The 144,179-nt window shown below is 42.3% G+C and overlaps 3 protein-coding genes across 3 annotated transcripts; 2 read left to right on the forward strand and 1 right to left on the reverse strand.

Annotated features, from left to right (window-relative positions):
- The first annotated feature begins 11,162 nt into the window (after positions 1 to 11,162).
- ccdc117 (coiled-coil domain containing 117) lies at positions 11,163 to 45,032 on the forward strand. The gene is made up of 6 exons (XM_060907467.1): positions 11,163 to 11,252; positions 18,129 to 18,286; positions 20,487 to 20,537; positions 34,359 to 34,622; positions 40,192 to 40,335; positions 43,060 to 45,032. The coding sequence occupies exons 2-6, from the start codon at positions 18,138 to 18,140 to the stop codon at positions 43,286 to 43,288; spliced, it is 837 nt and encodes a 278-aa protein (XP_060763450.1). The 5' UTR covers positions 11,163 to 11,252; positions 18,129 to 18,137; the 3' UTR covers positions 43,289 to 45,032.
- A 1,764-nt stretch (positions 45,033 to 46,796) lies between these two features.
- On the reverse strand, positions 46,797 to 105,186 carry si:ch211-102c2.8 (trichohyalin). The gene is made up of 22 exons (XM_060907142.1): positions 105,042 to 105,186; positions 102,664 to 102,804; positions 94,324 to 94,431; positions 92,193 to 92,277; positions 91,941 to 92,067; positions 90,925 to 91,008; positions 90,560 to 90,672; positions 89,510 to 89,636; positions 80,257 to 80,382; positions 80,045 to 80,170; positions 79,778 to 79,966; positions 79,568 to 79,630; positions 79,352 to 79,447; positions 78,177 to 78,278; positions 77,215 to 77,397; positions 76,210 to 76,317; positions 75,855 to 76,087; positions 70,107 to 70,233; positions 69,940 to 70,023; positions 66,896 to 67,104; positions 53,511 to 53,586; positions 46,797 to 47,537 (listed from the first exon to the last, which is right to left on the reverse strand). Exons 1-22 carry the CDS (start codon positions 105,184 to 105,186, stop codon positions 47,268 to 47,270), a joined length of 2,922 nt encoding a protein of 973 aa, XP_060763125.1. The 3' UTR covers positions 46,797 to 47,267.
- A 22,789-nt stretch (positions 105,187 to 127,975) lies between these two features.
- Positions 127,976 to 143,455, forward strand: LOC132872162 (fructose-1,6-bisphosphatase 1-like). Its single transcript, XM_060906782.1, has 7 exons — positions 127,976 to 128,147; positions 134,252 to 134,414; positions 134,998 to 135,090; positions 138,359 to 138,499; positions 140,158 to 140,295; positions 142,139 to 142,258; positions 143,155 to 143,455. The coding sequence occupies exons 1-7, from the start codon at positions 127,978 to 127,980 to the stop codon at positions 143,341 to 143,343; spliced, it is 1,014 nt and encodes a 337-aa protein (XP_060762765.1). The 5' UTR covers positions 127,976 to 127,977; the 3' UTR covers positions 143,344 to 143,455.
- The last annotated feature ends 724 nt before the right edge of the window (positions 143,456 to 144,179 follow it).

A 144,179-nucleotide genomic window follows, 5' to 3' on the forward strand; every position in this document is an offset into this window, starting at 1 on the left:
CAATGTCAACATACTGTCCTGTTACTTAAATTATTTCTTAGATTTGTTTATTTTAAAAATACAGATTTTTGGTAAATCACTAGAATGTGCTAAGTGTGGTCATGCTATTAGCGATGACGCCATGTGGCTTAATTCCATGTATTAGCTAATCCTAGGCTAAAAAATCAGTCCTGTTACTTTCAGAGTTTTGGTAACAGGACTGAAAAAAAATGCAGCCATCTTTGACTTCCAAACCTTGTAATGTAGCCTGAGGTTGACCAATACACATTTTGAATAGTTAAATGTGTGCGTTATTATAATCAGTGTTGAAAAGATATAACAAATTAAGTTTAATTTGGGAGTGGTACAACAAGCAAATGGCACCCATTCGGTGGAATGTCCCTTATAGTCATGTTGTCTGTTGTTGCCCAAATGAGGAAGGGTTCCCTTTTGAGTCTGGCTCCTCTCGAGGTTTCTTCCTCATGTCGTCTAAGGGAGTTTTTCCTTGCCACTGTCGCCACAGGCTTGCTCATTGGGGATAGATTAGGGATAAAATTAGCTCATGTTTTAAGTCGGTCAAATTCTGTAAAGCTGCTTTGCGACAATGTTTACTGTTAAAAGTGCTGTACAAATAAACTTGACTTGACCTTGGCCTAATAGTTAGAGAAGCAGCTTTGGAACCGAAAGGTTGCTGGTTCAATTTCCTGGACCAACAGGAATGGCTGAAGTGGCCTTAAGCAAGTCACCTAACCCCCAACCGCTCCGGGTACGTTGTACGTCACTCTGGATAAGGGCGTCTACTAAATGCCTGGAATGGAATGGAAAACAGTGCTGGATTTTCACAGCTTCATCCCAAACAACTGAAGTCCATGGTGACCAATTTTCAAGCATAAAGATGTGCAACATGCAGTTCATTTGGTTTTCAGATTGTTGATGCAGATGCCAGTCTCAGGAGAGTTTCAGAATGTTTGTCTTTGCACACTTCCATCCATGCTACTAACGATTTGAGTTATAATGTAGTGATGTTCTTTGTTCTCAATCTTGAGGATGACCTTGATGATTCTGGCAGGGAGTGCATCATAAAAGGATTCTGCATCTACCTCAGTGAGGATCCTGATGATCCGGTGCAGGAGTATGAGGTGTGTGTGTGTGTGTGTGTGTGCGCAAAAGTAGGTGGGCCCGTTACCATATTTAAAAAAATAAAGTTTGTTAAAACATGTTTAGAAAAATAGCCCAAGTTATAAGAGCTTAATTTGTTTAAATTTTACAGCCCTGAGGTAATGATTGAAATTTAAAAAAAAATGCTGTTTGAGTTTTTTTAAAAAGCCGTAAAATAATTCATCTTTTACCAGGAAATGACTGAGGCCAACATACTGAGTGCCATAGAGAAAGCAACAGTGGGAATGTATGTCAGCAGTGAGTATTCTGATGTGGGGGGGGAGTCATTCAGTGCGTTTACATGCATGTCCAAATCAAGCTACTGTCGGTAATCGAGCTAAGGGTCCCAGCAGGGGTGCCAGAGAAATCCAATCCTACATGCACACAAGGAAATCGAGCTATTGTGTGAGGTACATTGTGCACCCGAGCCACAGGTGGCGCTACACGCTCCATCATGTTGGTACACTTCCGGTTGCCGTCATGAAGAAGAGCTATTCAAGAGTATAAACAAAGTTATCAGTTCCGTGTTCACAAGAAGAACGACGACGAGGACAGCAACATCAAGAGAGAGAAGATGGACGCTGCTCGCTACTACTACTGTTGTCATGCCGACCGAGGCTGTTGTGTTTCCCGCTTGTGGTCAATTAGCAATACGTGCTAATTCTTTGTTTTACTTAGAAACAAGTGGTCAACTTCCCCACACACACCTAGCTAGCATTCCTTTGTCTTAGCAACCAAAGCTAACTCCCTTGTTTACTTAGAAACACGTGGTCAACTCCCCCCCACACACACACCTAACTAGCATTCCTTTGTCTTAGCAACCAAAGCTAACTCCCTTGTTTACTTAGAAATACGTGGTCACCCTCCTTCACACACACACACGTTTAATGTTTAATTTGTTTTTAACACACACTCAAGTATATCATATTTGTATATATTTCAACTGCCATTATTCATTTTTATCTTTGCTATAATAAATTCAATTATTATTGAAACTGTGTTCATTTGTTGTCCCGATATTTTTGAAGTTGCCCAATCTCAAAAGAATTCCAAGGTGCATATGAGTTATGTAATACGGTAAGTGATAATAATTTGGAATATACCATAATTTAGCTGTTTGGTAACTTATTATTAAGCACCAAAATTAATGGTATTAATTAATGAGACCGATTTAATGAGATCATCAATGAGACTGATTTAATGAGATTGATCACTTAAAACCAACTGCACCTACAGAGCCTAGCGGCATTTCAGCAAATTTAAGTGGGGGTTCAGGGGCGGCAGCCCCCGTATTATGAATAATGAATAAAGAAAAGCTTACCTTATATGCCGAAGTTATCAAAACTGGTGTTTGTCTGTGCTTTGGGGTTAGTTGTTTGAGGGTTAGTGTGACTTTTCGTGTATTTTAGCACCCGTTAAAGAGCAGTAGTCCCAAGCTCCGTGACACTTTGTCATTCAAAAGGTAATTATGGAGTGAGAGTTAGCTAAACTATCAAGAAATGCCCAAAGCTTGAAGACTAAAATGCACCAGTAAGAAAGCTTGAAGGCTAAAATGCACCAGTAAGAAAGGCCCAAAGCTTGAAGGCTAAAATGCTCCAGTAAGAAATGCCCAAAGCTTGAAGGCTAAAACGCTCCAGTAAGAAATGCCCAAAGCTTGAAGGCTAAAACTCTCCAGTAAGAAATGCCCAAAGCTTGAAGGCTAAAACGCTCCAGTAAGAAATGCCCAAAGCTTGAAGGCTAAAACGCTCCAGTAAGAAATGCCCAAAGCTTGAAGGCTAAAACGCTCCAGTAAGAAATGCCCAAAGCTTGAAGGCTAAAACGCTCCAGTAAGAAATGCCCAAAGCTTGAAGGCTAAAACGCTCCAGTAAGAAATGCCCAAAGCTTGAAGGCTAAAACGCTCCAGTAAGAAATGCCCAAAGCTTGAAGGCTAAAACGATCCAGTAAGAAATGCCCAAAGCTTGAAGGCTAAAACGCACCAGTAAGAAAGGCCCAAAGCTTGAAGGCTAAAACGCTCCAGTAAGAAATGCCCAAAGCTTGAAGGCTAAAACGCTCCAGTAAGAAATGCCCAAAGCTTGAAGGCTAAAACTCTCCAGTAAGAAATGCCCAAAGCTTGAAGGCTAAAACGCTCCAGTAAGAAATGCCCAAAGCTTGAAGGCTAAAACGCTCCAGTAAGAAATGCCCAAAGCTTGAAGGCTAAAACGCTCCAGTAAGAAATGCCCAAAGCTTGAAGGCTAAAACGCTCCAGTAAGAAATGCCCAAAGCTTGAAGGCTAAAACGATCCAGTAAGAAATGCCCAAAGCTTGAAGGCTAAAACGATCCAGTAAGAAATGCCCAAAGCTTGAAGGCTAAAACGCACCAGTAAGAAAGGCCCAAAGCTTGAAGGCTAAAACGCTCCAGTAAGAAATGCCCAAAGCTTGAAGGCTAAAACGCTCCAGTAAGAAATGCCCAAAGCTTGAAGGCTAAAACTCTCCAGTAAGAAATGCCCAAAGCTTGAAGGCTAAAACGCTCCAGTAAGAAATGCCCAAAGCTTGAAGGCTAAAACGCTCCAGTAAGAAATGCCCAAAGCTTGAAGGCTAAAACGCTCCAGTAAGAAATGCCCAAAGCTTGAAGGCTAAAACGCTCCAGTAAGAAATGCCCAAAGCTTGAAGGCTAAAACGCTCCAGTAAGAAATGCCCAAAGCTTGAAGGCTAAAACGCTCCAGTAAGAAATGCCCAAAGCTTGAAGGCTAAAACGATCCAGTAAGAAATGCCCAAAGCTTGAAGGCTAAAACGATCCAGTAAGAAATGCCCAAAGCTTGAAGGCTAAAACGCACCAGTAAGAAATGCCCAAAGCTTGAAGGCTAAAACGCTCCAGTAAGAAATGCCCAAAGCTTGAAGGCTAAAACGCTCCAGTAAGAAAGGCCCAAAGCTTGAAGACTAAAATACTCCAGTAAGAAAGGCCCAAAGCTTGAAGACTAAAATGCACCAGTAAGAAAAGCCCAAAGCTTGAAGACTAAAATGCTCCAGTAAGAAATGCCCAAAGCTTGAAGACTAAAATGCTCCAGTAAGAAATGCCCAAAGCTTGAAGACTAAAATGCTCCAGTAAGAAATGCCCAAAGCTTGAAGACTAAAATGCACCAGTAAGAAAGGCCCAAAGCTTGAAGGCTAAAATGCACCAGTAAGAAAGGCCCAAAGCTTGAAGACTAAAATGCACCAGTAAGAAAGGCCCAAAGCTTGAAGGCTAAAATGCACCAGTAAGAAAGGCCCAAAGCTTGAAGACTAAAATGCACCAGTAAGAAAGGCCCAAAGCTTGAAGACTAAAATGCTCCAGTAAGAAAGGCCCAAAGCTTGAAGACTAAAATGCTCCAGTAAGAAAGGCCCAAAGCTTGAAGGCTAAAATGCTCCAGTAAGAAAGGCCCAAAGCTTGAAGACTAAAATGCTCCAGTAAGAAAGGCCCAAAGCTTGAAGACTAAAATGCACCAGTAAGAAAGGCCCAAAGCTTGAAGGCTAAAATGCTCCAGTAAGAAATGCCCAAAGCTTGAAGACTAAAATGCTCCAGTAAGAAAGGCCCAAAGCTTGAAGACTAAAATGCACCAGTAAGAAAGGCCCAAAGCTTGAAGGCTAAAATGCTCCAGTAAGAAAGGCCCAAAGCTTGAAGACTAAAATGCACCAGTAAGAAATGCCCAAAGCTTGAAGACTAAAATGCACCAGTAAGAAAGGCCCAAAGCTTGAAGGCTAAAATGCTTCAGTAAGAAAGGCCCAAAGCTTGAAGGCTAAAATGCACCAGTAAGAAAGGCCCAAAGCTTGAAGGCTAAAATGCTTCAGTAAGAAAGGCCCAAAGCTTGAAGGCTAAAATGCACCAGTAAGAAATGCCCAAAGCTTGAAGACTAAAATGCTTCAGTAAGAAATGCCCAAAGCTTGAAGACTAAAATGCACCAGTAAGAAAGGCCCAAAGCTTGAAGGCTAAAATGCTTCAGTAAGAAAGGCCCAAAGCTTGAAGGCTAAAATGCACCAGTAAGAAATGCCCAAAGCTTGAAGGCTAAAATGCACCAGTAAGAAATGCCCAAAGCTTGAAGGCTAAAATGCTCCAGTAAGAAAGGCCCAAAGCTTGAAGGCTAAAATGCTCCAGTAAGAAAGGCCCAAAGCTTGAAGGCTAAAATGCTCCAGTAAGAAAGGCCCAAAGCTTGAAGACTGCAGCACTAAGGAGAGCCCACTGTTCTTGTTCATAGGTCACTGTTACTGGAAAAGTGCAAGTGTAAGAAATTATTTTCTGGGCTGAGTGGTGTGGCTGGTTCACTTACCACCAGTATTATTTTATAGTTGTAATTACTGGTAAGTTTATTTGTGTTGTTGATTCTATTTGCTGTTTTTATTAGAGATCGACTAATTGGTTTCTTTCATGGCCGATACTGATTAAGTTTTTGACTTCCACTGAAGTTAACCATTCTTGTTGTTCTTCCCTTGGGGCCGAGGAAAGCTCCTGTGTGATTTGATCTTGACGTACGCACAGTGTTAATATTTACCCATGTGCCTTTGTGAGGCAGGCCAACCTGATGTTTATGAGGGATGTACAATATTGGATTTATTATTATTATTATTTTTTTTTTTTAATGTTTGAGGGGTTTTATGAGTTGGGAGTATGACACCTGCTGTTTATGCCACATTCTGAAATAAATTTCTTGAAACATAATTGTTCTATCGTTTTCAATCGTGGGGAAAAGGCGGGTAATGTTAGGAATGATCAAGAAAGTTAATTGAAAGGTATTGGATAACAAAAATAACTGATTGGTGAAATTGTAATGATTATTTATTGTATTTACATTTCAAATCAGTTCTGTACTTACATTGAATTATCAGTAAAATTAAATTTAATGAATTTATATAATCGTTACAATTACATATGTAACTGATATCTGAATATTGCAATAAATATTGTTAATTAAAGGTAGACTTTCAGATTTTTCAAGTGTAGGTCATAAAAAGAATTTTCTCTGACAATCAATTATTTTTGTTTAGTGGACCAAAAGCTACTGAACTTGAATCACAGACTTCCAATTAATTAATTAATTAATTAATTAATTAATTGATTAATTGATTAATTGATTAATTTTTAAATAGAACAATTAATGAATTTAGGGCCATGTGGCCCTAAATTCTCTATTTTTTCCTGCTTCACCATGACCCAATTCAAGATAAAGATCCAGACATTTGTGTAGCATTTTAAAATGGTTTATTGACTTGTTTTCATATGGTGGTTTGGTGTGACCGAGGGAAGACCAGGACCCTCCATGTGCACTTCGGCTGACTCTACCAAGGCTTGGTAGGGCGGCTCCTCTGTTCTGGTCGAGTGAGGTGTGGCTTCTGTTCCTCCCTGCTCTTGGACAGAGTGACAGACATTGGCTTCCTGCCCACCATTTTGCTGTCTGTTTCTGTCAGGGCCGTGAAAGGTTCTGAGGTCGACGAATAGGTCACATCGCCAAAGCCTCTCGAGCGGCCGTTCTCCATCACCTGTAGGGGACAGCGAGGAGACACAGAAAGCAAAGAATGAGCATTACACTCGCAGCCAATCAAAAAGCTGAAAATATGAGACAGCATAACACAGCTGTGCAAGACTTGGTCTAAAAGCATGAACATAAATTGAAGCTTAGATGACTTTACTGCTGTACCTTGGTGTGCTTGCTGTGGTGCCTCTCGAACTTTTGTTCCTTTATCTCCTGAACCTTCTCTTTCTGTTCTTCACCCTCCTCAGTCTGTTCATCCTTCTCCTTCTTCTTTGTGCCCTCTGGGTCCGTAACATCAGCACAGGAGAGAGCTGTAGTCTGGGGCGAGTACGGCTCGGGCTCCTCTGCCTCCGTAATGTCACCCACTGTCACTGCCGGTTGAAGCTCAGGCTCCGTCGCAGGTGGTGACGTGATTAGAGGCATCATATATTCATCTGAACAAAATGCAGGGCAAGAAGGAGACAAAATGTCATTTTAATATGGAGAAAAGTGAGAACCCAGAGACAGCCCATGGACTCTGGGAGAACATGTGAAACTTCACACGGACAGTAACCCAAGCTCAGGATCGAACCAAGGAGCCGTGAGGCAGCAATGCTACCCACTACACCACTGTTCTGCCTCCGTGCAAAAAATATGGGAAAAAAAGAAGCCGTTAAAAGGTCCTCACCGTACACTTAGCCACCATCAGGTCAAGCCAGCTATCCAGCAGGTGTGGTCACTGGATACTGCTGATGAACAGCAGGAGAGTCATGGTATGATATATGGTAAAAACCAAAAATACTGTTCAGGAATAAACATGGAAAAAATGCAAAAGACAACATTTTCCATTATAGTCTTCAGTATTAATCACTGCAGAAATAAAGATGTGTTTATATCACACAACCAAATGATTCATAACCCTTTGAATGGAGTAGAAACAATGTTATACCTGGGCATATGGGATCCAGGAGTTGCATTGTACCTCCATCACGAAGGGTTGGTGGTAGGAGGACGGGGTAGGACGAGGGGTAGATATTTGCCTGAGGCTGGAACTGAAGAAAGAAACAGAGCTGGGTTTTAGAGAAACAAATTATTTCAGCAAGAAAAAGAAATGAACATGTACATCCTGAGACCTACTGATGAAATAATTACATTTCTCTGAATAAACAGGTTGGGATATATTACTGATTGTACCGTAACTAATGCTTCCGTGTTTAAATAATTGTGTCCAAGGCTTTACTTACTTACTTAGACTTGGGGGCTCCCGTGTTGTCCGACACATGAGGCAGTTAGGTTGGCCCAGCAGGCTCGGTCAGCAGCCATCCTCCTTACATCCTTCCAACTCATGTTGACTGCTTGGAGGTCCCTCTCAATCGTCTGTCTGTAGTTCATCCTAGGGCAACCTCTGTGTATCTTCCCCTGTGGGTTCTACTGCAGGACTTGGTTTGCCAGTCTGTCTGGCATGAGCCTTGTAGCATGGCCTAGCCAGCTCAGACGCTGTTTACATATTGTTGCAGACACTTGTTGCTGGTTGGTTCTGGCTCTTATCTCCCTGTTGGTAATGAAATCATCCCATCTGATGCCCAGGATCTTCTGCATACATTTACTATCAAAGCCATCCAGTCTCTTTTCTTGACTTATTTTCATGTGCCAGGTTTCACAACCATACAAGAGAGTGGAGAGAACATTGCTGTTGTAAAACCGCAGCTTTGTCTTGAGGGAAAGTTTCTTACTAGCCCAGATCTTGCCAAGCTGGTTGAAAGCAGCTGAGGCCTTTCCTATTCTGCAGTCCAGTTCTTTATCCATGTCTCCTCTGTTGTTGATGGCGCTCCCTAGGTAGGTAAAGTTCTCCACCACTTCCACTTCGTTCTGGTCAATGATCACACTTGTTGGTGGAGGGTGTGTCCCTACCAGCATGTTCTTTGTCTTTTTGGCACTGATGCTGAGTCCAATGCTGCTTGCAGATGAGCCTATGTCGTTCACTAGGGGTTGGAGGTCTCGTATACAGTCAGCCAGCGCAGCGATGTTGTCAGCAAAGTCAAGGTCTGCTAGTTTTGTTTCCTGTACCCACTGGCTTTAGCACTTAAACTATAAAATAACTCGGTGGTTAAGATGTCACACAACTGATTGGAAGGGCATGAGTTTAAACGCCAAGCTGCCAGGACTGGGGCCTTGAGCAAGACCCTTAACCGCTCTGTTGTATTCATGAGATAAATATGTTTCTCTGGATAAGGGAAAATGGCATAATGTAAATGTACAAAAAATACGAGTGGTTCCATAAGATCAATCCTGACAATCAAACTTGTGGATCAACATAGTCATATTCAGATCATTAACACAGAAGGGAATGTGGATAAAACTTACCATTCTCTGAAGAAGATGATGTGAAATGTGAAGTATTTGACGTTACGTGTGAAATAATCTCTGTAGTACAAGTCATTCGCTGGATGTGAACTGGTGCTGGTCAGACGCGGTGTTTGCGTGGACGGTTTGTGTTGAGTGATTGCCAGTGTTACCCTTTTTATACATGTTCCCAGTCTGTGATGTTTTAAAATTCTGACATTCTGTGTTCCACTGTTGAAGGTTAAAACATTCCAATCACCATGGCACCTGACCCGTCCTACAGTAAAGCCTTTAGAAGCCTTTATTTGTCACATGTAAGCACAGCGAAAATTCTCCTCTGTAAAATTCTCTCAGTGGGCAACCATGCTACAACACCCGAGGAGGAGTTATGGGTCAGGTGTCTTGCTTCAGGGCACTTCAGCCATGATACAGAGGGAGGAGAAAATACTGTTCATTCACTCAACTCCCCTTACATCAAACCAGCAACTCTTTAGACCCAAGGATGCTTCTCTAACCTTCAGGCCATGGCTGCGCAGGGGTATTTCTAGGATTTTAAAGTGCATATCCTGGACCAATTTAGTGTTTTTTTAATATGAAAGTATGTCCCTTTACACACTCATCCAGAAGGGTAATTTTGCACAAGGCCATCTGTCTACAGCAGAAAAAAAAAAAAACACGTCTGGAAAAATCCCAAGGGAGTCTGGGGCCAGATTCGTGACGTCACCTGCAGAAGCGCCAGCAGGCTTCACGAGCTTTGCACGGTTTCAGTGCACAGCCTGTGTAGACCAAGCGCTCCCATTTCTCTCTCATTGTCCGGTCTTTTGGAAAATGATGAGTACTAATCCCATCAAGATTGGTGTTGCTACACCCTCCTACGATACATCTGTTAACCATTTTAATAATTACGCGATAACGTTGAAGAAATTTGCAGAAAACCACCAGGTCGTTTTCTCATAAACAAACCAGCGCTGACGTAGGATTCAGAGGGAGGCGTCCCGCACGCGACGTCACGAAAATCAAGGTGTGCCAGGAAATCCAAATGCCAAGTTTTTTCAGAGGCGGACCAATTCACCTCAAATGGCTTGATTTTGACTGATTTTTTTCTGGTATTGCGCAAGATAAAAAAATTGCAGAGAATGCAGAATGTTACAGATATCTGACCAAAGTTTAATCTAAAATAGGAGAATTACATTGATCTTGCTCCTGAATTTACCCGTGATATGCACTTTAAGATATGAGGGGCTCAGACCCAGGGCGGCATGGTGGTGTAGTGGTTAGCGCTGTCGCCTCACAGCAAGAAAGTTCTGGGTTCGAGCCCAGCAGCCGGCGAGGGCCTTTCTGTGCGGAGTTTGCATGGTGTCCGCGTGGGTTTCCTCCGGGTGCTCCGGTTTCCCCCACAGTCCAAAGACATGCAGGTTAGGTTAACTGGTGACTCTAAATTGAGCGTAGGTGTGAATGTGAGTGTGAATGGTTGTCTGTGTCTATGTGTCAGCCCTGTGATGACCTGGCGACTTGTCCAGGGTGTACCCCGCCTTTCGCCCGTAGTCAGCTGGGATAGGCTCCAGCTTGCCTGCGACCCTGTAGAACAGGATAAGCAGCTGGAGATGATGGATGGGCTCGGACCCAAAGCCTCACTCAACTTTCATTCTCAAGCTGTCTAAATGCCCTAAAACATTTTTACATTGGTGTCTTCATGGTTTAATCATGGCCTAAACATCAGAATGAAGGTCAAGATGAACTGATTTCAAAGAACAGTAACTGTGAATTCATGTTATTGGGTTTCTCTTCTCCCCATGCTGGTTTTTGTCAGTTTGATGTGATTGCAGTCAGTGAGCCGGATAGGAAAGGGCTGCTCAGACACCACTTTCCCTGCAGCCCTCCCACCTTCTCTCAGATTCACAAAAAATAAAAAAAAGTCAATTAACCCGGAAGTGGATTACCAACGTCATCGAACGGACTACAGTCAATTTTACACAGTCCCGTCCTTAAAATACTTTAAAAATAAACTAAATAACGAAATTTACGGCTAAAAAATACTCCCAATAATAACAATATTTAAACACCTCATCCTTCTGTGTTTTGAATGAGGTTTTCCCCTTATTTTCGATTATATCCGGAAGTGGATTATAAACGTCACCTAATGGACTACAAATCCCATCAGCCGCACAATTTCCAGACTCTTATCGCGTGGTTTCCAGTTCTCGCGCGATTTCGCGTATGTGTTTTGTCAGTGGTAGCGAAGTTGCTAGCTTGAGCTTCGTTTCTCCATGATTTGTACGTTTTTCCCCCCGTAATTTCTGCTCGCTAACTTAAGGTAAGTGTTTACTGTTCGAAGTAGCGACTTAAACACAACAGTTGTATGTGGTATTATAAGTATTTGTTGGCCGTCGAAAAGATGCATAACTTTGCAGCTTGCGTTCGGCCCCAAATAGTTTAATCTAGCTAGTAGGGGGTGTGTCCAAAATGGCGGCGTTTTGTAAATTGTAGTGCACTAGACAGGTCGGGAATAGAAAGTGCTTCGCTCCCTAGGTAGGAAGGTATAGTAGGGGACGTGTAGGTATTTGGGATTGGGTGCGTTAAGGGGAGTTGTACTGCAGAACGATGCAGCAGCAATAATATAGTGTTATTCAGCTTGTTTAAATAGATGAAGTTAGACACATTTATGCAGCTAAAAAAAGAAATTATAATGTTTTAGTGATATATGAGCTAAAATAGCTGCAATAATCTACGTTTTACAATAACTGATGGATGTTTTTGCTCTTTGTTTATCTTTCTCACAGCACTGTGCAGGGCGATATGACAAAAATATCATATCACGGTACCTAAAGATACACGATATAATATCGGTTTGGTAAAAAAAAAAAAATGTAGTTAGAAACTGATTTTTTTTAAATGATGTTATTAGCTGCATCAAATCAATTGATTCCAAGTCACGTTATTCATTCTCATCTCATTATCTCTAGCCGCTTTATCCTGTTCTACAGGGTCGCAGGCAAGCTGGAGCCTATCCCAGCTGACTACGGGCGAAAGGCGGGGTACACCCTGCACAAGTCGCCAGGTCATCACAGGGCTGACACATAGACACACAACCATTCACATTCACACCTACGGTCAATTTAGAGTCACCAGTTAACCTAACCTGCATGTCTTTGGACTGTGGGGGAAACCGGAGCACCCGGAGGAAACCCACGCGGACACGGGGAGAACATGCAAACTCCGCACAGAAAGGCCCTCGCCGGCCACGGGACTCGAACCCGGACCTTCTTGCTGTGAGGCGACAGCGCTAACCACTGTGCCGCCCACAAGTAATGAAATGTAGCTTGAAAATATTTCTATTTAATTTATTTCAATGACAGCATGATATTTTATGAAAAGGTGTATTTGGTAAGAAAGTCTGTTATTGTTAAACATATGGAATCGAACAAGATTTGAATTGTTAGTAGTAGTTGTATTTATTCATTGACCCCGCCCCCGTTTCCACCCAAGTGCACAAAGCTCCACCCCCAAAACTTAGTCTTTCAAGCGGTGTTCGAACGACCAAAAACTGTCATGAAATCACTTTAAGGCACGCTCGGACATAGCGCCGCTCGAAATCGGAGTTACAGCTGTATTAACACGTGACAACTTCTCGAAATAATTTGTGAGCAGGACGTGAAAGGGTGTTCGGGGGTGTGGCTATAAAATGATTGATGGGAGGCTAATCCAAATACACAAAATGGGTACCCTATGGGTCATTCCGTGCCAACTCACCTAAGGGTCCCCACATCACCATCTCAGATTTTGCTCAAAAAATTCTATAATCAAGAATCATATGTTTGTACCACACATGCAAAATATTAGCTCCCAATTCATTGTAGTTTTGGAACTACAGGCCTTTGAAATTTTGATGTCAAAATACCACATGACGAAATGGCTCTTTCCCCAACTTCAGAGACCCATAACTTTTTATTGCAGCTATCTAGACAGTTGTGTTTGCAGATTCTTACTGAATGATACCCACTCTTTTCAAATCTGTTGCCACAAAGCCTCTGAAGGACATACGTTTTGCATAATGGGAAGCCAAAAATGACGTTTTGGCCAAAATCACTTAAAATTCATTAAAACTCTAGGGGGCATAGTAGAAATATGAAGCTAGTTAGATTTTTTTCCTCACTACATAGTAATTGTAGGGTTGTTATCTGTTCACAGAAACATATTTTGCCATGAAATTTCAATTCCTGAATTAAAAAAAAAAATTAACATCTTACGTCCTTTCCGAGGGGGCTAAAATAGGGCATTTTTGCCATCTTATTTGGTCATGTGGCTAGGGGTTTAGGATCTTCTAATTTTTTGTGAAGATGCTCTCATATAAGATGTAACTACTCCCTGATTTTTTTTTAACAAACGCCCCTTGCTTCATATTTTAATAATTTGTTTTGTACATGGACAGTTTCATCATTTTTCACTTTTTTCCACATTCAGAACTCTGTAACTCTAAATTGGAAAATTCCTACTAGCAGCTATTTCAGATTTACATACACTGACACACAAATTTTCATATTTTAGTAGTAGTATGCCCAAGAAATTCATATTTTTCTTTCTATTGGGACCTAAAAACAGCTATTTGGCCAAAAATGACAAAAACGCTGGGCAGCTTTTAATAAACAAGGGAATAATGAAGGGGTGTTTTGCACACAAATTAAGGCTTATAAGAACCTAATCTAGGCATACACATTTCCTGAACAACTTTTACTGTATTGTATAGTATTTTTTGCAATTAGAAAATTTTAGGTATAATTGCAATTTTTGTTGAATATCCTTGGAAAATATAGAAAAATAACAACAAAATTCTGGAGTAGTATTTTTAATATACTTCAAGGTTGTGTAAGCACAAAACATTTAGCAATGAGGTTTTATTTACATATTAACACATTCAATGATCCATGATCATGATGTTGAAAAACATCACAAGATTTGTACATAATTTAAAGTCAAATATGGGCATCCGTGATAATGGGTAATTCATTCACAGGCAGTACAGTTTCATGTGATGTGCTAAGACACTCATAAACTGTCATCTAGTAGTACATAAGTTAAAACTTAAGTCTTTCACAAGTTTGAAGTCATCCTCTGTTAGTTGGTATTGGCATCCCCCACTTTTTATGTTTGGGGCCTCTACCACACAAAGGACATGAAGCAAAGGCACCCAACATTCATCTTTCCTGCTTTGTGGTGGCCATGAGAATGTGTTGCCTCGTCCTTGTCTCATGAAATTGACATACACATCATTTTCTTCTTCATTTCTGGTGACAATATTTCCAATGTACCATTTTCTGTCATAAACACAGGCAATATATTTGCCCGGCTGGTACATATTTGGTGCAGATTGGGACATTTGGCTTGGGGCCTGTAACTGGGACTGTAAAACTGGTGTGGTTTCAGGTCCTATGTCCACTACCGATGATGGTACCACATCAGAAGAAACCCTTCTCATCTCCAGCTGAGTGGGTGCAATTGGGCTAAGGATATCATTGCTAATATATATATATATATATATGGATAGAAAAAGTCACCACATCTTTAATTTATGAGGAAAATAGCCCATTCCCTCCAGAACTTGAAAAATATCAAGTCAACATTTGTCATTTTTGGCCAAATAGCTGTTTTTAGGTCCCAATAGAAAGAAAAATATGAATTTCTTGGGCATACTACTACTAAAATATGAAAATTTGTGTGTCAGTGTATGTAAATCTGAAATAGCTGCTAGTAGGAATTTTCCAATTTAGAGTTACAGAGTTCTGAATGTGGAAAAAAGTGAAAAATGATGAAACTGTCCATGTACAAACCAAATTATTAAAATATGAAGCAAGGGGCGTTTGTTAAAAAAAATCAGGGAGTAGTTACATCTTATATGAGAGCATCTTCACAAAAAATTAGAAGATCCTAAACCCCTAGCCACATGACCAAATAAGATGGCAAAAATGCCCTATTTTAGCCCCCTCGGAAAGGACGTAAGATGTTAAAAAAAATTTTAAAAATTCAGGAATATAATTTTCATCGCAAAATATGTTTCTGTGAACAGATAACAACCCTACAATTACTATGTAATGAGGAAAAAAATCTAACTAGTTTCATATTTCTACTAGGCCCCTTAGAGTTTTAATGAATTTTAAGCGATTTTGGCCAAAATGCCATTTTTGGCTTCCTATTATGCAAAAAGTATGTCCTTCAGAGGCTTTCTGGCAACAGATTTGAAAAGAGTGGGTATCATTCAGTAAGAATCTGCACACACAACTTTTCTAGATAGCTGCAATAAAAAGTTATGGGTCTCTGAAGTTGGGGAAAGAGCCAATTTCGACATGTGGTGTTTTGGCATCAATATTTCAAAGGCCTGTAGTTCCAAAACTACAACATAATTGGGGGCTAATATTTTGCATGTGTGGTACAAACATATGATTCTTGATTAGAGAATTTTTTGAGTAAAATCTGAGACGGTGATGTGGGGGAGTTCCTGAAATTTAGGTGAGTTGGCACGGAATGACCCCTATGGGAACATGTGGCTCCTGCTTATCAATAAAATTTTCTGATTATTATTATTATTATTATTATTATTATTATTTTTTTTTTTATAAGCAATATCTGTGTTATCTGTTTTACTCACCTCATCTCTTGCAAGCATCAGGGCTTGTAGGATTTTGGTTCCCAATTTTGTTTACTGTGTTTTGTTCAAAATACAGTGCTGTGATCTTTATCTATTTTCAAAATAGTAAGAAAGCACTTGTTCATGAATTGTCTTAGAAGCATTATTTAGTACTAATGAGCAAATTTTTTTTTCACAAATGTAGTGTAAAGACTCTAAAATAAAATAAAAAAATTAAAGCGAATAGCAGAAGTTTGACCAATTATACTTTTAACCTTTACTCTTAGTTTTCACAAAGATGCTGATTTCTTCCCACGCAGGCCTTTTGTAATTGCAAACCGAGCGGCTCACTCAAAAGATTCCAATGTTGTCTTTGCTGTCTTCTCAAGTTTTTGTTGAATGGCTGGAGTTCTTGGCGTAAATATCTGCCAAAAAGCTTAAAGGTCCCATGGCATGGTGGTTTGTTGATGCTTTAAACGGGTTCGTGGAGGTTTCCGAATGTTATATCCGCAGCCTTTCTCGAAATGAACCCTCGGCACGTAGATATAGCCTCCTGGGAGAAAGCCCCATTTCAGCGCTTTTCCCAGTGCGTCGTTTTGCTAATGAGAAGCAGGAGGCGGGGAAGGGTAGAGGGTGGGGGCAGGTCTTATCATTAATATTCATGACATGTAAACGTGTTACCTCTGATTGGCTAACAGCACTGTGACGCTACCTCCAGTGGGTCAGAACAAGCGGATGTGGGTGTCTTACTATGGCGAGAGAGGAGGAACAAACCGCGAAGGGAAAAATACCGCGCGCTGACGTCATTAAGGTGCGACGCGAGGAAATAAAATAAATTCAACAAATGTTTGAGTTTTTACTGAACAAACAAATAAAATGAACGAGTGACTTAAAAAAAAGAATGTGGGTGTTTTTGTAAAAACTGTTTTGATTGGCTATTATAACAGAGCATGCTGCATGCTTTTTGGTTTTGTAGCGCAGAGTACCTGGCTAACTGCAGGAAGCGGTTAGTTGCACAGCTAATGTAGCCATTGCAAGGCTAACGTGGCACCGATTTTAAAACACGGCAAAACATAAGCTCATAAGTTAGTCAATTTCCAGACTAAACTCAGTTTAACAGAGCATGCTGCATGCTTTTTGGTTTTGTAGCGCAGAGTACCTGGCTAACTGCAGGAAGCGGTTAGCTGCACAGCTAATGTAGCCATTGCAAGGCTAATGTGGCACCGATTTTAAAACACGGCAAAACGACCAGTTATACACTTACTTGTTCGGTGTTTGTTGCTGATGCGGCAGGGATGCTTGGTACGGACCCAGGCTTCAGTGACAGTTGATGTGCAAAACCTGCCCTGTACTGTCCCAAGTTGTGGAAACATTCATCAGGAAAATGCTTCCGACAAACATACACCGTCTTAGGTAGACTCGACGGCGTATTATTGGAGTAAATAAAATTAAGCCACTGCGTCTTCAGGGGCTCTCCCGTCGGCAGTAAAAACCGACTCCTTTCTGTGTTGTCACATCCATGTACAGCGCAATTTCCATGTTTGGTGGCAACTTTTGAGCTGAGCGGGCAATCCATACAGTGGGTGGGAATCCAGAGGGGGCGGGTGTGGGGATCATCTCCCTTGCTGACGTAGTAAAGGGAAGAGTTTATCAACGCGCCGTTTTGACGCGCCATTCTCAAATGTTGGGCATAGTTTGGTTTACGCATTATGAAATTTCTAGCCACTGGGGTGACTTAAGAAGGTCAGAGGAACTCATTTTAACGTTAAAAAACCTCAGAAAGTGAAAATTTCATGCCATGGGACCTTTAAAAAAATCCTTAAACCTTTCAGAAGGACCAAACAAAAGCTGTGACAATCAAAAGGTAAATTCTCTTAAAATAAACACCACTTACTTAATATCGAATCGGTAGCCTTGGCGAACCACGAGGTGAATTTCGTTTACCTTTTAATCTGCCGGTTATCTTCCGATACTACGAAGTTTCTCTTATTTAGTTTCTGGTTCTGACTAGTTCCGAAGTTTATCAAGAAGTCGAAGTTGATCAGGATAAGTGCTGATTGGTTACGAAGTTTCGCGATTGTTATACTCATTCTTACAACACGATGACATCGTGGCTTTGCCGCTCGTTCTTGTGTACCTTTTGATAACGCGAGAATTATTTTGCCGTTCTGGTGATTTGTAAAACTTGTGCACGTGCCCAGTGCGCTGTTCTTACACTCATTCTTGCGTCCTTACAACACAATGACACAATGGCTCCGCCTCTACGAGGCAGTAGCTACAAAAAGGTTCTTATTTTCAGCACTTGTACAAATAAAAAAAAATTTGCTATTGCACCTTTTAGTAAATTGTTTAAATGAGCATCATGAAATGCCATCTAAATATTTAATACGTCGTTAATATTTCATTTTTAATTATTTAATTATTAAAGACCGATACTCATCCATCTGTAGATGTGATGATACCTGCAGTATGTATTGTAGACAGATCTATTGTATCATCTCAATATCGATATAATATATTGTCCGGTTCTATGATTCATCATTTGTTTATTTATTGATTTGTTGTTTACAGACAGACAGGATGCAGAGTGCCAGTCCAGGGAGCAGGGATTTGGGCTACTTCCCCTCCATGTTCTCTTCCCTTCCACACTTCACTGTTCCTGATATGAGCATCTCCAAGGGGAAAACCAGCAGCTCGTTCCACCTTCCAGGAAGCTCCATGACCAACTCGTGAGTGTTAGAGATTGGAGGTTTATAAAAAGAAGTTTTTTTGCTCACCTCCTCAAAACACACACTAATCCTCATTATTATTCACACTGTTACAGTTCACCCAGCTTTCAAATGTTGTTTTTCCAAAAGTATGTGCACCCCTGACTAGGGATGTTAACCGATGACCGTTTGACCGGTGGTTGACCGAATCAACGTTAACCGGTTAATTTTTTTTGGTTGTCAGTGAAAAAAAAAAAAATCGTTTTGAAGCTGCCGATTTTGGAGAGGAGAACCTGGAATTCTGTGTTTGTAAACGCTTGGGGCACGCCATGCGGTGTAAGGACGACAGCTAACAAATCAGAAACACCCATTCAGTCATGTCCCGCCCTCCCGCCCCAGTTAAAGACAGCTGACAAATCAGAAGCACCCATTCAGTCATGTCCTGCCCCAGTTGAACACAGCTGCCACCAGTGTTGCCAGATTGGGCGGTTTCCCGCCCATTTGGGCAGTTTTAAGTGGATTTTGGCGGGTTTTGAACATATTTTGGGCTGGAAAACGTCAGCAATATCTGGCAACATTGGCTGCCACTCGGCGAGAGAAAAGTGTAGACACAGGCTTTTTAGCTTACAAATTACTATTCTGTTTTTTTTTTTTAATTATTATTAGAAGGCACATCGAGTTTAGTCCTGCCTTGGCCAGTGCATTCTGAAAGTATGTTTCAGTCTGTAGCCAACAATGCATGTTATTGCAGATCAGATCTCTCCACACAAACTAAAGGCGCAGATGCCGACTTTTTCATGGACTGTAACGGCATTTGCTTATGTAGTAATTTTAATACAGAATTTACTCTGTTGAAATTATTCAGACACTCCAACGCCCCCCCCCGAAAAAAATATCGGATCTGCACGAGCTGTGAAAAAGGCGTGCCGTTTGCATCCCTGTTTAAACTCATAGGTTAACCGACTTTAACTGGCTAATGAGGCTCGGTGGCCGGTCAAGATTTTTTTTTTTTTTTTAAGTTTTCGCCATCCCTACCCCGGCCATCAAAGCCATCTACGGTATGGTTCTTGCTACAAAAACCTAAGCAACAATTAGATAAAAATGTCTTTGTATCCTGTATCCGTTGTAATTTCCCTTCACTGGAACGAAGAGGCACAAACCTGTCCCAGCTCGACAGTGCCCCTGTGCACAAAGCGAGCTCCATGAAGACATGGAAGAACTCGAGTGTCCTGCACAGAACTCAAACCTTAGGGATGAACTGCACCCCAGACCTCCTCACTTACCGTATCGAACATCAGTGCCTGATCTCACTAATACTCTTGGACCTGAATAAACACCCCAGCCACGCTCCAAAATCTAATAGAAAGCCTTTATAGAAGAGTGGAGTTTATTATAACAGGGCCGTATTATAATAATCCATGTTAATGCCGACAGGTTTTGGAATAGCAGCTGTGATAGTCAGGTGTCCACATACTTTTGGCCATATTACACTCATCAGCCACTTTAATATGAGCTTCTTGTTAATTTCTAAGATCCCTGTTCTGGGCTGCAGGAGTGGAACCCAGTGTGGTGTTCTGTTTTCTGTTGCATGCTGAGATGCTTTTCTGCTCACCACGGTTGTAAAGAGTGGTTATATGAGATACTATATCCTGCCTGGCAAAAAAAAAAAAGCTCGAACCAATCTGTCCCTTTTCCTCTGACCCTCTCTGATCAACAAGGCATTTGTTTCTATCCACAGAACTGTCCCGCACTCAACTCGATGTTTTTTGTTTTTCCCACCATTCTGTGTAAACTGTAGAGAAGTGTGTGTGTGAGAGAGAGAAATGCCTGAAATGTGATTCATTCATAGGGATCCTGAACATGACTAAATATCTCGGAGCTCAAACTGAGCCCAAAATCAGAGGTACCAAGATGATCGTGCCTTGCCTTGTTTAGTGATGCTGCCTGGGTCGAGTCTGTGATCTCCCAAAGGCCATGTCAATTCTAATTATTATACGCAACAGCCAAAAGAGCTCTTGTACTGGACAGAGATAAAAAGGAAGATGCTGAAACATCTCCTGTGTCTGTGAAATCTGTAAACATGCCTACTTACGCACACTATTAACTCTGTACTACACGGCTTGTATCTAAGTCTGGACAATATCTTGATGGTACAATCTCCAAATCATGATATCTGCTGTTCTAACACCTGTTGATGTTCTGTTGTGTGTGTTTGTTTCAGGAGCTGGGAGAGGAGATGTCTGAGGAAGCACAGGAGGAGGACGGATGATGAGTATGTATTTGCTACACACCGATCAGCCATCACATTAACACCACTGACAAGTGAAGTGAAAAATATTGATGATCTCATTACAGTGGAACCTGTTAAGGGGTGGGATATACAGTATTGGGCAGCAAGAGAACAGTCAGTTCTTGAAGTTGATGTGTTGGAAGCAGGAAAAATGGGCAAGTGTGAGGAGCGACTTTGACAAGGGCCAAATCGTGATGGTGAGATGACTGGGTCTGAGCATCTCCAAAACGGTACATCTTGTGGGGTGTTCCTGGTATGCAGTGGTTAGTACCGAACAAAAGTGGCCGAAGGATCCAAAGGACAACCAGTGAACCGGCGACAGGATCATAGGTGTCAAAGGCTCATTGATTCACATGGGGCACGAAGCCTAGCCCGTATGGTCCAATCCCACCCACAGAAGAGCTACTGTAGCACAAACTGCTGAAAAAGTTAATGGCTAAGTTAACCTTAGCCAGAGTTCATGAGTATATTCATTACTCGAAGATAAACTTCATATCTTTGCACAGCCATGTAATATCTTCTATTTATTTTTTTGTGGTCCAAATCCTGCGCTTTGATTGGCTGGCGAGCGGGTCTGTATCCTACAGTACAGACCCCACTTAAGAACCTCTGGCGACTCGCTCGTTCACAACAACAAACATAGTAGCAATTTTTTCAACATTTATCTTTAAAAAATAAATAAATAAAATTTTTATAAGATTTATCTCATTTCATCTCATCTGTAGCCGCTTTATCCTGTTCTACAGGGTCGCAGGCAAGCTGGAGCCTATCCCAGCTGACTACGGGCGAAAGGCGGGGTACACCCTGGACAAGTCGCCAGGTCATCACAGGGCCGACACATAGACACAGACAACCATTCACACTCACATTCACACCTACGCTCAATTTAGAGTCACCAGTTAACCTAACCTGCATGTCTTTGGACTGTGGGGGAAACCGGAGCACCCGGAGGAAACCCACGCGGACACGGGGAGAACATGCAAACTCCGCACAGAAAGGCCCTCGCCGGCCACGGGGCTCGAACCCAGAACCTTCTTGCTGTGAGGCGACAGCGCTAACCACTACACCACCGTGCCGCCCCAGATTTATTTGAGATTATCAAAAATCTTAATTTTTGCCAGCATTTCTCAGGAAAATAGCATTAATTTTACGTCATGGATAGCGATAACGACAGTCTTCACAGCAAAAGCGAGTTTTACTACCCTGAGGAAGAAGAAATAAATGACAACGTTTCAGGAGAAAGCTAAAACCTGTAACTTGCTAACAGTTTGATCTCATTAGTTAATGAGGCCCATTTTGGACCATGTTATCCTAATGCATAATATTACGTTGGGTAAAAACTTTAAACCAGAACAATCTCTTCAAAGTTTCAACAAATGGCTTTATTTATGCAATATAAAGGTCATAATACTGTATAACTTTGGTCGAGCAAAAACACTGAGCAAAAACATGGCTGAATCCTGAATGACTCAATTTTGTATAAATAGGGGACTACATAGGCGGCAAAATGTAGTTTTTTTTTTTTTTTTTTTTGCGCCTGCCATGGAAGTGCACTTGTATACTGAGGAGGAAACAATTTGCATTACAGCCGTGAATGAGGATTCAAAATGGTGTCTCGGCTCGGTTTTCCCTTTCGGGCGCTCTCGTTTTCTGTTAGAATTTGGTAAAGAAAAACTAAACATTATTTACCAGCTTAAGGTTGGTCCATATGGTGAAATACCGTGACCTCAGCCTTGAATACTGACCTCGGCCCAGAGGGCCTCGCTCAGTACTTTCAAGACCTCGGTCACGGTATTTCACGATATGGACCTCCCAGCTGGGAAATATATGTGTGTGTATGTGTGTATATATATATATATATATATATATATATATATATATATATATATATATATATATATGGTGGAAATTTATTTAAATCTCGTAAGATAGCCTAACAAAAAGACAAACGTTCGATCAGAAATGGAGCTGTGCTGTGCTCTGATTGGTCACAGAGGCACTGGACATGGACTGCATTGATGCATCATGTTAAGGTGATGATACACAGGGCTAGGGCTGCACGATATCAGAAAAATATGCGATATTCGATAACATGACTGAATATCTCCATATCGATATGTATCACGATAATTAAATATATAATGTTCTTACTTCTACTCGCCGTTCTGCCCTGTATCTAGCATTTAAAAAAACACCCAATGCATCGCTTCCATTCCAACATTATTTTTTATTGGAAAAACATGGCTACACCTGCAATGGTGTCCATCAGTCATCTTTAAATCTCTTAATTTTTGTGAGCGCAGCAGAAAATGTCTTAAGTAAACAAAAAACTGAAAACTACATTACATTAACATAAATCATTCAAAATGGCAATTTCAGCGGCTCCCGGGAGATGAAGGTGAGCGACACAGATTCACCATAAACTCAAACACAATCTGTTAATAACACATGCGGGTGAGAGAGCAGTGGTGTGTGTGTGTATGTATGTGAGAGAGAGCGTGGTTTTATGTTTTTATGCTTCTGTACAGCAGTGTTTGTCCCAGTGAGCCGCCCCACCACTGTTTTACAGGTACATGTCTTGCAAAGTACCTGAGTTTGCAGTACATCACCCCTCCTGAATCCAAAGTACTTCCAAATAGCAGACGTGCATTTTTTTTTTTTTTTGGAAACCAGTTCCTCCTCACACAAGTTTGTCTCGCCACACTTGCTCCCGCGTTCCGCCATCACCACGAGGCTTTTACTTGTTTTGCAATAGGGGGCGGAGTTATCCCGCGGCGCTTGTTGACATTCAAATGTGATTGGACGGCACAGAAAAATGTGCCCTTTATCGAAACTTAAGTAATTTTTGCGGTATGTGTATCGCAAACTATGATATCGCGATATCGATACTTTTTCGATATATTGTGCAGCCATACACAGGGCAACTTTTTGGGCAGTGTTGCTGGCAACAGGCAACCAGGTAAGAGACAGGGCAAGTAATTAGGGCAACAGACCAATCAGATAAGAGCAAAGGCAAGTTTATTTCTATAGCGCATTTCATACACAGTGGCAGTTCAATGTGCTTTACAGAGGTAAAGGCAAAACAGTAAACAGTAGAAAATAAAATTACATAAAATAAATGGGGAAGAAGAGAGAGAAAAAAAGAATTAAACAATAGTAGAAATAAAATAATAAAATGAAGTAAAAGTTCAGTAAAAAACAGCAGAATAAAAGTTAAGTAAAGTTTAAAACATGCAGAGACTGTAAAAGTTAAGTAAAGTTTAAAACGTAAAGATGATATTTAGTTAGCAGAAAGCATCTGAGAACAGCTTGGTCTTTAGTCTAGATTTGAAGCTGCCAACAGCAGGAGCATTTTTGATGTCCTCTGGCAGTTGGTTCCATAGCTGTACTGCATAGTAGCTAAAAGCTGCTTCACCACACTGTTTTAACAACAGGTTTTACCAGTAAATTTTTCTGCTGCGATCGGGTAGATCTGATTGGGTTAGGCCGCTGCAACATATCAGAGAGGTAATTGGGCCCTGTACCATTTAGAGATTTGTACACCAGCAGCAATGCTTTAAAGTCAATTCTGTAGCTTACTGGAAGCCAGTGAAGGGACCTTTAGAATTGGAGCAAATCTATTGCCAGGGAGACGGACACCGCAAAGATGGAGACTGAAACATGTCCAGCTGTCGCGTCTTCAGTCTTTATTTCACTCAAGTGAGTGTCACTTCTTCTGGACCAAAGCTGAATAGATCCTCTGGTCAATAGATAATTTACCATTACTTTAACATTTTATAAATCAAAATAACCACATTCTATTACTAAAGACTTCTTAAAAAAATATCTTTAAAAATGCTACTAGGCTCAATCACACATGCTATAACTTATAACTGACACATACAGTGCTCAGCGTAAATGAGTGCACCTCCTTTGAAAAGCAACATTTTAAACAATATCTCAATGAACACAAACAATTTCCAAAATGTTGACAAGACCAAGTTTAATATAATATCTGTTTAACTTATAATGTGAAATTAAGATTAATAATATAACTTGGATTACACATTTTTCAGTTTTACTCAAATTAGGGTGGTGCAAAATGAGTACACCCCACTGAAAGTCTCTGGAGCAAAGCTAAATTGTAGGCTACAAATGTCTAATTTAACAAGAATACAATCACAGGTGAGTCTAATTAGTCATTACACAGGTGTCCAGCAGACAGTTGACTATAAAAGGGTGTTACTTAAAGAAAACCCTTTCCCATTTCATGCTGTCAGCAACGGCACCACATGGCAGAGAAATGACAAGACCTGAGAAAGAAAATTTCTGTACACCACAAAGGTGAAGACGACAAGAAGATCAGCAAAGCTTTACTTATCAGTCAGAATACTGTAGCAAAAGTGGAACAAGAATTTAAGAAAGATGGAACTGCAACCGTCTCACAGAGACGTCCAGGTTGTCCACGGAAGTTAACACCTCGACAGGAGCGTCTTCTGATGAGAAGGGTTGAAGAAAATCGGCATGCAAGTTCACTGCAGTTATCTAAAGAAGTAGAACCCCGATTCCAAAAAAGTTGGGACAAAGTACAAATTGTAAATAAAAATGGAATGCAATGATGTGGAAGTTTCAAAATTCCATATTTTATTCAGAATAGAACATAGATGACGTATCAAATGTTTAAACTGAGAAAATGTATCATTTAAAGAGAAAAATTAGGTGATTTTAAATTTCATGACAACGCATCTCAAAAAAGTTGGGACAAGGCCATGTTTCCCACTGTGAGACATCCCCTTTTCTCTTTACAACAGTCTGTAAACGTCTGGGGACTGAGGAGACAAGTTGCTCAAGTTTAGGGATAGGAATGTTAACCCATTCTTGTCTAATGTAGGATTCTAGTTGCTCAACTGTTTTAGGTCTTTTTTGTCGTATCTTCCGTTTTATGATGCGCCAAATGTTTTCTATGGGTGAAAGATCTGGACTGCAGGCTGGCCAGTTCAGTACCCGGACCCTTCTTCTACGCAGCCATGATGCTGTAATTGATGCAGTATGTGGTTTGGCATTGTCATGTTGGAAAATGCAAGGTCTTCCCTGAAAGAGACATCGTCTGGATGGGAGCATATGGTGCTCTAGAACCTGGATATACAGTTAGGTCCATATATATTTGGACACTGACATAAATTTTGTTTTTTTACCTGTTTACTGAAACATATTCAAGTTATAGTTATATAATGGACATGGACAAAGTCCAGACTTTCAGCTTTCATTTGAGGGTATCCACATTAAAATTGGATGAAGGGTTTAGGAGTTTCAGCTCCTTAACATGTGCCATGCTGTTTTTAAAGGGACCAAAAGTAATTGGACAATTGACTCAAAGGCTATTTCATGGGCAGGTGTGGGAAATTCCTTCATTATATCATTCTCAGTTAAGCAGATAAAAGGCCTGGAGTTGATTTGAGGTGTGGTGCTTGCATTTGGAAGATTTTGCTGTGAAGAAAATATGCGGTCAAAGGAGCTCTCCATGCAGGTGAAACAAGCCATCCTTAAGCTGCGAAAACAGAAAAAACCCATCCGAGAAATTGCTACAATATTAGGAGTGGCAAAATCTACAGTTTGGTACATCCTGAGAAAGAAAGAAAGCACTGGTGAACTCATCAATGCAAAAAGACCTGGACGCCCACGAAAGCACTGGTGAACTCATCAATGCAAAAAGACCTGGACGCCCACAGAAGACAACAGTGGTGGATGATCGCAGAATAATTCCATGGTGAAGAGAAACCCCTTCACAACAGCCAACCAAGTGAACAACACTCTCCAGGAGGTAGGCGTATCAATATCCAAATCTACCAAAAAGAGAAGACTGCATGAAAGTAAATACAGAGGGTTCACTGCACGGTGCAAGCCACTCATAAGCCTCAAGAATAAAAAGGCTAGATTGGACTTTGCTAAAAAACATCTAAAAAAGCCAGCACAGTTCTGGAAGAACATTCTTTGGACAGATGAAACCAAGATCAACCTCTACCAGAATGATGGAAAGAAAAAAGTATGGCGAAGGCATGGTACAGCTCATGATCCAAAGCATACCACATCATCTGTAAAACACGGCGGAGGCAGTGTGATGGCTTGGGCATGCATGGCTGCCAGTGGCACTGGGTCACTAGTGTTTATTGATGATGTGACACAGGACAGAAGCAGCCGGATGAATTCTGAAGTATTCCGAGACATACTGTGTGCTCAAATCCAGCCAAACTGATTGGTCGGCGTTTCATAATACAGATGGACAATGACCCAAAACAAAGCCAAAGCAACCCAGGAGTTTATTAAAGCAAAGAAGTGGAATATTCTTGAATGGCCAAGTCAGTCACCTGATCTCAACCCAATTGAGCATGCATTTCACTTATTAAAGACTAAACTTCAGACAGAAAGGCCCACAAACAAACAGCAACTGAAAACCGCTGCAGTAAAGGCCTGGCAGAGCATTAAAAAGGAGGAAACACAGCGTCTGGTGATGTCCATGAGTTCAAGACTTCAGGCAGTCATTGCCAACAAAGGGTTTTCAACCAAGCATTAGAAATGAACATTTTATTTACAATTATTTAATTTGTCCAATTACTTTTGAGCCCCTGAAATGAAGGGATTGTGTTTAAAAAAATGTTTTAGTTCCTCCCATTTTTATGCAATCATTTTGTTCAATCCCCTGAATTAAAGCTGAAAGTCTGAACTTCAACTGCATCTGAATTGTTTTGTTCACAATTCATTGTGGTAATGTACAGAACCAAAATTAGAAAAATCTTGCCGCTGTCCAAATATTTATAGTGGGGCAAAAAAGTATTTAGTCAGAAGAAGAAACCTTTATTCATCACATGCACACTTCAAGCACAGTGAAATTCATCCTCTGCATTTAACCCATCTGAAGCAGTGAACACACGCACTCACTCAGAGCAGTGGGCAGCCACACCAGAGCGCCCGGGGAGCAGTCAGGGGTTCGGTACCTTGCTCAAAGGCACCTCAGCCCAAGGCTGCCCCACGTCAACCTAACTGCATGTCTTTGGACTGTGGGGGAAACCGGAGCACCCGGAGGAAACCCACGCAGACACGGGGAGAACATGCAAACTCCACACAGAAAGGCCCTTGCCGGCCGCTGGGTTTGAACCCGGAACCTTCTTGCTGTGAGGCGACTGTGCTAACCACTACACCACCGTGCCGCCCCCAATTGTGCAAGTTCTCCCACTTAAAAAGATGAGAGAGGCCTGTAATTTTCATCATAGGTATACCTCAACTATGAGAAACAAAATGGGGGGAAAGAATCCAGGAAATCACATTGTAGGATTTTTAATGAATTAATTGGTAAATTCCTCGGTAAAATAAGTATTTGGTCACCTACAAGCAAGATTTCTGGCTCTCACAGACCTGTAACAACTTCTTTAAGAGGCTCTTCTGTCCTCCACTCGTTACCTGTATTAATGGCACCCGTTTGAACTCGTTATCAGTATAAAAAGACACCTGTCCACAACCTCAAACAGTCACACTCCAAACTCCACTATGGCCAAGACCAAAGAGCTGTCAAAGGACACCAGAAACAAAATTGTAGACCTGCACCAGGCTGGGAAGACTGAATCTGCAATAGGTAAGCAGCTTGGTGTGAAGAAATCAACTGTGGGAGCAATTATTAGAAAATGGAAGACATGCAAGACCACTGATAATCTCCCTCGATCTGGGGCTCCACGCAAGATCTCACCCCGTGGGGTCAAAATGATCACAAGAACGGTGAGCAAAAATCCCAGAACCACACGGGGGGACCTAGTGAATGACCTGCAGAGAGCTGGGACCAAAGTAACAAAGGCTACCATCAGTAACACACTACGCCGCCAGGGACTCAAATCCTGCAGTGCCAGACGTGTCCCCCTGCTTAAGCCAGTACATGTCCAGGCCCGTCTGAAGTTTGCTAGAGAGCATTTGGATGATCCAGAAGAGGATTGGGAGAATGTCATATGGTCAGATGAAACCAAAATAGAACTTTTTGGTAAAAACTCAACTTGTCGTGTTTGGAGGAGAAAGAATGCTGAGTTGCATCCCAAGAACACCATACCTACTGTGAAGCATGGGGGTGGATACATCATGCTTTGGGGCTGTTTTTCTGCAAAGGGACCAGGACGACTGATCCGTGTAAAGGAAAGAATGAATGGGGCCATGTATCATGAGATTGAGTGAAAACCTCCTTCCATCAGCAAGGGCACTGAAGATGAAACGTGGCTGGGTCTTTCAGCATGACGATGATCCCAAACACACCGCCCGGGCAACGAAGGAGTGGCTTCGTAAGAAGCATTTCAAGGTCCTGGAGTGGGCTAGCCAGTCTCCAGATCTCAACCCCATAGAAAATCTTTGGAGGGAGTTGAAAGTCCGTGTTGCCCAGCAACAGCCCCAAAACATCACTGCTCTAGAGGAGATCTGCATGGAGGAATGGGCCAAAATACCAGCAACAGTGTGTGAAAACCTTGTGAAGACTTACAGAAAACGTTTGACCTCTGTCATTGCCAACAAAGGGTATATAACAAAGTATTGAGATGAACTTTTGTTACTGACCAAATACTTATTTTCCACCATAATTTGCAAATAAATTCTTTAAAAATCAGACAATGTGATTTTCTGGATTTTTTTTTTTCTCATTTCGTCTTTCATAGTTGAGGTATACCTATGATGAAAATTACAGGCCTCTCTCATCTTTTTAAGTGGGAGAACTTGCACAATTGGTGACTGACTAAATACTTTTTTGCCCCACTGTATGGACCTAACTGTACCTTTCAGCATTGATGGTGTCTTTCCAGATGTGTAAGCTGCCCATGCCACACGCACTAATGCAACCCCATACCATCAGAGATGCAGGCTTCTGAACTGAGCGCTGATAACAACTTGGGTCGTCCTTCTCCTCTTTAGTCCGAATGACACGGCGTCCCTGATTTCCATAAAGAACTTCAAATTTTGATTCGTCTGACCACAGAACAGTTTTCCACTTTGCCACAATCCATTTTAAATGAGCCTTGGCCCAGAGAAGACGTCTGCGCTTCTGGATCATGTTTAGATACGGCTTCTTCTTTGAACTATAGAGTTTTAGCTGGCAACGGCGGATGGCACGGTGAATTGTGTTCACAGATAATGTTCTCTGGAAATATTCCTGAGCCCATTTTGTGATTTCCAATACAGAAGCATGCCTGTATGTGATGCAGTGCCGTCTCAGGGCCCGAAGATCACGGGCACCCAGTATGGTTTTCCGGCCTTGACCCTTACGCACAGAGATTCTTCCAGATTCTCTGAATCTTTTGATGATATTATGCACTGTAGATGATGATATGTTCAAACTCTTTGCAATTTTACACTGTCGAACTCCTTTCTGATATTGCTCCACTATTTGTCGGCGCAGAATTAGGGGGATTGGTGATCCTCTTCCCATCTTTACTTCTGAGAGCCGCTGCCACTCCAAGATGCTCTTTTTATACCCAGTCATGTTAATGACCTATTGCCAATTGACCTAATGAGTTGCAATTTGGTCCTCCAGCTGTTCCTTTTTTGTACCTTTAACTTTTCCAGCTTCTTATTGCCCCTGTCCCAACTTTTTTGAGATGTGTTGCTGTCATGAAACTTCAAATGAGCCAATATTTGGCATGAAATTTCAAAATGTCTCACTTTCGACATTTGATATGTTGTCTATGTTCTATTGTGAATACAGTATCCGTTTTTGAGATTTGTAAATTATTGCATTCCGTTTTTATTTACAATTTGTACTTTGTCCCAACATTTTTGGAATCGGGGTTGTAGAAAGCCAAACTGGGGTGAATATTTCCCATGACACAATACGGCGTATGCTGCAGAGGAATGGCATGCATGGATGCCGTCTGTGAAAGAAGCCTCTCCTAAAGCCCAGGCACAAAAAAGCCCGCCGAGAGTTTGCCAGGGCCCATGCTGACAAAGATGAAGGCTACTGGGACTCTATACTCTGGAGTGATGAGACCAAGATAAATGTTTTTGGAACTGATGGCTTCAAAACTGTATGGCATTGCAAAGGTGAGGAATGCAAAGAAAAATGCATGGTGCCTACAGTGAAACATGGTGGTGGCAGTGTCCTTATGTGGGGCTGCATGAGTGCTGCTGGTGTCGGGGAGCTGCATTTCATTGATGGCATCATGAATTCACAGATGTATTGCTCTATACTGAAAGAGAAGATGCTACCATCATTCCGTGCCCTTGGTCGTCGGGCACTTTTCCAACATGACAATGATCCTAAACACACATCTCAGGCCACTGTTGGATTTCTGAAGAAGAACAGGGTGAAAGTGATTCAGTGGCCAAATATGTCTCCTGATCTGAACCCAATCGAACACCTATGGGGAATTCTGAAGAAACAAGTTGAGCATCACTCTCCATCCAGCATCCAGTCACTAAAAGAGGTCGTTGTTGAAGAATGGAAAAAGATTGATGTTGCAAAATGTCGCCAACTTGTTCATTCCATGCCTAGAAGACTTGGTGCTGTCATTAAAAATCATGGAGGCCGTACAAAGTACTAGATGTAGTAGTTTTTGTTGTGGGGTGTACTCATTTTTGCACCACCCCAATTTGAGTAAAACTGAAAAATGTGTAATCTAAGTTATATTATTAACCTTACTTTCATGTTAAGTTACATTCAAGCCAGAAAGTCTGTACAGCCCTTTCACCTTCTCCACGTTTTATTACATTATAGACTTGTAATAGACTGAGTTCATTTTTTTGTCACAAAATAGCCCATAATGACAAAGTGAAAGCAGGTTTTCAGAAAATATGCAATTTTATTTTACTGACAAAAATAGGTTATTTAGGGGTTACATATCTGTACACACCCTTAGCCTTGGTTGATGCACCTTTGGCAGCAATTACAGCTTCAAGGTGTCTTGGGAAAGAAGCTATGAGCTTGGCACGCTTGTTTCTGGACGTTTTTGCCCATTCCTTTTGGCATATCCTTGCAAGCTCCGTCAGGTTGGATGGGGAGCATCGGTACACAGCCGTTTTCAGCTCCTTCCACATGTTCAATTGGATTCAGGTCTGGGCTTTGGCTGGGCCACTCAAGGACATTCACAGACTTTCTCTGAAGCCACTCCTTTGTTCTCTTGGCTGTGTGCTTCGGGTCGTTGTCATGTTGGAAGGTAAACCTTCGCCCCAGTCTGAGGTCCAGAGCGTTCCGGAGCAGGTTTTCTTCTGTGGATCTCTGTGTACTTGGCTGTATTCATCTTTCTCTCTATCAGCACCAGTCACCCCGTTCCCGCTGCTGAAAAAACATCCCCATATCATGATGCTACCACCGCCATGCTTCACTGTAGGGATGGCATTAGCCAGGTGATGAGCGGTGCCTGGTTTCCTCCAGGCGTGACGCTTGGTATTCAGGCCAAAAAGTTCAATTTTGGTTTCATCAGACCAGAGAATGTTGTTTCTCATGGTTTGAGAGTCCTCTAGGTGCCTTTTGGCAAACTCCAAGCAGGCTGTCATGTGCCTTTTACTAAGGAGTGGCTTCTGTCTGACCACTCTACCATAAAGGCCTGATTTGTGGCGTGCTGCCTGGATGGTTGATCTTCTGAAAGGTTCTCCCAACTCCACAAGGATACGCTGGAGCCCTGTCAGAGTGACCCTCGGGTTCCTGATATCTGAGCTCCATATCAATGCGCTGCCGAAGCGCGCAGAAGGTGTTAGTACGCCTGTCATTATAGTGCGGACTTTCCATAGCATAGAAAATCGCTACGTTTCAATTTGTGTAACTGAACTTGTTTCATGTCACTGGTCATATAAACCTATGTAAACAGGAAAAACGCAGAAGAGTTTGGTCGCATCTAACTACAGCCCCAAAAAATACCATTGGCCATACTGAGCCTAGCTACATTGCTAACAGGAGTGACAGCGCGTCTGACTGATTGGGAGGTCGCGCAAAGCTCGGAGAGGTACGGAGCAGCTCGTCTCAATTCAGATAAGAGCATATTTCATTATGGAAGTACGGTGGACTGTTCCTTTAAACTTTGTCTTGTCAACATTTTGGAAATTGTTTAAAATGTTACTTTTCAAAGGGGGTGTACTCATTTACGCTGAGCACTGTACATCACGAAAACAATCGTTTCATTCTCATCTCAGCAAAAAAGACAAAAGGACATGGACCAGGAAATGGCTGCTGAGGAGGAAAAGGGCGTGGCAGAGCTCCTGAAAGACTTTTTTACATCACGAAATTTGTACTGTTTCGCCCTTGGGTTCCACAAGTTAGTCATGCTCTGTATGTGAATTAGATCAGACGATAAGTTGGACAAGCTCCATTACAACTCTCTCAAAAAAAAAAAAAAAATCATGAGCTGCCAATCAGTTTCTAACTTGACGCAAGAGTGCTAACGTCATCCCTACATAGCTAGCGATAGCTTTCAACTAACCGTGTTAGCGAACTAGTGGTGGTTTTTGCTAAATCCCATTCGGTCTCTATGGAGCTGTGGTTAGCTAACAGCAGTTTACACTTAGCTGAAAAAAAGTCAATAATAATAATAAGTTAAATTTCTCTAGCGCCTTTCAAGAAACCCAAGGATGCTTTACAATTCTAGACAAAGAAAAAAATAAAAATAAAAAATAAATAAATGAATGAATAATTAATAAAAAATAAAAGTAAAAAGTCCACCAAGTAGGGGTCAAGATGTAATTCCAGTGGTGTAGCAGCCACAGTCCCACCAAAAGGCGCATAAAAACGAGTCCCACATCTCCAGCACCGCCGCCGCGACGCCATCAGCCACATCACTCGAACACCACGCCGTGGATCCACAAAAACGAGCAGAGACGCTCCGCCACGCAGAGCGCTGGTGTGTCCCAAACCGCCTGCACAGCCGCCGGAACATCATGCCAAGCGCTAAAGCACAGAGCGCTGGACAACCACGATGTAAAATGAGCAGCGAGCTCACTGCAGTCCACAGCTGGGAGCGCAGGCATCACCCACAGCGAACCAAGGCCTGGAGGGAACCAACGCCCAAACTGGGTCCGGAGCTACATCACAAGCGGCGCGCAAAACACTCAAACAAACATCAAACTACACAAACACACAGAAAAAAAAAATAAAATGAAAATTGAAAAAGAAAGAAAATAAAATTAAAACAAAAAGCTCTGGTGAGAAGCGGCAGCCAGAATGCGCACGACGTACTCTCAACCGGAAACGGAAAAAAAAAAAAATTATCTAGCTTACCCACGACCCTGCACAGGATAAACGGCTACCAATGTCTTAATTCTAACCTGAGCACATAATAGATGTCTGTCTGTTTTTTTAAGTGTTTGATGAGGTAAATTCACCACATTGGGTTTACAACAACTTACTGCCGTAAAAAGATACAAGTTGTCTTTTTTTTTTTTTCTTCGTGCCACTGCCGTTGAGACCCGCCATCTTCGTTGAAAATTTCAGAAGCTCTCAGGTGGTCATGTGATTTGCTGCGAGCACTCTGATTGGATGGTCTTAAAAAGTTTCCCCAAAACTGATCAAAATCGTTCAGGTAGAAATTGTTGCCTGATCTCAATGGGAAAGTATCGAAGCGCAGTTGCCCTGTGTATCATCATCATCATCATCATCCTCTTAACAGCTACAAGTATTTGTGAAGCTTTTCCTTTCTGTGAAACTGAGATTTTTGTTCTTGTCTCATTTGAGTATTCGAACTTCTTTTACATCGTTCTACATTTCTCTTCGCAGTACAGCTGGATTTGTCTTTGGTTTGGTTTCTGTTTCTCGAGTCTGTTGTTAAAATACTGACTGGTTTTATGGATGTTTTTTTATTTATTGTTTTCCTCGTATAGAGGCTGCAGCGCCAAAAGACAGAAGATGATGGATGAGGGAGAATCCGATCCCTTGGAAGACGCAAGATCCAGACCAGACCCAGAGTGGTTGGCCGAGTGTGCGACTGTAGGTTCTCCCACCGTTCAGCACTGCGGTACCTCCGCCCCGCCGTCCCCAAACACCCAGTACAATCGGAGCCCTTTACCGGCTGTCAGGGTGGAGACAGAGGGCTCCTGTATGGAGGTGGAGGCGGCACAGAGGAAGCTGCAGGAGATCGAGAACAGGTTAGAGACTTGTAGACCTGAGCGGAGTAGAAGGTTTGTCAGTGTCTGTTTACTCGTATCAGAGAAACACATGCGTTTTTGTACTTTTATCGGTGTAGGGACTCTCATTGATCTCACGTATTCCCGAGCCCCTTACCTGAACCTTAAAGCATGTATGCAGAATCATGGCCTCACTTTTGTTTATAAATGCCTTGAGACCTCAAGAATGGCACAGGAATGGTTTTAAGCGTTAACAATAAATCTAATATAGTAAGTTTTACGATTAAAGTGATTTATACAGGTAGCGGTCTGAGTGAATGACCTTGACGTCCGTAACGTCACAGCAGGAAGTCTGTCAGTCTCCTCGCCATTTCCGCTATACCAAAACACAGAGCTGACTGCAACTCCGAGCCTCCATTTTGAGCTAATTTATTGCCGTGCCACGTCGACGTGTTGCTGGCAAGTGCAGCAACACAACAGAAGCTGGATTTACATTGCATTCATGGCCCAAGAATGTTCAAACTGCAAAGGTTTGGACGCGTTTTGCGAGAAGTTCACGGGCACATTGGGCGCCTACGAAGTGGTTTCTCCTCTGCTCTGCACATTTTACTGAAGATTCATACGAGACCTCTGATCTGTTGAGGAACTTTGGCTATAAGCCTGTATTGAAAGAGGGTGCAGTACCAACAATTAAAGGAAACAAGAAAAAGAAAAGTATTTGTGTGTTGTTTTTTTTTTTTAAAAGCAAAGTTCAGTTGCATCAGTTCTCCCAGAGTGTGAGCCGAGGGTTGTTGCTAAAACCTGGGATGGAATGGAACGGGACGTGACGTATTGCTCAGGCAGTGACCTCCCCACGGTTGTTGCTAAAACCGGTGACGTTCCGTCCCGGGTTTTAGTATTTGCCTGAGCTGAGCAGTAATGGCGGAGTACTCTGTATGGACAAAATGGAGAATGAGTGGAGCAGCCGGCTGATTTCTCCACTGGATATTGCTGCCATCTCGCCCTTACATGGAAGAAGCGAATGAACAGAGAGCTGAACGAACAACTGAAAGTCAGATTGTTTCAAAACAGTTGGCCGCAAGATCGGCCTTCAAGAAGCGAGAACACAAACGGGTAAGCTCTGACTCTCATTTGGATAAAAACAACAAAAACACGTTGTGTATCTGCATTGTGTTTAAGTTACCAGTATAAGATTATTTATTTAATTTGCTCCAGAATGTGATTCTCAGTTCATCTGATTATTTAATTAGCCTTTTACGTTTTATCCTGTTTTAATGAGTCAACACACAGTCAGTGAAGTCAAATCAGTCTTAGTTGAGCAAGTCGGTAACGCTATTTCTTACTTTCACCATAAGTTTTTATTTATATGACTTTGGTCTATAGCTGGCAAAGGCCTCGGCCTTAAAACCAGTTACCGCAGTGATGTCACGCACTCAGGGGTGGCTGGCTCAGCGGGGCGGCTCCAATGCCAACTTTGCGGTTGATTTTAACTCTCAATGTATTTTTTTTATTTTTTTTTATTCCCATTTATGCAGCATACAAGAGTCAAAGATGGAGGTACTGTCCACTCAGAAATGTATTTAAAAATAAAGGTTCTACGTATCTGCTTTAACCATCACAAGTAAATGCTTCACCTGAACCCTAAAACTAAGTCTTCATCCTCAAACAGCCCTTTGAAAAAGTGAAGACCGGCCAAAATGTCCTCAATCCGTTAGTAAAAAAAACATCCTCAATATATAGCAAGCGCACACGTGATCTTGGGCGGTGGGAGAACATGGACGGACAAACCAGCAGCTCGGGATTTTTGCGCCCAAGCTACAGTCCTGTGCAAAAGTCTTAGACGTACACAAAGAAATGCTGTAGACCAAAAATAACGAAATGAAATGTTTAACATTAAAAAAAGTGTATATACACTACCGTTCAAAAGTTTAGGGTCACCCAGACAATTTTTTATGTTTTCCATGAAAAGTCACACTTTTATTTACCACCATAAGTTGTAAAATGAATAGAAAATATAGTCAAGACATTTTTCTGGCCATTTTGAGCATTTAATCGACCCCACAAATGTGATGCTCCAGAAACCAGGGCTTTGAACCAGAATTTTTTTCCTATTGGTTCGTTCCGAACAGAAACGGAATTTTAACGTTTCCGGTTTTGGGTTCCACCATTAAATAGACGTTCCCGAACCGGTTAGAACAAAAAAATATCGTTCCCGGAACGGTTAATTACGTTCCCTGTCAGCTGTTTAACAAATGGCTATAAAGTTATGTCTCTGTCTCATCCAGCTTAAGCCAAATGTAGGCTAATTCTATTACAACCTTCATTAAATAAGACAAGAAATAATTCTAAACAATTATTATTTCAAATGTTGGCGATTTGGATTCTCAGTATGTCTTCCCATCTACACAAACAGAAAAAGTGCCAAAAATGAAAGATAATTCGTTTAGTGTGTTACCAAAGGCTAGTCAGGCCCTATGCATTGATAGGCTAACAGAGGTTAATGTCATTTAATGTTCGCGAGCCTCTCATTAACGTGGACAAATATATTGATATCGTGTTTGAAATTGACGTTTTTGAATAACGATAGACTGCAATATTTACCTCTTATTTAAGATGTGGAGACGTGATAGTAGTCCACCCTCCCGCTCTCTCCATTCAGTCAGCGAACGTCACACAGGAAGTGAACCCCAGCGGGTCATAGAAACTTGCGCAGGAGAAGAATGACTTTTTTATTTGTAGGCTACGGAAACTTTGAGGAACGAAATAAAAACCGGTATTAACCGGTTACCATTATTTTTAATAAGCGTTTCTGTTCCGGAACATAAAAAATAATAAAGTTTCTGGTTTCGTTTCTGTTCCATGTGAAATAGAAAAAGTTCCCGGTTTTTGTTCCTTGAACTGGTTCAAAGCCCTGCCAGAAACTCAATCTGCTCAAAGGAAGGTCAGTTTTATAGCTTCTCTAAAGAGCTCAACTGTTTTCAGCTGTGCTAACATGATTGTACAAGGGTTTTCTAATCATCCATTAGCCTTCTGAGGCAATGAGCAAACACATTGTACCATTAGAACACTGGAGTGAGAGTTGCTGGAAATGGGCCTCTATACACCTATGGAGATATTGCACCAAAAACCAGACATTTGCAGCTAGAATAGTCATTTACCACATTAGCAATGTATAGAGTGGATTTCTGATTAGTTTAAAGTGATCTTCATTGAAAAGAACAGTGCTTTTCTTTCAAAAATAAGGACATTTCAAAGTGACCCCAAACTTTTGAACGGTAGTGTATATAAACAGCAGTAAGCCATAATAAATCACTATAACAGTCAATGTTTGGTGCGAGACGACCTTTTGCTTAAAAAAAAAAAAAAAAAAAGGCATCTCGGGTCCAGTGAGTGCAGTTTTATGCGGAAATGATCTGTAGGTTTTACTGAGCATCTTACAGAACCAGCCGCAGTTCTTCTGGATACTTTGACTACGTTCAGACTGCAACCTGAAACGACCCATATCCGATTTGTTGTGAAATCCGATTTTTTTGTTAGGCCGTTCACATTACCAGTTATATGAGACTTGTATGCGATCTCCAATATGAACGGAAAACGACCCAAAAGTGTCCTGCATGCGCAAATTGACACGTAATAAGCACATCTACGTAATACGTAAACAAAAAAAAAGCGCACTCTTCAAGTTTGCAAGTAAAGCATGGGGATGAGGCGAGACCTGGCGATGTGGTTTTTGTGGCAGCGGCGGAACTCGCACAATAATCTGATTAATGTGGGCAGCAGACTAATGAGGTCGAAGGTGTCAAATTACTGGAAATTTCCAGAACAATCTTATGTAATACAGGATGGTTTAACATCCAGGTCCCTACCAAATCCACCATTAGCTTGATCAATTCTATAAAAGTCTATTTAAATTCTGAAAACTGTACAAATGTTGTTTTCCACCAAAGAGGCGGGATTAGCCAACGCAGAATAGTGACGTTTGTCTCTTGTTGATGACGTGTAGGTCGCATGAATGTGACCTGTCTGGTCAGACTGCAGTCGCATGTGAAAATAACGGATATGCATCGGAATTAGGACCACATATCCAAGCGGCCTGGGTCGCATGTGAAAAAAATCGGATCTGTGTCGTTCAGATTGTCAATAACAAATCGGATACAGGTCGCATATGGGCAAAAAAATCGGATATGGGTCGTTTCAGGGTGCAGTCTGAACGTAGTCATGGTCACACTTGTTTCTTCATTTTGCACCAAAACCCGAGTAGCCTTCATTATGTTTTTTTTTTTTTTTTTTCCCCTTTTAATCTGAAAAGTGCTCTCTTATGGAATATACTGCTCAGAGACGAACGTTTGGAACTCTCAAATGTTTTTGTAATGCTTTGACTCGATAATGTAGAAATCTATAACAAAGTTTATGTGAAGAAAGGGGGGGCGGGGAAAGGGGTGCCAAAGACTTTTGCACAGTACTGGATGTGTAAATTATTATTCATATCTCAAGTTTCAACAACTGGAGGAAAATGAACGCGCCTCGATGCTGTCGCTGTACCTCGTGCGTCTGAATCCCGCCGCTATGCGAGACACGTCACCCGATCTGCGATTCAGCTCACTCGAAGGAGTTTTACTACATGGATTAAACAGCGTGCACGGCTTATCACGATCAGGAACTACGGTTTAAAGAAACTGACTGACTGCAATACAGCTCCGTCATATAACTCTGCTGCTTACACACGTTTGTGTTGTATCTTAGTTTCACAGTGTTTTTAATAGGCCTGGAAACCCCGCCCCCTTTCCTTCCATCTCTAGTTAGTCTCGCATGCTAGTTTTCTTGCTTATAAACATCTTCAAACAGCCCTGGAGTGCAGGTGTATATACACCCGGTTATACGGTAACCACGAAAGCTATCGCTCGTCCGTATTAGTTAAAGTTCACGCACGCGTTTTCTTGTTAATTGCTGTATAACACGTTTATAGAAAGAGAACATCATCTTTTCTACTCTTCTAGTGTCTACATCTTCAAACGCTTGACGTTTCCTGCCAATCCAAGCGTACTGGAACGTTCCGCAGTGAAATTGTTCTTTTGCCTTAGTCTACATTAAAGCCTAGGTCACAACCGTATGTGCGATTTTTGGCGTTTCCCAAATTGCTGCGTTTTTTTTTTTGTTCGTGGAGAAAGACGCACATTGGCCGTAAGTTTGTCTTGCAACCTGAAAAAAACATAAGCGCCCGTAGAGTTTGTTCGACATGACAAAGAACCTCTGCGGCCGGTCTACGGCTCGAAAATCAGCACGTCACACGCGCGCCCTCCGTGCGTTTCTTGCGTTTTTTGCACGTAGACCGGCCGTAGGAGCACGTACGGCCGGTTGTGACCGAGGCTTAATACACTTTACTAGCTCGCCATAAGTTAGCTAACCGAAATATACGGCTCTGCAGAAACGTGATTAGCCCAGTAGGTTAGCTCATAAATTTTGATTTATGAAGTCATATTCTTATTCACCTGTGGCTGCGTCATTATTCCATCTTCGTGACCCGGGTTTCACTGCTTGTGTGGGTGTGTTTTTTTTTTGCGTGCTTGCGCGCGTGCATGTGTGTGTTCAGAATCACTCTGGAGGATGACAGCGATGAGGATCTGGACGTAGAGCCGCCTCAGCGCAGACCCGTGCTCGTGCTGTCCGACAGCCTGAGGGAGGGGCTGCAGCGCGGCATCGCCGACATTCTCCCTCATACAGTAGCACAGTCCGTGTGAGTGTCCTTTCTCCGAGTATACGTCACGGACGACACCTGAATCGGCCAGAACGTGACATTCTGTTATTGTGAACGTCATTATAGCCTAATTGTTATCCAGTATCCAGTTAACAACAGCAAATCATCATGTTTTTGATAATTTTACACATTCACACTGATTCGTTTGATCTGTTTAATAGTTATTCCATGAAATCGAGTCGTACATGAGCCGATACGTACAGTACGACGAGATTGAGTGGAATAACTGCGTTTATTCTATCCACATTCACTGGATTTTGAGAAACGGAGCATTTTTATTTTTTGTAAATTCGATAAATAAAAACTTTTCACAATACGTCCGACAAAATCATTTCCGCTTAGGCGGGCTTCTTAAAAACCTATCGATGGCGGCACGAATTGACTTTTTAGTGTTTTTTTTGTTTTTTTTGTAGAAAGTGCCGTCTTGCTGTCGTGCCGAGGTCTAGAACAGCTTTAGGCATTTATTTAATTCTTCCTTGAACGTTTCAGTTCTGTAATTTTTCAAACTTCTTTGAGCTTTTGAACCAGTCTAAAAAAAAAAAATTCAGCAAATTTTAATGCTTAAAGATGAAGAACGTAAACAAACCGGCGAAACGACGGGAACAATTTGTGAAAAATGCGATAATTCTTGAAAAAAAAAATTTCTTAGCATCAAATACTTGTATTCCATATTTTGTTGCTTTTTTGGGGGGGGGGTGATTTTGTCCTTGCCATTTTGTTTTTCTCTCCTCATGGTATATGAGCTGATATCCTAGTAGTAGAGTAGCCAATCAGATCGTGTGAATGTGGATAGAATAATGGTTCTTATTCTGGAGCAGTTTCTGTGTCGTCATAACGTGAAATTCAAAATCAGTGACTGACTTCCTCAGGATCATCTGTTTCGTTAGAGTTGATTTTCTGCTCGATTGATCTATAACGTAAGGAACAAGAGCTGCCTGGCAAAAGAAACCTCGCCCGGCAGCACTTATTTGATTCCTGTTTCTCAATCATCAGCTGTCAGGTTATAGTCCTATGAAAATCTATGACCTTGAGTTTTTGATATTTGAGTCATCAAAGGTCATGGTGGCTACTGAAAGCCCAGATGGGGGGACTTGTATGTTGATAATGGTAAATATCTGGCGATCATGAACCATTTTAAAGTTACAGCCCTCTGAAAATCCATGACCTTGAAAGGTCACTCATCATGGTGCCAAATGAAAGGCCATATGGGAGTTCCTATACGCTCCTAATAGTAAACATTTGTATATCGGCAACCGTTTGAGTTATAATGGAAAATGTTATTTTGACCAAAAGGTTGACCTTTCCCGGTGACCTTCATCCGATTTACATCCAAAATTTAATCAGGTAATCTATGGACCATTGCCCACCTAACCTGAAAATTTGAAGTCAATCGGTGGAACCGTCTAGACGCAAGACTGATAAAAGACAAACAAACAAACCGCACTGATTACAATCCCTCGCCCTGCTTACGCCATTGCAGGCGAGGTAATAAAACTTAAAAGGGTGTGCTGTTATAGCAGAGCCAATACACCCTGATATATTTGTTCCTTTTACACCACAGTGAATTGACGCCAGTTTAAAAAAAAAAAAAAAAAATTACGTCGTACGTTTTATCCATTTATATTTGTGGAACGTCTGCGAAACAAATTCATGTTCTCGCTTGCGTTTTAACAGTGATAAACACCAGCCTTGTTTTTTTCCCTCCTCTCTCTTCCTTGACGAAAAGAATTCAGCTTGTCCCGTTACCAAAAAACCAGAAAGCTTAAAGTAAGGAAAACTTACTGACCGTTAAAGCGTGGAGACTCTTTCCAGAAACGTTCAACATCTCTGCTGCTATTTAACAATTTATATTAAAAAAAAAGCAGCATGTAAGTGTAATAACTCGGACTTGTCACTTATCTATTCCGACTCACGTAAAAAAAAAAAAAAAAAAATATATATATATATATATATATATAAATAAAATATATTTTTTGAAATCAATAAAATAAATCGCAGTTCCACCTTACCTTTTGAATAATTTTAGACCAAACTTCGTAGCATCTTTAGTACTTTTAGGAACAGCATTTTCTTTCATCCTTTGTAATTCTTCCTCACTTACGGTGACGGAGCGATCGACTGGCCGCCGTTTTACCGAGTCGCTCGAGGTGATTAATCGAGAAAAAAAAAAATCAATAAGCCGAATCTCTCAACCAATCAGCATGCGCGATTTTCGATAATCACCTCTGTATTTATACGAAAGAAAATTTAATCAATCAATCAACACGTTCCGACCAATCGGAATCCAGAATTCGGCAGTGCTGTGGTATAATGGCGTATCCTGTGGTCATTTGGAAACGCCAGCATAAATAGTAGAGGCAGTATAGCACCATGTGACCCAACAACGTAACCTCGTGTCTCAAATTTGTGTAGTTTTTGTTCCGGACTGTTATTAAGCAATAACACGAACAGATTGTCCTGTTCTAGGCAGAGATTTCAATTTGACACGCAGGTTAACGATGGCAGAAAGTTAACTCGAATAACGCAGCACGTATGCATGCTGAGAGTGAAGTGAGTTTTACGTTTGGGTCATGTGAGTCAGGAGGAGAGAGAGAAAAAGAGAGCTCCAGAAATTAAAAAAAAAAAATAAAATGAGTTGGTCAGAGCTGTTTTTTAAAAAAAAACATAAAACCCTAATATCTGATATATTCGTCACCTGTGCAGGAGCCGATCATGTATGGAGCTGGTGCTGTGGCGCCCCCTGGAGGACCCGTTCACTCAGCAACTGAAGGACTCTCTGCAGAGACAGCAGCGTAAACAGCAGCCGGTGTGCAGACAGACGCCAACACCCGTCCCCGTCCACGCCCCTAAAAGGCTGGATGAACACACCTTCAGCCCTCTCGCTTGCCCTTCCGCAGCCTCCAGCTCCACAGAGGAGGACATGGAGCTATAGACTCGAGCCTGCAAGCATGAAATGAACTTTGTCGAGCTTCGACCAGAGGATTTTGGGTTCTGCCAAAATGTCACAAGGTCGAGCTGTTGGTATTGCACTACAATGATGAGATGATGTGAGGGGTTTTTTTTGTGCCATGTCTTGCATCATATCCTGTATGTATCCTTGGTTCGCAGCTTTGGATTGTATTTTAAGAGTTTGTGTTGCAGGGAAGGCATCGCACGATGAATACCTGACACATGATGTAAAGTGTGAAGTCATGTGACAACATGGCTGTTGATCCAGTGATCCATTATACAGGATATTTACGCTTCAGTTTGTCATCACGATCTCACCAGTTCCAGTCTGTTCTCTCTCTCACACACACACACAAAAACCTAAAGTAAAACTGATTCATACATCGACGTAAAGCCTGAGACAGAATCGGACCTCTCTGTCCATCTGACGGGTTTTTTTTCTTTTTTTAAAGCTTGTAGTTCGGTTTGCGACGTGTAAAACGATCCACCTGAGCCTCTACCGCATCTGACCTAAAAACCTTTTTTGATTAACGCTCCTTTGTAACGGATGTACGGAAGCTGAGAGAGGCCCTTCATATAATCCTTTTTTTAATTCACCTTGTTATCCCGAGATAACGACATAGTTAATTCAGGATCTCGAGAAAACACCACAACTAATTCGAGATCTCGAGAAAACGAAATGATTATTTCGTGATCTCGAGTAAACAGCTGAGAAATGGTTCATTCAGGTGCGCCAAGAGACTTGTGATATGCTGACTTTGGGGCTATTTCTCATTCTGTATAGACGCAACTTTGGTCATTAGAATGTCTGGAATAATCGATCACCTAATAAGGCAATATTTTGATCAGGGGTTGACACAGGGAGAGATTGCATTAAGCCTTTTAATAAGGGATAATTTCAAAATTAGTCCGCGGCACCTCCGCAGAAGACTGGCCCGGCTTCGTCTCTACCGACGGAGATACAGCGATCCAGCTGAGATCATGAAATAATTTTGTTTTCTCGGGATAACAAGGTGAATAAAAAAAAGATCATATGAAGGGCCTCTCGCGGCTTCCGTACGGAGGTGTAAGAGCAGTTGTTGATATTCGAGTAAGGAATAAAATACAGGGTCTTGTGCAGGTCCAGGAAAATAATCAGCAGCAGGATGGCATGACCATGACGGTGAAGTCTCCACATCCATGTCCTGAAGTGTTTTATTCCTCTTGTACTACACCAGTTAGCTTTGTATCCTCCACTGTATCGATTTAGAGCTTCGTGGAAGAATTTATCATTACAAAGGATGCGGTTTATATTAAAATTAATGTTAATGGACGGAATATGACGGCTGCCCTTAGACTTGTATTATACACTTACACACTAATTTTTTAAAGTTAACAAGGTGTGTGGTTTTTTTTGTTCGTTCAATCGGGGGGGCGCCAAAATTCTTGTCTGGGTGTACACATGTAGTGAAGAAGTGTTTTGTTCACTTTCATGCACACGTCCAGAAGTTGTGACTTTCGTACAATTTCTGTGCTCATTGACGTGTTTTTTTTGTTAAATAAAAATAAACTTCAAGTACGGGCAATATTGAATTCAATTAATAAATATTACAGCAACAAACTGGAACGTTCTGCTGGACATCCACCAAGCCTGTATTTCAAGAAAATACATAAAATGTGACGATATTTTGTGTCTTTCTTCCTGCTTGTTTTTTTTTTTTTTAATAAAATTACAGATGTTCTGAAAAGTTGAATGTGTTTTTATTAATAATAATAAAAAAAACCTCTCAAATAATCAACCATAAACAGTTCATAATATGATTACAACCGATAAAACAAATAGTCCATAGCTGGAAATAGTGTAAAGTAATAGAATTCAATTATTTAATATATTTTGGAATTTTTCTCCATCACGTGCCCTCCAGTAACCAGCGAGATTGAGGAAGATGTGCTGCTTCCTCCGTGGAGCATCTTTTCAAACTGCACAATTCAATCCATGTGAGATCGTGATCAGCTGCTCTAATGGACATGAGAGATGGGACACAGTAGTGATGTGCTGTTCTCTAATGAGTCGACTCTTTGAATTGGATCATTTCGTTGAACTCTGAGAGCTGACTCGCATACGTGAGCCTTTTTTTCTTTATTGTATACTAGCAGGTTGCTCGGGTTTTGCAAAATTCTGGAATGCCCCCAGACTTCGATGTCAAATTTGGTGAAGATCCGTCGAGAAATGGTGACGTTAACCCAAGACAAACAAAAATCCAACGATCCACCACCCTGCGGCCCACCGGGCACCCCAATATGGAATTTCTGAGTTCTGCCAAATTGTGGCTATCTTCTGTACCTACGTGCCAAGTTTAGTGAAGATCTGCTGAGAGTTTGTGTTGATAAATGTAATGTGAAAGGCATTGAGCAAGGGGGTGGGTGGATATTGTGCCCCTCCCTGGGGCCCGTACATGAATTTTGTTTGTGTGCAAAATTCCAGGTCATCCCCGGACCTACTTGCCGAATTTGGTGAAAGTCCATCGAGAAATGGCGATGTTAGCTCGAGACAAACAAACACAGTTGCTTATTATATAGATATACAGCACTATGCAAAAGTCTTAGGCGCATGCAAGCAAATGCTGTCAACCAAAAACGGCTTAAAAATAATGAAATGAAATGTTTCAACATTAAAAAAAAAATACATACTATAAACAGTAATCAGTAAGCCGTAATAAATGAATATAACAAAGTCAATATTTGGTGTGAGACGACCATTTGCTTGGGGAAAAAAAGGTCCAGTGAGTGCAGTTTTATGCGGAAATGAGCTGTAGGTTTTACTGAGCATCTTACAGAACCAGCCCCAGTTCTTCTGGACACTTTGACTGTCACACTCACTTCTTCATTTTACACCAAAACCCAGCAGCCTTCATTACGTTTTCTTTTTTCATTTGAAAAGTGCGATCTTATGGAATATGCTGCTCAGACAGGTCACAAACTTTTTTTTCCCCCCTGCAACATTTAAATTTGTGCTGGAAAACCCCCCCGAACATTTGGAACTCTGAATGTTTTGACTCGATAACGTAGAAGTCTCATCTCATCATCTGTAGCCGCTTTATCCTGTTCTACAGGTCGCAGGCGAGCAGGAGCCTATCCCAGCTGACTACGGGTGAAAGGCGGGGTACACCCTGGACAAGTCGCCAGGTCATCACAGGGCTGACACATAGACACAGACAACCATTCACACTCACATTCACACCTACGCTCAATTTAGAGTAACAGGTTAACCTAACCTGCATGTCTTTGGACTGTGGGGGAAACCGGAGCACCCGGAGGAAACCCACGCGGACACAGGGAGAACATGCAAACTCCGCACAGAAAGGCCGTCGCCGGCCACGGGGCTCGAACCCGGACCTTCTTGCTGTGAGGCGACAGCGCTAACCACTACACCACCGTGCCGCCAATGTAGAAGTCATAAAATAGAAATCTATAACACAGTTTGTATGGAGAAGAAAAAAAAATAGGGGGACTTAAACTTTTGCACAGTACGTAATGCAGTTACTCTTTTTTTTTTTTTTCAAGATATTTTTTGGGCTTTTTTCACCTTTATTGGATAGGACAGTGTAGAGACAGGAAATGAGCAGGAGAGAGAGAGACGGGGAGGGATCGGGAAATGACCTCGGGTTGGAATTGAACCCGGGTCCCCGGATTTATGGTGTGGCGCCTTATCCACCTGAGCCATAATGCCCCCTAATGTAGTTACTCTTGCAGTGTAATTTATCGTCATGCTTCAAGAGTCGAAAGAGTTGATTCTTACTGGTAGTAGGAATTAAAAAGAAAAAAAAAAGATGATCTAACTCACAAGGGCAGTTACGCTCTCTTGGAATCTCGGTTGTGTCACTTAGGATTTAATTGACTGAACATTTCCTTGGAGACTGGAGCACATAGAAATGGAAAGGTGTAAACTCATTATCGATGAGCTTTATAAGGTTCTCAGTAGGTCACATACTGTCTCCAGGTAGGATGTTACATACTGTCTCGAGGTAGGATCCGGCCAGCTCGGTGTTCCCCCGGTCCCGGTTTAAACGCTCAGCTCTGGCGGTGGAGGTGGAGGTGTGTGTGGGGCTCTGTGTGTCAGCCTGCAGCTGCCGGATGCGGCTCTGGAGGTGGCGCAGTAGTTTGTACGAGTCCAAGTCGTGGCTGCTGACAGCGTCTGGGATGTGAGCTGACGAAGTAGAAGATGGTGGGACGTCTGTAATTTCAGTGAAGCTCTGGAATTAATGAGGAATGCAAAAAAAAAAAGTTTGGAAGTTAATTTCCAACACCAGGTAATAAATTCAGTCATTATTATTCAACGTCTCAAAAAAAAAAAATTCCAGATTGTATTAATATGCAAATTTGACGCACACCCCTCGACCTACAGTCAAGCCGGAAAGTCTGCACACCCCTTTCTCCTTCTCCACGTTTTATTCCGTTACAGACTTATTCTACAATAGATTGAGTTCAATTTTTGTCACAAAATTCTCCACAAAATAGCCCATAATGAAAGTGAAAGCAGGTTTTTAAACATTTGTGCCAATTTATTAAAAATCAAAATGTAAAATATGTACACAAGTGTGCACACCCTTTGATATGACACCCAAAAGTGGGCTGAGGTGCATTTTGCTTCCAGTGATACCGCTTGAGATGTTTCTACAACTTAACTGGAGTCCACCTGTGGTAAATTCAATTGATTGGACATGATTGGGGATCGCCAGCACCTGCCTATATAAGGTCCCACAGTTGACCGTACATGTCTGAGCAAACTCCAAGCCGTGGGGTCAAAGGAATTATCTGCAGACCTCAGAAACAGGATTGTGTCAAGGCATGGATCTGGAGAAGGGTACAGAAAATTTGCTGCAGCTTTAAAAGGTCCCAAAGAGCACAGTGGCCACCATCATTCGTAAATGGAAGAAGTTTGGAACCACCAAGAATCTTCCTGGACCTGGCCGCCTGGCCAAACCGAGCGATCGGGGAACATGGGCCTTGGCCAGGGAAGTGAGCAGGAACCCGAGGGTCACTCTGAGAGAGCTCCAGCATAGCATATCCTTGTGGAGATGGGAGAACCTTTCAGAAGATCAACCATCCAGGCAGTATTCCACAAATCAGGCCTTTATGGTAGAGTGGCCAGACGGAAGCCACTCCTTAGTAAAAGGCATATGACCGCCTGCTTGGAGTTTGCCAAAAGGGCCTAGAGGACTCTCAAACCATGAGAATCAACATTCTCTGGTCTGATGAAACCAAAATTAAACTTTTTGGCCTGAATACCAAGCGTCACATCTGGAGGAAACCAGGCACCGCTCATCACCTGGCTAATGCCATCCCTACAGTGAAGCATGGCGGTGGCAGCATCATGATGTGGGGTTGTTTTTTCAGCAGCGGGAACGGGGTGACTAGTGCTGATAGAGGGAAAGATGAATGCAGCTAAGTACACAGAGATCCTTGAAGAAAACCTGCTCCGGAGCGTTTTGAACCTCAGACTAGGGCGAAGGTTTACCTTCCAACATGACGACCCGAAGCACACAGCCAAGAGAACAAAAGGAGTGGCTTCAGAGAAAGTCTGTGAATGTCCTTGAGTGGCCCAGCCAGGGCCCAGACCTGAATCCAATTGAACATCTGTGGAAGGAGCTGAAAATGGCTGTGTACCGATGCTCCCCATCCAACCTGACGGAGCTTGCTAAGAGGAATAGGCAAAAATGTCCAGAAACAAGTGTGCCAAGCTCGTAGCTTCTTTATATATATATATATATATATATATATATATATATATATATATATATATATATATATATATATATATATGTATGTATGTGTGTGTGTGTGTGTTATTTACCAGCTGGGAGGTCCATATCGTGAAATACCGTGACCGAGGTCTTGAAAGTACTGAGCGAGGCCCTCTGGACCGAGGTCAGTATTCAAGGCCGAGGTCATGGTATTTCACCATATGGACCGACCTTAAGCTGGTAAATAATATATTTATTTTTTTCTTTACCAAATTCTAACAGAAAACGAGAGCGCCCGAAAGGGAAAACCGAGGCGAGCCGCCATTTTGAATCCTCATTCACGGCTGTAATGCAAATTGCTTCCTCCTCGGTATACAAGTGCACTTCCATGGCAGGAAAAAAACTACATTTTGCCGCCGATGTACTCCCCTATTTATACAAAATTGAGTCATTCAGGATTCAGCCAGGGCGGCACGGTGGCGTAGTGGTTAGCGCTGTCGCCTCACAGCAAGAAGGTCCGGGTTCGAGCCCCGTGGCCGGCAAGGGCCTTTCTGTGCGGAGTTTGCATGTTCTCCCCGTGGGTTTCCTCCGGGTGCTCCGGTTTCCCCCACAGTCCAAAGACATGCAGGTTAGGTTAACTGGGGACTCTAAATTGAGCGTAGGTGTGAATGTGAGTGTGAATGGTTGTCTGTGTCTATGTGTCAGCCCTGTGATGACCTGGCGACTTGTCCAGGGTGTACCCCGCCTTTCGCCCGTACTCAGCTGGGATAGGCTCCAGCGACGCTGTAGAAGGATAAAGCAGCTACACATAATGAGATGAGATGAGGATTCAGCCATGTTTTTGCTCGGCGTTAGCAAGTTACAGGTTTTAGCTTTCTCCTGGAATGTTTTCTTTTATTTCTTCTTCCTCAGGGTAGTAAAACTCGCTTTCGCTGTGAACACTGCCGTTATCGCGATCCATGCTGTAAAATGAATGCTATTCTCCTGAGAAATGCGAAAATAAAATGTTGACAAAAATTGCTACTATGTTTGTTGTTGTTGTCAACGAGCGAGTCGCCAGAGGTCCGTAACCGGGGTCCATATCGTAGGATACAAACCCGCTCACCAGCCAATCAGAGCGTAGGATTTGATGGAAACCGGACCGCGAAAAAAATAAAATTGCATATTTTCTAAAAGCCTGTTTTCACTTCATAATTATTGCCAATTGTGTGTAGATATGAGGCAAAATCTGAACTCCATCTATTGTAGAATAAGTCTGTAACGGAATAAAACGTGGAGAAGGTGAAAGGGGTGTGCAGACTTTCCGGCTTGACTGTACATACTGTATTTGTATATTGGAATATGATTGGCTCTGATATTTTGTGACACAATAACACGTCTGTTGAGTGCTTTTGAACTCTGACTAGTCTGCGTGCTCGATGAAAAGGATTTATATTGATAAATACATCTTGTAAAGTTGATAGAAGGAATAATTCCATTTTAGGGATGTTTTTAATAAAAAACAAAAAGTGAAAATCTGTAAACCTAAAGGTAGGCTTAAATGGAAATCAAAGTGGAAGAATGGAAAAAGTCAATATCCTAAATTTGAATTTAGATACTTAAACTGCGACCACGACAAACAGTAATTTAGAAACAACCTGACCATGTTTTGTACTTATTATTCATGACAGAATTTTACGCTAGGCGGCACGGTGGTGTAGTGGTTAGCGCTGTCGCCTCACAGCAAGAAGGTCCGGGTTCGAGCCCCGTGGCCGGCGAGGGCTTTTCTGTGCGGAGTTTGCATGTTCTCCCCGTGTCCGCGTGGGTTTCCTCCGGGTGCTCCGGTTTCCCCCACAGTCCAAAGACATGCAGGTTAGGTTAACTGGTGACTCTAAATTGAGCGTAGGTGTGAATGTGAGTGTGAATGGTTGTCTGTGTCTATGTGTCAGCCCTGTGATGACCTGGCGACTTGTCCAGGGTGTACCCCGCCTTTCGCCCGTAGTCAGCTGGGATAGGCTCCAGCTTGCCTGCGACCCTGTAGAACAGGATAAAGCGGCTACAGATAATGAGATGAGAATTTTACGCTTCCTGGTTTCTCAGTAACGTTACAAGCCACATTACATGTTTGCTTGTTTATTTTGTCTTATTAACTTTAACAATGAGAAACAGAGCGGCTGGTGAGGGAACGACTGATTACGGCTGCTGTAACATAAGTGATAACAGGAACTAACACGTTCTAGGATTTTTGCAGACTTTCAACACAATTCTACAGTATATGTAGAGGATATTACATGGTGGCGTGAAGACATGAAGTTTATCTTCGAGTGGTGAAGAGAACGAGTGAAAATATTTCCAACATGAGAAGATAAACTTCATATCTTCGCGCCACTGTGTAATGTTATTTATATTATATGGATACATCCACAAAAAAAAAAAAAAAAGCGCGTTAATCAAAATAATTTTAATTTTGAACTGGTTCGTCATTTTGACAATGCACATCTATCTAGTCAGCGGGAAAACACTGGGAGTGATGTCATCGGAGTGAAATATCGGGAATTATTATACATACAGAGCACTTTTTCAATGGAATACAAACGTGTTCTACAGTATTCCCTTCTAGCAGGTTTCATTCATTTGGTTCGATAGCATGCAATATTGTTAGCATATCGCTTATCCTACGTGTATTACGTCACTCTACACCAGAGGTGGGCAAACTACGGCCCGCGGGCCACATCCGGCCCGCGGAAGACAATCATATAAACACGATTGAGCAGATCTATAAACTATAAGCGTCAGTGTTATCACGTAGACAGGTGTTCTAGAGATCCGTCTTTCCAGTCAGTCGTATTCACGCGAGATTACATTTGCAGAGTGGTGCAGCGCGTGCCATGGAAGTCATTCTGGCGCCCGTGCCACTGATGATCTCGAGAACACAGGATAAAACTTTACAATGAGTGGTCCTAAAAAAAGAAAAGTGGACAGTGAGTGCAGGGTGTTCAATAAAGAATGGACAACTAAATATTTTTTTGCTGAAGTCCGATCAAAGGCTGTATGCCTTATTTGCAAAGAAACCGTTGCAGTTTTATAACATCAAACGGCACTTTTCCTCCAGGCATGCTAATTATGCTAACAACCAGTCAGTGCAAACACAGACGAATACAGCTGAGCGGTTGCTGAGTGAATGTGAGTATTAACACTTTCTCTTTTTAAAACGATGTTGGAGCTGTAATAAGATGGTAGTCACATGTTTACAGACAATAATATAAAAAGTATAACTCTTAGTAATTTTGGTTGTCGTGGGTGGCTGCTGTAGTGCTGCTGTTTGTTTTTATGTGTATGTATTTTTTTATGTGCCAATCTATTGAACTGCAAACATTTTTCTGCTCTGCCTTTGTTGACTGAGAACTAAAATAAATGTCAATCTGATCTGCATTTGGGTCTCTGTCAGTGAAGGCCTTACAATAACACTAAAGCGTTTCCGGTTTATGTTCGATATGTATGAATTTGGTGCTGGCCCGGCCCGCCTGGCAAATTTCAAAAGTCAATGTGGCCCCTGAGCCAAAAAGTTTGCCCACCCCTGATCTACACAATGGAGAATGAGCGTTGAATATGGTTTACAATATTGCATGGTTGTCAAGACAACATGATGTCACACATCGGAGACGTAAAACTTGCGCGCTAGCGAGCGACTGGGACAATTTGTAAATGAACAAACATGGCCACCAGGTTTGCTTTGTTAAATACGGAAGATTTTGAGAGAATTTTGAAAGAGAAAGACGCGTTGAACACCCGAAAGGAATGTGTATGTATAATAATAATAATAATAATAATAATATTGGTTGGCTTTCTTTCGTGATCTATCAGATATATTCCATTCAGCTCCTCGTCTTCGGCTCGTTCAGTATCATGCTAGCTGAATGGAATATATCTGATATACCACTCAACGCCAGCCAGTATTATTTAAATATGTCGCTCAGATCCGCGATGCATTTCGTATGAAAAATGTGAGTTTTTCAACACGAGAAGATAAACTTCATATCTTGAAACCAATTTGTGATTTTCTTATGATAATCAACACAAACAAAGTCCCCAAATTTATCAAAACAAAATTTATCATCAATTTCCTCACGAGTGACAGCGATTTATGTCACAGTTTTGGTTCTCCGTGTCCCGGCTGGAGCTCGGATGAAAAACACGAGTGGTGTATTTCCCAGTAAAACACTTCAGGACATGCTGTTATTGGAAAACAATCAACTCCGTGATGCGAACAGTGACTCTGCTTTATCACAGCATGCTGTCGTTGATTATTTTCCGACAACAGCATGATATTCCTTGCTTACTGAACCCCAGACACTTGCTTGTCTTTGGGTGCTAACGTTCTCTTTCCTAATAGAAACGATGGACTTCTGTAAAAAATGTGAATGTGTGTTTATGAATCTGTACCTACAAGGTCATTTTAACTCCTTATGTATGACACAGACATGGTGTGATGAGTGATTTTACCGCCGTGAGGTGCCTCATCTCTCCCTCGAGCTGCTCCAGCCTCCAACGCTGCTCACATTTCTGTCTGGAGGTTTTCCTGAACAATGCAGTCCACACCAACATCAGTTCTTATACAGCTAACATGTACTCTTCCATATTTTTTTTTTTTGCATGCATGCATTTGCAATTTATATACAAGACATTTTTCAAATAGTACAGCATTTCTATGGTTTACATTTGAACTGATATAGCAGGGGATTTTGGATAGTTCAGGAAACATTAGTTTAAAGATTAGTCGTGTGTTATTAGCTCATCTGTCCATAAAGGCTGATAAACTGTTGCCATGGCGTCCGTCCGTCCGTCTGTCGTCCATGATTCAATTAAATCGTATTTCTTCCGTCGGTTCTCCACAGATTTCCGTTCCCATTGTTTTGTTTGAAAGGACTCGTCACTGCACACAAAACTTGGTCGTTGTTTTGTCAAATTCTTTTGCTAATGAGTTACTAATTAGGCCAAATTAATGAATTTTCCAGGCCTCTCACTAGAATTGTAGGGGAGAGCGGGGTAAGATGAGCCACTTTTTACATTTTTCATCATAACTACATGTTAAAGCCATTTTTGCTTCCAGTCTACACACCATACCAAATTTCAAAGTGTACTGTTACTATCTGAGCAAAAAATAATTGATAAGCTCTTATGGTTAGAGTGATATTACCTCTTGAAAAAAAAATGTCAAGTGGCTCAACTTACCCCATGCACGGGGTAAGATGAGCCACTGTGTGGGGTAAATTGAGCCAACACAAAACATGTTAGGTTAACAAAGTAAACAACTTTTATTATTAGAAATGCAATCAGTGAATCAAGTCAAGTCAATCAAGTGGGGGATAGGGCCGTTGCATAGAGAAGGGGAGATGAAGAGAGAGGTGATAGAACGAGATGGGATAGGGAGGGATAGATAGATGGATAGAGAGAGAGATATGCATAGATAGATAGAAAGAGGGATGGTTAGAGAGGGAATGAGAGATATACTATATTATAGAAATTACTAAAACAGTAGAACAGTGCCAAAAAATCTTATTTCTTTCAGTAGGTTAAAACATTGCTAAAACATGCAGCAATCATTCCATCAATCATTCAATCATTTCATCATTATTCAATGTTCCAAGCATTCAAATTGCAAGGGAACACCATTTGCCTCTCCCTCCGTGCTGTCCCCCCAACAGTAAAGGGGTGGGGCAATTTTTTCACAATATCCTGTCTTGACAGGACAGCCTTATCTTTCTCTTTGAAGACAAAGGTCGGCTTTCTTGCAGAGCCATGGCATGACCGGCTTCTTTTGACAAATCTTGCCTCTATTTCGAAGACATCCAATTTGATTATCTGGCCAATGAAGAAATGCACTTTCTTCTTCCCCGTGTATTTTGCCACAACATAATCCCCCATATCTAACAACTGGTCTTCCTCATCTGATGTCATATATATATATATATATATATATATATATATATATATATATATATATATGTTGTTGTCATATATGACCAGTAAATGTGAAAACTTAAGTGTCATCCATATTGGGTAAGCTCAGCCACCAATGGGGTAAGTTGAGCCAGTGGCTCAACTTGCCCCACATCTAATGGCTCATCTTACCCCGTGGCCACCATTTTGTAGAAAAATGCTAATAAAGGGGATTAGGCTAATCAAAATTATTTTTATTAGCATTCATATCATAGCTTAGAAAGCCACTAACTTAACCCTAATGTGTCTAAATATTATTCTACTTTTGTCTTCTCTAAATTATCTTCACTGTGGACAAACATGGAATTGACTTAGAAAGCACAAAAACACATTTTTATAAATATCTCCCTCACCTAGTTTGACATGTGGTGCTCCTCTCCACAAGTGTAAGTAAATGGTCCCGCCCCCCTTTGAATGTGGTCACATGGTCACATTTGTTTACTGTTTCTTAGAAACAGGGGGTGGCTCATCTTACCCTCTGGCTCATCTTACCCCGCTCTCCCCTATATAAATACAAAATCTTTATTAAATCCTCCGCATAGGGATCTTCCAGATTAATTTATAAGGTAATTTAAAAAAATGCAATATTAAAATTTACGTTGGTACAATAATAAAAATAATAATTAACTAATTACTTGCATCTCCTCTTTCATTTCTCATCCGATTTCAGTTCTGATCAATGTTTTGGGTCGATCTTCCCAAAACTTGGTCGTTTGTTTGCTGATTTTCCTGTTGTAAACAATTTGTTTACAGCTTTTTATTTTCAGTTAAGTCGTATCTCCTCCGTCCATCAGTTCTCAGCGGATTTCAGTTCTGATTGTTTTATTTGAAAGAACTCGACCTTCTGCACAAAACTTGCTCATTGTATCGTCTATTTTTTGCGAAGAAATTAGTAATCAGCTCAACTTAACACATTTCCTTCTGACTAGAATTGTATCTCCTCTCTCATTTATCATCCGAATTCAGTTCTGATCGATGTTTTGGGTTGATCTTCGCTCGGGGAACAAACTTTAGTCCTTTGTTGATTTTCCTGTTAGAGATGTCCGATATTATCGGCCGACAGATATTATCGGCCCGATATTAACATAAAAATGTAATATCTGTTAATATCGTTATCGGATTTTTTTTTGCCTCAAAACCGATAAAATAATGATTGCGTTACACCCAAATAGTGCCTATGCGCTCCTGAAGCGTTTACCGGCGCAAAGATGATGACCTCATCAAGCTGCGTCTTGAAGCGTACAAACAAGCGTGGATGGCTGCAGTGACAAACTTGCTCGCTCTGTTTCAACATTATGTCTGTGGTTTGGAATTATTTTCAAGTGTCTCCTTCGGACGTTAAAGTTGTTTACTACTCTGGAAGGTCTGGACTGAAACTTTGTGCCTTCCTTGTTCTTATTGCACACTACCTTAATGTTGCATATCTTTGTTGTTGCTCATGTAGAGCAGTGCTGATTGAGCCCAGTTTATAATTTCAATGATTGCATTAGCCCAAGTAATGGGCTAGGGACACAGGCTGCTTACACCTTAAAATGTTTCATTTTTTGTACTTCACCTCAAGCCTGAAGTATTTTTTGTAGCTCAAACAAATGTGCAGTTTTCAAAATTGTGCAGTATAGTTGCCACATTGTAATTGACTCATATTTGTGCATTCATTCAATTAAGGTGATTGAGTTTTAGTTAAAGAAACAGTTCATGAGGCATCCTACAAACGCAGGCTCATTTAACACAGAAAAAAGAGTAGCCTGTCATACACTATGCCTGTTATTTTAGTTGACTTTAGATGCTGCTATGTTGCACATAGTTGTTCAGGTACAATGTTTTATCATTTGTGAAGAAGTCAAATTTGCCCTATTTGTTGTGGGCATTGTCAAGATTATCTCAGGGAGAGTGTAATCCAAACTGTTGTTTGAGACAATTTAAAAAAAAATAAAACATGGCACTTTTTCCCGAAATTAAGTTGAAGTATTTTTCTTATTTTGCACAGACAATGTTAACATTTGGAAAGCCTTGTTGCATTCAAGAATGCATCCAGTGGGGCATCACAATAACATTAAGCATGTTGTGTTAATTCCACAACAGGAGATATGTGATGTTACCTAAATTAGTTCTGAGGAAAAATAACCCACATATCGACATCGGTATCGGCTGATATCGGAATCGAAAATTGAGAGTTGGACAATATCGGCATATCGGATATCGGCAAAAAAGCCAATATCGGACATCCCTATTTCCTGTTCTTGTAAACAGTTTGTCGTGGAGGTCGGTCCTCTCTCACATCGTCACATTTCAGTTCTGTTTGAGCTTTTGGTTGTTTTGATGGCAGGCCAGATGAGCTCCTACGTCCTTGATGTTCTGGTAATATTATAAAATTAGAAATATGAACTGTAAACCTGTGCTGGGTTTTCAGTTCAGGTCAGCAAATCTTAAAGGGAAGGTTCAGGTACAGCCACAACGTGACAGTTAGTCGATCAGAATGTAGTCGCTCAGTCAAAACCAGACGCATGTTTGGTGTCTGTTTGTTTGTTGTTGAGTTTTAGTTTTGTTCTGGAGTGATGAGGTTAAAGTAGCTAACAAGTAATGAAAGAAACAAGTTTTAGACATCAACCATGTTTGGGAGGAGGAGAAAGAGGAGGAGGAGGAGGAATTTATTTGCAGTTGATTTGTCACAAAAAAAAACAAAACTAGAGATGCATCGAAACCTTCCCCCCTCCGAGGTTTTTCAGTAAAAAATTGTTTACAGCTTTTTATTTTCAGTTAAGTCGTATCTCCTCCGTCCATCAGTTCTCAGCGGATTTCAGTTCTGATTGTTTTATTTGAAAGAACTCGACCTTCTGCACAAAACTTGCTCATTGTATCGTCTATTTTTTGCGAAGCAATTAGTAATCAGCTCAACTTAACACATTTCCTTCTGACTAGAATTGTATCTCCTCTCTCATTTATCATCCGAATTCAGTTCTGATCGATGTTTTGGGTCGATCTTTGCTCGGGGAACAAACTTTAGTCCTTTGTTGATTTTCCTGTTAGAGATGTCCGATATTATCGGCCGACAGATATTATCGGCCCGATATTAACATAAAAATGTAATATCTGTTAATATCGTTATCGGATTTTTTTTGCCTCAAAACCGATAAAATAATGCTTGCGTTACACCCAAATAGTGCCTATGCGCTCCTGAAGCGTTTACCGGCGCAAAGATGATGACCTCATCAAGCTGCGTCTTGAAGCGTACAAACAAGCGTGGATGGCTGCAGTGACAAACTTGCTCGCTCTGTTTCAACATTATGTCTGTGGTTTGGAATTATTTTCAAGTGTCTCCTTCGGACGTTAAAGTTGTTTACTACTCTGGAAGGTCTGGACTGAAACTTTGTGCCTTCCTTGTTCTTATTGCACACTACCTTAATGTTGCATATCTTTGTTGCTGCTCATGTAGAGCAGTGCTGATTGAGCCCAGTTTATAATTTCAATGATTGCATTAGCCCAAGTAATGGGCTAGGGACACAGGCTGCTAAAACATCTCGGATATCGGAATCGAAAATTGAGAGTTGGACAATATCGGCATATCGGATATCGGCAAAAAAGCCAATATCGGACATCCCTATTTCCTGTTCTTGTAAACAGTTTGTCGTGGAGGTCGGTCCTCTCTCACATCGTCACATTTCAGTTCTGTTTGAGCTTTTGGTTGTTTTGATGGCAGGCCAGATGAGCTCCTACGTCCTTGATGTTCTGGTAATATTATAAAATTAGAAATATGAACTGTAAACCTGTGCTGGGTTTTCAGTTCAGGTCAGCAAATCTTAAAGGGAAGGTTCAGGTACAGCCACAACGTGACAGTCGATCAGAATGTAGTCGCTCAGTCAAAACCAGACGCATGTTTGGTGTCTGTTTGTTTGTTGTTGAGTTTTAGTTTTGTTCTGGAGTGATGAGGTTAAAGTAGCTAACAAGTAATGAAAGAAACAAGTTTTAGACATCAACCATGTTTGGGAGGAGGAGAAAGAGGAGGAGGAGGAGGAATTTATTTGCAGTTGATTTGTCACAAAAAAAAAACAAAACTAGAGATGCATCGAAACCTTCCCCCCTCCGAGGTTTTTCAGTACGTATCGATATCGAGATCAATACTGATACCGAAACGAGTAACCTAATACGTATTAATCATTCGGAGACGTCACATTTTATTTAGCTCTATTTATGTTCAAATAGTGTGCATGAAAAATGTACACGTTTTCATTCACTCATGCTACGATAGCTAACGTTCTTCATAACGTTAGCTAGTCGATTTTTCATGATGTAAATTCGCAAGCAAATTGGATCTTGTCAGCATGTAACGGAGAACAGCAGGGTTTAGTTTCCATTTCGGAAAAGTACTTTTGCCAATTTTTAAGTTTAAGATGTTTTATCAGGTTACTTGCATCACAAGGAGGTTCTGTAGTTCCTCTTCTTGATACAGTATATAGAGGATATTATACAGTTTTGCGAAGATATGAAGTGTATCTTCGAGAAGTGAATGGATACACTACCGTTCAAAAGTTTGGGGTCACTTTGAAATGTCCTTATTTTTGAAAGAAAAGCACTGTTCTTTTCAATGAAGATCACTTTAAACTAATCAGAAATCCACTCTATACATTGCTAATGTGGTAAATGACTATTCTAGCTGCAAATGTGTGGTTTTTGGTGCAATATCTCCATAGGTGTATAGAGGCCCATTTCCAGCAACTCTCACTCCAGTGTTCTAATGGTACAATGTGTTTGCTCATTGCCTCAGAAGGCTAATGGATGATTAGAAAACCCTTGTACAATCATGTTAGCACAGCTGAAAACAGTTGAGCTCTTTAGAGAAGCTATAAAACTGACCTTCCTTTGAGCACATTGAGTTTCTGGAGCATCACATTTGTGGGGTCGATTAAATGCTCAAAATGGCCAGAAAAATGTCTCGACTATATTTTCTATTCATTTTACAACTTATGGTGGGAAATAAAAGTGTGACTTTTCATGGAAAACACAAAATTGTCTGGGTGACCCCAAACTTTTGAACGGTAGTGTATATCATGGGTATCTCTTTCAACACGAGAAGAGAAACTTCATATCTTCGAGCCACTGTGTAATGTTCTTTATATTATACGGACACATCCACAAAAAAAAAAAAAATACACAAGTTAATGAAAAGAATTTTAGTTTTGAACCGGTTCGCCATTTCGAGTCAGCGGGAAAAACACTGAGTGACGTCATCGGAGTGAAATATCGGGAATTATTATACATACAGAGCACTTTTTCAATGGAATAAAAACGTGTTCTATTCCCTTCTAGCGGGTTTCATTCATTTGGTTTGACAGCATGCAATATTGTTAGCATATCGCTTATCCTACGTGTATTACGTCACTCTACACAATGGAGAAAGAGCGTTGAATATGGTTTACGATATTGCATGGTTGTCAAGACAACATGATGTCACATGTCGGAGATGTAAAATTTCCGCGCTAGCGAGTGACTGTGACAATTTGTAAATAAACAAACATGGCTGCCAGGTTTTCTTCGTTAAATACAGAAGATTTTGAGAGAATTTTGAAAGAGAATGGTGCGTTGAACACCCGAAAGGAATGTGTATGCATAATAATAATAATAATAATAATAATAATATTGGTTGGGTTTTTTTCATGGTATATATCAGATATATTCCATTCAGCTCCTCATCTTCGACTCGTTCACAATCATGCTAGCTGAATGGAATATATCTGATAGACCACTCAATGCCAGCCAATATTATTTAAATATATGTTGCTCAGATCCGTGATGTATTTTGTCTGAAAAATATGAGTTTTTCAACACGAGAAGATAAACTTCATATCTTCAAGCCAACATGTGATTTTCTTTTTATTATATCGACACGTTCACAAACAAAAAGTCCCCAAATTTATCAAAACAAGTCATCGGTTTCCTCACGAGTGACAGATAGAGATGTATGTCCCGGTTTTGGTTCTCCATGTCCAGGATGGAGCTCGGATGAAGAATATGAGTGGTGTATTTCCCAGTAACACACTTGTGTCTATCATTATTAATCATGAAACGTGTCCAGTTCGTTCTCATTTCTTGGTGTTTATTCACTGGCTTTGCAACAGTTTACATTACACAGTATCGCCTGGTTGGTATCGGACCATTTCAGAGCACGGTATCAGTATCGATGCATCTCTACCCAAAACTATCAAAATGATGCATGTTTGCTGCAAGCAAGCGTCAGTTCTAATGCAAGCAGTCCATAAAGAACTAAGTTAAAATGCGATCTAGACTTATTTTAGCAGACTGTTAGGCTACAACCAAAGGAGATCGGATTACAGTCTTTAGCTCTAAGTTATATTAGTGTCTTAGTAACTGCAGAAAGACTTTGAATGGACGAATCGAATCAATCTTCGCAGAGTGCTGACGAAGGATCAGTTCCTCCTTAAAGGAACAGTCCACCGTACTTCCATAATGAAATATGCTCTTATCTGAATTGAGACGAGCTGCTCCGTACCTCTCCGAGCTTTGCGCGACCTCCCAGTCAGTCAGACGCAGTCAGACGCGCTGTCACTCCTGTTAGCAATGTAGCTAGGCTCAGCATGGCCAATGGTATTTTTTGGGGCTGTAGTTAGATGCGACCAAACTCTTCCGCGTTTTTCCTGTTTACATAGGTTTATATGACCAGTGATATGAAACAAGTTCAGTTACACAAATTGAAACGTAGCGATTTTCTATGCTATGGAAAGTCCGCATTATAATGACAGGCGTACTAACACCTTCTGCGTGCTTCGGCAGAGCATTGATATCTGAGCTCCGTATCAATGCGCTGCCGAAGTGCGCAGAAGGTGTTAGTACGCCTGTCATTATAGTGCGGACTTTCCATAGCATAGAAAATCGCTACGTTTCAATTTGTGTAACTGAACTTGTTTCATATCACTGGTCATATAAACCTATGTAAACAGGAAAAACGCGGAAGAGTTTGGTCACATCTAACTACAGCCCCAAAAAATACCATTGGCCATGCTGAGCCTAGCTACATTGCTAACAGGAGTGACAGCGCGTCTGACTGCGTCTGACTGACTGGGAGGTCGCGCAAAGCTCGGAGAGGTACGGAGCAGCTTGTCTCAATTCAGATAAGAGCATATTTCATTATGGAAGTACAGTGGACTGTTCCTTTAAGCCAAGACGACACTACAGGTAGAAATGACTTGAAACAAATTACCTCAAATATCTACAATATCGATAATATCTACTCAAAGTGTGTTGAAATCAAAACTGTTTTTTTTTTTTTTTAGTTCATTTTTGTCCACTCATGACTACGGCATTCTGAAAAAACACTGGAGAAGACTTGAAGCTCCGCCCACTTGGCAAAATCACGCCATGTCGTATATCACTGAAGAGCTTGTTTTGTTTTAAACATCAAAACGCACGTCAGTATGATCTCTACCAGCTTCCTTTGTAAAACTTATAAACCACACACATTAGATTTCTGATTCCTGAAAATGATTTTTTTCCTATTCAGAATCAAAAAGCTCAGAAAACCTGCGTTCATGAAATTTTTACATTTTTACATTCCAATTACGAATTAGACAAACTTAGAGAGAAATTTCTTCAAATTGTTGAATTTGTTTGATTTGATAAAAAAAAAACCAACATGATATTGTGATATTATGCACATAGTATTTTACTGATAAAACAATAAATAATTAAGTTATTCCATGAAATCGAGTCGTACATGAGCATCAGCTGACGAGGCGCGTAGCACCGAGTTCTTTATAATCCGTGTACGATGAGACTGAGTGGAATAACTGTTTTATTCAATCCACATTCACTGGATTTTGAGAAACAGAGTGTTTTTATTTTTTTGCAAATTCGATAAATAAAAAAAACTTTATACAAAACGTCCGACAAAATCATTTCCACTTAGAATGAAAACAAACTGGTGCAATGACAGGAGCAATTTGTGAAAAATGCGATAATAAATAATAATAATTCTTGAAAAATTAAAAAAGGATACGTTCTTACCATCAAATACTTTTATTCCATATTTTGTTGCTTTTTTTTGTATTTTTCGGGGTTTTGTTTTCGAGTTTTTATTTCGACCTTGGTTGGTTCAGCAACACGCTCCGCCATTTTCTTCTTCTTTAGGATTTTTTGGCGGTTGGCAAACCAACTTAAAGGTTCATTAGCGCCACCGACTGGGCTGGAGTGTGGAACAGGGGCTACTGGGGGAAAAAAACCCAAGCTATATTCTTTTACCTCTGACTGTTTCCTTTAAATGGCGCACTTGCATGTGACGTCACAGCCGATCCAGATTGTGACAGACGCCATCGTGTCGGTCAAACGCCATATTTCCGTCTTCTACTTCTACTTCTGGTTCTACTTCTGCTTTTACTTCTACCTTTTCTTCTGGAAAACCCTACTATATACAATTCTACTACAACGGCTGCGGCTACAAGCTCTCCCTACCTGTGCACGTTTATGTTTTTTGTGTGTATTTTTGCGTGTTGTTCGTCTGTACCGGACTTCAATATCCACTACAACCGTATGGACTTACTGGACATTGGTTTCCAGCAGAAAATGACGGTTTGTAGCAATTTCCATCGCATGCACAACATTCCGGATGAGAAAAAAAAAAAAAAAACATTCCGGGCGAGACCAGCGGGGTCTCCGTGGATTGTTATCGGAAGCAAAGTGAAGGAGGCGGCGCCGGGAGCAAAAGCGAGGCTACAGGCAGAGCCGGCCTGTTGACTAAGCTCAGAAAACAGCCATTCAAATCTCCACTGCCAAGCCTCTACCTCTCCAACGCCAGATCCATGTAAACAACACGGACGATTTGGAATTACCTTATTCTATTCTATAATCGGCTGGTCAGTGCTATACTCAATACTTAAGTGACTTACCCATCCAGTGAGGATTCTTGTTTACAAGATGCCACATCTGAGTCGCTGACAAATCCTGAATTTCTGTAAAGATAACTGTCCAGAGATTTATAAGCACGCAGTGCTTCACCACTGAACAGCGAGGGAAAGTTAATGAGGTAATTATACACGTCCGGGTATTCCGCTGGCAGTTCAAAATCCGGTCGTGAAAACTCCGTCCGGTAAGCCATAAGGGTCACAAATCTGTAGATCGTTTATTTTAGACATATATCTAGTTATCTGTTCATTAGAAAAATGAGCCGTGTAGTCCGTCGGTTGAAACTGATCCATTCTGTACACGAGTGCAGCAGTATTCAGCGGTGTTTTTGACCGACAAGATGGCGGTTGTGTACTTTCCGGTCACGTGACTGCAAGATCTCTATACTTGATAAAGTCGCCATTTTGTTTTTCTCTACTCAAGGTATATGAGCTGATATTCTAGTAATAGAGTAGCCAATCAGAGCACGCAGTCACTCATATCCAGTGTATGTGGATAGAATAATAGTGTTGATGGTGTTCCTATAAATTCCTTCTCTGAAGAGTTGTTTTTTTTTTCAGTGTGAAATAAATATTCAAATTCAATCACCATCACCATCATTGGATATGCAATATCCGATCAGCCATAACATTAAAACCAGACCCAGTCGTCCAGCGATCACAGTTTGGTCCTTGTTAAACTCACTCAGATCCTTACATTTGTCCATTTTTCCTGCATCAACTTCATGAACTGACCGTTCAATTATGGTTAATCTGATACAAAAATCTCATATCATCTCTAGCCGCTTTATCCTGTTCTACAGGGTCGCAGGCGAGCTGGAGCCTATCCCAGCTGACTACGGGCGAAAGGCGGGGTACACCCTGGACAAGTCGCCAGGTCATCACAGGACTGACACATACACACAGACAACCATTCACACTCACATTCACACCTACGGTCAATTTAGAGTCACCAGTTAACCTAACCTGCATGTCTTTGGACTGTGGGGGAAACCGGAGCACCCGGAGGAAACCCACGCGGACACGGGGGGAACATGCAAACCCCGCACAGAAAGGCCCTCGCCGGCCACGGGGCTCGAACCCAGGACCTTCTTGCTGTGAGGCGACAGCGCTAACCACTACACCACCGTGCCGCCCTGATACAAAAATATAATTGGAAAAAAAAATAGGAATATAACTGGCCAATTGTAGTTGTGATATCTGTTTTTTTTTTTTTTTAACATTACCGTAAATACACCTGTAGTGTCTTGCTGTGAATTCAACTGAATTTGAAATTAAACTGATCCTGGATCAGCACGCTGACGTCCCGAGCCTCTAATCTACACCAGTTTGTGCAGGAGACTCTCTATTACCTTTTCCTCAACCAGTCTACTTTCCATCTGCAGGCAACAAAACACACTGTAAACACTGAAACATCAGCTTTAATGATGCCGTATTTACTCAGGACACTCTGACAGCACTAATTTCTGTCATATATCTACATTTAAAAAAACAAAAAAAACAAAAACTGGTAAATGTTTCCAGGGACACGTTTTAAAAGTGAGGGTCATAAAAGTGCAAAATGCCACTGTGTGCGTCAGTCAGAGGTGGACCATAGCGAAGTACATTTACTCGAGTACTGTACTTAAGTACACTTTTTGAGTATCTATACTTTACTTGAATATTTTTTTTAAACTTATGACTTTAACTTCACTACATTTGAAAGACATATCGTACTTTTCACTCCACTACATTTCTATCAAGCTCCTCGTTACTCGTTACTATGAAGCAGCTTTGATGGTAGATGGTTTTTTTTCTTTTCTTTTCTAAAACGCGATTGGTTTTTTCTGCAGGTGACACTGAGAGCCGATCAGTAATCACTAGGGTCCCGTCACGTCCATAGACTGTATAAAATCAAGTTCAGTAATTTCTCCGCAGCATTATTTAACACGATCAGTTGATGGCAGAATGGAAGGAGGCGGTTCTTCTGTGGAATGAACGCACTCATGGCCCATGAACCCATGTTTCAGTTTTCTGAAAGGATTAAAGAGTCCTTTCGTTTTAAATATTTGCTTTGTTTGCTGAAAACGAACCACATCACGGCCTACAAAAACTCGCCGTCCGACCTGCGGAAGCATATTGAGGGACGTAAACGTTTTATTCTAAGAGAAAGCTTGTAATGAAGTTGTCTGTGCTTTTAGAGCTAGCGATAATGTTGCAATAGCTATGCAGTCTGGTTAGTCACATGACTTTCTATGGATTTGCCCGCTAAGTTGCCGTAGCCTTGTCCACGGCTAACGTTAACACATAGCTAGTTAACTTGGACACTGTTAGTTAGCATGTAAAAATGGAGTTACGCTAAGATGAATAACGTTAACTTATCTGAAGTCCTTTCAGAAATATGTTTTAGCATAATCTTGCCAAATAAACAGAATGTAGAAATCTTTCTTTTCTAGTAGCGTTAGCGACCCAATATGATTTCGAGTTTGAAAAGAGTTTGCTAGCATGTCAGGTGGAGTTTCACTGACTAGCTAGCTTAACGTTAAACCACCATGATGCACAGCATGCGTTCATTTTGTGAATTCACATTTCTGTCTTTGGTAACGGCGTTAGGTTTCGTAAGCATTGTGGCAATAATACAACGATGTATTGACCGAAAATGTGCTTTTAATACTTAAGTATTTTTAAAAGCAAGTACTTCAGTACTTTAACTTAAGTAAAAATTTGACTGGAGAACTTTCACTTGTATCGGAGTCACGTTTGACCAGCGGGATCTGCAGTTTTGATTTAAGTAATGAAGTTGGGTACTTTGTCCACCTCTGGTGTGTGTGTGTGTGTGTGTGTGTGTGTGTGAGAGTGAGAGAGAGAGAGAGAGAGATCTGAAAATGTATGAAGGCATTTAAGATAGGAGCTTTGAGATTTGGTTGGTAGAAATAATGATTAGGTGTAGGAATATATCTGTATGTGTGTGGGGATGAAACATATGTCTCCAGTCCTAACCTCTCCAGTTCAGCCGTGAGCTCCTGTTCAAACTTGCGTGCGAGTCGTGTCGTGGTTTTTTCCTTCCACTGCACCATGTTCCTCTGCACCTGACGCAGCTCTTCGTCTTTAGCTCGCAGCTGCCTGCGCAGACGCGCCGCCACGCCATCACCTTCATCATCCTCACGCAATCGCAGCCTGTTCAGACTGCTCAGCTCCTCAATGTGCTCCTGCACCACACAACACGCACAGCAAAGCTAATTACTAAAAGCACGACTAAACACAAGCGCTCGAGTCAGTCTCAACTGTGAGGTGAAGAAACAGAGACTCTGGTTTTACCGAGTCCAATTATATCTGGATCTGGAAAAATAGCCACAGAAAATAAAAAAGAAAAAGTGTAAATACACCTGATACACATTTCCTAATGGGATTTAACTGGTTTCCTGTTGTTTGGTTGATTAAATAATTGAAATCATTTGAATTTTGTTCTGTAATGAATGAATGAATGAATGAATTGTCTTTATTGTCATTGTAAATGTCTCATCTCATTATCTCTAGCCGCTTTATCCTGTTCTACAGGGTCGCAGGCGAGCTGGAGCCTATCCCAGCTGACTACGGGCGAAAGGCGGGGTACACCCTGGACAAGTCGCCAGGTCATCACAGGGCTGACACATAGACACAGACAACCATTCACACTCACACCTACGCTCAATTTAGAGTCACCAGTTAACCTAACCTGCATGTCTTTGGACTGTGGGGGAAACCGGAGCACCCGGAGGAAACCCACGCGGACACGGGGAGAACATGCAAACTCCTCACAGAAAGGCCCTCGCCGGCCCTGGGGCTCGAACCCAGGACCTTCTTGCCGTGAGGTGACAGCGCTAACCACTACACCACCGTGCCGCCCCTATTATTATTATTATTATTATTATGATTCAACTTATTGCTGGGTTTCATATGACGTCACATCCGCCTCATTAGTTATTCAAAACTTTAGCTGGTGGTCTAAAGCTCAGCTGACAAAGCGTTTGTATGGAGAAGGTGCATTGCTCGCATGAAAAATGCCTTACGCTTGCGTTGTTTTCGGTTGTTTGAATTGATCAAACCGTGAAACTGATAAAAGTTTCTTCAGGGTTCCCCATGAACGAATAAAAAAAGGGTGAACGAACACAGGATTTCACAAAAAGACGTGGAGAAAGGTGGCTTTTCAGTGAACCTCTGACTGAAATCGAAGGGAGCCGAGTCGAAGCGTGCTCGAGTTTGCAGTGATCACTTGGTGAAAGGTTTGTATTTCCCTCTCAGCTCTGGCCGTAGTGTTTTCCAAGTACTTTTCTTGCTATGTGTCGTTATTTTACGTTATTTTTTTCTAGTCACGAAGCACTAAAGTCCCCAGCTGTTTCTTTGTTTACGCCTCACAAAGTCCATATGCATGAAGGTCGCGACAAAATTCTTCCCCAGCCGTACAGTTACAATGCGCCGTGATCACTTCTTCTCCGTCTTGTTTAACTAAGATCCAGGTCTTTAAAGGGGTTTCTGATGATCTTTGTGAATGATTTAGCTGAGAGATAAGAGCCAACACAAGTGAGAATCAAGCCAACTGTTGTTTGTTTACACTTCGTTGTAAAGACGAAACAAAAAGCTTTATAAAAAAACAAAAAAAAACAAAAAAAAAACATACTTACACGGACAAAAACAATACAGGATTCATTCGGCAGCGACTTGATCCCGAGGTCCTTTACCCAGCCACATACAGAAAAGTTGTAAGCCTCCATACTCTTCCACGCTTTCATCTGTTTTGCGGTGTAGAAGGACGTCTGCAACACCAGATAGTTCGAGATGTCGGGGAACTCGACTGAAGGGTAGTTTTCCAGATTGTATGACAAATCCTTCTTTCCCAGACTGTCGGGGTCGATTCCATTGCACACAGCAATCTTCTGAATATATCTAAAGCGAGCAGTGGCTTCTAGATTACAAGCGCACTCTGATAAGTTATCGCTAGTTGTTTGCACTACGGCAGCATTTAGACCACCAGCTATTTCACTTCCGGTAAAACCGTGAAGAAAAGTCACGTGAATGAAACCCAATGATAAACCACTTTACTCGAAGCTCCAGGACACATTTTAGCCATGTTTTACATGCAAATCAAATATACCTCCTCTATCCCCCCTCCCATTTTTAATCAGGATCTTTCTTCTTCTCCTAATGTTTTTTAAGGATGTGATTTCTCCCTCAAAAAAAAGGGGAGTCCCATATACGATTCGTACATTGGGGGAGTGCCTGTTAGAGAGCGCACTTGTCCTGGGCCATCGGCATAGTGAGGTAGGGTGGCCAGTTCCTTTCCTCGCCGCCTTTAACTTCCCCAGTGTTTCCACCAGGTCCCCATTCACTGCTGGGTGGACAGGGAGCGAGCCCCAGATCCCCATCGAGCCGAGGCTCGAACCAGGGACCATTCGCTTAGCGGTCAAGCGCTCTAACCACTTGGCCACCTGCGCTCCGATTTCTCCCTCAGTTTTCAACCAATCACCGAATTACATTGCTATGACTTTAGGTGCTGATCTGGATCACCAAACCAGAATGATCCATGAAAAACAGACTTTTTTCTTCACTAAGCGTCATTCTGTATCTCTTACCCTTCCGGATCTATAGGGCATGGGGACCAGACGTCCCAGTTTGTAAGAGCTAGCGCAAATCACTGTGACTTTAGTCACAGTATCTATCTAGTTATACGTATCTCTATTCGACAACCCCAGTTCCAAAAATGTAGGAACGCTATAAAATGTAAAACGTGCAGAAAAACAGAATGTGATGATTGCTGCTGTAGCTCAGAAAGCAGGAAAGCGTTGAGCTTCCAGGTCTCTCTTGCTGCACGGGGTACAAAATCGTAAATCTTACAGCTAAACCGTACATGTTGGGATTTGTAGGTAAATCAGATCTAACTGGAGTTTGGTGATTAATTTGTACGCAAAGGCACAAAACAGACAGCGAAGTTCAGTGTGAACATCGGAGACGTGTTTGGCTGTAAGTGTAAAAGCAGGAGGTGCTGAGTTGAGTGGTGTGTTACACACCTGTATCAGTTTCTCCCTTAACGCATTCACAGCTCTCTCCTTCTCTGCTGTTAACAGCTCCCTCTGCACACGCAGCTCCTCCTCCTGCAACACACACACGCAATATAGTATAGAGACATGCATGTCTTTCTCTATAGGTGTGTGTGTGTGTGTGTGTGTGTACCCACTTTATCAGCACTGAGCTGCTGTTTGGTGTGCATCAGTGAGGTGATGTGATTCTGCAGGTTGGTGATCAGGTGTTGTAACGACTTCCTGAGAGACTGAAGCACCTGCAACGCCTCACTCACTGTAACACTACAGCACACAAACACACCAAAATATATAATATTATTTATCATATGTACTGGACAATAAATTGATAAATATCACTTCTTTGGGGCGGCACGGTGGTGTAGTGGTTAGCGCTGTCACCTCACAGCAAGAAGGTACTGGGTTCGAGCCCTGTGGCCAGCGAGGGCCTTTCTGTGCGGAGTTTGCATGTTCTCCCCGTGTCCGCGTGGGTTTCCTCCGGGTGCTCCGGTTTCCCCCACAGTCCAAAGACATGCAGGTTAGGTTAACTGGTGACTCTAAATTGAGCGTAGGTGTGAATGTGAGTGTGAATGGTTGTCTGTGTCTACAGTATGTGTCAGCCCTGTGATGACCTGGCAACTTGTCCAGGGTGTACCCCGCCTTTCGCCCGTAGTCAGCTGGGATAGGCTCCAGCTCGCCTGCGACCCTGTAGAACAGGATAAAGCGGCTACAGATAATGAGATGAGATGAGATAATTGCAGAGGTGGACAAAGTACCCAACTTCATTACTTAAGTCAAAGTACAGATCCCACTTCTCAAACGTGACTCCGATACAAGTGAAAGTTGTCCAGTCAAATTTTTACTTAAGTTAAAGTACTGAAGTACTTGCTTTTAAAAATACTTAAGTATTAAAAGCACATTTTCTGTCAACGCATTGTTGTATTATTGCCACAACGCTTACGAAACCTAACGCCGTGACCAAAGACAGAAATGTGAATTCACAAAATGAACGCATGCTGCGCCATCATGGTGGTTTAACGTTAAGCTAGCTAGTCAGTGAAGCTCCACCTGACATGCTAGCAAACTCTTTTCAAACTCGAAATCATATTGGGTCGCTAACGCTACTAGTAAAGAAAGATTTCTACATTCTGTTTATTTGGCAAGATTATGCGAAAACATATTTCTGAAAGGACTTCAGATAAGTTAACGTTATTCATCTTAGCGTAACTCCATTTTTACATGCTAACTAACAGTGTCCAAGTTAACTAGCTATGTGTTAACGTTAGCCGTGGACAAGGCTACGGCAACTTGGCGGGCAAATCCATAGAAAGTCATGTGACTAACCAGACTGCATAGCTATTGCAACGTTATCGCTAGCTCTAAAAGCACAGACAACTTCATTATAAGCTTTCTCTTGGAATAAAACGTTTACATCCCTCAATATGCTTCCGCAGGTCGGATGGCGAGTTTTTGTAGGCTGTGATGTGGTTCGTTTGCGGCAAATAAAGCAAACATTTAAAACAAAATGAATCTTTAACCCTTTCAGAAAACTGAAACATGGGTTCATGGTCCATGAGTGCGTTCATTCCACAGAAGAACCGCCTCCTTCCATTCTGCCATCAACTGATCGTGTTAAATAATGCTGCGGAGAAATTACTGAACTTGATTTTATACAGTCTATGGACGTGACGTGACCCTAGTGATTACTGATCGGCTCTCAGTGTCACCTGCAGAAAAAAACAATCGCGTTTTAGAAAAGAAAAGAAAAAACATCCACTTTCAAAGCTGCTTCATAGTAATGAGGAGCTTGATAGAAATGCAGTGGAGTGAAAAGTACGATATGTCTTTCAAATGTAGTGAAGTTAAAGTCATAAGTTTCCAAAGAAATACTCAAGTACAGTACAGATACTCAAAAAGTGTACTTACGTAAGTACAGTACTCAAGTAAATGTACCGTACTTCGTTACTCTCCACCTCTGTATAATTGTGTACAATTATGTTCGTAGCCTGTATTTATTTTTGTAATTTTTCGGTTACGTTACACACATATTCCATCCTCATTATTTATGTTATGTTATGCAATAACATTCACTACCTGGTGTAATATTTCTATTTCCATTTCAGTTTCCAGTATTTTATTATTGCAATATTTCTACTTCAGTTGAAGTTCCATTCTTATTTAGTTGTGAATATTATGTACATGGTCCGTGTTTTTACTTCTTTTTTTTTTAAGACATAAATATATAATTTTTTCCTTTTTTTTTATACTTTCACTGCACTCTACAGTACCGTTCAAAAGTTTGGGGTCACCCGGACAATTTTGTGTTTTCCATGAAAAGTCACACTTTTATTTCCCACCATAAGTTGTAAAATGAATAGAAAATATAGTCAAGACATTTTTCTGGCCATTTTGAGCATTTAATCGACCCCACAAATGTGATGCTCCAGAAACTCAATCTGCTCAAAGGAAGGTCAGTTTTATAGCTTCTCTAAAGAGCTCAACTGTTTTCAGCTGTGCTAACATGATTGTACAAGGGTTTTCTAATAATCCATTAGCCTTCTGAGGCAATGAGCAAACACATTGTACCATTAGAACACTGGAGTGAGAGTTGCTGGAAATGGGCCTTTATACACCTACGGTACAGTGGTGCTTGAAAGTTTGTGAACCCTTTAGAATTTTCTCTATTTCTGCATAAATATGACCTAAAACATCATCAGATTTTCACACAAGTCCTAAAAGTAGATAAAGAGAACCCAGTTAAACAAATGAGGCAAAAAATATTATACTTGGTCATTTATTTATTGAGGAAAATGATCCAGTATTACATATCTGTGAGTGGCAAAAGTATGTGAACCTCTAGGATTAGCAGTTAATTTGAAGGTGAAATTAGAGTCAGGTGTTTTCAATCAATGGGATGACAATCAGGTGTGAGTGGGCACCCTGTTTTATTTAAAGAACAGGGATCTATCAAAGTCTGATCTTCACAACACATGTTTGTGGAAGTGTATCATGGCACGAACAAAGGAGATTTCTGAGGACCTCAGAAAAAGCATTGTTGATGCTCATCAGGCTGGAAAAGGTTACAAAACCATCTCTAAAGAGTTTGGACTCCACCAATCTACAGTCAGACAGATTGTGTACAAATGGAGGAAATTCAAGACCATTGTTACCCTCCCCAGGAGTGGTCGACCAGTAAAGATCACTCCAAGAGCAAGGCGTGTAATAGTTGGCGAGGTCACAAAAGACCCCAGGGTAACTTCTAAGCAACTGAAGGCCTCTCTCACATTGGCTAATGTTAATGTTCATGAGTCCACCATCAGGAGAACACTGAACAACAATGGTGTGCATGGCAGGGTTGCAAGGAGAAAGCCACTGCTCTCCAAAAAGAACATTGCTGCTCGTCTGCAGTTTGCAAAAGATCACGTGGACAAGCCAGAAGGTTATTGGAAAAATGTTTTGTGGACGGATGAGACCGAAATAGAACTTTTTGGTTTAAATGAGAAGCGTTACGTTTGGAGAAAGGAAAGCACTGCATTCCAGCATCAGAACCTTATCCCATCTGTGAAACATGGTGGTGGCAGTATCATGGTTTGGGCCTGTTTTACTGCATCTGGGCCAGGACGGCTTGCCATCATTGATGGAACAATGAATTCTGAATTATACCAGCAAATTCTAAAGGAAAATGTCAGGACATCTGTCCATGAACTGAATCTCAAGAGAAGGTGGGTCATGCAGCAAGACAACGACCCTAAGCACACAAGTCGTTCTACCAAAGAATGGTTAAAGAGGGATAAAGTTAATGTTTTGGAATGGCCAAGTCAAAGTCCTGACCTTAATCCAATTGAAATGTTGTGGAAGGACCTGAAGTGAGCAGTTCATGTGAGGAAACCCACCAACATCCCAGAGTTGAAGCTGTTCTGTACGGAGGAACGGCCTAAAATTCCTCCAAGCCGGTGTGCAGGACTGATCAACAGTTACTGCAAACGTTTAGTTGCAGTTATTGCTGCACAAGGGGGTCACACCAGATACTGAAAGCAAAGGTTCACATACTTTTGACACTCACAGATATGTAATATTGGATCATTTTCCTCAATAAATAAATGACCAAGTATAATATTTTTGTCTCATTTCTTTAACTGGGTTCTCTTTATCTACTTTTAGGACTTGTGTGAAAATCTGATGTTTTAGGTCATATTTATGCAGAAATATAGAAAATTCTAAAGGGTTCACAAACTTTCAAGCACCACTGTATGTAGATATTGCACCAAAAACCAGACATTTGCAGCTAGAATAGTCATTTACCACATTAGCAATGTATAGAGTGGATTTCTGATTAGTTTAAAGTGATCTTCATTGAAAAGAACAGTGCTTTTCTTTCAAAAATAAGGACATTTCAAAGTGACCCCAAACTTTTGAACGGTAGTGTACTTTTTGTTATTGTTTATTCCGGACTCTTTTTCTATTTGTGAGCTGCTGAAACGTGTACATTTCCCCACCGAGGGATGAATAAAGTTTCTCTTATCTTAATAAAACACAGGACACAAACTCTACCCGAGACTACTGATGGAAAAGATTCTCATCCCAGATATTAACTTCACTGCTGCTTACTGCTTTTTATAGTCGGATTTTAAAATGTCAAAGACATTAAATTTCATTGTTTTTAAAGCTATACAATATATATTTGCTATCCAGCATTTATTTACGTGCACTTTTGCTGTACAGTTGTGTACGTGCTTAAGAAGGAGTCATAATATAGCACTCAGTAGGTTTACATGGACGCTAATATTTCATATTACTCTATCCACATTCGCTGGATATAAGCAATCACGTGCTCTGATTGGCTAGTCTACTACTAGGCTATCAGCTCATATACCGTGAGTAGAGAAAAACAAAATGGCGGAGCGTGTTGCTGAATCAACCAAGGACGAAATAAAAACGAAAACAAAACCCCAAAAAATACAGAAAAAAAAGCAACAAAATATGGAATGAAAGTATTTGAGGGCAAGAACGCATCTTTTTTTTCAAGAATTATTATTATCGTCACATTTTTCACAAATTGCTCCTGTCATTTCGCCGGTTTGTTTTCATCCTAAGCAGAAATTATTTTGTTGGATGTTTTTATTTATCGGCTTTGCAAAAAAATAATAATAAAAACGCTCCGTTTCTCAAAATCCAGTGAATGTGGAGAGAATAAAACAGTTATTCCACTCAATCTCGTCGTACATGGATTATAGACAACTCGGTGCAGCTCATGTACGACTCGATTTCGTGGAATAACTGTTAAAAATACGAATAATACATTAAGTTCAAATACATCACTGGTTGAAGTGTCATGAGTACTGGTAGGACTTTGACTTCACTGGTACTCACATCAAATAACTATGATATATAATAGCTGTTTGGATGTTCAAATTTAATCTTTTGTCTTCGGTCTTCTTCCTTGTTAAAAATTTATTTTAAAAAGACACGTAGCAAGACTGATTCGGTGCCACCAAGCAACAGAAAACTATTTTTTTTCTCTCCGGATGAGAGTTAAAGTACATGAGAATAAAAAAAAATTAAAAATACTTGTTTATAATGTGGTGGATTTACAAAAAAAAAAAAAAAGTGAGAGAGGCAAAGAGAGAAAGAGAGCGAGAGAAGGAGACTTGTTTGAGTAGCCAGAAAAGCAGTTATCGTCTCACACGAACTGTAAAAACCACCACGTTCACCCCGACGCTTTCTGAAAACGTTTCTAAACCTCAGCACTGTGGTTTGATGCTTATTCAGTGGTTTACAGATGTTTGCTTCAGACTTTCGGTGCTTGTGGCTAGCGCGCACACACACAGACACACGCTAGCCACAAGCACCGAAAGTCTGAAGCAAACATCTGCGCATCCCAGGTGTCTGAGTGTACCTCAGTGTACCTGTGTGAGAAGTGTGTGTTGTCCCCATTGAAACCGTTACGAGTGAGCAGCTCCTGCAGAGAGACACACTCTGTGTGTAGATCCTGAGCCCAGCCGGCACTCAGCTGTTCGTGTCTCACTGCTGCCCCTTGCTGGAGACGCTCACACTCAGCCAGCTGTGCCCTCACACCCTGCAGCTCCTGCTCACTCTGCTTCACACACTCCTTCAGACGCACGGCTTCACTTTCAGCCTCCTGTTTATCACACACACACACGGGCTGATAAATCTTTACAGTTTATAAACTGTAAAATGGAATGGGAAGGCGTGTGTGTACAACCAAAACAGAATCAGAGTGTCTTGATGGCCGACACACACCTGCTGCAGCTGTCTGCGCAATTGATATAACTCTGTCTGGTGCTCGTCTCTCAGAGCTCTGATCACAGCCATGTGCTTCAACGCTGCGCTGTCCAACTCCTCCACAGTCTGGGGGGGGGCACGACACACAGAGAGAGAGAGGAGGAGAGAGGGGGTGGGGGGAACAGAGAGAGAGACAGAGAGAGAGTGGGGGGAAGAGAGAGAGAGAGAGAGGGAGTGGGGGAAGAGAGAGAGACAGGGAGAGAGAGACAGGGAGAGAGAGAGAGAGAGAGAGAGACAGGGAGAGAGAGGGAGTGGGGGAAGAGAGAGAGACAGGAGAGAGGGGGTGGGGGAAGAGAGAGAGAGAGAGAGGAGAGGGGGTGGGGGAAGAGAGAGATGGGGAGAGAGAGGGTGGAGAGAGAGGGGGAGGGGGGAAGAGAGAGAGAGGGAGAGAGACAGACAGAGAGAGACAGAGAGAGATGGGGAGAGAGAGAGGGTAGAGAAGGGTGGGGGGAAGAGAGAGAGAGATGGGGAGAGAGAGGGTAGAGAAGGGTGGGGGGAAGAGAGAGAGAGAGAGAGAGAGGGAGAGAGAGAGAGAGAGAGAGAGAGAGGGGGTGGGGGGAAGAGAGAGAGAGAGGGAGAGAGACAGACAGAGAGAGAGAGAGAGAGAGGGGGTGGGGGAGAGAGAGAGAGAGAGATGGGGAGAGAGAGAGGGGTGGGGGAGAGAGAGAGAGAGAGATGGGGAGAGAGAGGGTAGAGAGAGAGGGAGGGGGAGAAAAGGAGAAAGAGGGCAGGGGAGACAGACAGACATGGGAGAGAGAAAGACGGGGGAGGGGGAGTTTAGATGTGTGTGAGAGAGTGAGAAAGAGAGAGACAGAGAAAGAGATGGGAGAGAGAGAGTGAGGCATGGGAAAGAGGGGGGGAGTTTAGGTTGTGTGTGAGAGTGAGAAAGAGAGAGGATTGAGATTGTGTGTGTATGTGTGTGTGTGTGTGTGTGTGTGTGAGCGTGTGTGCGATGGTCTTCACCTTCTGCAGCTCCAGTACTTTATCCTGCAGAGCCAGTGCACTCCTCTTTTCTCTCTCTACCTCCACTCTCCCATTCCTCTCCATCTCCTGCATCTGCTTCTCCAGTCTGACCTGCTGCTCTCGGAGAGACTCCGCCCTCTGCTCCTCCCACTTCCGCTGCTCTCGTTCCACTGCCCTCTTCACCTGCACACAGACAGGAAGTATGATCTCTAAACTTCCTGCTTGGATCTCCTCAGCAATTAAATCTGGAGCCTGAATCATAACGATGTGCCCTCCCTCATTACTACAACCATCTAGATTTAATTCACGATAAAACTCGTGACTGTGTACCACAGCGCTGCTGAATTCTCTCTTCTGATTGGTCAGAAGCTGTTGATCCTGGTTCTATAGCAGCAGCTCTATCAGTGCGCTCTTTATGATACACCAGCGTTTCTTTAATAACAGGACGTGCGAGATGGACACGCTACATAACAGGGTCAGAAAACAGAAGAACCTTTATGTCGCGGTTATGGAAGGAGTCTCCAGTCTCACTGCTCTGTACCAGTCAGAGATAAAACTATATGTTTTCAGACACAGGACAGTTTTCAGGACCGAGGACGTCCTGGTGTCTCTGCAACATGACAAGCTGCACTGTTTCCGTCTTATTAAACTCGAGGAAGCGAGAGAACGGCTGTTTATAGCTGCTATAGCGCAAGTGATAACAGGAACGCGTTTTACAGACCTTCCATAACATTAACTGTAACTAAAAATGGATAAAAAGTGACAATTATTAAACATGCCACTCTTTATTAAATAATAAAAAAAAAAAACATTTGTTGACACATCGTTGCGGTATAAAGTGAATAAAACACTTTGGAAAGAAGCTTTTACAGGAAAATAATCAACTTCAGGGGCAACAGTAATTATTATTATTATTATTATTATTATTATTATTATTATTAAGTGCTGTGGAGAGACAAAACCTGTTCTTGAGTTTCTCCTCTCAGCTCCTCTTCTCTCCTCCTGAACTCCTCCTGCTGCTGCTTTAAACACTCCTTTAGACTGTTCACCTCTTCCTCTCTCATCTGAGGGGTGAGAGAGAGAGAGAGAGAGAGAGAGAGAGAGAGAGCGCATGACAGAGAGACAGAAATACAAAGAGACAGAGAGAGAGAGAAAGAAAGTGAGAGTGCGACAGAGTGTGTGTGTGTGTGTGTGTGTGCATGCGAGTGTGGGAGAGAGAGAGAGAGAGAGAGAGAGAAAGAAAGAGCGCAACAGAGAGCAAGAGAATGAGAGAGAGGGAGACAGAGAGATAGCAAGACAGAGTGAGAAAGAAAGAAAGAAAGAAAGAAAGAAAGAAAGAAAGAAAGAAAGGAGAGCGCAAGTGTGTGTGCGCGAGTGTGGGAGAGAGAGAGAGAGGGAGAGAGAGAGAGAAAGAGCAACAGAGAGAGCAAGAGAATGAGAAAGAGAGAGAGCACGACAGACAGAGAGAGAGAGAAAGAGAGCAAGAGAGAGAGCAAGAGAGAGTGTGACAGAGTGTGTGTGTGTGTGTGTGTGTGTGTGAGATGCAAGTGTTGGGGAGAGAGAGAGAGAGAGAGAGAGAGAGCGCGCAACAGAGAGCAAGAGAATGAGAGAGAGAGAGAGAGAGAGAGAGCGACAGAGAGATAGCAAGAGAGTGCGAAAAAAGAGCGCGACAGTGTGTGCGCGCGTGTGCGAGTGTGAGAGAGAGAGAGAGAGAGAAAGCACGACAGAGAGAGAGAGAGAGAGTGCGACAGAGTGTGTGTGTGTGTGTGCACGCGAGTGTGGGGGAGAGAGAGAGAGAGAGAGAGAGATCGCAACAGAGAGCAAGAGAATGAGAGAGAGAGAGAGAGAGAGAGAGGGTGACAGAGATAGTAAGAGAGAGAGTGCGAAAAAAGAAAGAGCGTGACAGTGTGTGCGCGCGTGCGAGTGTGGGAGAGAGAGAGAGAGAAAGAAAGAGAGAGCAACAGAGAGAGCAAGAGAATGAGAGAGAGCACGACAGAGAGAGAGAAAGAGCGTGACAGAAAGAGAGAGAGAAAGAGACAAAGAGAGAGAGCAAGAGAGAGAGAGAGACAGAGAGAGAGTTATATCCTGGCTATAACAGTATATGTATATTGTATGAATGTATGATGTGACCTCCGACCTGGATGTGGTTGTGTAAAGACTCCGTGTGGTGTGTGTGTGTGACGGCTTGCTCTCTGAGCGCGGCCTCTTTCATCTCATGCACCTGAATACGGACCTGTGTACACACACACACACACACACACACACACACAGTAGTAGCCATCACTTTTCATATATTAGCAACAAACAACGCTCTGTGTGTGTGTGTGTGTGTGTGTGTGTGTGTGTGTAGTACCTGCTGTAACTCTTCAGTGTGGGTCAGAGTCATCCGAGTCCTGAGCTGCTCCACCTCCGCTTCCTGCAGCGTCGTGTGGAGAAACACGGACAGGACTGAGACAGTCTTTCAAATTAATCAACATTTATTACCATCTTATAACAGGAAACTAAATCCAACACAACACACACGATACTAAAACTCGAGGATCCCCTGCGTTTCTGTGAATACCTTCTGTTTCTGAGCGCGTGTCAGCGCTGCTGTTAGCGCCGCACTGTGCTCCTCTCTGCCAGCCCTGATCTCCATCTCGAGGTGATTCTTCTCCTCCTGTGTGGCCAGGAGAAGCAGCTCCTTCTGCGCAATGATCTTCTCGAGAGCTCCGATCCGACCTTCCTGCTCCACTCGTTCGCTCCGTGCAGACTGAGACGTACAGACAGAGTTGACGTTGACAAACGGAACAGAAGACACAGACACACCTGAGAGACTGCGAGAACCTACTTCCTGGAGCTCCTGTCTTGTTTTTGTGACGGTGATCAGCTTCTCCTCAAGCTGTGAACATTTCTCTCTGAGCTTCCTGTTCTCCTCCTGCTTCTGCTCCAGCTCCTGGGTCACTTCCTCCAATCTCTGACAGAACGAAGGAGAGAAAGGTGAATAAACAACAGAAATGGAGTCAATAACATGAGACGGGCCTTGCTTGGAGTTCGCTTTACTTCTTGGATGGAGTCCAGCGTGTTTCTGAAGCGCCGCTGCTCGGAGAACAGCTCGGATCTGGCGTTGTCCAAAAGCCGATCCATCTCCTCCCTCTCCAGCGCAGACACACGGCTGGTATTCGTGTGCTAGAAATGAAAAGGAAGAATAAAACTGTTGTATGAAGGAAAGAATAGAATAGAAGGAGTGTAGAAGGTTGAAAGATGAAATGGAGTCTCATCATCATATCCGGTGAGCTACTGTATGTGTTGTTTATTAAAGCTAAGGTCTCACATTGCCAGTTGATCCGTGAGAACCGTGGCTGGGGCTACCGTGGCCATTCGGGCAGATTTTTGAGGTGATCCGGTGCATAAATATGGGCGGAGTAAGTATGCAAATGAAGCCACGGTAGCCATGATGGAAGATGGCGGTAAAACCAATAGCGGCAGCGACGTATAATGACGTATGGCCTTACGGCAATGACGGCAGTGTGTACGGTTTTCACGGCTGCAGTATGGCACAGCCATGGCAAGACAAAACAAGCCACGCCCCCTCGGCAAACTTTTCACTTTCTGCAAAATGCTGTTCCGTGAACATTTTGAGCTCGATGGTTGCGACGGAATGCTATGGTAACCCCTGGTAACCCACATAAGCCTCACGTATGCCTCAAAGATGCCTTCATGGTTGCGACAGACGAATTCATCCAACACTTGACCTGCAGTGAACCTTTCCGGGGATGGAAGCCACGCCCTCCCGGTTGTCAAACTCCCTGGTTCTCACGTATTCCGACGGAAGGGCCTGGAACGCATTCCGGTTGAACCCTGAAAGGCTCAAAATTGTCTAGCTTTAGGGGCTCATATGCAGGCCAGCCCTTAAGTGTGACACAAGATGGGTGGGTGTGTCTTAGTATACGGGCATATCGGCATCTCAATGTGTAGCGATATACAGCATAATCGCAATGTTTCTGGCTGATCAGCATTTAAACCCAAACAGGAGTTACGGTAAATTATTACAACCCTGATTCCAAAAAAGTTGGGACAAAGTACAAATTGTAAATAAAAATGGAATGCAATAATTTACAAATCTCAAAAACTGATATTGTATTCACAATTGTTAGGGTTTTGCTGGGATTCGAACCTGGTTCGTTGGTGTGATAATCCAGCAAACCCCCACTAGGCCACCAGGGGGATGACTCAAATGCAGAGGCGTGAGGCGGAAGTAGAAAAAGAATCAAAAGGTTTATTTAAACTATATACACTATATACAGGGCAAAACAAAAGACAAAAAAAAACCAAAGAGTATAATCCAAAAGAAAAGCAAAGTGCAAAAATTCAAAAGCTAAGAAGATCAAAAAACACAGTACAAAGGAAACTGGAGATAAACATAACAGCACAAAGACTCCGTGACAAGAGGACTGAACTCAGGGGTATAAATAGACAAACTAATTAAGGACACAGGTGAAGATAATTAGGCAATTAACACAAACACAAAACACAGGAACAGTGGCGGCCTCTAGAGGCCAAAATAAACACGACATGAAAAGGAAATAACAGCGGCCTCTAGAGGCCAAAACAGTCCTAGTCCTAACAGGACCCCCCCCTCTAGGAGCGTCTCCTGACGTTCCCAGGGCGATCCGGATGGGCCGAATGGAAGTCCCGACATAGTTCTTTATCAAGGACATCCCGAGCAGGAACCCAGCAGCGCTCCTCAGGACCATAGCCCTCCCAGTCCACCAGATATTGCAACCCGCCGCGGACCCGGCGGGAGTCAAGCAGGCGATTCACAGTGAACACAGTCTGCCCCTGGAAGATGCGGGGGGGTGGGGGGTTCCTAGGGGCAGGGGCATACGTAGACGTCAGTACGGGCCGTAACAGGGAAACATGGAAAGTGGGGTTGATCCTCAGAGTCCGGGGCAACTGGAGCCGGTAGGAGACAGGGTTCACCCTGCGCACCACCTTGAAGGGGCCAATGTAGCGAGGAGCAAGCTTGCGGTTCTCCACCCGCAGTGGAAGGTCCTTAGTGGACAGCCAAACACGCTGCCCAGGGCGGAAAGCGTGTGCAGGTCTTCTATGGCGGTTGGCCTGAGTCTGGTTGGTTCTGGAGGTCTGTATGAGGGTCTTCCTGACCTTGCTCCAGGTCTTGCGACACCGTCTCACATATTGGTTGACCGAGGGCACCCCCGCGTCCTCCTCCTGGTCCGGGAACAGAGGTGGCTGGAACCCGAATTGGCACTGGAATGGCGACAGCTTGGTGGCCGATGACTGCAGGGTGTTGTGGGCGTACTCCGCCCATGGCAGCCAGGTGCTCCACGATGTCGGGTTATCCATAGCCAGGCCTCGCAGGGTGGTTTCCAGGTCCTGGTTGAGCCTCTCCGTCTGACCATTGGACTGTGGGTGAAACCCAGAGGAGAGGCTGGCAGTGGCTCCGATGACCTTGCAGAACCCGTGCCACACTCGGGAGGAGAACTGGGGCCCTCGGTCTGAGACGATGTCCTGTGGAAGACCAAAGACTCGGAAGACATGATTAAACAAAAGTTTCGCAGTTTCAAGAGCAGAGGGGAGTTTGCACAGTGGTATGAAGCGGCAGGCCTTGGAGAATCTGTCAACTAAGACCAAAATGACCGTGTTACCTTGTGACTCAGGGAGACCCGTGATAAAGTCGACTGCCACGTGGGACCAGGGACGCCGGGGAATGGTCAGAGGATGCAGGAGACCCTGGGGACGCTGTCGTGGGTTCTTGGTTCTGGTGCAAACCTCACAGGACAGGACAAATGACCTTACTTCCTTCTCCATGTTAGGCCACCAGAAGCGTCTTTTCAGGAAGTCCAGGGTCCTCCGAGCTCCCGGGTGGGCGGTGAGAGGGGAAGAGTGACCCCACTGGAGAACCTTGGCCCGGGCTTGATGTGGGACGTACAAGAGGCCTGGTGGCCCCGTCCCAGGACCGGGGTCCTGGCGTTGGGCTCGTCGGACAGCCTCCTCAATACCCCAGCGGACAGGGGCCACAATCCGGGACACAGGGATAATAGGCCCGACTTCATTCTCCCTGTTAGTGGCAGAGAACAGTCTGGACAGTGCGTCAGGTTTGGTGTTCTTGGAGCCGGGGCGGTATGAGAGGGTGAAGTCAAACCGACTGAAAAACAGGGCCCACCTAGCCTGTCGAGGGTTCAGTCTCTTGGCTTGCTGGAGGTACTCCAGGTTCTTGTGGTCAGTCCAAACCAGGAATGGATGTTGTGCTCCCTCCAGCCAGTGCCTCCACTCCTCAAGGGCCAGTTTGACCGCTAGCAGTTCTCGATCCCCCACATCGTACCGGGACTCAGCAGGACTCAGGCGGTGGGAGAAGTAAGCGCAGGGGTGCAGCTTTCCTTCCGAACGTTGAGAGAGCACCGCGCCGACACCACTGTCCGAGGCGTCCACCTCCACGATGAATGGTTGGGAGGTGTCCGGGAGAACCAGAATGGGTGCCGTACAGAAGCGGTCCTTGAGGTCTTTGAACGCCTTTTCTGCCTGAGGAGACCAGCCATAAGATCCACCTGTCCCTTTGGTGAGGTCTGACATGGGTGCTGCCACAGAACTGAAGTTCCTGATGAACTTGCGGTAGAAGTTAGCGAATCCTAAGAACCGCTGAACCTCCTTAACGGACTTGGGAGTAGGCCAATCCCGGACGGCCAGGGTCTTGGCAGGGTCCATTTGGAGTTGGCCTGTCCGTACAATAAATCCCAGAAAGGAGACCTCGGGAACATGAAATTCGCATTTCTGGGCCTTGGCGAACAGATTGTTCTGTAGCAGCCTCTGGAGAACCTGGCGGACATGGTGGCGGTGCTCCTGCACGGTCTTGGAAAAGATAAGGATGTCGTCGAGGTAGACAAAAACGTATAGGTTAATCATGTCCCTTAAGACGTCATTGATTAGGGCCTGAAAAACAGCTGGTGCGTTGGTGAGTCCGAAGGGCATCACCTGGTATTCGTAGTGCCCAGACGGGGTGTTAAAGGCAGTCTTCCACTCGTCTCCCTGTCGGATACGGATGAGGTGGTATGCGTTCCGTAGGTCCAACTTGGTGAAGACGGTGGCGCCTTGGAGCAGGTCGAAAGCTGTGGACATCAGCGGAAGGGGATATCGGTTGCGCACAGTGATCTTATTCAGGCCCCTGTAATCAATACATGGTCGGAGCCCCCCATCCTTCTTGCCGACAAAGAAGAAGCCGGCTCCAGCAGGTGAAGTGGAGGGTCGAATAAACCCAGAGACCAGGGCATCTTTGAGGTATTCCTCCATGGCCTTGCGTTCTGGCTGAGAGAGTGAAAACAGTCTGCCACGAGGAGGGGTAGTCCCAGGGAGCAAGTCGATGGCACAGTCGTAGGCCCGGTGCGGAGGAAGAACGGCGGCCCTGCTCTTGCTGAATACCTCCTTGAGATCCCAGTACTCTGTGGGAACTTGAGATAACTCGGTGAGATCAGGGGGCTCGGCAGGAGACACAGGAGAGCTAGAGAGCAGACAAGAGGCATGGCATGCAGGGCCCCATTCCACAACCTGGCTTGTTACCCAGTCTATGCGAGGGTTGTGGCGAGTAAGCCAAGGAAGGCCTAGAATAACTGGGAACTCAGGTGAAGGAATCAGGTGCAGGGATATTTCTTCCTTGTGACCTTGAGACTGGAGGAAGACTGGAGAAGTAACTTGGGTGACTCTTCCATCACCTAACGCTTGACCATCGAGGGCAGACACAGACAGAGGGACTTCAAGAGGTGCAGTAGGTATATTGATGCTTTGGGCGAAGTGAATATCCATAAAGTTCCCAGCCGCCCCTGAGTCTATCAAAGCTTGACAAGAGTGGACAGACTCACCCCAGGAGATGGAGACCGGGATGTAGATTCCTTGGCCAGGGAGTCCGGGAGAGAGGGTAGGCCCCGTCACAACCCTCCCTCGGCTGGACGGGGCGGTCCTTTTCCCAAGAGTTCGGGACATGATGCTCGGAAGTGACCAGGCTTGCCACAGTAGATGCAGCACTTGTCCCTCCTTCTGCGCTCCCTCTCAGATGCGGAGAGGCGAGTACGACCCACTTGCATGGGTTCTGGACAGTCACTGAAGGAGGTAGACGGTCTCCAGGTAGAGGTAGGGAGGCTGGGGGGGCTCAAGGCTTGGTGGCGTTCTCTCATCCTGTTGTCCAGACGAATAGCATGTGAGATGAGGGTTTCGAGGTCACTTGAGCATCCAATAGAGGCCAGACCGTCCTTGATGGGGTCAGACAGACCATGGTGGAAGGCTGACACCAGGGCAGTCTCGTTCCATCCACTTACTGCTGTGAGTGTTCGGAACGAGATGGCGTAATCTGCGACGCTTCCTCCTTGCCGGATGGACATGAGCTTTCGGGCTGCGTCGGTACTGATGTCTGCCTGATCGAAGACCCGAAGCATCTCTTCAGAAAACAGCTGGAAATCAAAGCACTCAGGTCCCTGTCTTTGCCAGATAGCAGTAGCCCAGGCTCGCGCCTTACCAGCTAATAAGGTGATCACAAAGGCAATCTTGCGGCGATCCGTAGTGTAGGTGGTAGGCTGAAGCTCAAAGGTGAGTTGACACTGGGTAAGGAACTCTCGGCACTCACTGTGCTTGCCGTCATACCTCTGTGGTGCAGGAAGGCTGGGTTCACGAGGTGAAGAAGGCAGCATTGCAGGAGGCACTGGAGCAGGAGTGGGAGCTGGATCAGGAGCAGGAACTGGATCAGGAGCAGGAGATGCAGGCAGAGATGTCAGCTGTGCCAGGGTTTTCCCAATTTGCTGAAGCAGTTCCTCGTGGCGAGCGAGGGCCTCACGTTGGCTGGTGAGCGTCCGTCCATGAGCGTCCATGGTCGCTCCGAAGCGTGTCAAAGCTGCCATAATTCCCTGAAGGTTGGCCGGGTAGACAGTTGAAGCAGCCTCTGCTGAGTCGGTCATGACGGAGTCTTTCTGTTAGGGTTTTGCTGGGATTCGAACCTGGTTCGTTGGTGTGATAATCCAGCAAACCCCCACTAGGCCACCAGGGGGATGACTCAAATGCAGAGGCGTGAGGCGGAAGTAGAAAAAGAATCAAAAGGTTTATTTAAACTATATACACTATATACAGGGCAAAACAAAAGACAAAAAAAAACCAAAGAGTATAATCCAAAAGAAAAGCAAAGTGCAAAAATTCAAAAGCTAAGAAGATCAAAAAACACAGTACAAAGGAAACTGGAGATAAACATAACAGCACAAAGACTCTGTGACAAGAGGACTGAACTCAGGGGTATAAATAGACAAACTAATTAAGGACACAGGTGAAGATAATTAGGCAATTAACACAAACACAAAACACAGGAACAGTGGCGGCCTCTAGAGGCCAAAATAAACACGACATGAAAAGGAAATAACAGCGGCCTCTAGAGGCCAAAACAGTCCTAGTCCTAACAACAATAGAACATAGACAACATATCAAATGTCGAAAGTAAGACATTTTGAAATTTCATGCCAAATATTGGCTCATTTGAAATTTCATGACAGCAACACATCTCAAAAAAGTTGGGACAGGGGCAATAAGAGGCTGGAAAAGTTAAAGGTACAAAAAAGGAACAGCTGGAGGACCAAATTGCAACTCATTAGGGCAATTAGCAATAGGTCATTAACATGACTGGGTATAAAAAGAGCATCTTGGAGTGGCAGCGGCTCTCAGAAGTAAAGATGGGAAGAGGATCACCAATCCCCCTAATTCTGCGCCGACAAATAGTGGAGCAATATCAGAAAGGAGTTCGACAGTGTAAAATTGCAAAGAGTTTGAACATATCATCATCTACAGTGCATAATATCATCAAAAGATTCAGAGAATCTGGAAGAATCTCTGTGTGTAAGGGTCAAGGCCGGAAAACCATACTGGGTGCCCGTGATCTTCGGGCCCTTAGATGGCACTGCATCGCATACAGGCATGCTTCTGTATTGGAAATCACAAAATGGGCTCAGGAATATTTCCAGAGAACATTATCTGTGAACACAATTCACCGTGCCATCCGCCGTTGCCAGCTAAAACTCTATAGTTCAAAGAAGAAGCCGTATCTAAACATGATCCAGAAGCGCAGACGTCTTCTCTGGGCCAAGGCTCATTTAAAATGGACTGTGGCAAAGTGGAAAACTGTTCTGTGGTCAGACGAATCAAAATTTGAAGTTCTTTATGGAAATCAGGGACGCCGTGTCATTCGCACTAAAGAGGAGAAGGACGACCCGAGTTGTTATCAGCGCTCAGTTCAGAAGCCTGCATCTCTGATGGTATGGGGTTGCATTAGTGCGTGTGGCATGGGCAGCTTACACATCTGGAAAGACACCATCAATGCTGAAAGGTATATCCAGGTTCTAGAGCAACATATGCTCCCATCCAGACGACGTCTCTTTCAGGGAAGACCTTGCATTTTCCAACATGACAATGCCAAACCACATACTGCATCAATTACAGCATCATGGCTGCGTAGAAGAAGGGTCCGGGTACTGAACTGGCCAGCCTGCAGTCCAGATCTTTCACCCATAGAAAACATTTGGCGCATCATAAAACGGAAGATACGACAAAAAAGACCTAAGACAGTTGAGCAACTAGAATCCTACATTAGACAAGAATGGGTTAACATTCCTATCCCTAAACTTGAGTAACTTGTCTCCTCAGTCCCCAGACGTTTACAGACTGTTGTAAAGAGAAAAGGGGATGTCTCACAGTGGTAAACATGGCCTTGTCCCAACTTTTTTGAGATGTGTTGTTGTCATGAAATTTAAAATCACCTAATTTTTCTCTTTAAATGATACATTTTCTCAGTTTAAACATTTGATATGTCATCTATGTTCTATTCTGAATAAAATATGGAATTTTGAAACTTCCACATCATTGCATTCCGTTTTTATTTACAATTTGTACTTTGTCCCAACTTTTTTGGAATCGAGGTTGTACATCGCTTTGTTGAATACTCCATTCTGATTGGTCAATTACGGCAGTCTACACTGTTATTTCTGAATAACACACCGTCACTATGGACACAGTTCTAATCAAATACTGCCTTCAGATTCAAACGGCATCGAGTTTGCTACGTTCATGAGAAGACTCCGTTTGAACGCCGCCCCCCTCTTGTGGTATTTTTTCTAGAATCTAATTAACAGTTATTCCATGAAATCGAGTCGTGCATGAGCTGATAGCCGACGAGGCGCGTAGCACTGAGTTGTCTATAATCCATGTACGATGAGACTGAGTGGAATAACTGTTTTATTTTATCCACATTCACTGGATTTTGAGAAACGGAGCATTTTTATTTTTTGCAAATTCGATAAATAAAAACTTTATGCAAAACGTTCAGCAAAATCATTTCCGCTTAGGCCGACTCCTTAAAAACCTACCGATGGCAGCACGAATTGACTTTAGTGTTGTTTTTTTTGTAGAAAGTGCCGTCTTGCTGTCATGCCGAGGTCTAGAATAGGTTTAGACATTTATTTAATTCTTCGCTGGAGTTTCTGAAAGCTCCGAATTCATGAGATGTGCCGTGTTTGCTGACGTTTTCACAAACAGTTGAGTCCATGGAAGTACACCGTTCGGTGGATGATGAGGTAATTTATTGGAATTGTAGTCATATTGTGTTTTCTTCGTCATTTTATAATACGTCCGAGTAAAACGTTGATATTCCCAACGGACTCGTGCTTTCATTATGCCCTTGAACTTTTCCACATTTTGCAGTGTTAGGTCATGAAAAACAGCCCGTAATATTGAGGTGAGAAGAAAACTCAACATATTTTTTTTTGCATAATTATTTACACATTAATAACCATCACACTTTTGACTGTATAAATATTCACCCCTGTTGCTATGAAACCTTTAAATTACTTCTAGTGCAACCAATCGCCATCAGAAGTGACATCATATGGAGTTTAACCTGTGCACAATTAACCAGTCATGTGACCTCTCTATGAGTTCACCTGCTCCTGGAGGAACAAAGAGTTTATTAGAGACCATATCTAAACAAACAGCATGAAGATGAACGAGCGATCGGTACACATCCAGGAGAAAGTTCTGGAAAGTGCCAATCAAGGTTTGGTCATAAAAACCGCGTCAGAGCAACCAACTGGCCGAGAGGAACGCTCAACATGGTGCTACCACCACCGTGCTATACAGGATGAGCAGAGTAATGAGTTTCCTGCTATTGGATGTTGCCTGTGTGTGTGTTTCTCTCTAGAATTATTAATAAAGTTGATTTTCTTAGTGAAATCTTAGAACAGTAAGTTAAGTAAACAAAGTTGGAGTGTGTGTTAGTTACCCTGCGAGGGCTGACATCATGGTGAACAGTGGTGGTGTGTCTCTGCAAGGCAGCCTGGCTCTCCTGCAGAGCCCTGACCTCCTGAATATACGAGTCCCTCTGAGCTTGGAGTTTGTGCAGCTCGCTCCTGCAACACACACACACACACACACACACATATATGAGTCATTCTATAATTAGGGGTACATTTCATGTAAAGCAAAATCTCAAAATATCAGTATTCTTTTTCAATAAATAACCTATACGTTTCCATGGTATATACCCTCAAGTTCCTAAACAAATTAACTGCCAAGCTTAACCTTAAATTACTTTTAAAATATTTTAATGAAAATGAACATTTGATTGTTTATTTTGTCAACCGTGTTACGGACAAATGTTATGTCATCTTAAACATATATAAAAATACTACACATCTGAAAACACATTTGTTTGAAAGTCCATTAACAAGATGTTTTTAATTAATCTGTACAACTGCTATGGAAAATATTCATTTTGAGCTTCATAAATAGGATTTTATGGTTCACGGGGGGGTGGGGGGGGGTGTTTCAGTGGGTAACACAGTTGACATAAGTTTCTCGGACGCACACAAAATTCTTCATTTAATTTATAATATAAAGCATTTTAGGCTTTTAAACACTTTTGTCATATTATAATAATTACCATGAATAAATATTTGTAAAAATTTTAAACAAAAACCTTTTTTTAAAATGTAAATATGAAGACCAAACCTGACATTTGGAAAATCGGACAGCATAAAAACACCAAATTCCAGTATTATATATGCATTTTTGCAGAGTAAAATGATGTAATTTGTTGACTTTTTGTATTATATAAAAGAGAAATGTGTGCTAATGTACAAAAGATCATTGGCTGAAGTTAATAGTTAGTGAAATTGACAAATACAGCACATGGACTTGAGATGTACCCCTAATTATAGAATGACTCATATACCCAAAAGAGAAACGATTGATTCCATGGTTCATTTTGGGATGGAAAGTAATCACACAGGGAAGGTGTGTGTGTGTGTGTGTGTGTGTGGTTGGTATGTACCTGAGGAGCTGACTGTGTGTCCTGGTGTGAGTCACACTAAGACACAGTGTGTGTTGCTCTTTCTTAGCCTGCTCGACCTCTTCTCTCAACCTCTCCACTCCCTGGACCGCTGCCTGGAGAGGGGACACACAGGTTTATACACACACACACGGAGGTTCTTGAGATAAATAGTAGGATAAATGACATGTCCCCAAATGGACAGCAATATCTGACAGTTTTGACCTTGTGGGTCAACCGTGGGTCAAATGTGGTTTAGTTAAAAAGAAGAAACAACTAAAAGAAGCAAAAGTTTTTCTTTTGGTTACCGAGGTTAAGTTTAGTGTGTGTGTGTGTGTGTGTGTGTGTGTGTGTGTGTGTGTGTGTACCACTTTTTGCTGCTGAAGTTCAGCAAGCGTCAATTCCACAGAGCTGAATTCTGATTTGATCTCGTCATTAGTTCTCCCCTTGCTCTACAGCAGGCACACAAATAGAAAAATCAACAAAAAAAAGTAAAAAAAGATTTACATTTCTACTTTTTCCTAGAATCTAATTAGCAGTTATTCCGTGACATCAAGTCGTACATGAGCCGATAGCCAACGAGGCGCGTAGCACCGAGCTGTCTATAATCCGTGTACGACGAGATTGAGTGGAATAACGGTTTTATTCTCTCCGCATTCACTGGATTTTGAGAAACGGAGCATTTTTATTTTTTGCAAATCCGATAAATAAAAACTTTATACAAAATGTCCGAGAAAATAATTTCGGCTTAGGCGGACTTCTTAAAAACCTATCGATGGCGGCACGAATTGACTTTAGTGTTTTTGTTTTGGTTTTTTTGTAGAAAGTGCCGTCTTGCTGTCGTGCCGAGGTCTAGAACAGCTTTAGACATTTATTTAATTCTTCCTCGGACATTTCAGTTCTGTAATTTTCAAACTTCTTTAAGCTTTTGAACCAGTCTAAAAAAAATTCAACAAATTTTAATGCTTAAAGATGAAGAATGTAAAAAAACTAGCGAAATCACAGGAGCAACTTGTGACAAACGTAATAATAATAATAATAATAATAATAATTCCTGGAAAAAAAAAAAGATATGTTCTTGCCATCAAATACTTTCATTCCATATTTTGTTCCTTTTTTTGTATTTTTTTGCGTTTTGTTTTCGAGTAGTTTTTATTTCATCCTCGGCTGGTTCAGCAACACGCTCCGCCATTTTGTTTTTCTCTACTTACGGTATATGAGCTGATATCCTAGTAGTAGAGTAGCCAATCAGAGCGCGTGACTGCTCATATCCAGTGAATGTGGATAGAATAATAGCGGATATAATGTGAACAGAATGTGAAGGAGTGTGTGTGTGTGTGTGTGTGTGTGTGTGTGTAGTGGTGTGTTCACTGCAGTGTCTCACAGTTGTTGAGCTGGTGGTGGTGTTGTTCCTCCTGCTTTGGTTCCTTTTCTCTCTTCGCTGGACGCTGACTGGAGATCTCAGCACTCTGTAACACCTTACACACTCAGTGTTCATCTCATCTTCAGAGCTAACACACACACACACACACAAACACACACACACACACACACACACACACACCAAAATATGAACACATAAGCACATATTTCAGATTAGTTGATATGGAATGATCACACACTCTGCAGATCCTACCTGAGTATTTGGTTTTCGGGTCGTTGTGTGCTTTTCACGCTGGCTCTTCCTTCACATGATCCATTCTGTACACACCTTTCCTGTGCTGTGATGAAATATACAGAAAAAAACATGTGTATTATATGCTATACACTCTCAGAAAATAAAGGGCATTATTTTTTTTGCGGTCCAGTTTCCATCAAATCCTGCGCTCTGATTGGCTGGCGAGCGGGACTGTATCCTACGATACGGACCCCAGTTACAGACCCCGGTTACGGACCTCTGGCGACTCACTTGTTCACAACAACAACAAACATAATAGCATTTTTTTGTCAACATTTATTTTCGCATTTCTCAGGAGAATAGCATTAATTTTACAGCATGGATAGCGATAACGACAGTGTTCACAGCGAAAGTGAGTTTTACTACCCTGAGGAAGAAGAAATAAAAGAAAACATTTCAGGAGAAAGCTAAAACCTGTAACTTGCTAACGCCGAGCAAAAACATGGCTGAATCCTGAATGACTCAATTTTGTATAAATAGGGGACTACATAGGTGGCAAAATGTAGTTGTTTTCCTGCCATGGAAGTGCACTTGTATACCGAGGAGGAAGCCATTTGCATTACAGCCGTGAATGAGGATTCAAAATGGCGGCTCGGCTCGGTTTTCCCTTTCGGGCGCTCTCGTTTTCTGTTAGAATTTGGTAAAGAAAAAAAATTATTTACCAGCTTAAGGTCGGTCCGTATGGTGAAATACCGTGACCTCGGCCTTAAATACTGACCTCGGCCCAGAGGGCCTCGCTCATTACTTTCAAGACCTCGGTCACGGTATTTCACCATACGGACCTTCCAGCTGGTAAATAACATATATATATATATATTGTTGTGTCATGTAGCCTAACATGAAATGGACTGACGCTGATTGTTTTGTTTTATTACACTGGGTTTGTTGAATCCTCGATTCTGATTGGTCAATTACGGCATTGTATGCGCTGTTATTTCTGTATAACAAACCATTGCTATGGACGACATCATTAACGGAAGCAATAAAATAATTTTTAAATTAATATTTTGTGTCATACGATCGATTTCTTTAGTAAGCAGCCATGAAATACATGGGATACATGGATAATGGTTATTATTCTATCCACATTCAGTGAATATGAGCAATCGTATGCTCTGATCGGCTACTCTACTACTAGGATATCAGCTCCTATACCGTGAGTAGAGAAAAACAAAATGGCGGAGCGTGTTGCTGAAGCAACCGAGGACGAAATAAAAACTCTACTTGAAAACAAAACCTCAAAACTGTTATCAAGTATTTAAAAGAAACAGAAATGGCTTAAAGAATATAGTTTTTTTTGCCCATTATCTCCTGCTCCACACTCCAGCCCAGTCGGTGGTGCTAATGCACCTTTAAGTTGGTTTGCCAACTGCCAAAAAAACTCCCCCTAAACAACAAGACAACGAACCCAAAAAATACAAAAATACCAAAAAAAAAAGCAACAAAATATGGAATGAAAGTATTTGATGGTAAGAAGGTTTATTTTTTTATATTTTTCAAGAATTATTGTCGCATTTTTCACAAATTGCTCCTGTCATTTCGCTAGTTTGTTTACATTCTAAGCAAAAATGATTTTGTCAGACGTTTTGTATAAAAGCTTTTATTTATCGAATTTGCAAAAAATAAAAATGCTCCATTTCTCAAAATCTAGTGAATATGGATAGAATAAAACAGTTATTCCACTCAGTCTCGTCGTAAATGGATTATAGACAACTCGGTGCTACGCGCCTCGTCGGCTATCAGCTCATGTACGACTCGATTTCGTGGAATAACTGTTAAATATTGTGTAATAAACCTGTCCAAGGTGATTCAAGACTCCAGAAACCTAGCTCCAAAGTCTTGACACTGGAGACTCCTTCTATAAACGTTAAACAAACATCTTCTAACATGCAAGTTTTTCTTCGTGGCCTTAGATTACGTATATGGAGCGTCCGCCATACAAGTCCCAGTGTTAGCTGAAACGGTGAACAGTCATTCTACAATCTGCTTTACAAAATTAATTCACCCTTCATGACCAATCAGGATTGAGAATTCAACAGTGCTGTGGTATAAAGGTGTATGAATTACAGCACACACACACACACGGTACCTATCCTGTTGGTGAGCGTACTCTGGAAGTGGTGGCGTACTCGCTCCGTACACACAGAGTCCAGATCGCTGTCTATCGCGACCAAATCGAAGCTTTTCAGTGGAACACCTGCAAAACCAAAAGCGTAAAGTACACTGCAAAAAATATCTTAAGAGAAAATATTTTTAATATGGATGAATTTATCTAATATTTCTTATTAGAAGATTATTAGAACTCAAAGAAGATTATTTATTCTATCCACAGTCACTGGATATGAGCAATCGTGCGTTCTGATTGGCTACTCTACTACTAGGATATCAGCTCATATACCGTGAGTAGAAAAAAACAAAATGGCCGAGCGCGTTGCTGAACCACCCGAGGATGAAATAAAAACTCGACTCAAAAATAAAACCCCAAAAAATACAAAAACCAAACAAACCCCAGAATATGGAACGAAAGTATTTGACGGTAAGCAAAGATTTCTGTCTCCTGACTCTTCTTCCTCGCCACAGTATTTTTCACTCAGACTTAAGTATTCATTTCCCTCTGTAATTTCCTTCGTTACTTTTATAATCAACATCGACAGCTGCACACAACGGAGCGACCTGGTGGCCAAAATTCCCTCAAAACCTTCCGCTTTTAACAAAGCGGACCTGGCGGCCATGTTTATTTACAAACTGTCACAGTCGCTTGCTAGCATGGAAGTTTTACATCTCTGACGTGTCTCTTTTCCAGTTTTTCGATGTCTGTCGGTATGTTTTTCTCTTGTAAATATGCGTGACGAATATATAATGAAGCTTTAGTAGCCTTTTGGGTGTTCAGCGTGTCTTGAGTTTCAGTTTTATTTATTTAGTGCTTAATTATAGCATCGCTAATCCTAGCAGTCTCACTGGATTAGCCTCGTCTTCTCTCTTTCCCGGTGGACAAAGAAATGATTCTGTGAATGCGCAGTGGAAAAGTTCTCATTGGATAGTCACATGAGTGCTGACGTGTGACGTCATGTTGTCTTGACAGTGTGCAATATCGTAAACCATATTCAACGCTCATTCTCCATTGGGTAGAGTGATGTAATACATGTAGGATAAGCGATATGCTAACAATATTGCATTCTATTAAACCGAATGAATGAAACCCGCTAGAAGGGAATAGAACACATGGTTTTATTCCATCGAAAAAAAGTGTCCTGTATGGATAATAATTCCTGATATTTCACACCGATGACGTCGCTCCCAGTGTTTTCCCGCTGACAAGATGTGCGTTGTCAAAATGGCGAACCGGTTCAAAATTCAAATTCTTTTGATTAGATGTGTCCATATAATATAAAGAACATTACACGGCGGTACGAAGATATGAAGTTGTATCTTCTCGTGTTGAAAATATTTTTGTTCATTCGCTTCGCTCACTTGTGATATATACATTCACCACTCGAAGATAAACTTTATATCTTTGTGCAAACCAGGGCTTTACATTAGCACCCGCCAAATGCGGGTAAAATTCAGCTTGGGTGGGTAATGACTTTAGTCTCACTAGCCACTTTGGCGGGTGGTTTATTCTGTGGTATGACAATATATTTTAATTGTAGTTTTCTCTGAAGGCATCTGATATAATAAACGCATTGCAATGTAATATTACGCGCCTACAACTCCCATGAGCACCTGCATAAACATTCTGACAACATGTTAGAATTGTTTAGAACGTTCGTTAACGTCTCAGATAAAATCAAATGTTACGGTAACCTGTGGTTAATGAGCGAAGCAACAAAGTTGCTGACGAATGACAAGCGCACTATGTGGCGGCGTATAGCTGGAGTTTCAAACCCTGCTGCTCAGGGAAAAAGGGGCAGAGATGATCAGGGCCGGAGCAGCATTTTAAAATCACTGAGGTCCGTGATGCGCAAAGCACGCGCCGAAAAATGTTCGCCATATTTAAATGAGAAGGGTGAATTATAAGTCACACAAGAGATCTATTCCTGAAATTACTTTTAATGGTGTTTGAACTGAATATCATCAGTTTTGAGAAAAAAAAAAATCATGTATGTGGCAAGAGTAAGAATAATTTAAGCTTGTTTAATGGTTTGATCTGGCCCGAGCAATGAGGACAAAAGATACCCAACCATGTAGCTTATGGAACTAAGATACATTAACAATCTGGCATCCATTACACCTACTGTACACACACACAAAAAAAATTCTGGGTAAAAAAAAATATATCAGTATACACCACCATGTTTTAGGCAAAGTTATCCAAGCCAAACATGAGTTGAAACTTTCCACTCTATTGCTTTGGCTTATCGAATGATTTATTTTTAAAATCACAAACAAGGCAGGCTACGACTGCGCTGCTTCGAAAATGTAAATTGAACAGCTTGATGAAAGTGCGATGATGGTTCCCATGGAAACCCCGTGTCTGCTGCACTGCGTTCCTCCCCCGAGTTGCGCACTCATTCGCTTTTGTGTTCTTGGTCTCAGAGCCGCGCGCACCAAACACACACAGAAGACAGAATCAGCGTTTAACATCATTAACAATGCACTTTTTACGGAGATGTTTTAATGTTATTCTTTATTTTTTTATCCAGTTGAATATTTAGCGTAAAAATGTATTTTCAGCTCTTAAAAATGACCGAGGTCCGGACCGCGGGGACCTCATAGCTGGCTGCGGCCATGGAGATGAACAAGACGCTAATAGGAAGATAAGACAATTCAATGACAAATGGAAGTTCGGGTGAGATTGGCTAGTTCAGTGGTTCCCAAACTTTTTTTCTCAAGCCCCCCTTTGATGATATAAGAACATTGTAAGCCCCCCACCCCTCACCGCACCCGATCCCACCCACCCCAAATCTATTGCACCGTCTCTGTTTTGAATAAATTGGATAATATATAAACGCTATATAAAGATCTTTTCTTTCTAAAATATGTACACATCAGTTCACATTTCAATTTCACAGTTTTTATTGTTTCTTATGCTGAAAACTGGGGCGGCACGGTGGTGTAGTGGTTAGCGCTGTCGCCTCACAGCAAGAAGGTCCTGGGTTCGAGCCCCGGGGCCGGCGAGGGCCTTTCTGTGTGGAGTTTGCATGTTCTCCCCGTGTCCGCGTGGGTTTCCTCCGGGTGCTCCGGTTTCCCCCACAGTCCAAAGACATGCAGGTTAGGTTAACTGGTGACTCTAAATTGACCGTAGGTGTGAATGAGAGTGTGAATGGTTGTCTGTGTCTATGTGTCAGCCCTGTGATGACCTGGCGACTTGCCCAGGGTGTACCCCGCCTTTCGCCCGTAGTCAACTGGGATAGGCTCCAGCTTGCCTGTGACCCTGTAGAAGGATAAAGCGGCTAGAGATAATGAGATGAGATGAGATGCTGAAAACTAGCAATACTAACAAACTTTAAATTGAACTCTAGTATTCATTCAGCATTCATACATTATTACATTCCTGAATATGTGTTCAGGTAAATTTAACTTCATGTTTTAACATTTAATTGAGGACCAGTGCAACACCAACAAATTTCAAACTGAAATGAAAACCTTATGTGCACGCTATTTCTACAGTGACCTGCATCAACATCATTCAAAGTGCTACATATGAATCAGTGACTGGTGTGGGCTTGCTTTGTTTTGCAAATTTTTTCAAAGCGGGGTTGCTGTTTGGAAATAGCCACTCTCGGTTCATGTTCAATGTTCAACTTAGATCTGTATTTGGTCTTGATTGCAGCAACTGCAGAAAACCCTGTTTCACATAAATAGGATGTGGCAAAAGGCAACAGTATGTCCATAGCTCTTCGGCCAAGTAGTGGGTAGTCTTTCTCCACGCCAATCCAAAACACAGCCAGTGAAGTGGATGTGAACTGTAATCTCTTTCTTGAGTCAGATGTCATGTCAATGTAGTAAATCAATTCACTTCTCTTACTAGCTCTGCTTTGCAATAAAAAACAAAAAAACAAAACATTGGTACAAAGCAAGCCCATTCACTTTTTTATGCTGATCAGAGAATTACAATGGTTTCTCATGTGACAAAAATGTGCGATTCGCGATTAAATATTTTAATCGCTTGACAGCACTAATTATTATTATTAGAGACACTACATGCTGAATTCAGAAACAAGGTAAATAATAACAAACGTGAACGTGAGCTGTAGATATTTATGCTCAAATCCACTCAAAGTAGGGGGCGGGGCACCATCACGCTGTGTCAAGACAAGAACTTTCCTGAGAAATAACGCGAACGTCTGCATCATGCGGGATTTGCGGGCGGGAGCGGGACTCATCTCATCTCATCTCATTATCTCTTGCCGCTTTATCCTGTTCTACAGGGTCGCAGGCAAGCTGGAGCCTATCCCAGCTGACTACGGGCGAAAGGCGGGGTACACCCTGGACAAGTCGCCAGGTCATCACAGGGCTGACACATAGACACAGACAACCATTCACACTCACATTCACACCTATGCTCAATTTAGAGTCACCAGTTAACCTAACCTGCATGTCTTTGGACTGTGGGGGAAACCGGAGCACCCGGAGGAAACCCACGCGGACACAGGGAGAACATGCAAACTCCACACAGAAAGGCCCTCGCCGGCCCCGGGGCTCGAACCCAGGACCTTCTTGCTGTGAGGCGACAGAGCTAACCACTACACCACCGTGCCGCCCCGGGAGCGGGACTGAAAATCATAATTTTTTTGTGGGCGCGGACGGGAGCGGGACTGAAAATCATAATTCTTTGCGGGCGCGGGCGGGACTGCACAATGCGGGCGCGGGCGGGAGCGGGACTGAAAAATCCGACCCGCGCAGACCTCTAATGTACTGTTCTTCCTCTGTGGCACTGAGGTCTGCAGGTACAGTTGCTTGAAAGGGGTCTCGTATCCAGTCACATTTTGCAGAATCCTCAGGGAAGTACCTCTGAAAGTGCTTTTGCAGGGCCGAGATATGAGCCTTCATACATGGAAGAATTGTATTTTCCAGCTCATTTTTGTCAAGGTATGCTTTCAGGTTTTCAAATGAGTCCACGTTTCCCTCTGCAAGCCTTCTCTCCCACATCTTCATTTTTTTTTGTGAAAGAAGTTATTTTGTCTGCGAGTTGTGGAAGATGAGTGTTGGTGCCTTGCAACTGTAAATTCAGTTCATTTAGCTTCTGAAATATGTCACTGAGATAGGCAAGCTCTTGTCAGAACTTTTCATCATGAAACTTGCGGGCAAGGCCATGCCCTTCTTCAGTCAAGAAAACTCCAATCTCATCCTTCAGTTCAAAAGCCCTTCCCTCGTGAAAGCTATCTACACTCACTGTGCCACAACAGAGCTGTGTGCTGAGATCCCATTTCTTCACATATTGAAGATAAGATTCTGGATTTCAGGGGTCTGGTTTTTATGTAGTTGACTGTTGTGATGACATCTGTCAACACTGAGTTTAGCTCAGGACTTAGCTCTTTGGAGGCAAGTGCCTCTCTGTGAAGCAGGCAGTGTGTCCACTGTGCTTTGGGGGAGACGCGTCTGATGACAGCTTGCAGTCCGCTGTGTTTACCAGCCATCGCCTGAGCCCCGTCTGTACAAACTCCCACACAGTCCTCCCACTTCAGGTCTGCCTCTTTCAAATATGTGTCAATAATTTGGAAAAGTTCCTCTGCAGTGGCTCTGTTAGGGATATATTTGCAGAAAAGCAAATCCTCTTTTATATCTTCCTCGTCAGTATACCTGACGTATGTTATTAACAGACTGTCTTTATTACTGTCCGTTGCCTCATCCATTTGCAGCGCAAAATGACCATCTTTTATCTTTTCAATTAGCTGCTCTTCCATATCTGCAGAGAGGTCACTTATACGTCTTGAAATAGTGTTGTTTGACAACGGGATAGTTTTCAGTTTACTGGCAGTTGATTCATCAATTAGAGTTGAAACCATGTCAGTAGCTGCGGGTAGTATTAACTCCTCCGCTATGGTGTGCGCTTTTTTGCACTGGGCGACTCTGAAGGCTACCTTGTAAGAAGCGAGTTGTACTTTCGCAGGGACAGATGCACTTTGGACAAAGTGACTCTGCTGGGCACGACAGTTTTCCAGTTTCTTTTTTAAAAAAATCAAGGCGCTTGTTCACATGTTCGGGGTGGTGGGTTTCCAAGTGTCTTTTCATTTTATTGGGCTTTAGACTGTCGGCCGCTAGTATTTTTAGACACACAACGCACTGCGGTCTCTCTTCTTGGCCGACCACAGTGCTTGTAAAGCCCAGGGACAGATATGCCTCGTCATATTTTCTTGTTTTTACCTTTTTCTTTTCCGTTGTTGTGGGGGTCGCATCACTTGTTACATTTGACTTGCCATCTGATTTTTGCTTTGCACCTGTCACAAACCTGTCCATCTTTACTTTTCACTCTACTTCTCACTCTACTTTTCACATCTTCTTCTTCTACGGCTTCTGCAGAACAAACGTCGCTCGTTCTTCTTGTTTATTTTATTGCGGTTTGCAAACCCAGTGAAGGTAAGTGCATTACCGCGATTAGCTGGACTGGAGTGTATAGCAGGAGATCCTTGACGCCCCCCCTGCAGTTCCACTGTGTGCCCCCCCCCCCAGGGGTCGCGCCCCCCCAGTTTGGGAACCACTGGGCTAGTTCATAGCAAAACCGAAAACACCATGTACTGTGAAGACTGTAGAAAGTCTGGCAAAGACAGGCACCAGTAATTTTAAACTTGAAACTATAAAGGACCACGAAAAGTCAAATGCACACATCGGTACTATAACATCAAAACCGGTGAAGACGGCTGGTTCACTACAGGACAGCATTGCTTTTGGCCCTTTTCCACTACCCTTTTTCAGCTCACTTCAGCTCGCTTCAGCTCACTTCAGCCCGACACGGCTCGCGTTTCGACTACCAAAAACCAGCATGACTCAGCTCGTTTCAGCCCTGCTTAGCCCCTAAAACTCGCACCGTTTTGGAGTGGGGCTGAAGCGAGCCAAGCCGTGCCGAGTGAGGCTGGGGGCGTGAGCAGACACTCCCCTGTGCACTGATTGGTGAGGAGGAGTGTCCTCACATGCCCACACACGCCCTGCGAGCGCGCTGGGACCTGTAAACACCGCAAACCCGGAAGGAGAAGAATTACGAATTACGAGAATGTCTGAAGCCTTATGCGCCTCGCCTCATCTATACGCTCTTGCCAGTATCTGTCCGCGTTGTCGGTGACAACAAGCCACAGCACCAAGACCAGCAACACTAACGACTCCATGTCCTCCATGTTTATTGTTTACTATCCGGGTCGTGAGACTACCGCTTAAAAGATCACTGATGTCACTGTTTGCGCTGCTTAACGACATCACCTGACGTCCACCCACTTTCGCTAACTCCACCCAATGTGTCCACCCACTTCCAGCCAGCACGGTTCAGCGCGGTTGTAGTCGAAATGCAACTCCAACAGCCCCACTCAGCCCGACTCAGCACGGCACGGCTCAGCCCGACTCAGCCGCGTTTGTAGTGGAAAAGCGGCATTTCAGTCCCTGGCTGTCATGAAGTCGGCTGAGCTGGAGAGGATGGAGCTGCTGTTTAGAAACGTTCACGCGATTGGAAAGAAGTTGATTCGCCCCAGCTATCAACTTACGGCCTGCTGGAAGCCTCAGGTCATGAAGACCATTTTTCATGGACCATTCAGACTCATCTGATGATGAATGTAATGAGGACATTTAATGTCTCTCTCGACACATGTTCACACACACACACACACACACACACACACACACACACACAATTAATAGATAATACATAATATACATAATAATACTTGATAATACACATAATACTTGCATATCAAAACATCAAATGTTTTTCAATGATAAATGTTTTGAATTGGAATTTTGATATTAGAATCAGTTCAGTTGTACTGAATGTTATTTTTCATATTATACGATATTTCATATTGTAAGGGGCTTGAATTTGAGTTCAGTAAACAGAATACTCTGTTTATATTTCTGTCTGAATTGGTTGCATGTTTTCATATAAGGAGCGACCTTAACAGCACCGAGTATTGAGTGCTACTGTAGAGATACATTATACGCTGCCATTCATAATTAAATCTAGATCTTCCGAACTTTAACGTATCATGGTGAAGAAAAAACTGCGATTTCCTGGCAACAAAATTGTGGCTAGTGAACAGGCTGAATGGCTAGTGACTCGGGAAAACCACTAGCCACAGTGGCCAGTGAGCAAAAAAGTTCATGTAAAGCCCTGGTGCAAACGTGTAATATCCTCTATACATTAATCAGATATTTGTACCAGGGTTCGTTTTCTGATATTGACATTTAAAAAAAAAAAAAAAAACACATTTATTTTGAATATCTTAATGAAAGTACTGTTCCTCAGTACAGGAACAGGAGTCTAAGAGTGTGAGGTCTGAGTTACCTGCTAGTCGTCTGCTGGGAGTTTTAAAAGAAAGCACATTGGGGTTCTGGTCCGTGTTCTGGCTGCCTGTGAGCTGAGGTTCGGTGAGGAGTGTGGTATCGCTGCTGATACTGGCAGAATCTGCAGCACTGAAGTCTAGAGCTGGAAATAAACCCAGAGACTCCTTACGATTTATATATAAAAACATTTTAGAGTTCCAAACGTTCGCGTTCCAGCACAAAATTAAATGTTAGAGAATTAAAAAAAAAAAAAAAAAAAAAAAAAAAAGGTGTTTGTATCTGAGCTGAGGGTTGTCTCACACCAAATATCGACTTTGTTTCATTTATTATGGCTTACTGCTTATAGTATTTTTTCATGTCGAAACATTTCATTTCATTATTTTTAAGTCGTTTTTGGTCGACAGCATTTCTTTACATGCGCCTAAGACTTGTACGGTACTGTACATCTCATTCATCTCATTATCTCTAGCCGCTTTATCCTGTTCTACAGGGTCGCAGGCAAGCTGGAGCCTATCCCAGCTGACTACGGGCGAAAGGCGGGGTACACCCTGGACAAGTCGCCAGGTCATCACAGGGCTGACACATAGACACAGACAACCATTCACACTCACATTCACACCTACGCTCAATTTAGAGTCACCAGTTAACCTAACCTGCATGTCTTTGGACTGTGGGGGAAACCGGAGCACCCGGAGGAAACCCACGCGGACACGGGGAGAACATGCAAACTCCGCACAGAAAGGCCCTCGCCGGCCACGGGGCTCGAACCCAGGACCTTCTTACTGTGAGGTGACAGCGCTAACCACTACACCACCGTGCTGCCCGGTACTGTATATATAAATATAAATTAGCATTTCTTTCAGGCGGCACGGTGGTGTAGTGGTTAGCGCTGTCGCCTCACAGCAAGAAGGTCCTGGGTTCGAGCCCCGGGGCCGGCGAGGGCCTTTCTGTGCAGAGTTTGCATGTTCTCCCCGTGTCCGCGTGGGTTTCCTCCGGGTGCTCCGGTTTCCCCCACAGTCCAAAGACATGCAGGTTAGGTTAACTGGTGACTCTAAATTGAGCGTAGGTGTGAATGTGAGTGTGAATGGTTGTCTGTGTCTATGTGTCAGCCCTGTGATGACCTGGCGACTTGTCCAGGGTGTACCTCGCCTTTCGCCCGTAGTCAGCTGGGATAGGCTCCAGCTTGCCTGCGACCCTGTAGAAGGATAAAGCGGCTAGAGATAATGAGATGAGATTTCTTTCACCAGGAAATTATTTGAATCTTTGCTGACTTCTAGAGGTGAACAGCTGTCACAAACCTGTGCATTTCAACGGTGTTTTACATCAAACTTCGTTCATTCAATAGTAATTTCTGTCAGTAATTAGTAAAGGATTCAAAGCTATGAATGAATAAATAAATAAATAAGAAAATGTCTTTAAAAGGTGCTGAAAATGTTTCTGTCTTTCTGAATAATCCTATATAACTTTAAATCTTCTCGAAAAACTGACATTTACAGCGTTACACTTGAATAAAGTTTCTTTTACAATTTTTCAGCCCAGAATTAAGCTCCGCCCCAGCAGAAGTTCAGCTCCGCCTTTTTTTTTTTTTGCTCTTTTCTGCACCTGACACACAATAAGGCCCACTTTACACGGGGACGGTCTGAAACAAAAACGCAAAAGTCCGTTTTCGTTCTCACTTTTTTCCGCGTCTACACGACCGTTTTCAAGGAGGAAATCTGCGTCTATACGGTGACGCATAAATGTGTGGAATTCAATTGGATGTGCATGCCAGGCGGCTAGGTGGTGCTGTGAAAGACCTCCGCTATGTCTGCACGCATGCGCAACGTCTTCCGTCTTGTCTGATCTGCACCGCAAAAACTTTGACTACTCTGGCTATGGTAAGTAAGAAAGTAAGAGCATACTATACCCGCCTCTGTTCATTAACGGTATATGTGCAGATTCGGTATAGATGTTCGAAGGACTCCTGGACGTTTATTAAAGCTGCCAGAGCAGCTTGAAGGTCCGTTGGATCGATGTAATCAGACATGCTCTTACTTTTTTACTTACTTTCTTACTTCCCGGGCTGGCATGTACAGTATATGACATATGTATGATGTAAACGCGTCCCCAACATGAGCAGATCCGAGCAGAGTTTCGCATACTGGGTAGTTTAGATGGATATGCAACAGGGGCTGTTTTTAACTTATCCACTCTGGAAGGCGTTTTCAATTTTTTCCGTTTTTCAGCCTCGGAAACGCCGTCCCCGTGTAGACGAAAGGCACTTCCGATAAAATATTTAGTCGTTTTTACCCGACAGCGTCCTCGTGTAAACGGGCCCTAAAAGCCTTTAAAAAAATTACAATCCACTCCATTAACATGACCCAATCCCAGCTTTCTGACCCAATCCAGCAAATTCACCGACTCTAACGTGTGATTGGCTCACCAGATCCGGCTGCGTGCAGCTTCGTCGGTTCCAGCATTTCCTGTCGGAATCTTGCGCTGAAATCCTCAGTGCGCACGCTGTCCTCCTCTTCATCAACCTCATCCTTCCTTGTTACCTGCTTTGTTTTAATATTGTGTAAGGATTAAGTCACTTGGGGGTGTGCTGGGAGAGGAAACGAATCAAGCCGATGCAAAACGGAGTCACTGTTGAACCTCCGACATTGATTATGTTTCTATAACAGCGCATACTGAAGCATGTTAAAGGGATCCTTCAGCTGATTGATTTTCAAACTTATTTTATGTAAAATTAGTCGTAGATTTCAAAAATCCAACTTTCATTTCCGGAGACCAAATAGTTTGAGAAAAATGCATTTTGAAAAATAATACCGAATGGATTTCCTGTGGTAGTGATGTATTCGATGACGTCAGGTTGTGGTCGCTTGGAGCAACTCAGCTGTTTATATTCTGTTTACGTCATAGTTTTGCTAGTTTTACAAGTATTTTTACAGAACTTAGCAGCTTTTAAAGAAGTACGCCTCACTGTGAAGGATATAAATGTCACAGTGATGCTAAAAAGAAAGACAAGATGATATCTTTTCACCGTTTACCTGGCCAGAATCGCCCGATTATTCGCAAGAAATGGAGTCACGCCATCAGAAGTCCTCAAAACAACCTGCCTGCGGTACCCTACTTACATTCTGAAGATTTTTACTCATCCTGTTTCGATGATTCGATGGAATTAAAAACGAAGATTAACGAGGATTTCTAGAATGAAAAGAAAGCTAAAAGACGATGCCGTGCCAACAATATTTGCCCATCGTTCAACTCCAAAAGTCTTCCGATGCAGTGTTGAACGTCAGAGATAACGCCGAGAGATTAGTTTCGACTTTGCTCTACCATGATCCTTTGTAGTAAATTATTGCTGTCTTACCTGGCGAATTGTAATCAGTATTCTGATGTGTCGTAGTTCTTGTCTCCATAGTTTGACATTGGCCACAACAACCACAATGAAACTTCTCTGGACACTCCATCTTCGGAGCTGAGCTCTGTTTCGTCGTTATTTTCTCTGCTGGAATCACTCTCGTCATCCACTATTTCATCTTCATGATATTCTGGTTCGAATTGGAACGGTAAAGCCATACTAAAACGTAAACTTAGTCGAGATTTCATACTCAAGACACACCGAGGCGACCGAAGCTGTTGCAAGCGACCGCTACTTGGCATCTTCACATCCGTCATTATCACAGGAAGCCTGTCTGGTATTCTTTAAAAAAAAGTGCATTTTTCTCAAAAACTATTTGGTCTGTGAAAATGAAAGTTTGTTTTTTTGAAATCTACAACAAATTTTACATAAAATAAGCTTGAAGATCAATCTGCCGGAGGATCCCTTTAAACAACATTTTGACAACAGCGACAATTTTTCGTTAATTAACCAATGGCACGCAATATTTTTTTCTTTTTATCCGTTTCTAATTACAGCTAATGTTGTGAAACGTCCATGAAATAAACAGACATTTCCTCAGCCAAAGAGAAACTGGACAGGACAAACTCTACTGTCCTGAAGACTTTCCTGTGATGGAAAACTAAGTGACTGTTACAAACGCACTGGACGTTGGAGCATGGGTGCCGCCAGGGGGGAAAGGTTAGAACAATTCTAGGGGCCCAGCACTGCCATGGGGTCCTTTAAGGGGCTGATAATATGCTTTTAATGATTTTAATAAGACTTTTGAAATAACAACAATGCAATATTCCATCTGGTAAAATGAGCTAATTGAACAAGGTTGTCTATTTCTTGAGTTCTTCAACATATTATCATTTAACCCTCCCCCTTTTGCGAAATGGTACGGTCCAGTTCTGGTAGAAGCGCGATGCGTTAAATCTGTGTGCTGATCAGTGCAACGCTACTTGCTGCTGTGTCGCGGTGCAGCAGCCAGCCAGCCAGCAGTGGAGTGCGTACAGTCTATGATCGCTAAATATGAAGAGTGGCTGTCAAAGACGTAAAGAAAGGCAGCTGAAAGCTGAGAGGGACCGGAGAGGCAGGCAACTGGTCACTCAGTTTTTCCCAAAGAAAGGTAGCTATCGCTCACATGTGTGTTCAAAATATTAGCGAATGGTAAATGAACAGTATGAACGTGGTTGGATTAGCCTATGAAGAGAACACTTTTACAGTTTGTACAGTGACATTTTTTCCATTTTAATAACTGAACTGACTTGTGTGATAAACAAGATGAAATATTACATTATGCTGGTGCTAATAACTAGTGCTAATAACCAGTTTCATAACTAATGGGGTGCCCTAAATATGGAGGGGCAACCAATAGTCTAACTCTGCTTACGCTCAAATTTCTGTCTAGACACACTTTGCTTTGAACATATTCCTTTTTTGCAGAACAGTACACACAGCTTTCTACCTAACACATACCATAACAATCCATGGGATTTCCATAGGTATTTTGATGCTGGGTAGAAAACTTTTTCTATGATTTATTAGCAGTCACATCACACATTTCACTACCAATTGTCCTAGCACAAGAAGGCATGTGGCAAAATCTTGAATTTTCATTTGTGATTGTAAATGCACCAGAATTAGTCACTGACCAGTTTTCATCTAGTCCCTGGTAGGTTAATACATAAAATGTAGTAACAAGTCACAAACTCAAGGTCCATGGGCTATCAAAAGTCAAATAATGACAATAGTGTAATTGTGACGAGGGTGGGCAAAGTTGGGGGGCCCAAAATTCTAATCTTTCATGGGGCCCAAAATTTCTGGCAGCGCCCCTGGTTGGAGACTCCTTCCATAGGACGTCTCCTTCCATGAAGAAAACTTCATCGTGTCAACATTCGGTTCTGTGTTGTGTGGTGCATCCACCATCCAAATGATTGCCTATTAGAACAAGCGCTTTAATATAAACTTACGATTTACTGTCAGAGCTGCTGCTTCTGACCAATCAGGTGACAGCTTTAGCAGATTCTCTGATGTTTATTTGTTTCTTCAGGCATTTAGCGAGAATTTAACAACGAGAGTTTGTTATTATCGTTGTTCATTTGTGCTACCAGTGCTGGCGCAAATTGTTACTCTCACTCAGAATCTTTCTACCTTATTATTCTTATCATTCTCCTTACATTTTTAGGATGCTATTTAACCAATCATCACCAAATTTCACATGACAAATACCTCTGGGCTGAATTACGTTGCTGACTTTTGGTGCTGATCTGGATCACTGATCCCGAATGATCCATGAAAAACTGGATTTATTCCTCACTAAGCATCATTCTGTATCTCTTACCGTTCCGGATTTATAGGGTACGGTGACCAGATGTCCCGGTTTGTAAGAGCTAGCGCAAATTACTGTGACTTTGGTCAGAGTATCTCTCTAGTCTTCTTCTTATTATTATTATTATTCTAACCTTTTTAGGACGTTATTTCTCCCTCAGTTTTCAACCAATCATCACCAAATTTCACATGAAGAAAACCTCTGGGCTGAATTACGTTGGTATGGCTTTTGGTGCTGATCTGGATCACTGATCCAGAATGATCCACAAAAACCAGGATTTTTTTTTCCAATCACTTATAACTCTGCCGGTTTTCATGATTTTTTTTCAATCGTTTTTTAAAATTTTTTTATTTTGTTCAGGGCGGCAGGGCGCAACTTTTCCTCACTAAGCATCATTCTGTATCTCTTACCGTTCCGGATCTATAGGGGACAGTGACCAGACATCCTGGTTTGTAAGCGCTAGCACAAATTACTGTGACTTTGGTCACAGTCTCTATCTAGTTCTTCTTTTTCTTCTTCTTCTCCTAATGTTTTTAGAATGCTATTTCTCCCTCAGTTTTCAACCAAACACCACCTAATTTTACACAAAGAAAACCTCTGGGCTGAATTATGTTGCTATGACTTTTGGTGCTGATCTGGATCACTGATCCGGAATGATCCATGAAAACCAGGATTTTTTTTCCAATCACTTATAATTCTGTCAATTTTCAAGATTTTTTCAATCAATTTTTATATTTTGTTCAGGGAGGCAGGGCACAACTTTTCCTCACTAAGTGTCATTCTCTATCTCTTACCGTTCCGGATCTATAGGGTACGGTGACCAGACATCCTGGTTTGTAAGAGCTAGCACAAATTACTGTGACTTTAGTCACAGTCTCTGTCTAGTTTGTGTTTGATTTTATAAATGGCCATGATGATGATGATGATGATAATACCCCAGAGCCAGTTCCCAGCAGTCGCTCCAGTCTCCACAGACACTGCTCTCTCTTGGAGCTCCTGACTCCTCCAACTCCCCCTTTGTGCCAGGAGGTAACAAAACCCAGTCCTACATGTTCCTTATGCTCATCCTCCTGAAGTCCAGTGAGCTCCTTTCCGCTCCTGCTGGGCTCCGCTGTGAGGGAAAAAGAGAAAACACACAACATTTCGGGATAACAGGATGCTCCGGATCCGTGACCGGACTCTACAGATGTCTCTGAGGTCACCTGTGGTCAGATCTGCGTGATCTGAATTCAGGCCCTCAGGAGCAGAGCTCGCTTTATCAGTGCCGAGACCAGTGTCTTTGCTCACAGATGTACTTCTATCGAGGGATACTGAAGGAAAGAGAAGAAGCAATGAAAAATATATCAAGACAAAAATGTGTGTGGTTTCCAGTCACAGTCCTGGAGATTGGAATCGTGTGTATAAGTGTGTTTTCCGTGCTTTAACACTGATTTCATGGCCAATGAATGTGTGCTTTTCTTACAATAGCTAGCAACTAGCAAGTGACGAGTTGCCTGTGGTGTTTGTTTGCCCACCCACTATACAATTCGTACACATCACTTTTGTTTACAATATATTTCAGTTTGATTTACAGGTTACTAGCATCCTTAGCATATTAGTAAAGCAGGCTAACTCTTCTAGCTACATCCACTCACCAGAATACACACTGCTACTTCCTTTAAAGCTTTAATTTTACCTATTTTTCCTTAGAATGTCTCTATATACATTTAATAAGACAGTGTATATGACAGGATAAGATGAAGCCACATGGCAAAGAGGAAATGAGAATTAACTGCAAACTGGAATTAAAGTTATGAGTGAAAAAAAAAAGTCAGACCAGGAATGATGTGAATAACTATTTGAGCTAATTGTTTGGATTTTTTGCTTTACCCATCAAAGTATACATAATATATAGGGGTGTAACAAAGCACTGCGATGTAGAAATGAGAGGATGTTCCTCATGAGAACGTGCAATTCACAACGTGGGAATCAGCATTCTGTAATTTATGCATCTAATGCAACTGCACTGTTTGGACACCAGAGGTCCCAGTAGGTTATATGATTAGAGACTAGGTTCTTACAGTTAAAAATAGCTCTTCTGTAGCTTTTAAATGACACCACTGCGAGCTATAGCACCCGAGAAAGAGGTGACGGAAAACGGCCGGTTTAGGCGACTTTGGAGCTCTAATTGATGCCACAGGAGCTGCTATGAAGCTCATTAGGTTTTAATTGATCGTTTTCCCTGGGTCAGTCAGAGACTTTGATTCTTCAGTAACATTTTGGAGAGAATTTATAACGTATTTATTAGCTCATCCGGCCAAGAGGTGATGAGTTTATGCCATCACGTGTTGTCCGTTGTCTATCCAGCAGCGTCCACATTTCACAAAAATTGCTTCTTCTGTTTCAGTTCTTCACTGATTTTTCTTCTTTTTGGCAGGAATGTGGGTCTGCTTGGGGTGCATATAGCTTCTACCCAAATTTGCATAATTGCACTTAATAATGAAGATATGGAGTAGTTAATCAATCCCTAATGAGCAGTTTCCACACAAATCGCTTCTTCTCCCTCAATTCTTCACCGATTTTGATTCTTTCTGGCATGAAGGTAGGGGTACCTAGGGTGCATATAACTTCTACCCAGATTTGCTTCATTACAATTATTAATGAAGTTATGGACTAATTAAGCCTTAATGAGCAGTTCAACAAAAATCGTTTCTTCTCGGTCAATTCCTCACCCTTTTGGATTCTTTCTGGTAAATAGGTCGGTATTCCTAGGATGGATATCGCGTCTATATATAGCTTGTATACAGTGTATATAGCTTGCAACATTTATTGCGCAAGGTGGCCCACTTTAGATCGTTCCTTCTGGACTAGACGAGGCCGGAGTGAGCTACACCGTCATTGACGGTCTCGTTTTTAAGATGAGCAATTCCAGCGTTATGGACGTGACACTTGAACTCAAAATGGCAACAAATGACCCAGTGCATGTTTTATTGTCTCCCAGTATTTAAACAGGTGTTGCATATTTTAAGGCTGTACCATACTGGAGAAGTGATAGAACAAGAACAATTCCCATAGTACATCTAGGGCATGCCAGAAAATGCCAATAAAAGATGCGTTATGGATGTGACAGAAAAAGTATCACTTTTCTTGGGTGACTGTACATTTTTATCAAACTCTGTGAAATTGTAAACCTAATGTCGAAATGGAGATATCCATTTGATAGAGGGGTCCAAGGTGAATATTAAAAAATCTTTGTTTAAAATATTTTGTATTTCATGCAGAGTTTCAGAAGGAAAAGTCAGCGTTATGGATGTGACGAAATTCCGTTATGGATGTGACGCGTCTGAAATAGACATGGCATATGTTTAGAAAATCAGCAATTTAACCACCATAACCCTTTGAAAAACTCTCTAAATATCAGCTAAAACTATCAAAGTTCTTAAATAATATTTAGGATGGCTATTGTTTTGCTGTTTTGTGGATTTTAGCATACATTTCTGTGGCTTGTGGCAATAATATAGAATTGTACATGATCAAAGTTGATTTTAGCTTGGGGTTTACATTATAAGAAAGAAAGACTGACAGTGACACATTAGGTTGGTTACAAATTGGTTCAACTTATTCACATCTGTAAAATACAGGCCTAGGTGAGATCTCTGGGAGTGGTTTTGATGTATTACATGTTGCTTTATTTTTGCATGGTGAGGTTGACATTTACATGGAATTGCCCAGATGCGATGGTGCACCTGTAGTTTGTTTTGTTACAGTATTAAGCCTGGGTTCATAGCAATTTTATACAAACAAAAATCAATATTGTTTTGTACTGATTCAGAAATAAAAAAAAGGAGTCTTTATAGTCATCATTTTCTTCATTCAAATTTATTCTGAGAATCGAATTCTGAAGCCAGTATCACGAATTGAATCAAATTGCGACCAGAGCGTATCGTAACACTCCTACTAATTGGTATTGAACCAAATTGCAGCTACATAGAAAATGAACAGTCATTGATCAGTTTTTCACTTGCTCGTGCAAACATAAGGGTAGAGAAAGAACAGCACAACACGTGGGTTTACCTGAACCAAGAACATCTTCTGTCTTTCCGTTTCTGTCATTTGCCTGGCTATGACTGCAAGTCTACAGACATAAAACATATGACAAATTCGTTTAGATTTTTTGGTCTATTTAAAGATGAAATTGTCGAATATTTTAGAGTGACTCCAGAACTTTAATAATAATATACTCAGCAAAAATAAAAACTTGACACTCATTATTTTTCAAATAGTGTTTAGAAACTTTTCTTGAAAGAGTTCTTGTTGTGATTATGGTTAAATGCATTGTCAAGGGCATTACGTCACACATTCATTCTACTGGTCGGGCCTATGTAGCACGTGCGAGAGCACTGCACGCTAAAATCACGTTTCCACGTGACACAAGTGACGTGACCTATTGATACACGTGCAATTGATCTCACGGTAGCAGAGTAGAGTGTCATCTCAGAAAAACAAGGTTTTATGGTTAATTATTCGTTAATTTGCAATGCCACGACTGTCAAACATTCAGCGTGAACGTGCCATTGGCATGCTGAATACAGGAACATCCGTCACTGACGTTGTGAGGGTTATGGGATGCAGTCGACAGACCATCCATAATCTCCAGACACGTCTCCATCAAACTGGCACCACAGCTGACCGCCCCCGTCCTGGTCGACCACGTGTGACGTCACACGCAGAAGACCGACAGATTGTCTTACGTCATTTGCGTAATCGGTTTGTCACTGCCACATCCACTGGGAATGAATTGTTTGGAGGTCGAGTGACTGCCCAAACCATTCGAAATCGCCTGCACTCTGCTCTGCATTAAGTTGTGACTCACAGTTTTTGATCATGGACATTGTTGTCGCATTTCCGGTGGAACCGATTCCATGACAAACATGATCTGTATGCTATATCATCTTTAATGACAAGATAATTGAATACAATCGTTATTTCAAACCTATTTTCCAAAATGTTCAAATTATTGACTTTGAAACGAGTGTAAAGTTTTTATTTTTGTTGAGTTTATCATTACACATGCCATTGGCCACTATATCTGCTTCAGGCTTTTGTTCACATTTGTCAATTTTGATTGATTGAAAAAACATTGCGATGCAGCTGATCAGAAATCCCGTCCTCAGTAAACAGTGCCTCTCTGACCTGTAGGCGACGGAGCTGAGCATCAATGGCGTCCAACAGCAAATCGCAGTGGTCTCGAGAGAGAGCAGATGGACACCCCCCCAAATCACTGATCACCTCTGAGACGAGAGAAAGAACAAAATGACGACTAAAAATGCAATTAAAAAATTGTGTGTTATTATAAACTGTGTGTGGCTGAGGCTACAAAGCACTGGAGAACCAAATATAACAGTAGGGTCCATAGTATGTGTCCCAATTATGGTATGATTTAATTTTATTGCTATAACATACCTAAGTCATGATTTTCACACCTAAGACAAGGTATTGCAGGTGTGATTGAGAAAAAAATAAATAAAAAGACACCAAACCGTCGTGGTAGCCCACTTGGCTATTTCGGCCATTTGACTATAGTGGTGGACATGACGAGAACTGGCATTATTAACAGTTTGTGGAGCTGTAAATAACTCTGAGTGTAATAGGCAATCCTTTAAAGGTGCAATAGTTGTTTTTTTATGTTATAGTAGTACAGGTAGCCTGGAAAATGTGTCGAACGATGGGAAACAACAACAACAACAACAACAACGTTTAAGCACTAGCATCAGCACAACGGTGTTATTTGGCTGAGAAAAGTCTGTTTGGAAACTGTAGTCTGGGCCAGACTTGTGTTTACATAATCATAATCCGGTCATGTATCTCATCTCATCTCATTATCTCTAGCCGCTTTATCCTTCTACAGGGTCGCAGGCAAGCTGGAGCCTATCCCAGCTGACTATGGGCGAAAGGCGGGGTACACCCTGGACAAGTCGCCAGGTCATCACAGGGCTGACACATAGACACAGACAACCATTCACACTCACATTCACACCTACGGTCAATTTAGAGTCACCAGTTAACCTAACCTGCATGTCTTTGGACTGTGGGGGAAACCGGAGCACCCGGAGGAAACCCACGCGGACACGGGGAGAACATGCAAACTCCACACAGAAAGGCCCTCGCCGGCCACGGGGCTCGAACCCAGGACCTTCTTGCTGTGAGGCGACAGCGCTAACCACTACACCACCGTGCCGCCTGGTCATGTATTATTATTATTATTATTACTACATATTCACACCACAATGCGCCTACACTCCACCCACATTTCGGTCTGTACAGAAAGGAACAGAAAATATAACCAAATCTGAAAAGTTTACCCAGTGCAGCTAGATACATTTACCATAAAATGCTTAAAAAAAAAAAAAAAAAAAGCATGAAAAAACCCCATAGTAAACAAGAAGAAACTTTGGTCATGCTTATCCAAGATAGACAACCAGTGAAGGGGGTGAAGTTGAAGGCAAAATGAGCAACGTTGCTCCTGGACAGGTATGTATATATCTGTATAAAGTGTTGAATTGGTTTCACATAGCAAATTACGTAGATAAGAAGATTTCGTAAAGGAAGTAAGGTAATGTTTTGGATGAACTGTATATAGCATACTTGCCAACTCTACCGATTCATGTCGTAGTCTACTGCGTTTGACAGGTGAATACCACCTTCCACTTTTAGTTCTAAAATCTCCCGCATTACAAAATAATCAGCGAGCACTGTTACTGTAGATTCGCTCTTCGGAGCTCACTTCAGCCGTTTTCGGCACACAAGTTTATAGCATCAAGTAGTCATATTAAGTGAAGCCGAGAGCCAGTGGAACGATGTGATAATAATGTTGAATCTAAATTGTATCGCTCTATCACGCCATTCCGCTGGTTCTTGTTATGGTTCGAGCCAATCGGAAATGAGGTTACATATACTTGTGCTTTTTCTCAAGCCAAAATAATTTGCTCCAAGACTTCTGTCTATTAGCCGTGGCCTATAAGCGGCTTTGGGACCAAAAAGTTGCCGGTTTGATTCCCTGGACCAGCAGGAATGGCTCAAGTGAACTTAAACAAGGCACCTAACCCCAACTGCTTCCCAGAGAGTCTGCTAAATGCCATTAATGTAATATTACAACAAATCGTGCCAGTATTTGTAAAAACCAAACACACTTTGGTGACTGCGGACAATGAAAACTTTGAAGAAAAAAAAAAGATTCACTATGACAACAAATTCAAAGTGACTTGGTCGTCGGGTCATCCAGCATGAATTTTTTGAAGTACGTTGGTCCGATTTCTTGATCAATTTTCTTCAAATATGGCACTCAGAATGCAGGAGAATGCACCATTTTACACCATTTTTTATTTCACAGGGGAATACTTCACACACCCCTTGAAAGGCACGACTGCATCACACAATCTGATCTACTACTTTTCCTTCTCGAGGGATTGGCAAGTATATACAGTGCTCAGCATAAATGAGTGCACCCCCTTTGAAAAGTAACATTTTAAACAATATCTCAATGAACACAAACAATTTCCAAAATGTTGAAAAGACAAAGTTTAATGTAACATCTGTTTAACTTATAACGTGAAAGTAAGGTTAATAATATAACTTCGATTACACATTTTTCAGTTTTACTCAAATTAGGGTGGTGCAAAAATGAGTACACCCCACAACAAAAACTACTACATCTAGTACTTTGTATGGCCTCCATGATTTTTAATGACGGCACCAAGTCTTCTAGGCATGGAATGAACAAGTTGGGGACATTTTGCAACATCAATCTTTTTCCATTCTTCAACAACGACCTCTTTTAGTGACTGGATGCTGGATGGAGAGTGATGCTCAACTTGTTTCTTCAGAATTCCCCATAGGTGTTCGATTGGGTTCAGATCAGGAGACATACTTGGCCACTGAATCACTTTCACCCTGTTCTTCTTCAGAAATCCAACAGTGGCCTTAGATGTGTGTTTAGTCATGTTGGAAAAGTGCACGACAACCAAGGGCACGGAGTGATGGTAGCATCTTCTCTTTCAGTATAGAGCAATACATCTGTGAATTCATGATGCCATCAATGAAATGCAGCTCCCCGACACCAGCAGCACTCATGCAGCCCCACATAAGGACACTGCCACCACCATGTTTCACTGTAGGCACCAGGCATTTTTCTTTGTATTCCTCACCTTTGCGACGCCATACAGTTTTGAAGCCATCAGTTCCAAAAACATTTCTCTTGGTCTCATCACTTCAGAGTATAGAGTCCCAGTAGTCTTCATCTTTGTCAGCATGGGCCCTGGCAAACTCTAGGTGGGCTTTTTTGTGCCTGGGCTTTAGGAGAGGCTTCTTTCGTGGACGGCATCCATGCATGCCATTCCTCTGCAGTGTACGCCGTATTGTGTCACGGGAAATAGTCACCCCAGTTTGGCTTTCTACTTCTTTAGATAACTGCAGTGAACTTGCATGCCGATTTTCTTCAACCCTTCTCATCAGAAGACGCTCCTGTCGAGGTGTTAACTTCCGTGGACGACCTGGACGTCTCTGTGAGATGGTTGCAGTTCCATCTTTCTTAAATTCTTGTACCACTTTTGCTACAGTATTCTGACTGATAAGTAAAGCTTTGCTGATCTTTTTGTAGCCTTCACCTTTGTGGTGTAAAGAAAGTATTTTATCACTCTCCATCCAGCATCCAGTCACTAAAAGAGGTCGTTGTTGAAGAATGGAAAAGATTGATGTTGCAAAATGTCGCCAACTTGTTCATTCCATGCCTAGAAGACTTGGTGCTGTCATTAAAAATCATGGAGGCCATACAAAGTACTAGATGTAGTAGTTTTTGTTGTGGGGTGTACTCATTTTTGCACCACCCTAATTTGAGTAAAATTGAAAAAATGTGTAATCTAAGTTATATTATTAACCTTACTTTCACGTTATAAGTTAAACAGATGTTATATTAAACTTTGTCTTTCGGGCCACCAAATCCTAAGTATCCTTCTTAAACGTCTATGAATAAATGCTTGTACTTTCCTCAGCATAGCCTTTGTAGTCCTCCAAGTTTCTGAGCCACACAGCAACACCGCTTTGACATTGGTATTGAAGATACGTAATTCGGTTGATGATGTGATATCCCTCACTTTCCAAACCTCCTGCAAGATATTACAGGCTGCTCTGGCTTTCCCAATTCTAGCTTCGATGTCATCTTCTGTGCCTCCACTAGTACTCACAATACTTCTAAGATACGTGAAAGATGAAACCTCCTCGATGTCCCCCTTCTCCAGTAGAAGAGGGTTCTCGTTGTTGTTGTTAATCCTCATAGACTTTGTTTTATCCTTACTTACGAATAGCCCCAGTTTAAGGCCCGGTCCCACTGGCCGATGGACACAAAACGTATGCAAAAAGGACACAGCGGACGAACAAAATTTCGGGGGTGGCTCTATCCGTTTTCATCCGCTCCAGAAATGGACAAAATTGGCAAAAATTTGCGAAAACAGAACGGAAAAGAACGGACGTGGGTAGTATATAGCGGGGATGTTAAACGCATGTTCATAGGAAGCCTAGTGGATGAAAGCGGATGGAGGTGGATGACAGCTCCGAAGGGGTTACCGGTGATAACTGAGAAGCGGACGCATAGCAGAAAGAGCGGATGCATAGCGGATGAAGGGGATGCATCACGTACGCCTAACGGAAACAAAGGGGATGTTGCGCGGATGTATATCGGATGCAGACCGTTCACTGCGCATGCGGGGAGTATGAATTGCGTCTGCTCCGCGGATATAAAGGGATGCAGCACGCACGCCGTCAGCATAAACGTGCTTGCGGCTACATCGATACATCTCTACTATTAGATGATTTTCTCCCCCTTTTTATACAAAATATCGATTGTCCGCTAGGTGTCCTTCTACATACTCTAGACATCCTAAATATACGAGATACATCCCAGATATAAACGCTTTGTCCGTTTTGAATACTTTATATACGAGATGCATACGCTTACATCCTTTCTATTTCCGTGCTACTAACGATGAATAGACGTTTCATGTACCTTATCTTTCCTCCCTCTTTCCGTTTTCAGCTGCAGCGGATGCGAGTTGCGAGGATGCCCAGAGGATGCAGAGAGGATACAGCAGACGTTTAACGGATGATAACGGACATAGAACGTTTGTTGCTCGTATATGTCGCGGATTTACATCGTACACGGCGGAAAGTTCATCCGTTCTAAAAGTTTTGTGCAGCTCAAAACTTTTTGCGCGGATGAAAATCACAGTGGACGGATGCTCGATGGATAGAGCGTATGAAGCACGTATGCAATGAGTACACAACGGATGCGTAGCGTTTTCCAACGGATGGCAAAGATTTTTTTACGTTTTACATCCTCTTTGCATCCGTAAGTGCAGTGGGACCGGGCCTTTAGCTGCTGACTGCTCCAAGAGTCTGATCTTATCCTGCATCTGACTGTGGCTATGCGATAGTAGAACGATGTCATCAGCAAAGTCTAGATCATCCACAAGGTCCACTGTATTCCATTCCTTCTACCTTCTGTGCTCTCCTGCAGTATCCAGTCCACAGCTAGCAGTATGTATATAATGCTAGCTATTTCCCTTGCAGCTAACACAGCTAACTCACTAACACCGCTACTGACAGTCAACAGATTCTTGGAGAATGGTTTTGTGTGTATGAGTGGAAATGAGAGGAGGGTTCAAAGAGTTAAAAAAAAAAATCTTTCTGATGTTGTTTTACTTCACCAATTTAACCACTAGGGGTCCAATCAGACCAGTCAGACTAATCTTGCTTAATGCACCTTTAATCTGGACGTGAACCAAAATCCCATAAACCAAAATCAGTAAAAGATATGACACAGATCTGAGATTGATATAACAGTTGGAAGAAACCTTTCTGACCAGTACGGAGCAGCTCATCAGTGTCATCAGCTCCATCATGGGTGCCGTCTTCCATGACCTACAGGTTAGAAAGCACAATAATGGTCATGTAATGACAGATAATTAATATCTGGATCTTGTACATACAGTATGTATTGTGGTGTCTTTTCAGACTGAAAAGACACCACAGTGCACATGTACAAGATCATGCTGCCCACTACACCACCGTGGGTGGCACGGTAGTGTAGCCGTTAGCACGGCCGCCTCACAGCAAGAAGGTTCTGGGTTCGAGCCCAGCGGCCGGCAAGGGCCTTTCTGTGTGGAGTTTGCATGGTGTCTGTGTGGGTTTTCTCCGGGTGCTCCGGTTTCCCCTACAGTCCAAAGACATGCGGTTAGGTTAATATGGGACGGCCTTGAGTGAGGCACCTAACTCCTGATTGCTCCCTGGGTGCTGTTAGCATGGCTGCCCACTGCTTGTGCGTGTTCACTGCTTCAGATGGGTTAAATGCAGAGAGAAATTTCACAAGTGTGTGATGAATAAAAAGTTGTTCTTTCTGAAGTATGTTTTCTTTCATTTTTGGTTTCTTGGTCATTGTTTTATTCCTTTTTTTATTTAATTTTGCCACTATTAAAGGAATGGTGTGGTCAAAAATGAATTCAAAAATGAATTCTGTATTATACGCGGCACGGTGGTGTAGTGGTTAGCGCTGTCGCCTCACAGCAAGAAGGTCCGGGTTCGAGCCCCGTGGCCGGCGAGGGCTTTTCTGTGAGGAGTTTGCTTTTTCTCCCCATGTCCGCGTGGGTTTCCTCCGGGTGCTCCGGTTTCCCCCACAGTCCAAAGACATGCAGGTTAGGTTAACTGGTGACTCTAAATTGACCGTAGGTGTGAATGGTTGTCTGTGTCCATGTGTCAGCCCTGTGATGACCTGGCGACTTGTCCAGGGTGTACCCCGCCTTTCGCCCGTAGTCAGCTGGGATAGGCTCCAGCTTGCCTGCGACCCTGTAGAACAGGATAAAGCGGCTAGAGATAATGAGATGAGATGAATTCTGTATTATACGCGGCACGGTGGTGTAAGTGGTTAGCACAGCCGCCTCACAGCAAGAAGATTCTGGGTTCGAGCCCAACAGCTGGTGAGGGCCTTTCTGTGCGGAGTTTGCATGTTCTCCCCGTGTCCGCGTGGGTTTCCTCCGGGTGCTCCGGTTTCCCCTACAGTCCAAAGACATGCAGGTTAGGTTAATATGGGGCGGCCTTGGGCTGAGGTGCCCTTGAGCGATGCACCCAACTCCCAACTGCTCCCCGGGCGCTGTTAGCATGGCTGCCCACTGCCTGTGTGTGTGTGTGTGTGTTCATTGCTTCAGATGGGTTAAATGCAGAGAGGAAATTTCACAAGTGTGTGAAGAATAAAAGTTCTTTCTCACTACATACACTACCGTTCAAAAGTTTGGGGTCACCCAGACAATTTTGTGTTTTCCATGAAAAGTCACACTTTTATTTCCCACCCTAAGTTGTAAAATGAATAGAAAATATAGTCAAGACATTTTTCTGGCCATTTTGAGCATTTAATCGACCCCACAAATGTGATGCTCCAGAAACTCAATCTGCTCAAAGGAAGGTCAGTTTTATAGCTTCTCTAAAGAGCTCAACTGTTTTCAGCTGTGCTAACATGATTGTACAAGGGTTTTCTAATCATCCATTAGCCTTCTGAGGCAATGAGCAAACACATTGTACCATTAGAACACTGGAGTGAGAGTTGCTGGAAATGGGCCTCTATACACCTATGGAGATATTGCACCAAAAACCAGACATTTGCAGCTAGAATAGTCATTTAGCACATTAGCAACGTATAGAGTGCATTTCTGATTAGTTTAAAGTGATCTTCATTGAAAAGAACAGTGCTTTTCTTTCAAAAATAAGGACATTTCAAAGTGACCCCAAACTTTTGAACGGTAGTGTACATAAATACAAACTGACAAGATTGTAGAAAGAATGGGAGCAGCATGATGTATAGCGCAGAAAAAAAAGTACAGTATTTGTTCATCAGAAATAAGTGAATCTGTATGGGGCGGACTGAACCATTTGGTGCTTTGACGGTGGGGGGGATAAGCCCTAATGGTTATGCATATTCTTATTAATAATGAAAATATGACAAGTTAAAATCACTCAATATATTAATTAGGATTATTTTTAATCAATTCTGATTTAAAGTACATTTTAAAAAGGCGAAAATATAACAAATCAAATCAGTTTTGAGGGTCGTAACAACCCCCCCCCCCCGCGAGTGGTGTTACGGTTACCTAGGAAACGGCTCCTAGAGAAAGGAAGGAACTCCTCAAAACACCTTCACACAAGAAACTTACAAAAAGCTTTTTCACTCCTAAAAAGTGTCTAAAATGTCCGAAATTCGGTATACTGTTCGTATTGTTATTTATAAATAAAAACAAATACATTTACTGAACTAATCAGGCTAGTTAGATCGGTTTATCGAATTAGTGTTCAAGTTTGAATCGCACTTTTCTTTCATTTTCTCTCACAGCATGTATGGAATAATTGTTTTTTCCTGTAAAAGTCATGTACAGCCCTTTAAACCCACTGTAATGTGCACTCACGGTTAGTTTATCTCCTCAGAAAGGAAGCTGAAATGTCTAGTTCCGGTCTCGCGCGAGATAAGACACGACTGAGCGACATTTAAGCCAAGCGCGCGCCCAAGGCTTCTTAGCAACAAGCGCCCCTAGCAACCAACGCTAGCAAAGAGTTAGCAGAGTGTGCATGTGTTTGCATTCCTGCAGGGTTCCTGCAACTATTTTTTTAAAAACATTTAAAATAATACAGAATGCACAAAAAGATTAGATTCTGTGGGAAAACGGTCACATTTTGTGATCTCAGTGATTTTGGTTTCATTTGCATATTTCATAATAATAATCTTTATGAGGCACAGGGTTTCAAAAGCTGACACTTATTTACATGAAAGCTGTGCATAACAAACATAAATGAACGGAAAAAATATACAATAACAAATAAAATAAATAAAAATATAATACTGTGGAGGGCGGCACGGTGGTGTAGTGGTTAGCGCTGTCGCCTCACAGCAAGAAGGTCCTGGGTTCGAGCCCTGGGGCCGGCGAGGGCCTTTCTGTGTGGAGTTTGCATGTTCTCCCCGTGTCCGCGTGGGTTTCCTCCGGGTGCTCCGGTTTCCCCCACAGTCCAAAGACATGCAGGTTAGGTTAACTGGTGACTCTAAATTGACCGTAGGTGTGAATGTGAGTGTGAATGGTTGTCTGTGTCTATGTGTCAGCCCTGTGATGACCTGGCGACTTGTCCAGGGTGTACCCTGCCTTTCGCCCGTAGTCAGCTGGGATAGGCTCCAGCTTGCCTGCGACCCTGTAGAAGGATAAAGCGGCTAGAGATAATGAGATGAGATGGATAAAAATATTAAAACATAACGATTTGAATTGACAATGGAAACTTCAATAAATAGTGTGAAAATTATAATAACTTAGAGGTTTGAGTACACAGAACAATTTAGAGTTAATCTAGAACATTTTTAGTGATATACACATCACCAGTAGTTTGATTCTAGTTACAGTGGTGCTTGAAAGTTTGTGAACCCTTTAGAATTCTCTACATTTCTGCATAAATAGGACCAAAAACATTATCAGATTTTCACACAAGTCCTAAAAGTAGACTAGACAGGGACACTCTAACGAGTGCAAACCCCGCCTTTTCCCTATTAAAATACATTGGGCGAAAATTTCGAAGTTCTGCCATGACCTTGACCTTTGACCTCCAAAATTTAATGGTTTCCTTCCTGGGTGATTGGCAACACATGTACAAAATTTGGTCCAAATCGATCCATTGGTTCTTGAGATATCTTGCAGACACACAGACAGACAGACAGATACACACACACACAGACTGACGCAGGTGAAAATAATAACCCCTCCGACTACTGTCGGCGGGGTTAATAAAAAGAACCCAGTTAGACAAAAGAGACAAAAATATTATACCTGGTTATTTTATTTATTGAGGAAAATGATCCAATATGACATACCTGTGAATGGCAAAAGTATGTGAACCTCTAGGATTAGCAGTTAATTTGAAGGTGAAATTAGAGTCAGGTGTTTTCAATCAATGGGATGACAATCAGGTGTGAGTGGGCACCCTGTTTTATTTAAAGAACAGGGATCTATCAAAGTCTGATCTTCACAACACATGTTTGTGGAAGTGTATCATGGCACGAACAAAGGAGATTTCTGAGGACCTCAGAAAAAGCGTTGTTGATGCTCATCAGGCTGGAAAAGGTTACAAAACCATCTCTAAAGAGTTTGGACTCCACCAATCTACAGTCAGACAGATTGTGTACAAATGGAGGAAATTCAAGACCATTGTTACCCTCCCCAGGAGTGGTCAACCAACAAAGATCACTCCAAGAGCAAGGCGTTTAATATTCGGTGAGGTCGGTGAGGTCACAAAGGACCCCAGGGTAACTTCTAAGCAACTGAAGGCCTCTCTCACATTGGCTAATATTAATGTTCATGAGTCCACCATCAGGAGAACACTGAACAACAATGGAGTGCATGGCAGGGTTGCAAGGAGAAAGCCACTGCTCTCCAAAAAGAACATTGCTGCTCATCTGCAGTTTGCTAAAGATCACATGGACAAGCCAGAAGGCTATTGGAAAAATGTTTTGTGGATGGATGAGACCAAAATAGAACTTTTTGGTTTAAATGAGACGCATTATGTTTGGAGAAAGGAAAACACTGCATTCCAGCATAAGAACCTTATCCCATCTGTGAAACGTGGTGGATGCCATCATTGATGGAACAATGAATTCTGAATTATACCAGCGAATTCTAAAGGAAAATGTCAGAACATCTGTCCATGAACTGAATCTCAAGAGAAGGTGGGTCATGCAGCAAGACAATGACCCTAAGCACACAAGTCGTTCTACCAAAGAATGGTTAAAGAAGAATAAAGTTAATGTTTTGGAATGGCCAAGTCAAAGTCCTGCCCTTAATCCAATCAAAATGTTGTGGAAGGACCTGAAGCGAGCAGTTCATGTGAGGAAACCCACCAACATCCCAGAGTTGAAGCCGTTCTGTACGGAGGAATGGGCTAAAATTCCTCCAAGCCGGTGTGCAGGACTGATCAACAGTTACCACAAACATTTAGTTGCAGTTATTGCTGCACAAGGGGGTCACACCAGATACTGAAATCAAAGGTTCACATACTTTTACCACTCACAGATATGTAATCTCATCTCATTTTCATTATCTGTAGCCGCTTTATCCTGTTCTACAGGGTTGCAGGCAAGCTCGTGCCTATCCCAGCTGACTACGGGCGAAAGGCGGGGTACACCCTGGACAAGTCGCCAGGTCATCACAGGGCTGACACATAGACACAGACAACCATTCACACTCACATTCACACCTACGGTCAATTTAGAGCCACCAGTTAACCTAACCTGCATGTCTTTGGACTGTGGGGGAAACCGGAGCACCCGGAGGAAACCCACGCGGACACGGGGAGAACACGCAAACTCCACACAGAAAGGCCCTCGCCGGCCACGGGGCTTGAACCCGGACCTTCTTGGTGTGAGGCAACAGCGCTAACCACTACACCACCATGCCGCCCCCAGATGTGTAATATTGGATCATTTTCCTCAATAAATAAATGACCAAGTATAATATTTTTGTCTCATTTGTTTAACTGGGTTCTCTTTATCTACTTTTAGGACTTGTGTGAAAATCTGATGATGTTTTCGGTCATATTTATGCAGAAATATAGAAAATTCTAAAGGGTTCACAAACTTTCAGGCACCACTGTATATACATCACCAGTAGTTTGGTTCTAGTGTTGTAGTTTTGTACTTCAGAATTGTGGGTAAACATGTTCCTGAGATATGACGGGCAAAGTCCCTTCAATTTGAATATAAAAAAGCATTTATGGAAAGTCCAACGATCAGTTAAAGGGATCCAACCCAACTCTCTAAACAAGTTTTCAGATCGTTCTTCTCTGAAAAGCCTTGTTGATGATAGAAGTAAAAAAAAAAAAAGAATGGCCAGGTCCGTTCAAGTTCACAGGACAGATAACAGTAACTCAAATAGCCACTCTGGACAACCGTGTTGAGCAGAAAAGCATCTCGGAACGTAATACAAATAAAAATGAGCCTCATTAGATGTGGACTGTTTCAATGGCGGTGCTTGCAAAAAATAATTTCTCATGATAATGTGTTAATTATTTACAACCTCAAATCAGAAAAAGTTGGGATGGTATGGAAAATGCAAATCAAAAAAGTGATTTCAAAATCTACTTTGACTTGTATTTCATTGCAGACAGGATCAGGATGGAGCCAAGATATTTCAAGATGTTTCGTCTGGTCACCTTCATTTCACTTCATTTCACTTCATCTCATTTCAGGCCTGCAACACATTCCAAAAAAAGTTGGAATGGGGGCAATTTCAGGTGAGTAATGAGGTAAAACTATTAAGTAATGATGCGATTTGAAACAGGTGATGTCAACAGGTGACTGTAATCATGATGCCAATAATGCAGTCTGCGTAGGAAGTAGAGACACTGCTGGGCTTTCCTGGCTATGGAGCTGGTGTTGAGGGACCAGGTGAGGTTCTCTGCCAGATGAACGCCAAGGAATCTGGTGCTCTTGACGTTCTCCATGAGTCAGCCATAGGGTGACCACCTGTCCCGCATAGCGCGTGCGCGTACAGCATTTGAAGACGAATTTATGCGTCCCGCAAATTCAGAACGTGTCCCGCATAATCGATGCTTGCTGAGGGGGATGTCGCTCTCCCTGGGCCACCCAGGCAGCCAAACGAATATTACTTGACATTTCAGCACACCACCGTCGGCACTATAGACTGTAGAACAAAACCACACACACCCCTCACAACTGACTGGTTGTTGTCAACTTTTTGTTGTTGCCATGACACCGCACTCACATGCACAGACAGTGACGAGGGACGCAGGTGCAACGCATGCATTGCTTTCATATTAAAAAATGGAGAAAGGTACCGGGGAGATGGCAGGTGAGGCACCGCCACCTCCAGTTAAAAAGAGGTGTATGTACAGGAAAGAGTGGGAAAATGAATATTTGTGGCTGAAAGGGGTTGAGGGGGATACCGAGAGGGCTTTTTGTGACCTTTGCAAAACATCTTTCTCAATCGGACATGGCGGGGAATGCGATGTGAAATGACACAGGCTCGTGGAGACTCACAAGAAACGTGTGCAACAGAAAGAAACGTCTAAATCTATGGATGCTTTCCTCCGACCCAAAAACGACTCTCTAGCTGACAAAGTGACTGCGGCAGAGGTGACGAGTGTGTATCACACTGTCCAACACGCAATATCATATCGGGCAGGACTTTTTTTCTACTGTTTCTGTGGTGCTGAGCCACTACAATTCCTGTTAATCCACTGAAAACTAAATGGAGACTTGTCACTATTCCTGCTGTTCTGATGCACTGCAAAGCCTCAGACTCAATATTATATTATGATTGATTTAAAGTGAATAAATTGTATAATGGAAAATAAATAAAATTGAGTAGCTTCAGTAAATCATAAGTGGAAGTGTGTCTGTCAAGTCATAATTGAATGGTCAAAATATTATGAATGTTTATTTAAAAAAAAACACATTTGTTGGCCTGTTCATGACCATAAATCACCAATAACAGCAGATTAGGGTATTATGTAAGGTAGTATGTGCTAGAAATGGGTAAACCACTATCTGTGAGTCTTCCAGCGGCCGGCGCGGCGCAGTGGGGTCGGCGTCCCACATTGTCCCTCAAAAACATACCCCTTGTCCCCCCTTGGGCTTATGAGCAGGTGGTCACCCTAGTCAGCCATCTCCAGCATCTTGCACACTATTTTAGTCTCCCCATGGTGGTCCATATGTTCTGAAAAATACCCGTCTGTATGACTCAGATTTTGAGCTTGAATAGTGTCCAGTGTTTCCATCCATCCATCCATCCATCCATTATCCGTAGCCGCTTATCCTGTACAGGACACAGGCAAGCTGGAGCCTATCCCAGCCGACTATGGGTGAAAGGTGGGGTACACCCTGGACAAGTCACCAGGTGATTGCAGGGCTGACACATAGAGACAAACAACCATTCACACTCACACCTATGGTCAATTTAAAGCTACCAGTTAACCTAAGCTGCATGTCTTTGGACTGTGGGGGAAACCGGAGCACCTGGAGAACATGCAAACTCCACCCAGAAAGGCCCTCGTCAGCCGCTGGGCTTGAACCCAGGACCTTCAAGATAACCTTTATTATCTGTTCAGTTGCAAACCCAGACCTAGAGATACTGAGTGACATGCTTGATTGCTGGTGAGTGACCTTTAACCTTCGTCATTTCTTGGGAATACTCATGAATTTGAACACACGCATCCAAAAGTTTCCTGTTTCGGCATATTGTATTATTTTATTCTGGCCTGAGCTTCATGACAAATCTTTTATTATTATTATTATGATTATTATTATAGTCATCGTTTTCAGCTTGTGCGTATTCAGACAAGTTAACTGATTAAAATGTGCTGCGAGTGCCACAGTTGATGAACTTTGATCAGAACACGATCTTGCTTAACCAGATGTGTGTAAATCCCTCGTCTGATTGGTTTACCAGCCCACACACCCCTTTAAAGGCCCCTCGAACTCCTGCACCAGGCTCGCACTCAGCCTTTCTGTCTACCTGGACCTGCACTGCAGCCTCACAGACTACATACAGCTCGCAATGTCGGACAGAGGAGCCTTCGATACCAATGTGATCACGCTGACCAGGTTCGTCTTGGAGGAAGGACGGAAAGCCAAAGGGACTGGAGAGCTGACCACGCTCCTCAACTCCATGTGCACAGCCATCAAAGCCATTTCCTCTGCAGTCAGGAAGGCAGGAATCGCTAACCTGTAAGTATCACCTGGTGCTTCTCTGGAAACCTGGTGTTGGCGTATGTACACTGGAAATGCACACGTTATATTTTATAACCATTTTTTCTATAAAATAATTCTAAATACACCAGATTTGATTGGTTTGTATGATTGAGATGTTATCATGTTTACAACACCACAGTGTTGTCAGAAGGCGTTGATTAATTTTCTATAAGAGCAGCTCTAATAAATAGTAGTTCTCGAAATAGACAGAACGTTTATGGAAGGAGTCTCCAGTATCAGTCAGTGGGGTTTCTACCAAACCAGTCAAGAGTTAGGAGAGATGTGTTTAAGCTTTCTGGTTTCTCAGTAAGATGTTTTTTTGTTTTCCTCTTAAAGCTAGACCGCCTTTCAGATTTTTCAAGTGTAGGTCAGAAAAATAATTTTCCCCGACACCCAATTATTTTTGTTTGGTGGACCAAAAGCTACTGAATCCAAATCACAGACTTCCAATTTTATTATTTAAAAAAAAAAAAGAACAATTAATGAATTTAGGGCCACATGGCCTGAAATTCTCCGCTATTGCTTCACCATGACTCAATTCAAGATACTACGTTATGCAGCATGTGGTGGGCTTTCCCTGTTCGTGCAAGGCATTGTGGGATACAAATTTGAAACAGGAGAGAAAAATGGAGGACGCAAGTGTGCGAATGAAACGTGAAAGACCGACTACAGTAACGGAAAGAAAGCGAGAAGAAAAGACGTGATGTTACCGTATATACGAAGGAAAGGAAACGCAGGACCAAACTAATAAATATCGGCGCTCAGCGAGCACCTCGGTGTGATCAGCTGTTCGTTTAGCGACAGAATGATGGAACTGTCAGTGCATGCTCAAAGGTAAACCTGCGCATGCGCACACACACACACGGACTTCCTCTGTCTGCTTGACTGCACGAAGCGAGCGACTTCATGCACATTATTTGCTTTAATCCACTTAAATTAAATAACTTCCCAGCCACAGAACAGAATGGCCTGATATTTTGTGAGATATTACAGAAATAAACATATATCACAATGACCACATTTCAGAGGGAAATAAATTTCACCGATTGTATGAAATCAAAAGGCAGTCTAGCTTTAATGTCAGTAGAGAGAAAAGAAAGGCTGTTGAGGGAACGACCGAGTATTGCTGAGATAACAAGAACTAACTCGCTTTGCAGGCAAAAATTATAACTATGAATAAACAAAAATGACGTTCATTCATACTTCAACTTCTGGATAACGTCAAGAGTAACTCCGCTTCATCACGCCACTCTGACACTGATTATTTTCCTATAACAGAATGCCATGCCACGCAGTGCTTTTTTTTCCCCTACATATAATATGTACACTCACCGGCCACATTATTAGGGACACCCCTACATCCACCTGCTGTTCTGTTTGAAGCCGTTCTCTAAACAGCCGATCCCTCGACAGCAGCACCATGCATCAGATCACACAGATACAAATCAAGAGCTTCAGTTCATTAATATTCACAATGTTCAAACATCATAACGGGAAAAACTGTGATCTCACGGTGAAGTGTGACTTTCTTTCACTGTGGTATGGGTGTTGGTTTGAGCCCGATGAGTATTTTTGGTTTGAGTATTTCAGAAACTGCTGATCTCCTTCCTGGGGTTTTCACACACAGCGGTCTCTAGAGTTTACACAGAATGGTGCGAAAAACAACAACAAAAAAACCATTGAGTTAAGTGAGCGACAGTTTTGTGAGTGGAAACAAACGCCTTGTTGATAAGAGAGGGTCGGAGGAAAATGGACAGATTGAGCAGTTCAAGCTTTTTTGCCAGGAAGGATATAGTAACTCATATAATCACTCTTTACAACCGTGGTGAGCAGAAAAGCATCTCAGCATGCAACAGAAAACAGAAGAACACATTGGATTCCAGTCCTGCAGCCAAGAACAGGGATCTTAGAGTCAACAACAACAAGTTCCTCATCATTATCATTATCTCTAGCCGCTTTATCCTGTTCTACAGGGTCGCAGGCAAGCTGGAGCCTATCCCAGCTGACTACGGGCGAAAGGCGGGGTACACCCTGGACAAGTCGCCAGGTCATCACAGGGCTGACACATAGACACAGACAACCATTCACACTCACATTCACACCTACGCTCAATTTAGAGTCACCAGTTAACCTAACCTGCATGTCTTTGGACTGTGGGGGAAACCGGAGCACCCGGAGGAAACCCACGCGGACACGGGGAGAACATGCAAACTCCACACAGAAAGGCCCTCGCCGACCACGGGGCTCGAACCCGGACCTTCTTGCTGTGAGGCGACAGCGCTAACCACTTCACCACCGTGCCGCCCACAACAAGTTCCTATTAAATGTAATGAAATATAATTATACTCTGCTGCATTAACAAAATCATACAAAATCTGCATTAACATTTTTTTCTGATTGGACTATTAACCATAGAGGCACGGTGGTGTAGTGGTTAGCGCTGTCGCCTCACAGCAAGAAGGTCCGGGTTCGAGCCCCGTGGCCGGCGAGGGCCTTTCTGTGCGGAGTTTGCATGTTCTCCCCGTGTCCGCGTGGGTTTCCTCCGGGTGCTCTGGTTTCCCCCACAGTCCAAAGACATGCAGGTTAGGTTAACTGGTGACTCTAAATTGAGCGTAGGTGTGAATGTGAGTGTGAATGGTTGTCTGTGTCTATGTGTCAGCCCTGTGATGACCTGGCGACTTGTTCAGGGTGTACCCCGCCTTTCACCCGTAGTCAGCTGGGATAGGCTCCAGCTTGCCTGCGACCCTGTAGAACAGGATAAAGCCGCTAGAGATAATGAGATGAGAATGGACTATTAACCAGTTTTTTGTTTGTGTAATATAGTCAGTGTTGAGTATGTTTTCTGAGTGCACTTATCTCTGCCAAACACTGTTATTGATTAACACATCCTCGTTTTACCTTTTAACCAGCACATGCAGTCATGCAGCGTAGAAACACACATTAGCAAAAATGACATATTTACATCTGGTGGCTGATAGGTTTATGTTGTTCGGAAATAGATTTTAAGAAAAAAAAATCACCATTATTAATAATCATCTATCAGGAAGTTTGTTTGTTTGTTTGTTTGTTTGTTTGTTTGCTGCACTGATTTCCTTGCACACCTCCTTCTCACTTTCTGTCTTTCTCATTTCACCTTTCGGTTCCATGATAAGTCCTGTGACGTTTGGTACAGATAATGCAGTCAAGCTTGCAAATCACATGTTGCACACCAAAATCTGTAATTCAAAAAACAGAAGCATGAACTGATCTTTTTATCATTTTACTCATAAGTCAAATAATTGTTTAAAAGGTGCTGACTGCAAAGTCATCTGAATTTTTAAAATATTTTTATTTTGCATGACATTTTCGTCTGTCTCGCAAGATATGAAGTTTATCTTCCATCCTTTACCTGTAGCCGTTTATCCTGTTCTACAGGGTCACAGGCAAGCTGGAGTATGTGCGAAAGGCGGGGTACACCCTGGACAAGTCGCCAGGTCATCACAGGGCTGACACATAGACACAGACAACCATTCACACTCACATTCACACCTACGGTCAATTTAGAGTCACCAGTTAACCTAACCTGCATGTCTTTGGACTGTGGGGGAAACCGGAGCACCCGGAGGAAACCCACACGGACACGGGGAGAACATGCAAACTCCACACAGAAAGGCCCTCGCCGGCCCCGGGGCTCGAACCCGGACCTTCTTGCTGTGAGGCGACAGCGCTAACCACTACACCACTGTGAAGTTCATCTTCTTGTGTAGAAAAACTTGCATTTTTCATACAAAATACATCACGGATCTGAGGGCCATAATTAATTAATATTGGCTGGCATTGAGTGGTATATCAGATATATTCCACTCAGCTAGCATGGTACTGAACGAGTCAAAGAAGAGTAGCTGAATGGAATATATCTGATAGACCATGAAAAAAAGCCAGCCAATATTATTATTATTATTATTATTATTATTATTATTATTATTATTATACATGCACATTCGATGGAACAATTATATATTTTACAAAAAGTTAAGAATGGGGGTAACTTACCAATACTGAATACTGATTCTGATCGAATGTAATTCAATGTTCTGTCGATCCAATGTACAAAGTTCTAACAATAAAAATGGTATAAAGTCCAAAAAGCCTAAACAACAACCCAACTTATATACAACCTATATCCGGGTTAACAGTTCAAGTTGTTCAAAAGCAGTTGTTCAAAACAAAAGGGTTTTGCTGAGTGAAGTCCATGAGTGAAGTCCTCTTGGAAAAGTGTCCGTCACTTTTCCTCACCTCCAAGTAGAACTTTGACCATATTTCTGCTATTGCTCTCTTTTCCAGTTTTTCGATGTCTGTTGGTCTGTTTTTCTCTTGTAAATATGCGTGAAGAATATCCAGTGAAGTTTTTGTAGCCTTTCAGGGGTTCAGCACGTCTTTCTTTTTAAATCTTCCGCTTTTAATGAAGCAAACCTCTTGGACATTTTTGTGAACAAACCTTCAGTCACTCGCAAGTGTGGACGTTTTACATCTCCAACGTGTCTCTTTTCCAGTTTTTTGATGTCCGTTGGTATGTTTTTCTCTTGTAAATATGCCTGAAGAATATCCAGTGAAGTTTTTGTAGCCTTTCAGGTGTTCAGCACGTCTTTCTCTTTAAATCTTCGGCTTTTAACGAAGCAAACCTCGTGGCCATGTTTGCGTACAAACAGTTACAGTTACTCATTAGTGCGGAAGTTTTACTTCGCCGATGTGTCTCTTTTCCAATGTTTCCATATATTTAATGCGGAAGATTAAATGCGTGACGAATATCCAGTGAAGTTTCTCTTTCAAAATTCTCTCAAAATCTTCCGCTTTTCATGAATCAAAGCTAGCGGCCATGTTTATGTACAAACTGTCACAGTCACTTGCTAGCGTGGAAGTTTTACATCTCCGATGTGTCTCTTTTCCAGTTTTTCAATGTACATTGGTATGTTTTTCTCTTGTAAATATGCATGAAGAATATATAATGAAGTTTTGGTAGCCTTTCAGGTGTTCAACGCGTCTTTAGTTTCAGTTTATTCATTTAGTGCTTAAACCTAGCATTGGATCTTCTCTCTTTGGCAGCTGACAAAGAAATGATTGTGCGCATGCACAGCAGAAAAGTTGTGTCATTGGATCTTGGAATCAGCTCCGAAGTGTGACGTCGTGTTGTCTTGACAACGTGCAACATTATAACAATATTGCACACTCATTCTCCATTGGGTAGAGTGGCATAATACATGGAGGATAAACGATATGATAATATGATAATATTGTACGCCATCAATAAACCCACTAGAAGGGAATAGAACATATGTTTTTATTCCATGGAAAAAGTGCCCTGTATGTATAATAATTCCCGATATTTCAGTCTGATGACGTCACTCCCAATGTTTTCCCGCTGACTGGACGCATGTTGTCAAAATGGCGAACAGGTTCAGAATTAAAATGCTTTTGATTAACTTGCATATTTTTTGTGGATGTGTCCATATAATATAAAGAACATTACACAGTGGCACGAAGATATGAAGTTTATCTTCTCGTGTTGAAAAATATTTTTACTCATTCGCTTCAGTCACTCGTGAATATGTTCACCACTCGAAGATAAACTTCATATCTTTGCACAATCATGCAATATCCTCTATATACTTCTTTAAGGAAATGAAATGATGTAGCGTTTATAAAGATATTTGGAATCTTACTGAAGTATGAATTCGGTATGAATACTAATACTGCAGAGTTAGTGTCATCACCCTGAAGTTGATGATTGTCCTAATTTAATTATTAATGTAAACTCAGATTGCGTACATTCTTCAATATTCAGTACTCCTTGTCAGCTCTTCACTTGCATGGCGCTATGACAGAGTGTATAATGTTGACCTAATCACTTCATTATCCACAGACGTTTGTACTACAGGGTCTAATACTGATAGCCGAGACAGGGTTTAGTCCCTTGTGCAACAGGTCAGAGTCTGCGTTGAAAGAAAAAAACTGCAAGATTGCAACAAGAATTGCCTCGTCTTACTCCACATCTCTCTCTCTCTCTCTCTCTCTCTCTCTCTCTCTCTCTCTCTCTCTCTCAGGTATGGCATTGCAGGAAGCACAAACATAACAGGGGACCAGGTGAAGAAGCTGGATGTGTTGTCCAACGATCTGGTCGTTAACATGATTAAGTCCTCCTTCACTTCCTGTGTGCTGGTCAGTGAGGAGGACGACAAAGCTATCATCATTGAGCCTGAACAAAGAGTGAGTATTCGTGACTTCTATAAAAAGGTTTGATATATCTACTTCACATTCCTCCATTTATGTAAATGATCAATAGCTATGACCTTATATCAATGCGCGTGCACATACTTTTGGGTATCCGGAGTGCCTACCAATCCACAAACTCTGAAATAAGACAACCCAATCAGTTTCTTCTTAAAACATGAGCTTCAACAAGCTATTCAAATTCGGCTCCCTTTTCTATGTCACAAGCGGCGCTCGTTAGAATAACCCCGCCCCTTCATCTGAGTATCTCTATGCATGCATGCATGGCTTGAGAACTGCCTTTGCGAATGAATATTCTTGATGAAAGTGCTATCTGATTGGCCAGTAGAACATGGGGTGGGGTGAGCACTGGCTCATTATCATTTAAAGGAACAGGCCGCTCCTTAAATCAGCCGTTTTGAACAGGGTTGTTTAGACAGGGTGAGAAGGGAACTGTGGTGTTTTATGTTTGTGGTATTTTGACCAAAATATGTCACAGACATTTCATCGAGACCTCAGGGAAGTGTGTCAGCTTGTGAAAAAGGGGTATAATATGTCACCTTTAATATTTCTTTTCCAGGGTAAATATGTGGTTTGTTTCGATCCGCTGGACGGCTCCTCCAACATCGACTGTCTGGCTTCCATCGGAACGATTTTTGCCATTTACAGAAAGGTATTTTTGAACACAGTCTGCTCTGTTTGTATGTTTGGTTCATGCTTCATGCATGTAATGTTGAAGGTTGTAATCTGGTTAGCTGTTTAGATTGCAGCTCCATATGGCAGTTTTCACCTGGAAAACAAACTTCTCAATGCCTTGAATCAGTGGGTTTTTCAGGGAAAAAAAATCGTCACTGGTGTAAAAAAAAAAAAAGTTCACACCATTTTGTTGTAACAGTCTGGACTCCGTGTAAAAGGGATCCAAGATGAAGAATCAGAATCCAAATACAGTCCAAGGTCATACACAGAATATGCACTGTAATTAAATCCCAGTCAATCAATCAATGGTCTTTAATTAAACAAGACAAATATGTATATCTTATTTTACATAACACAGAAGACAAAAAATATACAATAATATACACTAAAAATTCATAGATGGCAAGAATTAAAATAAATAAATACACACACACACACACACACACACACACACACACACACACACACACACACACACACACACAAGTGCATCTCAAAAAATTAGAATATTGTGAAAAAGTTCAATATTTTCCATCAGTTATTTAAGAAAGTGAAAATGTTATATATTATAGACTCATTACACATAAACTAAAATGTTTCAAGCATTTTTCTATTTTAATTTTAATCAGTATGGCATACAGTACAAAAACATTAAAAAATCATCTCAAAATATTAGAATATTTCATTTCGAGTTTAAGTAAAACAGTATGAACACAGTGTATCTCTCGGTCTAGTTCAGTACACACAACCACAATCATGGGGAAGACTGCTGACTTGACTGTTGTCCAGAAGACGATCACTGATGCCCTCCACAAGGAGGGTAAGCCACAAAAGGTCATTGCTGAAAAGGGTGGCTGGAAAAGGTGCACAAGCAACAGGGATGGCCGCAGTCTTGAGAGGATTGTCAAGAAAATTTGATTCAAGAACTTGGGAGAGCTTCACAAGGAGTGGACTGAGGCTGGTGTCAGTGTATCAAGACCCATCACGAACAGACATCTTCAAGAAAGGGGATACAACTTTCGCATTCCTAATATCAAGCTACTCCTGGGCCAGAGACAATGTCAGAAGTGTCTTATCTGGGCTAAGGAGAGAAAGAAATGGACTGTTGCTCAGTGGTCCAAAGTCCTCTTTTCAGATGAAAGTACATTTTGCATTTAATTTGGAAATCACGGTTCTAGAGTCTGGAGGAAGAGTGGAGAGGCACAGAATCCAAGGTGTTTGAAGCCCAGTGTGAAGTTTCCACAGTCTGTGATGATTTGGGGTGCCATGTCATCTGCTGGTGTTGGTCCACTGTATTTTATCAAGTCCAAAGTCAACACAGCCATCTACCAGGAGATTTTAGAGCACTTTATGCTTCCATCTGCTGACGAGCTTTTTGGAGATGCTGATTTCCTTTTCCAGCAGGACTTAGCATCTACCCACAGTGCCAAAACTACTACCAAATGGTTTGCTGACCATGATATGACTGTGTTTGATTGGCCAGCCAACTTGCCTGACCTGAACCCCATAGAGAATCTACGGGGTATTGTCAAGAGGAAGATGAGAAACACCCAACCCAAAAATACAGATACGCTGAAGGCCACTATCAAAGCAACCTGGGCTTCAATAACACCTCAGCAGTGCCACAGACTGATCACCTCCATGCCACACCGCATTGATACAGTAATTCATGGTAAAGGAGCCCCAACCAAGTATTGAGTGTATAAATGAATATACTTTTCAGAAGTTGGACATTTCTGTATTGTAAATCCTTTTTTTGATTGATCTTAGGGAATATTCTAATAATTTGAGATACTGGATTTCTGATTTTCATGAGCTATAAGCCATAATCATCAAAATTAAAACAAAAAAGGCTTTAAACATTTCACTTTACATGTAATGAATATAGAATATATGAAAGTTTACCTTTTTGAATTAAATGATGAAAAAAAGGAACTTTTTCATGGTATTCTAATTTTTTGAGATGCACTAGTATATATAATATATTCATTCTAATATGCTGGTAATTAAACAGCTAATTCATATTTAAATATGATTCTATTAAAAATGAGTTCTTAAATCTATCTGTATTAACTTTAGGGCATTGTGACCAGTTATTTCTTAAAAATTGTATGGACTGGAGTCTTCTTAATTCGTGGAAGCAGACGGTACAATGGGTGACTGTTCATCACTTTCAGTTTCTTGAAGATGTTCCTATCTTGTTTTCCTAACAACGCATGTATATCTATTCTCTCGCTGATGTACTTTCGCTTGTAGCATCTGTCCAAAAAAATTTGAACGATGGTGAGTTCTGGTTCCCCATAAACTGGAAGACCATAAGATATAGTAGAGAGTACCAAACTGTTGAATAGCAGGTCAGTCTTACTTTGATTGCACCCTTTCTTGAGGAGTCCCTTCAACACATGCAGACACTAATTTGCTTTGATGAGCTTATTATGGACAGCGTTATTATTGCCAGGGGCAAATCCAAACCATAGACAAAGTCACAGACAAGTTTCAGGGGCAAGGTATTTCCAGAAACAGGGCAAATCCAAAACACAGGAAATCTACAAACAGAACCAGAGATCGTACAATCTCTGAATATCAATGTCAATCAAGGATGCTCAGATCTCGCAAGAGTGGCAAGGCTTCGCAGGATATCCAGGAAATCATTGACAACCGAGGACGAGTGTTGAAAATTCTGGAGGCTTGGTAAAATAAAGTCCCAGACCACCATGATGGTGGTGTTAAAATATTTTTTGAGAGTTTTGTTTGAGACAGTTGAGTGAACGGTGGTAGTTCTTGTCTTTGTTTAGTGATTAATAGTACCTGACCCTCGAGCAAAACATAGAAGTAAAGCACAAGAAAATGACGAATTCAGGAAAATAAAACTCGGGTGTGGCCAAGATATAGTCAGATCATGAGTTTACACAAAGTGGTGCGAAAAACAAAAAGCATTGAGTTGAGTGAGGGACAGTTCTGTGGGTGGAAACAAATGCCTTATTGAGAACAGAGGTCAGAGGAAAATGGCCAGATTGGTTCAAGCTGCCAGGAAGGATATACGTAGTAACTCATAATCACTCTTTACAACCATGGTGAGCAGAAAAGCATCTCAGCATGCAACACATTGGATTCCACTCCTGCAGCCAAGAACAGGAATCTAAGAGTCAAGAACAAGTTCCTATTAAAGTGGCTGGTGAGTGTATGAGGAACAGTTGAAAGTCAGTAGAATGTTCTAATCATAATTGTTTGTGTGCATGTTCTAGGACAATGACAGTGAACCGACGGAGAAGGATGCCTTGCTGCCAGGTAGAAAAATCGTTGCTGCGGGTTACGCCCTTTATGGTAGTGCCACCATGCTGGTTCTATCGACAGGTCAAGGAGTCAACTGCTTCATGCTGGACCCTGTGAGTCTCCTCACACTTCACATGCCACTTCCATGAATATCAACAGTCTGTCTTATGGGGGGGAAAGTTATTTGATGTCAGATTTCCCTTTTAGAACCTTTTGGGTGCCACGGTGGTGTAGTGGTTAGCACTGTCAACTCACAGCAAGAAGGTTCTGGGTTCGAGCCCAGCGGCCGACCTTTCTGTGAGGAGTTTGCATGTTCTCCCCGTGTCTGCGTGGGTTTCCTCCGGGTGCTCCGGTTTCCCCCACAGTCCAAAGACATGCGGTTAGGGTAACATGGGGCAGCCATGGCCTGAGGTTGGGCTGATGTGTCCTTGAGCAAGGCACCTAACCCCCAACTGCCCACCAGGCGCTGTAGCATAGCTGCCCACTGCTCTGTGTGTGTGTGTGCGCGCTCATTGCTCACTTGTGTGTGGATGTGTGTTCACTGCTTCAGATGGGTTAAATGCAGAGGATGAATTTCACTGTGCTTGAGTGTATGTGTGATAAATGAAGTTCTTCTTTTTCTTCATCTTTAAGAAGCAGCAAACCGGTAATCATTAAAAAAAGTGAATTTGGTAATTAAGTAGCTATAGACTTCTTTCAGAAATGTTTAGAAAATTGGGATCTTTGTTTTATACCATGGCACTCTTCTAATTCTTTATTCTGATTGGTTGAAGAGTAGCCAAGGGAAATCACTTCCATTACATTACATTACGTTACGTTAATGGCATTTAGCAGACACTCTTATCCAGAGCGACATACGACATACCCAGAGCAGCCTGGAGAGCAGTTGGGGGTTTGGTGCCTCGCTCAAGGGCACTTCAGCCATTCCTGCTGGTCCAGGGAATCGAACTGGCAGCCTTTTTGTCCCAAAGCTGCTTCTCTAACCTTTAGGCCATGGCTTCCCCTCACTTGACATATCGTTATTGTTTCTATAGCAACAGCTTATACAGGGTCTTCTATAGTGGATGCATAAACATTTACGGAAGGAGTCTCCAGTGACCTGAAGTTAGCCCTTTGTAACAGTTGGAGGATAAATACTTTGTGCTTCTTAGTAACAAGACAAGCTGCATTATTTGATCAATACTTCAAGAAATGGAAGAAAAAAATAGCCTCAATAAGGCTGTAGCTCATACCAGCCAAGATGCCTATAAAATGTTAAATATGACAGGTGGCGCCACCATCTTGTCAACTTTTATGCACACCCACCTGGGGAACATTGGAGTGAGTTTGATCGAAATCCAATCAATCCTGTAGGAGGAGTAGCGATTTTTGTAAATTGTGGACGGATGACGTGATCGCATAAGCTCGTCCGGCCTGGCCTGCGACCAGATGAGCTAAAAATGAAAACAAATTTTCATGTAACTATAAATTCATAAAACTTAAATATATAATATTGACAAATTGCTTTTGGTATGAGTAGAAGAACATACTTCAGGATTCTGGCAAAATAATCAACTTCAGGGTGCGAACAGTGACACTGCTTCATCACAGCAGCCCGTGGTTGATTATTTTTCGAGAACAGTGAAGGAAAGTGTTTTATTCCTCACGTAGCAGATCATTTCCTTTTCGAAGGACAACCAAGAAACTACCAAGAATTATAATCTTGTATCATTTGTATAATCCTTCTTTAGTTTGTCTGAATTGTTGTTTCCTTTTTGTCCTTCATCACTAGGCTATAGGGGAGTTTATTTTGGTGGACCGTGATGTGAAGATTAAGAAGAAGGGAAAAATCTACAGCCTTAATGAAGGATACGCTCAGTATTTTTACCCAGATGTCACCGAATATCTACAGAAGAAGAAATTCCCAGAGGTAACAGGTCTTTCCCCCCCCCCAGACTTTGTTAGTTCTCAGGCGGCATGGTGGTGTAGTGGTTCGCACTGTCACCTCACAGCAAGAAGGTTCTGGGTTCGAGCCCAGCGTCTGAGGTGGGCCTTTCTGTGTGGAGTTTGCATGTTCTCCCCGTGTCTGTGTGGGGTTTCCCCCCCACAGTCCAAAGACACGTAGGTTAGGCAAACTGGTGGCTCTAATGCCGCTTTTCCACTACAAACGTGGCTGAGCCGTGCCGTGCCGAGTCGAGCTGAGTCGAGCTGAGCGGGGCTGTTGGAGTTGCATTTCGACTACAACCGTGCTGGCTGGAAGTGGGTGGACACATTGGGTGGAGTTAGCGAAAGTGGGTGGACGTCATGTGATGTCGTTAAGCAGCGCAAACAGTGACATCAGTGACAGTGGCGGAACAAGTCAGAGCCGGGCCGGGGGCGGGGCAAATGACCGGGCCCTTTATTAAAGCTTATCATAACATCATTTTAGGCTACAAAATGTCTGCAACTGCGGTGTTTACCAATTTCAACACTACCGGGTGCAACTATGTTATTTAGTACATCAAGTCCTTCAAACGAACATGTAACTCAGAAACAAAAAACATTAGGATACTGTACATGGCTCATAATAAAACATCAATAGCCTACTGCGCACATTATTTGAAGGGCATACGAATGAGCGCTCAGAGGTTGCAACAGTGACAGGAAGAGACAGAAATAAAAGGAGGGCGGTGCAAACCTCACTGAATGCACTGTGTTTACCAATTTCAACACTACGGGGTGCAACTATGTTATTTTGTACATTAAGTCCTTCAAACGAGCATGTAACACAGAAACAAAAAAATATTCGGCGACATACTGTACATGGCTCATAATAAAACATCAATAGCCTACTGCACGCATTATTTGAAGGGCATACGGCGAGCCTTGCGCTCCGCGAACTCGTCCACGATGCTCTGACTGATTCAGTGATCTTTTAAGCGGTAGTCTCACGACCCGAATAGTAAACAATAAACATGGAGGACATGGAGTCGTTAGTGTTGCTGGTCTTGGTGCTGTGGCTTGACAACGCGGACAGATACTGGCAAGAGCGTATAGATGAGGCGAGGCGCATAAGGCTTCAGAAATTCTCGTAATTCGTAATTATTCTTCTTCCGGGTTTGCGGTGTTTACAGATCCCAGCGCGCTCGCGGGGCGTGTGTGGGCATGTGAGGACACTCCTCCTCACCAATCAGTGCACAGGGGAGTGTCTGCTCACGCCCCCAGCCTCAGTCAGCACGGTTTGGCTCGCTTCAGCCCTACCCCAAAACGGTGCGAGTTTTAGGGGCTAAGCAGGGCTGAAACGAGCTGAGTCGTGCTGGTTTTTGGTAGTCGAAACGCGAGCCGTGTCGGGCTGAAGTGAGCTGAAGCGAGCTGAAGTGAGCTGAAAAAGGGTAGTGGAAAAGGGCCATAAATTGACCGTAGGTGTGAGTGTAAATGGTTGTGTGTCAGCCCTGTGATGACCTGGCGACTTGTCCAGGGTGTACCCCGCCTCTTGCCCATAGTCAGCTGGGATAGGCTCCAGCTTGCCTGCGACCCTGTAGAACAGGTTAAAGTGGCTACAGATAAGGGATGGAGTTAGTTGTCAAGTAAAAATAAGAATATTATTGTATTTTAATCCTCATCTAGTCAAGAAAACTCTGACTTCTAGTCTTCTAACATGTTTCCATGTTCCAGTCCAGATCAATTATTTTAATAGTGGAATTTGTGCTCAAGGTGATGGAAGGTAAAAACTAGACTTAGAGATGTTTGCGAGTAATTCCCGTACTCATGACCACATACCGTTCCGTCTGCAGGATGGCAGCGCGCCATACGGAGGACGCTACGTGGGCTCCATGGTGGCTGATGTGCACAGGACGCTGGTCTATGGAGGAATCTTCATGTATCCGGCCAACATCAAGAGTCCAAAGGGAAAGGTAAGAAAATGAGAAACTGTCCATATGACAACAATGACTGCATGAATAAAGAAAGGAAATTACGAGCAACAAGTCTGATACGGTATATGGTACATACATCAGACTTTCTGGTGATGAGTTCAGGTGGCTTGCATAAGTATTCACCCCCTGCCCAAACATTTCCACACTTTGTAGAGCTACAACCTGGAACTAAACTGAAATTCTTTGGGATTTTGGTTTGTTTTACCACTTCATTAACAAAATATATTTCTCATTTTCATATGATGATTAATGAAACAAAAAAAAGAGATTTTTTTTAAAGTTGTATAAGTATTCACACCCTTGATCAATGCTAAGTAGAATCAGCTTTTATTACTTCTGATTACAAACAAGCAGGTTTATTTATTCATTGTTAGTTAGTTCTAAAATAAATAACACGATTTATTTTTTTTTCTTTTTCCGCATTTTTACTGGTTTAGCTTTTTAGACAAAACACCTGATATACAAACACCATATGAATAATGGAAGTAGAGGCATTGTATTAACTTGAATTTAGATATCAGCAAGAAAGGCCAATGTGTCAGGATTAAACAGAATAACCCAACCATTTCTTGCTTGCATAAGTATTCACCCCCCATGTTTGGCTGCGTTTACTAATGCAAGTCTTTGGAGATATCTCCATCAGCTTTGCACATCTGGATCCTAATATTTTTTTGCCTGTTTTTTTTTTTCTTGGCAAAATTGCTGGCGCTCCGGACGGAGACCTCTGGTAAACAGCAGTTTTCAAGCCTTCAAATAGACCATTTCTTCTTTGAAACTTGCCTGATAAATGCATTTGAGCCTGCTGTAGTATTAGATCGTTCTGACATGCCTGAAATGGTATCAGTGATCCTGAATCTTGTCGATTTGTCTTTTAGCTGAGGCTGCTTTATGAGTGCAACCCCATGGCCTTCATCATGGAGCAGGCTGGAGGAATGGCCACCACAGGACCCATGAACGTGCTGGATATCCAGCCTGAGACCATCCACCAGAGAGCTCCGGTTGTCCTGGGTTCCCCTGATGATGTCAAAGAGTACATCGCCATTTACCAGAAACACGCCAAGTGAGACAGAATGATCTGTCATCAATACCCAGACACTAAACAGCAGGACCAGGGTGGGGAATAAAACCCCTGCAGTGTATACATCTCTTCATGTCTATATCATACCAGGAAAAGCATGAGAATTTTTATAAAATAAAGAAATAAAAGAGGAAAAGATTCAAACACTACTATACTTGAGGTATTTGTGTGTGTGTGTGTGTGTGTGTGTAAAATTGTGTCAGAATTATGTGCCAGTAAGCAACATCTTCATGAACTTGTTATTTCACACCTGTTCAGGTCTTTAATTAAAAACAAAAACCCTCAAATATGGGGGCGTCACAGCTCAGGTGGATAAGGCACCATACCATAAATCCGGGGACACAGGTTCGATTCCGACCCGAGGTCATTTCCCGATGCCTTCCCATCTCTCTCTCCCACTCATTTCCTGTCTCTACACTGTCCTATCCAATAAAGGTGAAAAAAGCCCAAAAAAAATGCTTAAAAAACCCCCTCAAATATTATTATCAGAAGGGGGGAAAAAGAAATTAATGCATGAGTCTCCATTAAAAAAAAAAAAGTCCTTCTTATTTGTACAACCCCGATTCCAAAAAAGTTGGGACAAAGTACAAATTGTAAATAAAAACAGAATGCAATAATTTACAAATCTCAAAAACTGATATTATATTCACAACAGAACATAGACAACATATCAAATGTCGAAAGTGAGACATTTTGAAATTTCATGCCAAATATTGGCTCATTTGAAATTTCATGACAGCAACACATCTCAAAAAAGTTGGGACAGGGGCAATAAGAGGCTGGAAAAGTTAAAGGTACAAAAAAGGAACAGCTGGAGGACCA

The sequence above is a fragment of the Neoarius graeffei genome, chromosome 24 (assembly GCF_027579695.1).
Source record: "Neoarius graeffei isolate fNeoGra1 chromosome 24, fNeoGra1.pri, whole genome shotgun sequence".
Taxonomy (NCBI): Eukaryota; Metazoa; Chordata; class Actinopteri; order Siluriformes; family Ariidae; genus Neoarius; species Neoarius graeffei.

What these genes read in the sequence shown, in the direction of transcription:
- si:ch211-102c2.8 (XM_060907142.1), bottom strand. Translation starts at nt 105,186, where the DNA reads ATGAGGTTGATGAAGAGGAGGACAGCGTGCGCACTGAGGATTTCAGCG. An exon ending in CGGTGAATTTGCTGGATTGG is followed by an intron (nt 102,805 to 105,041) that starts GTCAGAAAGCTG and finishes GTTTATTTCCAG; the next exon opens with CTCTAGACTTCAGTGCTGCA. An exon ending in CACGCGCTCAGAAACAGAAG is followed by an intron (nt 79,631 to 79,777) that starts GTATTCACAGAA and finishes ACGACGCTGCAG; the next exon opens with GAAGCGGAGGTGGAGCAGCT.
- LOC132872162 (XM_060906782.1), top strand. Translation starts at nt 127,978, where the DNA reads ATGTCGGACAGAGGAGCCTTCGATACCAATGTGATCACGCTGACCAGG. An exon ending in AAGGCAGGAATCGCTAACCT is followed by an intron (nt 128,148 to 134,251) that starts GTAAGTATCACC and finishes TCTCTCTCTCAG; the next exon opens with GTATGGCATTGCAGGAAGCA. An exon ending in AGAAGAAGAAATTCCCAGAG is followed by an intron (nt 140,296 to 142,138) that starts GTAACAGGTCTT and finishes TTCCGTCTGCAG; the next exon opens with GATGGCAGCGCGCCATACGG.
- ccdc117 (XM_060907467.1), top strand. Translation starts at nt 18,138, where the DNA reads ATGCAGAGTGCCAGTCCAGGGAGCAGGGATTTGGGCTACTTCCCCTCC. An exon ending in GGAAGCTCCATGACCAACTC is followed by an intron (nt 18,287 to 20,486) that starts GTGAGTGTTAGA and finishes TGTTTGTTTCAG; the next exon opens with GAGCTGGGAGAGGAGATGTC. An exon ending in AGGAGGAGGACGGATGATGA is followed by an intron (nt 20,538 to 34,358) that starts GTATGTATTTGC and finishes TTCCTCGTATAG; the next exon opens with AGGCTGCAGCGCCAAAAGAC.